Here is a 143,193-nt window from a genome sequence, read left to right on the forward strand (position 1 = left end):
TGCACCACCCAGGCGCCCCTCTTCCTTATGATTTTAATAACATTCTCTTTTCCCCAGCTCACTTCATTGTAAGATACATATTAATCTACTGTTTATATCATCGGTAAGGTTCCAATCAACAGTGGGCTACTACTAACAGTCAGGTTTTGGCAGAATCAAAAATCATACATGGATTTTCAGCTGTGCTGGGGGATGCTGTCGGGACCCCTAATCCCCACGTTGTGGGGAGGTCAGCTATATTCTAATGAATTTGTAGCTCTTTACGGTACTACACTTTCCAAATTTGTCGCTTAACAAAAACCTGAAGCAGAGAACACAATGTTCATTGAAACCACTGTTTCAGTAACTAAATTTGAGCTACTGTTGATGAAATGGAGTACTGTATATTTCCCGTTATGAGAGTACCTCGTGCGCACGCATGACACACACACCATCCCTACAGAGCCCTCTGTGGGCTCTTTGTTTTCCACTCGATGCCAGAGAAACTTCCGTTTTATCCACAAAGTTCCCATTTCCAAAGCCAACCAACATCACTGCAAACATGGACTAGTGGTAACAGGAGCGAGGGATGTCTCGGTCCAGTTAGACCAGAGGAGTGGCAAACATTGTTGCCGCCAAAACCAACAGAAAACCCGTTTACAAATATGATGGTCACAAACGACACTTCCCTACAAAACAAAAGTGGCACATCCTGTTGTCTTGTCCAAACTCTCTGTGGCCGCGACCAATCGAGAGCTTCCAGCTTTCCTGCACTTACTTGCTTCCCTTACGTTTGTCACCTCAGATACATGACTTTTCTTTTCTGCAGCTCAGGTTTTGATTTTTTGGTAACTTCTTCTAAAACTTTCTAAGGTTTTGTTGTATTGATTTCTTCAAAGAATATCAACACTTTCTAGCTAAGGATCTCCTACAAATGACTGTGTTGTCTTTACTTCAAATAATTACTAAACTTCCTTTGTACTTAAGAGTCATCAGGCGCGTGCGCGCACACACACACACACACACACACACACACACACAAAGAGTCATTAGGCACCATGACAACCCACTGGTTAGTTCTCAGCATTTTGCAATTCAGATCACTAGTCAGCTTTCTTCCTGGTCTTCAGACCTGCTTCAATACAACAGGTAAGTATAAAAACAACTTTCATCAGTGAAAAATCCCATAGGAGTTCAGGATTGTTGCACTCTAATGGATACATGGAAGCAAATGTGTATTTCTAGAAACCAATGAATTTATGACTATAAAAAATACAGCACCTGTAAACTGAAGAGCTTATTCCTCAAAAATATAGCTGATAAAAAAAGTCAGTGCATACATCCAAAAAAGCCTTAAATAATAAGGGAGGAAAATAAGTAGAACGTGTTAAAAAGATGGCCAAATGAGAGAGGCATCCTGCCTCTCAGGATGGTTTCCTCATCTTTTACTGCATTTTATAAATGTCATAAAATAATGATGATTTTTTTATTGGAGTTCAGTTTGCCAACATATAGCATAACACCCAGCGCTCATCCCATCAACTGCCCCCCTCAATGCTCGTCACCCAGTCACCGCACACCCCCACCCCACCTCCTTTTCTTCCACCCCTTGTTCGTTTTCCAGAGTGAGGAGTCTCTCACGTTCTGTCTCCCTTTCTGATATTTCCCACTCATTTGTTCTCCTTTCCCCTTTCTTCCTTTTCACTATTTGTATATGCCCCAAATGAATGAGACATTACAATGTTTGTCCTTCTCCGATTGACTTACTTCACTCAGCGTAATACCCTCCAGTTCCAAATGATGACTATTTTAAAGGAGAAAAAAACCACTTTTTTTTAAATTATGAGGTATCATACTGGGAGAATCCTTTCAATGACTGGGAAAAAAATACAGTCACACAATACAGTCTGCGGACAGCAGACATATACAATGCACGTTGTCCACTTTCTCCATCATTAACCACATGATAAAGCTCTTTTAAAAGTACAAGGGGAGGCTACGGAAGGAGTTGCTTCCACCTGTATTCCTGTTTGCAGTTTCTTCCTCATGTCTGTCAAGACAGAAAGAAGCATTTTTTTTTATTTCCTTTCTTTTAAGTCTTTAGTTTAAATAAAAAAAGGGGGGGCAAACCGATAGGATTTTCAACTTTTGGTGACAGTCATGGAAATCTGGAGACTCATGAGTTCTAAGACTAGGGTTTGTGAACTGAAATTAAGAATTCAAGGATTACAGTTAAAGTCTCAGAGCGAAAGACATGAGGCCGAGTATTTTTCAACGAAAGCCCAAAGAGAAAAACAGAGGCTGACGACAGAGAAGAGCTGTGACATAAACCACAGATGATGTCGGAATTGTGATTTCTGTTAAATCTTGCCATGTATGCATGGATGTACGGACAGATACACACACATAGATCTCCGACAGTTCTTGTTCCTCAACGGTTATGTTCAAGGTTTGGTGGGGGGGACCATCATTCTTTGTCTTGGCATATTTTGCTTACTTTTTGCTATGAAAGGACATAGAAAATTAAGTATAAAGATAATTTACAGATTTCAACTGTAAAAGAAAATATCAGGTTTTTAGTCCATAAAATCCAGACACCTACTGATAAAGCATCCTAGGAGGATCATCACTAGAAAAGTCCAATGGGACACACGGAAAAACTTCACGTTAACTACTTCCAAAGTCAAAATTATTTTCACACTTTCTAGAGGTATTCAATATTTAATGTTGACGCCTGATGGAAAGGTCTGAAGTACTACAAACGCTCAGACATTGTAGAAAAGGATGTAGTACTGCCACGTCTACCATCAATTCTATCCAAATAAGTGCTATTTTATGGTGTTAGTTATTACTGTATATAAAACTATTGAAGACCAAGATTCTTTGGACATATTCTTACAGTTTCCCCAAATGTGTAAGATGGAAATAGGACTTTTTTGAGCATTCATTTTTTTCCCTCCTGATTCACTAGCACCTCTCAAAAATAAGCTCTAGGGAATCATGAAGTCTATTCGATAATTTCCTACTAAACACCCTAAATTACACAGAAGACCGCCATGTTGATATAGATCTACTCGGACTGTCAAGGAATTATTTAACTTAGATTATGAGCAGCTACATTTACCAGTGCTTCCAGTCTGGGACCTTATTTCTAAGTGTGTGAGTTGGTTCTCCTGTTTCCATAATAACCAATTTAACAATCAGCTTGGCAGTCAACTACTTTAGAGTTAGTTTCATTAATGTTAGCTCTCATCTCATTAATACATGAATCGACTGATACTGTGGGACTACTTATTTTTCTAATATACTCGTAAAAGGGCTCTGAATTCAAGGTAACAAACCTTCTGGAAGAATTAGCTCAGGCTCTTTTGTTTAAACTCAATCTTTTCCCTGTAGAACCTCAATGTATATTTTAGAATTTTCTTCCAATACTTTAGGACTCACTTAAACTTCTAGTCCTAATACGACGATTTCCTTTTGTTGCTGCAGGGACCTAGAAATGCAACAAAGTTATGAGCTAGAAGTTTTTCAGTTTTTGAATGTCAGTCAAAACCAAAACCAAAAAAAAAAAAAAAAAAAAAGGAAATTCCAGGAATTAAATTGGAATACAAAGTAGTCTTCATTTCACAGGACTCCCTCTATCGTTAATCCTCACGAGAATGAACACAGAAAGGAAGCTACTCCCTTACTGTATAATGAAAATCGTGATTTTTGGAATGCTTTTTCCAAATCAAAAAGCTCTCGAAACTAGTTCTTTCTCTCTCCTCTTTCCTGGTTTCGAGTAAAAGACCCTTCTTAGTAGATGATCTGGTACCTAACGAGCACTGCTGGTTGGCTGCACACACACGTACAACAACACGAACCCAACAAGTAGAACCAAACGTCACTCTCCTTTCACGGCGTTTGTCGTTTCTAATGGCTGAGTAATATTCCATCGTATCATAGACCACAGCTTCTTTTGTTGTTGTTGTTGTTGTTGTTGTTGTTGTTGTTGTTTTCTCAACTTTATAGAGGTGGTGGGGGGAGTCAGGGAAGGAAGAGGTGTGGACTTGAAGGTTTTTGATTTTTTAATGCAAAATAATTTATTTTGTGTTTGATACCAGATGAGACGATAAGGGTGATGGTGCACATGCCCATACGCCGGCTCCAGGTGAAGTGCTCTAGGCTTCGGGCTCACTCTGCTACCTAAGAAGGTCTTTCTCAGCTTCAGCTCTACACAATGCTTGTGACTCAGCGCCTTGCGGGGTTGGGCATTATGTAAACTTTCACAGACTTGCTGAAGGGGATGGTGCCCTCCATGCTGGTTTCCACCTGGGGTGACACTTTGCCACCTTCAATCCGGGGGGGGGGGTTGGAATGCGGGAATTAGAGTTGTAGGCCAGTAGCAGTCTCACTTCCACCTGGCATGGTTCTGTCCAGGCAGTATGGGAGAGGTACACCTGAGTGATAAGCTGGTGGCGCCCTGGGCCAGGATTCTGCAAGTCTGCCGGCTTAGGATGAATCCTCTGAGCCTGGCCATCTGGATAGAAGACATGGACCTTCACAGCTCTCTCAGGGTCCTGCACATGTTCCAGGGTCGCATCGACATCCAGGGCCACAACCAATCCAGATGTAAACCGCAAAGGGTTGTCTGACTCGCCTGCTGGCTCAATGATGGTGGCTGAAGTGTGTTCCATCTGCTCTGGAAGGGGGAGGTGCAAGAAGGTACTCTGCCTCAGCATGGTCTGTAGAATTTTGACCACTTCCACAGGTTTGGATGTCATGAGTCGGGGCATAAGGTCAAGACGTTTGTCCACAAAGCTGTCCTGTAGGTGGGGGCAAATCAGCAATAAAACACCTCTGAAAAAAGTCCACTTCCTGTAAAAAGTTTTCACACATCCCAAATAAGGGGTCAACTCTTCGAGTAGTCTGTGCTGTTACTATAAGTTGCAAGGCTTTGGCCTGCAGCCTCATGTGATGTATAATCACTCCCTGTTTCTTCTCCACACCACTGTACATGAAGTCCATTTTGCAGGTCTCTTCCATGATGTTTTGCTGCCGCGGAGGCCAAGTCACTCTGCTTCAAATACAAAGGGGCAGCCACATTCCACAGCTTTCCTTGCAAGGCCTTGATGAGAAGAAGCTGACACCGAAGATAGGTAGCCAAGAAGTCAGCAACTCCTGCTAGTTCAGACTGAAGTTCTCCAAGTCTTTGCAGATCCCGGATGGTGAACTCCAGCAGCTTCTGGGTTCCCTGAGGGTCCTGGTGCTCTGAAGACTGTACACCCTTTCAGGGCTCTGCTGCAGGAACTGATGGGACAGGTCCTCATGGGGCGCAATACCAGGAGAAATGGACGATGACACTAGTTTTCTACCTGGTAACCTTAAGGCAGGAACAAGATGAGAAAGACTGTCTCGGAGGTAGGCATAATGCCTGAAGGTATGATCTGAGAACAGTGCCTGCATTGTTGGACAGGTTGTAGCAGCATTAAAAATAAGAACCAAAACTGCAATGTAAGCTGGGTCATCCATGTCTGGTTCAGCCGTGTCAAAAAATGGATGTGTGCTCAGGAGCTCTGGCACCAAGGGAAGCACCAGGGTTGGATGCCGACTTCCCAGAAACTTCAAGCACTTCCATACAGAGTCCCTATCAGTAGGGTACTTGGTTAAATTTTTCAGCAGCTCCACCAGTGCAAGATGAATCCCTTCTTTAGTCGAAACATTAGTACAGCATAAAAGTTCGTGAAGAGCCAGCCTCTCGAATATCTCTGGACAAATCCTCTAACACAGCCAGGATCTCGGAGAGTGATATTATTAGAAATTTTTCTCATGCTGTGTATGGACTGCAGGCGTACTTCCTCAATTTCATCATTAAACATGTCAACCGGGAAATCAGGGCGGTATTTCTCCACAAAAGAAGGTGAAGATTGGGCCAGCATGCAGAGAGCCTCCACAGCAGCAATGTGGACCTCATACATCTCATCTTCCAATCCATGAACAAAGGCTCCACAAGCTCCTGACTCAATCAAGTTCACAGCTCCTGTATCTATTTCTTCCTTGGGAGCATCACCTCCCCACCTTCTGCCACTGGAAAACTCTCCTGACCTGTGAAGTTCCTTGGCACGTTCATGTGTAGTGCGTTTTCTCCTGAGATCTGACATGAGCTTCTTGTCGAGCGTCTGCTCCAAGAAATCAGAACTGACTTGTTCCATTGAGCCCAATAGCTTTGCAGCCTGAACTCCAACCACCCAGGAGCCATCACTGACCACGGGACAAATTTTTCCACATGCATCATCAACTAAGCGAGTTTCTTCATTAGAAGAAGGAATGGGGACAGTGCTTTCAGGATAGAGCTGACTGACAGCCCAGATAAGTTGGACTGCAGCACTGCGCACTTGTTCATAGTCATCAGACAACAATTTACAGGCCTGATTATAAATTGCTTGGTGTAATTTCAGTCCTCTTTCATGAAGCTGCAACATGGCTTTTATACCTGCTGCTCTGACATGTGGGTCTTGGTCACTGAAGTAATCCCCTATAATCTTCTGGACATCTCTGACAGCTAGGCCTTCTCCATCTTTTGTGACACTTGTCTCCATAGAGCCAAGATTGCCATGTAATTGCAGGCACTTATTTGTTACACCATGAGACGTGTCTGTGAGGTGCTTGCAGGCTACATCAACTAATCCCATCTGGATAGCTTGATTCTCTGGGAGTTTGGTGCCAGTTGTCTGGGAGCAAGGTGTCCAACAGTTGAGCAAGGACTTGATGAGACTTTTCATTCTGCAGGATGTTAATGGCATCATCCATAACGCAGTCTGGTGAAAATCCTGCAGTCTTTGATAATAAACCCAACAATGATGCAATTTTCAGTCTCACAGATGGATCATTCTCCTTATAATAATGTTCCAAGAGAATCCTGACTACTCCTTCCACACTTACTGCTTCAACAGGCTTTCTGGCAAACTGGAGTAGATACTGCAAAGCATCCGCTGGGGAGGGAGCTTTACACCGATCTACGTGGAGTGCTGCAGATTTACTTGGTTTTGTCAATCGCAGTTTCTTGGTTGCAATTTCCTCCTGTTGTTGCTGGACCACCTTAGTGAATTCCTTGTACACTCGTTTCTTTAGGTGAGCCGCCATGACTGCCCGCCACACCACAGCTTCTTGATCCATCATCTTTCGATGGACACAGAAGCTCCTTCCGCAGTTTGCCTATTGTGGACATTGCTGCAATAAACATTGGGGTGCAGCTGTCCCGGTTATTATGCTGAGTGAAAACAGTCAATCGGAAAAGGACAGACATTATATGGTCTCACTCATTTGGGAAATATAAAAATTAGTGAAAGGGAATAAAGGCAAAGGAGAGAAAATGAGTGAAAGTATCAGTGAGGGTGACAAAACAGGAGACACCTAACTCTGGGAAACAAACAAGGGGTAGTGGAAGGGGAAGTGGGTGGTGGGGTGGGGTGACTGGGTGATGGGCCATGAGGGGGGCTCTTGGCGGGATGAGCACTGGGTGTTGCGCTATATGTGGACAAATTGAACTCCAATAAAAATTAAAAATTCAAAAAAAAGAAAATGGGCCCTTTATGTAAATAAGCAAACATTTAACTGATGTATTCATTAGGTCCAATAAATGGAAATGTATGGCACTAAAAAAAAAAAAAAAACAAAAAAAAAGACACCAGGGAAATCTTCAGGGTTCTAAAGAATGTCATTGTTTTTCAAAAGATATCCGAATGATATAAACAGGAACATCACAAGTACAGAAGGAAAAGCTGCCGGAGGCACCGATATGAACAATTTCCCTACTACATTAAATGCCGTAGATCATTATGAGAAAGATTGGAATGCATCAGTAAATAAGAATCTTTAAGTCTTGGACACAGTTATTTTTTTAACATAAGCAAATATGCAATAATGTATTTCAAATGTGAAAAAGTACCTGTACCCACGGCCACCCTGGAGGAAGAGCACGCCAAGGGGCATGCTATCAGGATCCCCCACATGACGGAGCAGCCACTTGCCTCAGTGGAGCAACCGACCTCGGGCACTGAGCAACATCCTAAACGAAATCAAGAACCCAGCAGAGCTACTACAATGGGGCGAGCTGAAGCTTATGGGCCTGAGCAGTTCGAGCCGGGCATGGCAGTCAGTGCTGAGTTCTTGGCCCGAGCCGAGATGCCAGCTGCTGAGGCCAAGACAATTTACATGGCAGTCACACCTCTGATTCACTGTCCCGACCTGGAGGAACCACCTGCACACTTGGCCACCCTGCAAGAAGAGCTCCCCCAGGGCGCCCACGATCAATGTCCCCGGCATGCCATGCCAAAGGAGTCACCTGCCTAAGTGCAGCAACCAGCTTCGGCCCCTGAGCAACATCATGAACCACGTCAGCAGCCCACCCCAGCTCCGAAGGTGGGGGCTGATGAAGCTTCTGGGCCTGAGGTGATCGAGCTGGGCGGGACTGTCGGTGCTGAGTGCTTGGCCAGAGCGCAGATGCCAGCTGCTGAGTCGAAGCCAATGCACGAGGTGGTCACACCTCTATTCACTCTCCCGACAAGGAGGACCCACCTGCAATCTTGGCCACCCTCGCGGTAGATCATGTCCCGGCGCATGATAACAGGGTCCGCCACATGCCGGAGTGGCCACCCGGCTCAGTGGAGCAACTAGCGTCCGCCCCTGTGCAATATCCTGAACCACCTCAACAACCGGCCCCAGCTCCTACCTCGGGGCCTGCTAAAGCTTCAGGGCCAGAGGTGATCGAGCTGGTCACAGCTCGAACCGAGATGCCAGCTGCTGAGACCAAACCAATGCACGTGGTGGTAATACCTCTGACTCACTGTTCCGATATGCAAGAGCTACTTGTACCCGTGGCCACCCTGGAGGAAGAGCACGCCCAGGTGCATGCTATCGGGTTCCCGCACATGCCGGAGCAGCCACCTGCCTCACTGGAGCGAACGACTTTGGCCACTGAGCTCCATCCTGAACCAAATCAAGAGCCCGCCACAGAGACTACAGTGAGGCCAGCTGAAGCTTCTGGAGATGGAATACTTCCAAACTCGTTCTATGAGGCCACCATCACCTTAAGTCCAAAAGCAGACAAAGACCCCACCCCACCAAAAAGGAGAGTGATAGAACGATGTCCCCGATGAACACGGATGCAAACATTCTCAACAAGATACAAGCCAATACAATCCAACGGTACATTGAGAAGTTACTCACGGTGACCAGGTGGCATTTATCCCCGGGACGCAAGGCTGGTTCAACACTCGTCAAACACTCCGTGTGACTGATCAGATCTGCAAGAGAAAAAACAAGAACCAGGTGATCCTCTCAATAGATGCAGAGAAAGCATTTGACAAAATACGACATCCATTCCTGATCCAAAAGCTTCAGAGTATAGGGATAGAGGGAACGTTCCTCAGCATCTTCAAAGCCGTCTACGAAAAGCCCACAGCAAATTATCATTCCCAAGGGGGAAACGCTGGGAGCCTTTCCCCGAAGAAGATCAGGAATGAGACACGGATGTCCACTCTCACCACTGCAATTCAACATAACACTAGACATCGTAGCCTCAGCAATCAGGCAACAAAAAGAAATAAAAGGCATTCAGATCGGCCTAGAAGAAGTCAAACTCTCCCTCTTCGCAGATGACATGATACCGTACACCTAGAAAACCCAAAAGACTCCACCCCAAGACTGCTAGGACTCATACAGCAAATTCGGCAGTGTGGCAGGGTACAAAATCAATGCCCAGAAATCAGTGGCCTTTCTAGACGCTAACGATGAGACTGAGGAAAGAGAAATTAAGGAGTCAACCCCATTTACGATGGCACCCAAAAGCATGTGCTACCTAGGAATCAACCTAACGAAAGAGGTAAAGGATCTCAACCCGAAAAACGACAGAACACGTCTGAAAGAGACTGAGGAAGACAAAGAGATGGAAAACTATTCCATGCTCATGGATCCGAAGAATGAATATTGGGAAAATGTCAACATGGGCAATTTACACAATTAACGCAATCCCTATCAAAAATACCACGGACTCTCTTCACAGAGCTGGAACAGATCATCTGAAGATTTGTGTGGAATCAGAAAGGACCCCGGATGGCCACGGGAATAGTAGCCAAGAAAACCACAGTGGGGGGCAGCACAATGCCGGATTTCAGGTTGCACCGCAAAGCTGTGCTCACCAAGACAGTGTGGTACAGGCACAAAACCAGACACATCCATCAATGGAACAGAAGAGGAATGCAGAAGTGGACCCTCAACTCTACGGTCAAGACCATATATTCTACCAAGCAGGAGAGACCATCCACTGGAAAAAAGACAAGTCTCTTCCATAAATGCCACTGGGAATGCTGGACAGCCACATGCAGAGGAGGGAAACTGGACCACTGCCTCACACCAGACACAAAGATAAACTCAAAATGGATGAAAGATGTAAATGTGAGACGAGATTCCATCAAAACCCTGGGGGAGAACACAGGCAACGCCCTTCCCGAACTTGGCCACAGCAACTTCTTGCAAGATACACCCATGAAGGCCAGAGAAACAAAAGCAGAGATGAACTATTGGGACTTCATCAGGATGAGAAGCTTCCGCACAGCCAAAGAGACACTCAACAAAACCCACAGACAATCTCCAGAATGGGAGAAGCTACTTGCAAATGACCCGTCGGATAAAGGGCCAGCATCCAAGATCTCTAAAGAACCTATTCAACTCAACAGCAGAGAAACCAAGAGTGCCACCCTGAAATGGGCAAAAGACACCAACAGAAACGTCACACAGGAAGACACAGACGTGGCCAACAAGCACACGAGACGATGCTCCGCATCGCCGGCCATCAGGGAAATACAGAGCGAAAGCACAATGAGATACCACCTCACACCGGTGAGAATGGGGAACACGAACCAGACAGGAAACAACAAATGTTGGAGAGGATGTGGAGAAAGGGGAACGCTTTCAAAATTCACAAGTTTCAGAAATCGCCATACTCACCTGACAGGGACCAAGGGGAGGTGGGCGTGCACCCGGCGAGCCTGGGGAGCTTGGGAATGGGGGAAGGGGGGAAGGGGGGCAGGGGCTGAAGGGGGAAGGGGGAAAGAGGACGGGGGGGAGGGGGGAGGGGAGGAGGGGGGAGGAGGAAGAGCCAAGGGCCTTGGGGGCGCTCCTGGGGCCCAGCCACCCAGGCCCTCAAGCCACCGCCCCAAGGCCGTACCCTGACGGTGGACGGTGCCTGCACCCTAATCCCTCTGAGGGGCTCCCTGAGCCCCGGGGGAGGGGCCCCGCACCCTCCCTGAGCCGCCCGGAGGAGACCTGGCCTGACCCGGAGGAGGCCCCACCGCACCCCCCTCTGCCAACAGGTCCCGCCCCTCCTCCCCGGCGAAACCTCCTGCCACAGCCGGTCCCAGGTCGCCGCATCTGCACCCAGCTCCTCCCGCGGCCACGCCCTGGTCCCCTTCGGGCCACGCTCGGGGTCAGGTGCCTGGGCAAGCTCTGGCGGCCCCCCGGACCCCGCCCCCGGCCGCTCCCCCCACAGAGGTGCCACAGACAGGCCCACCCCCAGCAATAAACCTAACCAAAGAGGCAGAAGATCTATACTCTTAAAGCTATAGAACACTCATGAAAGAAATTGAAGCGAACACAAAGGAATGGAAAAAATTCCATGCTCGTGGATTTGAAGAACACATATGGTTAAAATATCTGTACTACCCAAAGCAATCCACACATGTAATGTAATTCGTATCAAAATACCACCAGCACTTTTCACAGAGCTAGAACAAACAATCCCCAAATTTGTATGGAACCACAAAAAAACCCAAATAGCTAAAGCAATCTTGAAAAAGAAAGCAAAGTGGGAGGCATCACAATTCTGGACTTCTAGCTGTATTACAAAGCTGCGATCAAGACACTATGGTACTGGCACAAAAATAGACACATAGATCAGCGGAACAGAATAGAGAGCCCAGAAATGGATCCTCAACTCTATGGTCAACTAATCCTTAACAAAGCAAGAGAGAACATCCAAAAAGACTGTCTCTTCAACAAATGGTGTAGGGAAAACTGGACAGCCACATGCAGAAGAATGAAACTGGACCACTTTCTTACATACCACAGACCAGTTAATTTATTCAAAATAAATTTGAAACCATAAAAATCCCAGAAGACAAACAGAGTAACCTCCCTGATATTGGCCATAGTAATTTCTTCCTAGACATGTCTCCAGAGGAAAGGGAAACAAAGCTAAAAGTGAACTACTGGGACTTCATCAAGATAAAAATCTTCTGCACAATGAAGGAAACAATCAATGAAACTAAAAGGCAGCCTACAGAATGGGACAAAATGTTTACAAATGACATACCTGATAAAGGGTTAGGATCCAAAATCTATAGAGAACTTATCAAACTCAACACCCAAAAAACAAATAATCCAGCTGGAAATAGGCAGAAGAGATGAACAGACATTTTTCCAAACAAGCCACACAGATGGCCAACAGACACATGAAAAGATATTCAACATCACTCATCATCAGGGAAATACAAATCAAACCATGATGAGACATCATCTCACCCCTGTCAGAATGGCCAAAATTAACAACACAAGAAGCAGCAAGTGTCGGTGAGTATGTAGAGAAAGGGGAACCCTCTTTCATTGCTGGTGGGAATGAAAACTGGTACAGCCACTCTGGAAAACAGTATGGAGTTTCCTCAAAGAGTTAAAATAGAACTACCCTAAGATCCAGCAATTGCACTACTAGGTATTTACCCAAAATATACAAAAATACTGATTCGAAGGGGTATATGCCCCCTGATGTTTATAGCAGCATTATCAACAATAGCCATACTATCAAGAGAGCCTAAATGTTTATCGACGTGCATGGATGAAGATGTGGTCTCACCCCAGTGAGAATGGTGAAAATTAACAAGACAGGAAACAACACATCGTTGGAGAGGATGCGGAGAAAGGGGGACCCTCCTGCACTATTGGTGGGAACGTGAACTGGTGCAGCCACTCTGGAAAACTGTGTGGAGGCTCCCCAAGAAGTTAAAAATAGAGCTGCCCTACGGCCCAGCAAGTGCACTGCTGGGGATTTACCCCAAAGATTCAGATGCAGTGAACCGCTGGGACACCTGCACCCCGATGTTTCTAGCAGCAATGTCCACAATAGCCAAACTGGGAAGGAGCCTCGGATGTCCACCGAAAGATGAATGGATAAAGATGTGGTCTATGTATACAATGGAATATTACTCCGCCATCAGAAAGGACAAATACCCACCATTTGCTTCAATGTGGATGGAACTGGAAGGTATTATGATGACTGAAAATGTCAATTGGAGAAGGACAATCATCATATGGTTTCACTTATATGTGGAATATAAGAAACTGAAAGAGATTATAAGGGAAAGGAGGGGAACTGAGTGGGAAAAATTAGAGAGGGAGACAAACCATGAGAGACTCCTAACTCTGGGAAAGAAACAAAGGGTTGCAGAAGGGGAGGTGGGTGGGGGGGATGGGGTAACTGGGTGACTGAGGAGGGCACTTGGTTGGACGACCACTGGATGTTATACTATATGGTGGAAAATCGAACTTTAATAAAAACAAGTGTAAAAACAAAAACAAAAAAGATGTGGTCTATATATACAAAGGAATACTACTTGGCCATCAAAAAGAATGAAATCTTGCCATTTGCAACATCCTGGTTGGAGCTAGAGCGTATTATGCTAAGTGAAATAAGTCAGTCAGAGAAAGACAAACACCATATAATTTCACTCATGTACAGAATTTAAGAAATGAAACAGATGAACACAGGGAGAGAAAAGAGAGGACGCAAACCAGGAAACAGATTCTTAGCTACAGAGAACACGCTGAGGGTTGCTGAGGGGAAGGGAGAGAGGGAGTGGTGGTATTAAGGAGGGCACCTGTGATGAGCACTGAGCATTATGTGTAAGTGATGGATCACTAAATACTACCCTTGAAACTAATAATAGCTATATTTAACCATCGAATTTATATAAAAACTTGAAACCTAAAAGAAATAATACAACAAAGAATGCAGCTAATAAAAAGAGGAAGGGAAAAAGAAGAGGGAGAGCAAGAGAGACAAATGAATTATTACTATTAATAAAGTAATAAATACTAATTATAAATGGAATAATAAATACTCTTTTATATTTTAATAGAATAACAAAAACATTTAATCCAAAGCAGGCAGAAAAAGAGGGAAAAAACCACAAAGAACAGATGGGCAGACATGACAAATAGGAGACAGCAAGGTAAAAGATTAAAATCCAATGCATCAATAATCATATTAATTATAAATGCTCTGAACAGCTCAATTTAAAAAGCAGAGATTTATAAGTTGGATAAGAAGGCAAGGTCCAATTGTATGTTGGTCCAATTGTGTTCTGCTTATGAGAAACCCACCTTAAGTAAAAATATATAAATAAGTTAAAAGTAAAATGATGGAAAAAATATATAAAGGGAGCAGGATTACCTATATAATATCATGTAAAGTATACTGCAGAGCCAAGCACATTACCTGGGAAAAGCAGCTCTTTCCATAGTGATAAAGGGGACAAAGGTTCCAACTTACCAAGAGGACAGACTCATCCTAAACATTTATTATGCACCTAATAATGAATTGCCAAAATACACGAAGGAAAAATTGGTAGAACCGCACAAAATTCTGTCTACGGGTACAACGGGAGATTTCAACATCATTCTCTCAAAAATTGGTAGAATATCTGGGCATAAAGTCCATTAGGGCATAGAAGACCTATGAGCATCCTCGGCCAGGGTGGCCTCATTGGCATTCATGAAACACGCCATCGAAAAAAATAAAAAATTAAAAAATTAAAATAAATTTAAAAAACCCACACCATCCAACAGCCACAAAATGGAACAGGGATGATAGAATTCTCAAGAATCAGTTCAGCAGCTTAACCGAGCCACCCACGTGCCCCTCTTTCTCAAGAAATCTAAAAGAATTCAAGGCATAATCCCTGACCACAGTATAACTAAGGAGAAGTCAGTAACAGAAAGATCCCTGGGAAATCTTCAACAAAAGAATGTATGTCTTCATAATTCTTGGGAAGAAGAAAGAAGAAAGAAGAAGAAGAACAACAACAACAACAGCAACAAAGATCTTTGAGCCAAAGGAAAATGAAATGACATTTAATGTCAAAATTCGTGAATTAAGCAGCACTTGGAGGAAAATGTATAATAAAACCGCTGAGTTAGAGAAAGTACAAATCATCTTGAGAAACTAGAGAACATGAGTAAATTAACCCCAAAGTTTTCAGAAGAAAATAAAGATCAGAGTAGAATTCAATGACATTGGAAACTCAAAATAACAGAGAAAGATCAATAAGACCAAAAGCTATTTCTTGAGATCAATAAAATGTATCAACTTCTAGTCACACTGATAAAAAAAAAAAAGAGTCTACACAATCCTACATCAGGAGAGAGGGGATGTCACCACAAATCCTACAAATGGTAAAGTGGGTAAGAAGGGAATAGTAAAAACAAGTTTGTGATAATCGAATGAACAACGTTCAGGCAATGACATAAATTCCCAAAACTACCTCAAAAAAGAAAAAAAAAAGGAAAGCCTTATGGCCCTTTATCTTTAGAGAAGCTCATTTTAGTTAAAACCTTCCTACTCTAAAGACAGACGTACAAATCCAAGCCGAAGGGCTTCACTTCCCAGAACGTCTGAGGAAGAAATGGTACCAATTCTACGAACTCTTCCAGGAACCCACAAAGGAAGGAACAGATCCCCCCTGGCGAGGCCTGCTTGGCTCTGACCTCAAAGCCTTGTCTGGCCTAGAAAATGAGAGAACAACCTATATGCTGGCAAACTGAACACCAATAGAAAATAAATTCACAAAAATAAATAAATAAATAAATAAATAAATAAATAAATAAGAAAAAAGAAAACGAGAGAACAACCTATACGTTGGCAAACTGAACACCAATAGAAAATAAATTCACAAAAATAAATAAATAAATAAATAAATAAATAAATAGAAAAGAAAATGAGAGAACAACCTATACGTTGGCAAACTGAACACCAATAGAAAATAAATCTACAAAAATAAATAAATAAATAAATGAACAAATAAATAAATAAATGAATGAATAAATAAGTAAGTGACTGACAATGAGAGAACTACATTATTCACGAGCGCCGACGCAAATCCCCTTACCACGTTTTGGCAAAGCGAATCCAACAACGCGCAGAACCGTTGCCGCACGACAGGCAAGCCCACGCCGGGCCACCTTCCCTCCGAGTGCCGCCAATACGGCGCCACCACCGACGGGAATCACCCTCCCGAGACAGGCATTCCCTGTGCAGGAACAAGTTGCCCTACTATCACCCAAACTAAGGTCGGCACCCGATTGTCTGGGGAATCCAAAGGAAACACGGCTCTGGCACACAGGCATTGCGGTGGCCACCGACGAGGAGGAGGCTCAAGCACGCAGGCTCCTGTGACCACCCGCCCGGGTCCGTAGATAATTAACCCCCAGGCCTGGCCCGACCGTTCCACAACGGCGTGAGACACTGTGATGTTTACGGACCCACAGGGCAAGCGGGCAAAGTCGAGAAATGTCCTTGTTTTGCTGGGTTTACAGGAAGGTGAGTGGCCTTTCCCGTTACACGTCCTTGGGAAAATATGTCAGTGCGTCGCATGTAGGCGCCCCTGCCCAGGGACACGTGGAGGGTCTCCCTGCCACTGAGCTTCCCGGAAAACTCACCGAGAGGTGGGGGCCCGGGGTGTTGTCAGTGGGGAACCCCAGGGCAGGCCCAACCACTGGGCTTACACCATCTAAAGGGACACCGAGAAGAGCGCCTGCCAACCCAGACGGGGCACCGCAGCCTCTGTCTGTGAACAAGCCGGAAGCCAGATGCGCGCACGCCAGGCCGACCCGGCTCTCCAGCGCACCCTGACTGCTCTCCTCGAGCTGAGTAGCTAATCGCAACTAAAGACCTGAAACCAGACGGGCCAGCTGACCGCGGGGTGCGCACCTCTAGGGACCAGCCAGCCTGGTGCCCCTGGACAGCCAGCCGCAGCCACACAAGGGTCCCCTGAGTCCCCTGGCACAGCCCACGAGAGACGCTGTGCTCCGTCACCTGGTGAGGCCGTGGCAAACAGCAGCGGTCGGTCTCCCTTCTGGGAGCCCACGTATGCGGCCGTCTGTCTGACATCGGCTCCGACCTGACACCTCCGGGCTTGGCCAGGCCGGAGCATCAGCAGGTCCGGGGAGAACGCGGCTGGGCCCCTCCCGGCACGGTCACAGAGGGCCGGCCGGGTCCCTTGGCTGAAGGCCGTGAGTCTCGTCTGGTGGCCTGCCTTGGGGCGCCTGCAGTGGCCCTAGACCCGGCCATCTCACGTGAGCCGACGGTCCTACCCCTGACCCACCCAATCCGGGCTGTGGTCGGGCCCTCACGTGGGATGACGGTGGCAGCTCAAGTCCCTTGAGGGACAGAGCCAGCATCGGGTGCGTTCCCCGGTCTGCAGGGAGACTCAGGCCAGCACTGTACACCCGCCCCCCCCAGGGCGTCCCAGCCGCATGGACAGGGGTCCAGAGGGCTCAGCATTCCAGGGCCTCTGCCCACCCAGAACCCAGAATCCAAGTGTACGGTGAAGACGGCACGGGCAGCGAGCCCCTCAGATCAGGGGTCTCCCCAGCACTCGGGGGCGTGGGCTCCCCAGAGCAGACGCGGGATGGGCAATGAGCAGAAGCACGCATCCACGGGGATGGGGCGGCAGACGTAGGGAGTGACCACTGCTGGGGACAGGGCTCTCTGGGAACGTGAAGATGCTCTAACCCTGACCGCGGCGACGGCGGCCCAAGTCTGTAAATACCCTGGAAACCACCGAACCGCATACTTTACAGGAACGAAGCGTGAAGAGAGTGGTTTTAACCTCAGTGCGGTGTTACGCAGAAAAGAATGATCAGGCTACGCTGTCCCCCAGCATACGGACGTGTGTGCAGACCCCCTATGCACTCGGGTACGCACAGGCCCACGCACACGGGTCTTCCCCCCTCTGTCTACCCGGAGGAACGGGATCACCCTTCATGGTCCCGAACACGCATCCTGCCCGGACATCCTCAGCCGGGACCTGTCATTCCCAGGTTAACAAAACCAGAGAAGTATCAGACTGGCCTCCTGCAGGTGGAGCGTCCCTAGAGATGAGCAAGGCGGCGTCCGGAGGCCGCCCAGCCGCACCGAGCACTTACTGCGCTCCAGGCCCGCCGCCAAGCCCGTCCTGGTGGGGAACTAGTCACTGTATCCTCACCCAAGCTGGAAGGTTTTATGTGTCACCCGGACCAGGCCACTGGGGATGGGGAGCTCACTGCTCAGGATGCCACCACACTCCTGTGCCTGTCAGGCGGGGCTCATGCGGCTGTGCTCAGCTTCCCCTGGTCCCCGTCCTGCCCCAGCACTAGCCCCTCCACCCGCACGGCCCCTCCCCAGGGGCTCCTTTGCCGCACCCCACCCTCCGTGGAGCACACGGAGCGCCTCTTGCCTGTGCCGTCCAGAGGTAGTCCAGCCGCAGCTTGACGTCCACCTGCCGGGCGTGCAGGGCCAGCGTGCACGAGAACAGCAGGATGGCCATGATGGGCTCGAAGCTGCGCCCGGACACCGCGCCGCCCCTGGGGGGGGTGGGGGGGTAAGGAGGGAAACCTTGTCAGTACAGAGGGCCCAAGACCCGTGCACGCGCCCCCGGGGCAGGCCAGTCGGCAGCACCTGCCACCGGCCTGGCTGCATCACCTCCCGCCCAAACCGAGGCCTCGCTGGCCCTGGGCCCAAATGGACACACGGAGAAGCCGCGGCAGCAGCGCACCTACCCCGAGGCCCGGGTGTAGCCGCTGAGCTCCAGGACCAGGATGTAGGACGCGGTGAGCACGAGGAGCAGGATCATTTTGGGCAGGGAGGACACTCGCAGGAAGATGGCCAGTGGGAGCGTGCCCACCAGGCCGCAGAGCAGGGCGTGGGGCGCAGACTCGCAGGGCGCAGCGGGCAGCAGTGTGTTCTGGCCGCCGGGCGTCAGGACCACCAGGGTCCTGTTGGGGCTGGAGCTCCAGGCCCAGGGCAGACAGCCCACCTGGAGGGGGCGGAGGGGTGGAGGGGGCAGGGGCGGAGGGGGAGGGGGCGGAGGGGGCGGGGGTGAAGGGGCGGGGGTGAAGGGGAGGAGGAGCAGAGAAAGCAGGGCCAGAGGAGGCAGGGGCAGAGGGGGCAGGAGGGCGGGGGGGGGAGGGGGCAGAGGAGGCAGGGGTGGAGGAGACAGGGGTGGAGGAACAGAGGAAGAGGGGGCGGTGGGGGCAGAGGAGCAGAGGGAGCAGGGGCGGATGGGGCGGTGGGGTGGTGGGGTAGAGGAGGCGGGGGTGGAAGAGGCAGGGGTGGAGGAGGCAGGGGCAGAGGGGACATAGGGTCAAGAAGAGGCAGGTGTGGAGGGGATGGTGGGGAGTGGAGGCAGCAGGGGCAGGAGTGGAGGGGGCAGGGGCAGAGGGGTCAGGGGCAGAAGAGCAGGGGTGGAGAGGCAGGGGTGTTGAGACAGGGGCAGGGGTGGCACGGAGTCGGGGCTCAGGACCAGCCGCCCTCAGCCCCACCTGCACCGCCCACCTGCTGCTACAGCTTCCTGTGGGAAGGAGGGGATGCCCCCAGGTGCCGCCCGCCCCCCCCTTGCTGTGCCCTCCAGGCTCCTCCCAGTGTAGGCTGGGAGAAGCCCGAGACCCCCTGGCCCCCCCAGACCGCCCGTGCCCTCTCCGGCCCCCCTACGGTCCCTGCGGCCCTGCCTCCCTCCTGGTACTCAGCGCCCCACCCCCTGCCCTGCCTCCTGCCCCAGCTTCTACTGCGCACTGGGGAGGGGCTGGGTGTCCCTTCACCCGGAGACAGCCCCCCTCAGCCCCGCACACCTGGGGGCTCCCCCCGCTACCCCCTGCCGCCTGCGGACATGCTCACCACACATCCTTGGGCCACGGAGTAGATCAAGACCACTATGAAAATACACAAGACGGTGCGGATCTGGATGGTCAGGCATCCGGGAAAACACTGGACGATAAAACACATCACTGTGAACACAGGCGTTCCTTAGAGTTGGTTCCGGTCGCAGGAACGGTCACAGCACAGAACGGGCCGCGCCCTGGTGCCGCTGGCTCCCCACCCAGGCCCCCCCCCACGCATCTCAGCTGTGCCCAGGCTTCCTCTCCCAGGTCGACGCTGCCAAAATTAAAAGAAACAAAAACTACTGTCCTTCAGTGAAAAACAACCACTCCTGCCACCGTGTGCCCCACGCTGTGCCTCTGGCACTGGAATGAACGGATTAACTTGACATTTTCATTGCATTAAATCCTTACTATGTTATGCATTTTTTAAGTTTATATGTTGTTATTCATTATATTAAATAACAAGGATTTACACGTACTTGTGTCTTTTTTAGGTACTTTAGGCTTTACGTTATTCACGTAGGCTTTACGCTGTTTTTGTTACTAGAAATTTTGTTTTAAATCTGTTTGGGGGAACCTGGTCAGCTCAGGCCATGATCTCAGGGTCCTGGGACCGAGTCCCACGTCGGGCTCCCCGCTCGGCAAGGAGTCGGCTTCTCCCCCGCCCTCTGCCCGTCCCCGAAATTGTGCTTTCTTGCTCTCTCTCAAATAAATAAAATATTTTTAAAAGAAGGAAGGCAGCTCAAATACCTTTTGCAATAGTCATCACGTGACTTCGTGGATAAAAGCACAAAGTTCGTTTTAGATTCACGCTCGTGCAATTCGAAACAAAAACTAAAATAAAGCCCGCAGGGACCCTGCACAAGACGCTGACGAGCCCCGCAGCCAGCCAGGGCCGGCCCCTCCGCGGCCCTCCCCTGGGGAAGTCCCGACCCTCCTGTCCCCACCAGCTGGCCTTCCGCGTCCTACAGGGCTCCCACGGCGCAGCCTCGATTCCAGATTCCGTTCGGGATTCCTGAGCCTGACGCTGCCGCACCGCGCAGACACGCTGGGCCCCCAGATCTCGGGGAGAGGAGCCCCCTGCAGCGGCGCCAGCCCCGACTGCTCACACCTGGCGCTGGCCACCTCCCTCCCTGTCCAATCTCGTGTCCCCCCCCCCCCGGGGACAGAGATGTGCCCACGGACTCTCGCCTGGCCGACAAGGCACACGCAGCTCACGCATTCGCTCAGCAAACACGGGGGGGAGGGGGGCTCCTGCCGCTGTGGACATCAGGAGCCCCTGGGGGCACTGCCCAGGCCTGGCCTCTGGGGCCTCTGGTGACTGGAGGGCCACCAGCCAACGCTCAGCAAGCTGTGCCCGGAGTGCAGGGAGGCTGAAGCGGGAGGCGGCCTGGAGTGTGCAGGCGGGGCTCAGAGGCGGGGGCGGCCTGGGGGGTGGATGCGCCCATTCCATGTGGCTGCCAACCGGCCAGACGATGCTGAACGGGGGACACAATCTGCCCCCGTGGCTCCCCCGGTCTGGCCCTCCCTCCGCGCTCTACTCACTGAAGGGGACACGCGGCGGGCGCTAGCCGCTCCCGGATGTCCTACGGACGGGCAGGGACTTACGAGTCCTGGATGCACTCACACAGGACAGCTCTGCTCCCGCCGCCCACGTGCCAGCGCCACACGACGCTCCGCGGAAACGAGAGAGCCAGCGAGCCGCCGGGGGCTGGCCTCGGTCACCTCCGACCCGGGGCGCCCGCTGAGCGCCTGTCACACCGTCCACACTGTGGGCAGCCCGGTTCCACATCCTCGGCTGCCCGGGGACGGCTCCCCCACACTCAGTCCACAGCGCACAGTGACATCCAGGGACCCGGTGTCTTGGGACCCAGGCCTCGGGGCCACCGAGCACAGCGGAGCGCACAGGGCCGGGCACACCGCCTCGCCGGGTGCAGAGAGCACGCCAGGGCTAGGACGCGGGCCCGCAGGAACCATGGGGCGCTGTGGCCTCGCACGACCTGCTCAGGGTCACAGACCCCTGGCTGGCTGGGTGCTCCGTGCCAGGACCCCCACAGCACAAGAACGGAGACGTGGGCAGTCATCCACTCACACTCGCAGGGCCCCAGGGCTCCTGCCACTCCGCCCCCCCCCCCCCGCTAGCCAGGCGTCTCCCCTGCCCCCTGCCCGCCCTGGGGACCTCGAGGCCCACCAGCGACAAGCCCACAGCAGACACATCCAGCTCGGGGGCCTTCTCCATGCACGAGCTCGCAGGCGGGCGGGAGCCCCCAGAGCAGCTGGCTGCCCCGATAGGTGACTCCCAACCCCAGAGGGACGGACGGGGACTCAGAAGGAGCACGACCAGAACAGTGCGCCAAGGAAGCCACCGCCGCGACACACGTACCCCCCCCCCCCGCTTTCTACTCGTGTCCTCTGCTCTCCTGGGCCGCAGCTTCCAGACTCCCCCGGGGACGGGCCCCAGCCCAGCCGAGGAGGAAGGCCAGGTCCTGGGGAGGGACCCTCCTGGGCGGGGCGCTCGGACACACTGTTCCCTGGGGCTGCCTGGAGACGCCAGGGCGCAGGGAGGGCAGCTCGCGGGCTCTCTGCGGGAGATGCCACCACGGGAGCTGGCTCTTCTGTTACCTGCGAAGCCACGGTCCCGCCGGCCAGCACGCCCACAGCCCTGCAGGAGCGGGGACTGCCAGCGCGGGTGCTGAGACCCACCCCCCGTCTCGCCCCCAACTCCTGAGCCTGTGCACGCGTTCGCTCACATGCAAAGGGGTGACACGCTCTTCTGAAAAATGAACGCTGCTGGTCGCGGAGACCGACGCGGGGCGCCACCTGCGTGCCGTTGGCCACGCGTGGACTCCACGGGGCCTGTCCTAGCTTTGAGGCCGGTCGCTGCTCATCTTCACGGTCAGTTTGCTTATACGCTCATGGAGCAAACACATGCGTGGAAAATTGTTGTAATACAGAAAAAAAAAAAAACCAGCACATCTGCCCCAAACCCGGGAGAAACCCCCCCGGAACGAGAAGCACAGCCATCAAACGTGGCCCGGCGGGTTGTCCGTGGTTGCACGTCCTCGGGCCACGCCATCCACTCGAAAGGCAGCCGTGCCAACTCCAGCAATGACCCCGTGAGCACCTGTACGCACACCACGTGCGGAACGTCGCCAAGGCCACCAGGAGCGATGCCACGGAGCACAACAGGACACCTGCCTCTCCGTGGAGGCTGCCGTGGCCAGGACCCCACGCACCGACCTAGGCACGCGGTGCTGGTGACCCGGGTCTGAGCCTGTGGCCGAGGGTGTGTGAGACAGGCAGCCGTGGCCGCCGTGGCCGCCTCCCTGGGCTCGCCGCAGCCTGCTTTACACGGGCGCCTGGAGCTTACGGCCCAGGACGAGCTGTCGCCGGGGCAGGGCCTGTGCAAGCCTCTGTGCTGGACAAGGCAGCGTCCACCCCTTCTGCTCACAACACGGCGCTGCCCAGCCCCCAACAAGCGCCCTCACAGCAAAGCGTACCCGAACCTGCAGAGGCTCACGGACAGTCCCTTCCTGCCCAGCAAGCGGCCAACCCTGGCCCCACCGCCCCCCACCCAGGGCCGGCTGTCCCGCTCCCACTGGCACTCGTGGCCACCTGGTCCAGCGCAGGCCCCTCCTAGCTCTCACCCTGCACCCTCACGCCCGCTCTCTGCTGGCCCACGGCACTGCAGGTCCCCCCTCCCCATCCCCACCTCCTGGCCTCCTCCTGGCCTCCTCCTGGCCTCCTCCTGGCCCCACTGACCCTGTCCCTTTGTCCTGCAGCTTCTCCCCTTGTGTGCCAGGCTCCCGCTACTGGTGCGTATCAACTCAATTCCGACCTGCATCACAGACAGGGACGTGGAGGCACGGAGGCCCCAGTGCCAGCAGCCCCCAGCAATGCGGGAGCCTGGGATGGAGGTCCCAGGGGGCCACAGAGCTGGCCCAGCAGCCCGATGCCCTGCCTGTGGCCGCCTGCCCTGTCCCAGAGGAAAGCCCGTGCCCAGCTGACTCAGGCTTTCCCACGGAGGCCCTGCTACCATGGACCCCGGCTCACCCACATGCACAGCTTCGCCCACCCGTACCTCCCTCCACTGAGGCCAGGCCCCACCTGCTGGCCGCCACCCCTCCCCACCATCTCATCTCTGGGCCACACCCCGGGGGGGACACTCAGAGCTAGCGCAGAAGCACCAACGGACACAAGACTCCGAATTCCACACACTTCAGCTGAGCCACCTCTGCCAGGAGGGATGTGTCTGTCACAGCACCCGGCTCCCGGCTCCCCGGGAGGGGGTGGCAGGCCATCGAGTCAGCTCCACCTGTCACATTCTCCCCGAAAACTACGTGAAAACACCATCTTATTTAAAGCTGAAAATGGCAGTTTCCAAACCACGTGTCACCCTATGAAGACCAAACAACTGGAAATTGGTTTAAATAAATAACATCTTTTCAATCAAAAAAAAATAAGAAGTTACCTACGAATAACAAAGAAGTTAAGTGGATAAAAGCGAATTTAGTTTTTCAAAAAGTTGCTGTTTCCAACAATTACACAAAGAGAATCCTGAGTCGGCAGGACATGGCCATGGGGTGAAGCGGGGTAATGGGGTGCATGAAGTCACGGACAGGGGGCCACGGCGGGGCTGGGACCGAGGGCTCTCCCAGGAGCACAGCCACCCATGGAGCCAGCCCAGCCCCCACCCCAAAGCTCACAGCAGCAAAGCCAACAGAGAACCCTCCACGGTGCAGGTGTCCCGTCCACCACGCAGGCGTATGATGGATCGCTGGTCCCCTGCCCTGAGGGACTCTCCACTCAGAACACCCCACGGCCCTCATCCCATCACTACAGACCACCTGCCCGGTGTCCCAGGGGCGCTCCTGGAACTCCGAGCAGGATCCAGCACATGACAGGGCTTAGGGAGCTCCTGCTACTCTCCACCGCCCCACCCGTCCTGTCAAGAGGACAAGCAGAGGCCACACATGTACCTGCCCAGGTGATGCGCAGGTAAAGGACACAGGCAAATACACATACCTGCCCAGGTGATATACAGATGCAAGACACACGTGTACCTGTACCAAGCAGGGTGTAAGGCACACACACGCACATACACCTGGATCTAGGTCATGCACAGGTACGGGACATATGCACACACTCCTGGACCTGAGTGATGTCCAGGTATAGGACACACGCATACATGAGTATCTGGACCCAGGCGATGTGCGGGTACAGGACACATGCACACATAAGTAGCTGGACCCAGGTGATGTACAGGACACACATGCACACACATCTGGACCACATGGATCATAGGTCAGGGAGAAGTACAACAGGCACCTGGACCCAGGTAATGTGCAGGTACAGGACACAGGCACACAGACACCTGGGCCACGTGGATTGCAGGTCAGGGAGACACACAACAAGCACCTGGACCCAGGTGATGTGCAGGCGCAGGACACATGCACACACACTCCTGGACCTCAGTGATGTGCAGGTACAGGACACATGCACACATAACTACCTGGATCCAGGTGATATGCAGGTACAGGATACACGCACCCACACTCCTGGACCCAGGTGATGTACAGGTACAGTACACACACACACGCGCGCGCGCACACACACACACACACACACACACATCTGGACCTGAGTGATGTGTAGGTACAGGACACATGCACACATGCACCTGGACCCAGGCGATGGCAGGTCTGGACATACGCACATACACGCACCTGGACCCGAGTGATGTGCAGGTACAGGACGCAGGCCACCAGGAAGCAGATGCAGAACACCAGGAGCAAGAGGACAACCACGTTCCTAGAACAGAAGATGCAGGGTCACTGCGGGCTGGGGCCAAGCAAGCTGTGCCTGACAAGTGCCCGCGATTCCAACCCCCGACCTCTCCACCAAGTCCCTTTCTGTCTTCCCCCCAACTCCTAACCAGCGGGGCCCACGGAGAGGTCCTCCTTCATGGAGGACCTGCCGCTGGGCACTGCCCTCCTGGGCTAAGTCATCTGGGAGCAGATTTTCTAGAAAAAGCTTGATCCCCACACGGGGCCATCAGGTGGTCGCCGTGTTTACAGCATCTGGGGACGGAGCAGCTTCCTGTGCTTTCTGGAAACTCTGGAAACCAAAGGAGAGCCACTCCACCAGGGGGTCTAAGAAACTGGCCCTCTGGAAGGAAAGTGGACATTCCTCCTGAAAGCAAACACTGCCAAACTCACTTTGACTTTGGGTAACTGATTATCACCAAATTACTACGTTTCTCTTCCTTTCCAGAGGCCACTATTTCTCACTTTAACATATCTGAAGATGATGCGCACCTAGAAATCAACGTCCCTCGAAATCTGTCCTGAAGTCAAGGGTACACGTTGGGCGGATGGAAAGGCGCTGAAAATATCTTGTGTCTTAGAACTGTGTAAATGACACACGAGAACCTGAGCGTGAGCATCCCACACGTGTGCCACCAGGGCCTGCCTGACGGCTGACTGCAACCAGGGGACAACGGCTGTGGCTCGTGCGGTCCCGGTGCCAGGGACCACGGTGGCAACGAGCAGACGAGGAAGGACCTCCGGCGCCCTCCTGCCCCGACGGCCAGGCCCGTCACACTTACTGCGGGATGATGAGAAGGTAGACGAGGCCGAACAGGGCGGTGAGGATGAGCGCCAGCACAACGGCACTGGTGAAATACTCGTCCTGGAGCTGGTGGTACTGGGGGACACGGAGACCGCCCATCAGTGGCTGCAGCTGCCAGGACACACGCAAGGTCCCCGCAGGGGCACCCGAGACCCGGGGACCACGCCGCCTGGAGACGGGTGGGGGGAGTGGCTCCCGGGGGGGCCCCTGCCACCTACCTTGCGCTCGCGCTCAGCCTGCTTGTACTTCAGGGTGAAGAAGTCCAGGTCTGCCATCTCCAGCTCCATCTGGCGCGCTTCCAGGAGGCGGCCGATGTACCTGTTGACGCGCGTGCCCGGCGTGGTGTAGACGACGTTCGCAGAGAACGATGAGCGGTTTCTGAGTTTCTCCGATGCGGTTCTCAATGCCCTCCGCTGCCGCCATGGAGGGAAAAAAATAAATGTCAAATCCTCCGCTCATTGAAGAAAAAGCTCTTCCACTCCCCTCAGCCTGCTGTCTTGGGGGGCAGGTGCGGGGCCGAGATGCGGTCGTGCCTCCACCACCTGAGATCCCAGGTGACTTAGTGCATCATTGGCCCTGAGACGCCTGCGTCTGCAAATACGGGCATGCGATGTTCATGTGGCACTCCGTGTGGATGCGGGCGGAACCCAGCACAGAGCAAGAAAACAGAAGTTGGTTCTTAAAAAATATCAATAAAATTGACAAATCTCCAGCAGGCATGACAAAGAAAAAAAGAGAGAGAGACTAACAAACCTGGGGATGAAACAATTCTACCATACTATGCTGACGTCAAAAAGGTAATAAGGAAATACTGTGAACAGTTACACACCTTAATTTGACGACTCAGATCAATGAACGACTCGGAACACACACGCTACCAGAACTCACCTAACATGAAAGGTTATGAGATTAGCCCTGTAATTTACTAAAGAAATTCAACTCATAACTGTAAAGTTCCCGAAAAATGAATCTCCAGCTCCAGGTGGCTTCACTGGAGAATTTTACTCAACATTTAAATAAGGATAAACACCAATTCTGCATCATCTCTTCCAGAAAACAGAAAAGGTAACACCTTCCAACTCACTTTATAAACTCGGAATCATCCTGATGCCAAAGTCAGACCGAGACAAGACAGAAACAGGAACACTACAGGCCAGCTCTTTCAATACCGATGCTACAATCCTTAACAAAACAGCAAAGAGAATTCGGCAGCCTAAGAACAGAAGCATGCACCATGACCATGAACAGAGATGCAGATCCTTTTACACATCTGCACATCGATGCAACACACCACAGAAAAAAATCCCATGGTTGTGTCAATTGACACAGAAAAATTTGACAGCTGAATCTGACAAAATTCAACACTCATTCTTGATAAGCAAGATCAGAAAACTAGGGAGGGAGGGGAAGTTCTCCAACTTGATGAAGATCCACAGAACACTGACAGCTACCGTCGTACTTGCTGGTAAAAGATGGAGTGCTTTCAGCAACCCCGGCCATTGCAATAGGGCAAGAAAAAGAAAAAAAAAAAAGAACATCAGAAAACTGGCCCTTTGCAGATGCCACAATGGTGTACACAGAAAATTCTATGTAGGGGAGGAAACAACTCTAGAACAAATGAATTCCATAAGGTCACTGGATACAAGATGAACATAAAAAAGGTATTTCTTGGGGCACCTGGGTGGCTCAGTCAGTTGGGCGTCTGAGTCTTGGTTTCGGCTCTGGGCATGATCTCGGGGTCCTGGGATGAAGCCTCACATTGGGCCCCCTGCTCAGCAGGTAATCTGCTCGAGCTTCTCCTTCTCCCTCTGCTCCTCCCCCTGCTTGTGCACTCTCATTCTCTCTCTCTAAAAAAACGTGTATTTCTTAAACTAATAATCAGCACGTGAAGACCAAAGTTAAAATTCAGTGCCATATGTACTCATGGAGAAAAACGAAGTACTAGCTACAAATCTAACACGTACACAACTTGTATGCTGGGGATCCCTGGGTGGCGCAGCGGTTTGGCGCCTGCCTTTGGCCCAGGGCGCGATCCTGGAGACCCGGGATCGAATCCCACGTCGGGCTCCCGGTGCATGGAGCCTGCTTCTCCCTCTGCCTGTGTCTCTGCCTCTCTCTCTCTCTCTCTCTCTCTCTCTCTCTGTGACTATCATAAATAAATAAATAAAAATTTAAAAAAAAAACAACTTGTATGCTGAAGACTATATGATACTGATGAAAGAAATCAAAGATTTCAGTGAACAGAGGGACACACGTGCTCATCGATGAGAAGACATGACACAGTAAAGCTGTCGATTCTCCTCATATTGATGTGCACAGGTTCTTTAAAAAAAAAAATTATTTGCTTATTCATGAGAGACAGAGAAAGAGGCAGAGACCCAGGCAGAGGGACAAGCAGGCTTCATGCAGGGAGCCCAATGTGGGACTCGATCCCAGAACCCCGGGTCAGGGCCTAAGCCGAAGAGAGATGCTCAACCAATGAGCCACCCAGGTGCCCCGCGGTGCATGGGTTTAAGGTAATTCTTATCAAAATCCTAACAGGAATTTTTTCATAGATAGACAGGCTTATCTTAACTATAAATGGAAAGGGAAGGGGATGAGAATAGCTCGTTTTTCTCAAAATCACTCAACCCAAGGTTAAGACTGATTGTGTAGCTACCCCGGTCGGAGCAGTACAGCGCTGGTGACAGGAGAGGCACAGAGATCTACAGAATAGAGAGTCCAGAAACAGCCTCACACCAGTATGGTCAATGATTTTTGACTAAATGCAAAAGTAATTCAATGGAAGAGGATAGTCTTGTCAATAAAGGGGGCTGGACCAACTGGTCATCCCTGTGCAAAAAAAGGAAATCTCGACCTAAACCTCACGTTATAAAAAGAACTTATCAAACCCAACACCCAAGAAACAAACAATCCAATCCTGAAATGGGCAAAAGACATGAAGAGAAATCTCACAGAGGAAGACATAGACATGGCCAACATGCACATGAGAAAATGCTCCGCATCACTTGCCATCAGGGAAATACAAATCAAAACCACAATGAGATCCCACCTCACACCAGTGAGAATGGGGAACATTAACAAGGCAGGAAACCACAAATGTTGGAGAGGATGCGGAGAAAGGGGAACCCTCTTGCACTGTTGGTGGGAATGTGACCTGGTGCAGCCACTCTGGAAAACTGTGTGGAGGTTCCTCAAAGAGTTAAAAATAGACCTGCCCTACGACCCAGCAATTGCACTGTTGGGGATTTACCCCAAAGATTCAGATGCAATGAAACGCCGGGACACCTGCACCCCGATGTTTCTAGCAGCAATGTCCACAGTAGCCAAACTGTGGAAGGAGCCTCGGTGTCCGTCGACAGATGAATGGATAAAGAAGATGTGGTTTATGTGTACAGTGGAATATTCCTCAGCCATTAGAAACGACAAATACCCACCATTTGCTTCAACGTGGAGGGACCTGGAGGGTATGATGCTGAGTGAAGTAAGTCAATCGGAGAAGCACAAACATTATATGGTCTCATTCATTTGGGGAATATGAATAATAGTGAAAGGGAATAAAGGGGAAAGGAGAGAAGATGTGTGGGAAATATCAGAGAGGGAGACAAACCACAAGCGACCTCTAACTCTGGGAAACGAACAAGGAGTGGAAGGAAGGGAGGTGGGCGGGGGGTGGGGGTGATTGGGTGACGGGCACCGAGGGGGGCACTTGACGGGATGAGCACTGGGTGTTATGCTATATGTTGGCAAATCTAACTTAAATTTTAAAATGTGATAAAATCTATGTATATATAAAAGATTAACTCAAAATGCACCATAAAAAATTCTGAGAACACCAGAAACACAGTCCAGAAAGGAAAAAAATATCAGTAAATCGGACATCTTTGAAATCTGAAACTTCTGTCCTGGGAAAGACACTGTGAACGTGACGGAAAGACAAGCCACACGTGTGACAGTAGAATCAGATCCAGGATTCATCGAGAACTCTGAAGAGTCAACAGTACCAAAAAAATAAAAAATTAAAAAAATTAAAAAAACACTCGAATTACAAAGCAGACAGGCATTTTGCCAACAAAGAAGAGAAAATATATGGACAGAAAACAAGCACTTGAAAAGGTGGCTGGCATGACGGGCCACCTGGGAGATGCCAATAAACGCAAGTCACTAAACAGGTGTTAGAACAGCCAAAATTTTCTAAAAGCAGAGACCGCACAAAGCTGGCTGGACGCAGAGAAGCTGCGTCTTGCACACGTGGCTGCCGGGAACGTGGTATGGGACGGTCTTTCCGGAAACAGTTTGGCGGTTTCTTAAAAAAAACCAAAAACAAGACCCATCCGCAGCACAGCTGGGCATCTGTCCCCGGTAATAAGCATTTACGTCCCCACGAAAGAGAACGCGAGCGAATGTTGCGGTTTTATTTTTAACAGTCACGGTCGGGAACAAGCTAAACGTCCTTCAACGGGTCCCGCAAACGGTGGCCCGCCCGCCCCACGGAATGCCAGCCGGCCACGGGGGCACGGGGGACCCGGGGCTCCGTCCCGAGTGAGGAGGAGCCAGGGTCACGGGGCGCATCCCGGGGTCCACGTCCACGATGTCCTCAGTGCAGAGGTCAGCACAGAGAGCCGTCCGTGGGGGGGCCCGGGGGCTGGGAGGGGCGGCGTGTGGCACAGCAGAAGGGGGATCGTGGCGTGAGGGAATGTTCCGGGCCCCGAGTGTGGCCGCCAGGACGCCCCGGGGCACAGCCACACGCACCACCCAGCGGCGCCCGTCACTAGCTCGGGTGCACGCGTCCTGGGGAGCTGCGACCTCGGGGAGCCCGCCGGGGGCCCCAGTGTGCACACTGCGTGGCGCCGCCGCGGACGTGCATGCGGCCAGGGTGGTGCATCACCGCCCCCCTCCGGAACGCGGCGAGAACGTGGGACGGGATGGGACAGAGCCGTCACCCACGACCCCTGCTGGGCAGGTTGCTCCCACACGACCAGCAGCGAGCGCGTCCGCGCTCCTCCCGGGCCGGCTCCTTCGAGGGCAGGACCTCCGCTGCGCCCCCGCTCCCCTGCCCCGCGGCGAGGCCACGCTTTCCCTCTTTGTCGTACTTCCCTGGACTTTCCACAACAATCGTGTTTCCTCGGAAAACAAGTCAGAGCCAAGGTCACAAGGAAACGTGCCCGTTTTGGTGCAGACTCTGGCCGCCTGGGCCTGTTTCTTGACCTGCCAGAGGCCAGGCTCGAGGCCTGGGTGCAGAGCCCTGGGTGCGGGCCAGCCGTGCAGCCCCGAGGGCGCCCCTGACCTCTCTGCTCCAGCTTCCCAGTCTGCGACCCACAACGAGGGGGGGCACAGCGTGCTGCCAGCGGGAAGCACCTGAGTCCACGCAGAGACCCAAGTGAGGCAGAGCCGCCGGGAGCAAGAGGCCCTTGCGGGAAGTCGGGAGGCCGGGCTGGGCCGGCTGACCCCGGGCAGGAGAGGTGACCCGGACCCGCTCTGCTCGCCACCAGGCCTTGCGGGGACGTGGGGGGAACAGGGCTGTGCGGGCAGGAGAGCCAGCTTGGGGGCCGACATGGACTTGCCTGCTCTGCGTCCTTCCCGCCGGCTGAAACGAGGACGCAATGACCGGAGCCCCAGCATCCCTGCGGGGCCACGTGGCGATGACAGCAGGCAGGCCGGCCGGAACAGGTCACGGGTCTGGCTCAAGATGATCGCGAAGCTGCCACGTGGGCCCCCACCTGCCTGCTCTCTGGGTTCACTTTAAGCGTAAGAAAGCTAACCTCTCTCCTGGTCAAGCCCCCACGACCGCGGGTTTGTCCAACAGCACGACGCCCACGCTGACTCACAGCGGCCCTGAGCACACACACGTGTGACATGCATTTGGGGGGCTCAGCGGTTGAGCGTCTGCCTTCAGCTCAGGGCATGACCCCAGGGTCCTGGGATTGAGTCCTGCATCGGGCTCCTGCATGGAGCCTGCTTCTCCCCCTGCCTGTGTCTCTGTCTCTCTCTCTCATTGTGTTTCTCATGAATAAATAAATAAACCTAATAATAAAAATAGTAGTAGTAGTAGTAGTAATAATAATAATAATAATAACACAGTGTGGAAAAGAGGCGCCAAAGTCAGAGCTACAACCATTCGTCCAGAAAACTGAGAGAGCCAGCCCTGGCCACACACGAGGGCGCCTGCGCAGGACTCAGGCCTGGACATGGACGACCGGGACACAGGGCCAGTGAGAGACCCCATCTCAACGGGGACACAGGCCCTGGGGGGCAGTGGGGACAGTGCCCGTGGGCAGAAGGGCCTGCCTGGCAGGGTCACCCGACAGCCACCTCCCCAGCTGCCCAGCTGGCATGCTGGCCCGGCCTCGGTGCCTGTCCCCCGCCCTTCGGAACCACCGGCCTTGTCACTGCCCCGTCTCCACCCCGGGGGCGACCCCCAAGGTGGGAGGCCAGGACCCGCTGTCCCCGGCAAACAGACAAAGGACCAGGGTCGGCAGGTGCGCACGGCCCCACCTGGGAGGCATCCCACACTGCAGAGGTTCAGGGGTCAGGGGCTGGGCCAGGATTCAGGGACGCAGCACTGTGCTCCCAGGAGGCGCAGGAATCCAGCAGCGACATCAGACGACAGGGAGGGAGGGAAGGGCCGGCGCGCACGTGCACAGGCATGCGTTCTCGTGCACACACGGCCATGCACACGCATGGACACTCACGCAGGCACACTTACAGAGGCACAAGGACGTGGTAAGAAAGGGAAGCCGCCAGGGGCCCTCAGGACGTGGGAACCCAGGCCGGGCAGGTGGCAGATGCACCCAGGGAGCTCGCGGAGCCTGTCACTAACTGCAGCCACGCAGGGCCTGAGCGAGACGGGCAGGAAGCTTCCCCCCAAAACCCCACCAGTAAACACCGACATGGGGAGACCCTGCCCCCCGTGGGAGGGGACGTGAGGACCACGCTCTCAGACCTGGCTTTGCACCGACGGGACCCGCTCTCAGGAACACTCGTGCACATGCCTGCCCACCTGGGATGTCCAAACCCACCGGCCACACACATGAAGCCCCCGGGTATGGGGGGGTGCAGGGGGTCAGTGTCGATGGAATTCACGTCCCAGCAAAATTCTCACAAACGTGAGCTCAGAGACAAATCCACAAAAACCCTTAGAGGCCATAAACCCCTGGGAGTGCCAGTCAGCAGAATCTGGCTTCTTCCTGAAAAGCCCCTAAAACTACAGGGATGGAATTCCTCGTAACTGCACAAAACCCAGGACGGCGGGGGACAGGCGGCACGGTGTCGGGAAACGGGAATCAGTCGTGGACGGAGCCACGCTGGGCTGGGGTGGCCCAGGACGCAAGGACAAAGGAGGGGAAGGGGCAGCGCGCCAGGCTTTTCCTGCCCCCACGGAGGACCGGGGTCGCCCCTGGAGGGGCTGGGGTCTCCGCCCACACCCCCAGACAGGAGGCCCATGTGGTTGAAGCAGATGCTGGGACCCGCACGGGGCGGCACCGTCCCCCAACCCAGCAGAAGAGGAGAAAACCCAAGGATGCCTCTGACCAACCCAAGGGGAAAACCAGAAACTCCCGGGAGCCAGGTCATGAGGCGGGGACCCCAGGGGAGGCCGCTTTCCGCGGACTCGACGATCTAGCCACGGAGGAGAGGCAAGCAGGTGCGTGGCAGGAGGCCACGGACAGGAGGGGGCCGAGGGCGGGTCTGTGGGACGGCGGCCGGGGCTCCAGACCTCACGACAGAGCATCTGAGGACCGTGAACCTCCAGACGGCAGCGGGGGTCTGAGCACGAATTTACCGAGAAGCACGGGGAATGCCAAATGGAAAAAAAAAAAATGCAAGAGGACAGGAAGATTTTCACAGGGAAACGAAAGCCACCCAGCCCCAGACAGCACCCACACGGTCAGGAAGCACAAAGGACGGCGCGGGCGGCCCTCCTACCTTGTCGTCATCCTCACACGTCATGACGTTGGAGAACGGGATCTCCGCCTTGAACATCTTCCGGCAGTGCATGAGCTGAACCAGCAGGTAGCACACGGTCTTGAATTTCATCCTCTTGGCTGGCTTGATGTCGGACAGGATGAGCCCGGGGAATATCTGTGCAGAGAGGCGGCCCGGGGACAGCCCGTGAGCGGCCCGTGAGCGGCCCCGAGCTGCCCCCGGGCCGGGCACGACCTCACGGGGACACAGACGCCAAACAGGCGAGCGGGACCGGCGGGCCGGCTCCACGCACACGGCTCTCGGCTCCTCCCGCGGCCTCTGGACCCAGAGCGAGGCCCCAGAGCTGGGCCTGCAGCAGTGGGGGGCTTGGGGCCCGGCCAGGGAGGTCCCCGGAGGCCTAGACGTCGCTGGCGGGCGGGGCGGCAGCCGGCCGAGGACCAGCGCCCAGAGACCCCCGGGGCCCTGCCCCGCAGGCCCCAACTGCCTGGGTGACTGCTGCTGTGCTGGGGTCCTGGGCGACCCCTCGCCTGGCCCTCCTCCAGGCCCGCGAGGGCTGCCCCTGCTGCAGGAGTGAGCTCAGGGAGCCCCTCGGCCATGGGCCCCAGGTCACAGGGCCTGCACAGCCCCAAACCACGGACACGCAGGACGGAGAAGCTTCAAGCTCTGTCTCACAGCCGACCTGCTTATGTCCTGAAGGAGCACCGGGGCTGCGGGTGACCCCGACCCCGCCTGTGCCCCCAGACCCTGCCTGTGCCCCATGCCCCCCGCCTGAGCCCTGCGTCCCCCGCCTGTGCCCCGCAACCCCCACCTGTGCTCCCTGACCTCGCCTGTGACCCACGGCCCCCCCTTCTGTGCCCCCTGCCCCTCACCTGTGCCCCCCACCCCTCGTTTGTGCCCCCCATCCCTCGCCTGCGCCCCCACCCCTTGCCTGTGCCCCACGACCCCTGCCTGTGCCCTGAGACACCGTCCTGTGCCCCCAGACCCCACCTGTGCCCCGTGGCCTCCCCTTCTGTGCCCCTGCTCCCCGCTTCTGTGCCCCTCGCCCCCCGCCTGTGCCCCGCATCACCTGCCTGTGCCCCCCGACCCCAACCTGTGTCCCGCACCCCCTGCCTGTGCCCCCAGCCCCTCGCCTGTGCCCTGAGACCCTCCTCTGTGCCCTGAAACCCTCGCCTGAGCCTGGGAAGAACTAGGCCCCCTTAATCACACCCAAATCCGTTTCCTTGGGCACACAGCCCTTGAGGGCCCCCTATGCAGGTCACGGGCCCTCCCGCGTGCACGGCTCCCTCAGCCCTCAGCAGCCCCACCACTGGCCTGGCATGCTGGAGAGGAGTAGAGGCCCAGGAAGGTCAGTGGGGGGGGGGGGCGGTTGCAGGGTGGCCCCGCCCCCGAGAGGACCCCGGGCTCCGCCTGGGGGTCCAGGAGCTCGTCCACCCCGAAGGCCTGGCCCAGGCCCAGGACCAGGCGAGTGGGGGCCCCGTTCCCCTCCCGGAGCCCACCTTCCGCCGGTGAGACGGCACGATGAAGAACGTTTCGATGTTGTGAGCTTTCAGGAAGCTGTTCCTCTCGTGCCCGTGACCCGGCTCCACCTCGTAGTCACCGTTCAAACACGCCAGCGTCGTCTTCGTGATGTGGACCTTCCTGCAACACAGCAGCCCCGCCATGCCCAGGGCCTGCAGGCGGCGGCAAGCGGCCCTCCCCGCGGACGCGTCCAGGACTCAGGCTCCCCGTGTCAGGGGCAGCCCAGGCACGTGGACACACAGTGCCAGGAGGAAGCTGGCGTGCCCTCCGGACAGTGAGGCCACGGGGCCTCCCTTCCTCGGGTGAGCGCAGGGGACGAGCAGAGAGAAGCGACAGCACCAGGCGGTCCGAGCCTCGGACCTCCTCTCCATCCACTGCGGCTCCTGCAGAGGCCGGGGGTCCTGGGGGCCCCCCGCGGGCCCCTCCCAGGTGGCTCCGAGAAGCACCTGCCCCAGTCCTTCGGCCCGGAGCGCATCGCCTCCCCTCGACTCACCCGGGCAGGCCGGCGGCCTCCATGACGTTGGCCAGGGTCACGTCGTTGGACCACACGTCGTACTGCCACTTGCGCAGGCCGAGGACCCCGCAGAGGACCCTGCCGGTGTGCAGCCCCACACGCATGTTCAGGTCCACCTCAGTGGCCTCGGCCACTGACCTGCAAGAAACAGGTCACGGGCATGAGCTGGGCCCTCGTGTACACCCGTGAGGGGAGCCCGGACAGGCGGGAGCATGGGGTCCGCGCCCGGCTCTGGGATGCACGGCCACAGTCAGGTGCCAGAGGGAGCGCTGAGCCAGGTGACCAGCCCCTCTGCCGCCCTGGTCTGTCCACAGGTGCCCCCACAGCAGGTGTGTCCAACGGGCCTTCCGCATGAGCGGCAAAGCCCAACCACACCAGGAGGCCGAGCCACGGCGCAGGCCACGGTGGCCCCGTGGTTAGCAAGTCGGCCACAAGGGAAACCACAGACATGCAGGGCCACCAGGCCGCCACCCTGGAGCCAACCCCACCAGCGCCCAGCCCGGGGCAGACCCCCACCCGCCCAGCAGAGCAGGTGGCCCGTGAGCTCAGAGACCAACCTCCCTCCTGCTTCAAGACTGCGGTTGATTCACGTGCGCCCACCTTCTTCCTAGTGCGACTTGGCCCAGCTGAGACGCAGCCTCCAGGGCGCCCTCCCAGGCCCTCACCCCCATCCCCCAGGGCCCATCGCCAGGGCCTCTGGGTGCCGGTTGCCCTTGCAGGAACCCCCTCCCCCAGCCCGTGAGGACCGCGTCCCCCTTGGCCCAGCCTGCCGTGGCCGGGCGCCCGTCACCGCCCCTTGTGCCCACCAAGGGCCCAGCCCCCAGAACCACAGTGTTTCGCGTCGGGTCCGGGGTCCCCGGTGCACGCCCAGAAGTCCGCGCGCCACCACGGGTTACTTGGGAGTCTGAACGGATGTGTCCTCGATACCTATTGACTTTTATACGTGATGAACGTATTTTCTCTCAATTTTAACTTTATCACCCGTTTCCCAACCTCTAGTGAGAGGCGCCAAGATAAACAAAACGAGGTTAAAATTTGGGTTGGGTTTTTTTTTTTTATTGTTTTGTTTTTTTGTTTTGGATTTGCAAACAGAAAGGAAGACAGAGAAACCTGAATGAGAAAAGCAGGACGCGGTCTACTGGAGCGTTTTTAACATTTCCGCCTCTGCAGCCAGGAAGGGGCCCAGGGACGGGGAGGCGGGGACCCACGTGTGGCCGGCAGCACCCCAGCCGGCCGCCAACCAAATCCCACAACCCACACACCCTCACCTGCTCTGGAAAGCTCTGCCTCAAACATCTGCCAACAGATGCAGTTACTGGGACACTCACTTCTCAGTAAAACGCGCATCAGGGAAGGTCTCACGGAGACGTAACCCCCAACACCCCAAACACCAGAGCCAAGCAAAGCGCGTCCGGCTAACGTCTCTTTGGCACAACAGCGGCTCCTGCTTGCTGGTGGCTGTGCGACCCGACGCTCTGCGGCCTCAGGGGCCGGGGCAGAGGAGCCGCGGATGGGGGCACTGAGGCTCCGGCTGATGGGGACCCAGCAGAGCACCAGGGCCGGCCCGGCCGGAGAGCCCCCAACCCCAGGAGCGGCGCCCACCCCGCAAGGAGGGAGCCCTGGGCCTCCGCTTCCACATCAGCGCCCTGGGCGGTCTTGAACACAGAGCGTGCCAGCGATCCTGCCTGTTACTCCCACGGGAACGTGCCTGCCATGGAGTGGAGCACAAGACCGCCCCCACCCGCTGCACCAGGAACACACACGTCCTCCCGAACCCCCACCCCGCCCCCCAGCCTCAGGAGAGCTCAGAACCCTGGCGGCCAGGGCCTGCACGCACCTGCCCTTGAGAGAGGCCGTCCATCACCGTGACCGTGTTCATGCAGGGGCAGCAAACACCCAGCCCCTCACACGCCTGTCCTGAGCTCACAAGTCCAGGGACCCTCGCGTTTGCACCCTGACTGGGTGTACTGCCAGAGAGGCAACACCCTCGGGGTGGAAGGAGCAGCATCCCCCGACCCTGAGCACCCTGGAACCGCACACAGGGTCTGCAGCAGATGCTCTAAGAATCCCACAACCGGCCCAAACCAGCCCCCGGCTCTGGGTCTCCCCCGTGCGCCAAGGACCCCCAGCTGGAGCCGACCGCTCCGGCCTGGCAAGGGGCGTCTGCAAGCACCACCTGCCTGCCGGTCGCCCACAGCTCCTCTAGCCCTCCAGGCCGCGGCGGGGCCTCGGGGATGCTGCGCCTTCGGGGCTCCCAGGGAGAAGACTGACAGGCCCTGCCCAGAAGGAAGCCGCTGTCCTCCCCGGGTGCCACGGGCCCAACGCACAGCAGCCCGCAGCCCGGCCAGAGGCCAGACACCCGCCCTGGCCACTGCTCCTCGCTTCTTCTTGGGCAAGTTTCGCGTTTGCAGAGTTCCAGGCTAAACACAAAGACACACGTTTGCGCACGTTTCTGTGTCAGACGGGGGTGGTGCGGCAGGTGAGGGAGGCCACCAGCAGGCCAGGAGTGGCCCCCCAGGAGCCCGGCCCTGCGTGAGGCCCACCATGCGGCGGACGCACACAGGCGGCGCCCTGCGCTGGGGCCCCCGGAGAAGGGAAGAGGGGCTCATCGTGGGCAGGAGGCCGGCTCCGAGCTGTGGCTCTGGTGGCCCTCGCCCCCGTCCACAGCCGGGACGGCGCCCAGCACACGCTCCCAGTTTGTGGAGACAGAGACCGGGCCCCGGAATCCCAGGAGGCCGTGGAAGCCTCTGGGAATCCGGAGCCGACGCAGACGGCAGCCCCTGGAGGCCAAGGAAGATGCCCACTGGCCCCGGGGTGGGCGGCCTCCGAGGCCAAGGCCGGGTCTCAGGGCCGACAGGGTTGGGGAGCCTGGAGCTCAGCCTCAGCGGACAGGAGACAGAGCCAAGGGGCCCCCACCGCCCCGAGTGAACGGAGCAGGGGGCAGACAGGTGGCCGATCCACCTCTCCACACGGCACAGCAGCAGCCACGCCCGAGGGGCGGCGCAGACCTCCGGGTTGGGGCAGCCAGGAGACGGTCACAGAAATCCCTCCGAGGCCGCCCAAGTGCGGTGAAGGTGGGGCGCACCAGGGCAGGCCCAGAGCCCGCGTGAGCAGCCAGGTGTCCCAAGCACGCCTCTGGGCGCCTCTCCACCCAAGGAGACCGAGGGGTGGCAGGGGCACCAGGTCCCCCCAGGAGGCAGGGGAGGCCGGCGTCACCCCCCTCAGGGACATCAACAGCACGAGCCGTCAGCGACAGCCTGGCCAGGCCCTGCCGGGGACGCACCTCTGACCGGCTGACGGCAGGGTGGACACCTGCCTCCCCGCACCTCCCCCTGCACAACCTCACTTTGGCCCAGGAGGTCCCAAAACGAGACAGGACGTGACCCAGGCCGTGCTCCACACTGATGTGGCCGCGACGTGAGAGCTGCTGGACGTGAGCCCCACGCGACGTCACACAAGACAGCACGGGCTGTGACACGAGGGGTGACACGCGACGGGGCGTACGTCACATGCTGACAAAGGACGCGATGTGAACCGCAGGCTATTCGTGGCACGTGGCGCCCGGCGCTCTGATGGCTGGGACGTGGCCGGGGACACGAGAGGACGCCGTCGCCGTCGGAGGGGGAGCCTCTGAACCCTCTGGGAGACGCACCTGCGCTTCCTGCCTGGCCCTGCCCGCCTGCCCCAGGGCAGCTCCCCCTCGAGGGCAGAGGCTCCAGTGTCTGGATGCACACTGGCCTCACCGGGGCCTCTCCCGCCCCCAACCCTGGCGCGGGCGCAGACCCGCCACCACTGGCACAGGGACCCACTGCCCGCAGGGCCCCCACCCCGTCCCCGAGGGCGCTGCCCGGCTCCTGGACACCCCACCTCCACACCCATCCACACTTCGGGGCCTCCTCGTTTGCATCTCTCTCTCTCTCCCCTTTCTTGTTCCTCAGACAACGCTGCTGCTGCCACTTCTCAGCTCCGAGTGTGGATGCTGACAGCGGTCCCTGTGAATTAAGCCCGTCCTGCGGGGCTGCACCCACCCCTCTGAGCTGCTGAGACGTGGGCACGGGGGTGCTCCAGCCACCAGCGCAGCCTCCCGACCCCCGTCGTCCCTACCCCGACCGAGGGTCCCTAACTCTTCATCCCGCCGCCTGACGGGACGAGACAGGCTGGCTGAGAAGTGGACACGGGCGGCCCGCGGTGTCCAGGCGACGCGCACCTGTTCCCTCGAAGGCCCCTCGGCATGGGGCACCTGGACGCCGAGGCGCGCAAGGCCGAGCACGTGCAGTTCCTTCAAGCGGAACCGGCTGACTCCCTGGATGCCCGGCCTGGCTACGCGACAAAGCGTATTTCTTCCCACCCCCCTAACGCCATCCCGACAACGCCCGGGACGGCCACGGAGGAAGAAATGCCGTCCCAGGGAAATGCAGAGGAGGGGGTCCCAGAGGCACACGCGCCTCGCATGCGGCCTGGCTCTCGGCACAGTGGACGGGACAGCGCGGGGGCGGTCGCCGCGGGGACGGTCGCCGCGGGGCACTCACGTGATGGTATCGATCATGTCCAGGCCCATCTCCACGCAGCAGTGGGCATGGTCGGTCTTGGGCTGGGTGAGGCCGGACACGCAGTAGTAACAGTCGCCGAGGATCTTGATGCGGCGACAGTGGTTCTCCTGGGGGGCGGGGGGCGACAGGACAAATCCCAGGTTAGTGATCCGCCCGGGGCCTGGGCATCTGCACTTTCACCACCAGGTGCCAAAGACCACAGAGTGTGCAGCACGACAGGCAGGGGACCCCTCGGAGGCCAGGGCAGCCTCAGGAAGGTGAGCAGCCCCAGGGCTGTGGTTAGGGTCACCCTGGGGCACCCACCCGGCCCTATACCTGCACTCAGGCCGGTTCCCACGCAGGGGCCCACCCTGCCCGCCCTGCGGCCCAGCTGGCACACCCACACAGCCCCAGCCTGGAGCCAGCTCTCTCTTCCAGGGGGACCAGCACTGCTTCCCTCCTGACCACCACCTCAGACCGTCACCTGCTGGCCCCTGTGCATCGTGCCAGACACCCCCGACACCGGCCCCCGAAGGGCAGGTGCGCACACCTGCGTCCTCGTGGCTGGCCTCCACGGGATGTGTGGGCGGCTGCTGTGAAGAGTCACCCACTGGGGCCCGAGCCGCAAGGGGCGCACCAGGGCCTGCACCCTGACCTCGCCACCCAGGGTCATCTCAGAACTGCCACTCTGGCACTTCGCAACAGTAAGAGGGTCAGCGCCCACCTCGCCGTCGCCCGGGGGCAGACCTACTAGCACCTGTCACACGCTGACCCGCCGCTCTCGGCTGTGACCATCCTCGGACACTTCCGTAAAGCTCCCCTCTACGTCCCTAATAGCAGACGGCCTCACAAAACTCCTTCCCGCCAGTGGCTCAGGTCCACGGGTGTGACCACGAGATACGAGGGAGACGCTCTCCAAAACCCATTCACGCGTTCGTTCAGAGGGGACGGCAAGCCCCCTACACGTTAACGGAAGTCGCAAACTTCACGAAAAATGACCTTTTCCAGAATGAACACAAGCAGCGAGAAGCGTGGCTGTGTTCACACGGGGAGTGTCGCGGGCGCCCCGGGCCCACGGGCGTCTGCAGCCCCCTCTGAGAGCACATCCCCCGGCTTCTGCTCATGCTGCCCTCCGTCTGCCCAGAAGGACAGACCCCTCTGGGTGTTCCCCGGTGCTACACGTTGACCTGAGAATTCACCGTGAGAGCCCGCAGCTCCCGCCTCCTGCAGCCCCACCCACCCCCACGTCAGAGGACAGGGCACCCGCCCGGCCCCCTTGGGCTCCCCCGTGGACTGCAAGCTGGCCGCAGGGACGTCCGGTTCTGACCACTCAGCCTCCGGGGGACCGTGGCAGCCACCTGTTAGGACCCCGCCGGCCTCCCTGCCTGCGGAAAGGAGCTCCCGGGTGTCCCACGGGAAGGTCGGGCCGGAGGCGGCCTGTCCTCTGCTGGTGTTGGGGAGCCAGATGGCCGGAGGCAGACACCCCCCCGGGGGAGCCGAGGGCCGGGCCCCAGGGAGTCAGCCGGCCCGCGCTCCTCAGCCACGCTCGCCAGGCCTCCAGCCAGCAGGCAGCCCTGGGATCTCTCCGGGCTCTTCCGGAGCACTCGCCCCACCGTCCCCATCGTCCCCAGTGGGCAGGCAGGCCAGGACGCCCATGCAGGCCAAGGACAGGGAGCCCTCTCCCAACGTCCCGTCCCCAGGCCTGGGGCCCAGGATTGGCACCAGGGGCCACTGCCAAGCCTCGCCCGTGTCCTGGGCGTCAGGACGTCCTCCCAGCGATCGGCCTGGGGCTGCAGACCCCAACCTCCGAGGAGCCCAGGGGTGACGGCACTATTCCTGCAGCCGGCCCGGGTCCCGGTACCTCAAGGGTGATGTGTGCCCATCGGCACCTCCGCAGGGCGTCCCTGTGCCCCCGGCTGTCTCTGGACCCCAGGTGTGCGCAAGCCGCAGGAAGGCAGGGAGGTGCCCACGGGGAGCCCCGGGAGTGAGCACGCCGCCCGCACGCCGCCCTCCAAGGAAGGGCAAAGCCACTGAGCAGGCAGCATCCGGAGGCCACAGCCTCCTAATTACAGGCTGTCAGCGGCAGATGTGTCCTTGGTGAAGGTCCCGCCGCGCGGCCTCCGCCCCTCCCGGCTGCCCGGCCGCGGGGCAGGGCAGGGCACAGCGCACGGCAGACCGGGCTCAAAGCAGCGAACGCCTCGCCTCGTCTTCTAACCTCCAACGTCCCGGCTGCCGTTCGCCAGCTCGCGAGACAGAGGAGGTGCCGCACCGACTGGGCCGTGCTCCAACCTCAAGCCCCCTGAGGGGCAGCCCGGGAGCTGGAGCCAGGCCCCTGCGATGACGACGGGACAGCGGTTTCTGAGACCTCCGCCCACATGTCCACGCTGGGGACACAGCGGCCAGCGAGGCCCGAGGGGCTGCAGGAGGATCCGGGCAGGAAGGCCGCACGCGGGGCCTCACGGACAAGCTCTGACCCGCCGCCCAGCCGAACGGGCAGCCGCAGGGGCCTGGACCCACGACATCAGCCACAGCGTGCGCGGGGAGGAGGCGCCGACCACCATCCACCGCGGCTTCCGCTCCTCCTGAACCGTCCGCACAGAATTCCCTTCACCCGGCCCTTGCGAGCCGGCCCCAGGGTAGGATGAGGGTCCTGTGGTCCCAGAGCCTCTGCCCGCCGGGGGGGGACCGCACAGGAGCCACGTCTGTCCGGCCGCAGAGAGGCCGTCAGCCCAGCGCCGACTCCGCAGGCCCAGGCAGGCCCGAGACGGCCCCGCGCCCGGTGTGGCTCTGGGCAGCAGGCGGTCATCGTGCACGTCGGCTCCTGGTACCGGGACCGAGGGGACCGCCCACGGCAGCACGATGCCCGACCCCGTGGGCCCTCCCTCCACGCACAGGCCTCAGGGTCTCCACCGAGGAACCAAGCCATGCAAATACTTTACACAGTTCAAAAAACTCAATTGGGGACACCTGGGAGGCTCAGCTGAAGCGTCTGCCTTCAGCTTAGGTCATGATCTCGGGGTCCTGGGATCAAGCCCCATATGGGGCTCCCTGGTCAGCACGGAGTCTGCTTCTCCCTCTGCCCGTCACCTTGCCCGTATTCACGTTCTCTCCCTCTAATCAATCTTTAAAAATCTGAATGAATAAATAAACAAACGGCAAGCAGCGATGCTCAAAACGCAAAACCAAAATGAAATAAGCCCTAAGGGTGACAGCGTCGGGAGGGTGACGGCATCGGAACGGCGACCGCGTCCGGGTGCTGCGACTGCATGTCCAGTGGGACGTCAGCCGCGGACAAAACAAAGAAAGGCCTCGAGGAACCCGAAACCGCACGTGGTGTCCTGTCGCACGTGTCGAGCGGGCAACGTCCCTCTGAGCCTTCGATGCGCAGAGACATGAAAGAGGGAAAGGACGTCGCCGGCGTGGGGACTTCCAGCCTCGGGGAGAAGGGACGTGCAGGGGAGAATCAAAGGAGCGGAGGGACTCAGTGGTCGGAAAGAGCAACACAAACACAGGATGCGCCGTTATTCTTCTAAAACACAGCCTCACCCCTGCGTCCTGAGACGCCGGAGGACGAGCTGGAAAACCAGTTCCCGTGGACGGAAGCAATTGCCGCATCTGTGTGCGGAGGTGGGGGGGGGGGCGTCTCGCCATCCGGGGACACGGGCTGGGGGCGGCCTCGTCCCTGGAGGCGGGAGGCGCCCGCGGGGAGGCCCCAGAGCAGGGGGGATGCATCCAGGCACAGCGGGCGCCCACAATCCCAGGACCGCCCGGGACGGAGGGGCCAGACGGCGGCTCCGGGCGCCCATTCCTCAGTCGGAAAGCACATCGGTGACAAAAGCCAAGCGGGCACCGTTTTTGAGGATCACCAATCAGCTGACGTGTGAACCTTCTTCGATGTAAAGAATCACGAGCCAATAAGTGCAGGAACAATGATGGGAAAAGTTCGCCGCAGTGAATTACCAAGCGCCCCGCTTTCGGGGCAGCTGCCATGGCCCCCCACGGGACGGACGTCATGGGAAGCAGCCGGCAGGTGGGTCGCACGCACGCAGGGACCACGGAAACCGCGAGCCTTGAACGAGCTGGGAGCCGGCCAAGGGCACGCCAGGGGAGGAACGGGGAGACCGGCGGCACCCAGGAAGGCTCCCCAGCACGAAGGAACCAGGCCGGGCCCCAGCCCCAGGGGCCCGGGGGCTCAGGGCAGGTGGCGGGCAGGAGCCGCCCCGAGGCCTGTGTCCTGACAGACATCCGGGGGCCGCGACGACCAGTCCCGCTGTGTCCACAGCAGCCCAAGGGTCTGGAGCCCCCACCCCACCCCACGTGCTCTACACGCCCTGCCGCCCAGGCCGGCCGCCAGATCACAGAGGAGGGGACACCGGAGCCAGGGTCCGTGTTACCAACTGTCAGGCCCCTCGCCCCCCTTGCCCTTCCTCTGTGGAAACCACGAGAAAGCCCCACCACGCTGCCCAGCCCCCTCTGCGCCCCGCACGCCGTGCCCTGCCCTCTTCAGGGTCTGCGGGGCCGTGACCAGTGGCACGAGCTCCGTGCCATCCGCCAGCGCCCAACGTATATTAAACCCAGACACGTATCCCGCCTGGAACACGGCTGCCAAGGACAGAACGCCTGACATGACGTGCAGGTGCCGCGGCCCAGAGAGACCCAGAGCTTCCACGCTGGCGGTCCACTGGGCAGGTGACAAAGGCATCGCGGCGGCCTCGTCATTCTCGAGGGAAGGGCTGGGGCTCAGGCTGTGAGCACAAGGTGCGGTGACGTCTAGAACCCGGGAGGGGAGCCGCCAGCCGGAGGGGCTACAGGGGTCAGGTGGGGCAGCTGTGTCCTCCCTGCCATCATGCATAGGTGAGTCCACACGACACATTCCCCAGCCCCCGAGGGCAGGGCTGAACCTCTCCCTGCAGCTTCTCTGAGCGCATCCCCAGAAGCATGCAGGCACCCCCAGGTGAGCCGGGTGCCCCCCACCTTCCCGGGGGCCCACACCCCACAGCCCTGAGCTGCCCTGGACGAGCAGTGATCGTCCCCTCCTGAAACGAAGCTACATCTCTGCAACCAGAGGCAGGCGGGGCGGGGACGACCAGGCGAGTGACCCTGGGGGTGGGGACAGGGGCCAGGCTGGCCCCAGTGCATAGTCCCCCCAGGGGCCTGGGGTCCTCACTGGGACCCCAGTGAGGGTGCGGTGCACTGGGGACCGTGCACCAGAGCAGCCCCCCGAGTACCACGCAGCAAGGACGGGGGATCGTGAACCGGGGCAGCCCCGGGGGACCACGCACCGGAGCCCCCACGGCCGCCCGCGAGGGAGTGCGGCCGGGCTTCCACCCACGGGAAACCCCAGAGCCCGCGTTCCACACACCGCCTGCTGTTTCAGGGAAGGGTTTATTTCCTGCTCATTAAGGAAGAATTAAATCGGGCTCATCATAATGCAGGAAGCTCCGAAAATTAAAACTCAGCAAGAACCCCACGGCCCTGGGGCCCTCGTCCCCACAGCCCACCCCCGACGGCTCGTGGCTGCATGTGCACATGCTCTGCAGCCGGTTCGCGCCCCTGGCCGTCGTGCACACGCCTCCACCACGTCAAGGCTCGCCCGGGGAGACGGTCCCCCACGTCGAGGGTGGACACCGCCTGCACTGCCTCCTCCTCCCTCGGGACAGCCGGGCCCAGTCCTGACCACACCGCCCCATGCAGGCCCCTCCTGCGCGGGACACTCCAGGCGAACCCCGCGTGCCCATAGCCCACCCGCGTGCAAGCCTGACGGCGCGGGCACAGCACGTCTGCGGAAAGGGCACCGCTCAGCCAGGGACACAGCTGGCCGTCGCGCACACTCCCGGCCCGCAGCACGCTCGGGGAGGAGGCCACCTCCGGGCATGAGGCCACCGGGGCTCCTCACGTCCACCGGCCAGGAAGCCAAGGCGCCAGGAGACCCGAGGGCGCCACTGAGTCCTCGCGCTGCCTGCTGAGCCCAGGGGAAGCCCGGGGAGGAGGAGGGACGTGGGCACACACCGCAGCGAGCTCTGGCTCCCGGACTGGCTTCCGCAGCCACACGCAGAGGAACCCCGGGTGCTGGAGACGGACACCCTCACCCTCACCGGTCCTCACGGTCACCTTCCAGCGGCTCCAAGGGGAGCACAGCCCTGCGGCTTGGGCCAGACTCTCCGCGTCCTCACCGCCCCGTCTTCCCTCACAATCCCAACCAACACGCTCCCCGCGTCCCTATCCAGCGGGTCGGGGGGCCAGGAAGGCTCCCCCTGAGTGTGCGGCGGGGACTGCGCGGACTGGCCAAGCCCGGGGCGGGGTCCCGAGGAGAGCCCCCGCGTGGACACCGTGCGCCCCGACAGGCAATGCCTCCCAGGCTCGTCCAAGCTGGCCGACTGCGCTGGACCCCACGCCGGCCGAGTCCGAGTGTGTACACCCGCCGTGTGCCAGGCACAGGCCACCTGGGGGCTGTGAACCGACCAGAGTGCACCAAGCTCCGGCTGGGAACTCCTGGGGCGCAGCCCCAACGGAGGGTGGTCTCCAGCTGTCAGCCCCGAGGGGCGCGTGGGACCCAGGCTGCCTCCGCGGCCGGCACAGCCAGAGTCTGGGCCTCCCCACGGAGCCTGGACGCGCGTGGAGCGACGTCTGCTTCTCCCAGCGGGGCTGCTCTCCCCACATCCAGAGAAGAGCCCTGTGGTCAGAGCAGATGTAAACCTAAAGTGGCTCAAGCAATAAACACTGTGTCCATCTGCGGTCCGCCGGGCACAAGGGTCAATAAACCTCCGGAGACCGTGGAGACCAGGCCAACACGCTCACCCTTGGTCTCACTGCCCGCAGGGACCCTGCTCAGGCGGGGTGTGTCTGGGTGACCACGTGCAGGCGCACTCACGGGGCTCCCGCGTCCTGCACACAGACACGTCTCCCCGGAGCCGGGCTCAAGCAGATGGGACGTAGGTTTTAAACACACCCAGCACCATCGGAGCACTCAAGAACAGAGGGTCGTCATCCTCAGCTGCCCGGCAGCGACCTCGACAGGGCGGATGGCAGTGGGTGGGGGGGAGTGGTTCATGCTGAAGTTCCAGAGATGGAAACATAATCTCTGAGACGACGCGGTGCTGGACAGATGGGCGGACAGACGGACAGCAGGTCACACCTCGCCAGTCGCCTGGACAGCTCAGCAGCACAAACCATCCGGAACGAAAGAAAAGGAAGAAGAGGCCAAAATGAAAAAGGATCATCAGTGAGCTGTGGGACGTCAAGATCCACACACGGGTAAACCGGGGTCCCTGAAAGAAGGGGGGATGTGTGAGGAGCGTTCGAGGGCTTTCTCCCCCAGATGATCAAACCGTAAACCCACTGATGCAGGAAGCCCCAAATCCGTGAGGAAAACCTCATGGAGGCACATCAGAGTCAAACTGCTTAAAGCCAGCGATGAAGAGAAAACCTTAAAAGCAGTCAGAGGAAACAGACGTCTTCCCCGTTGCGTACGGAGGACCAGAGCGGCGTCCTTGGACAGCACGACCCGATGACCCACAGGCCTGTAAGGAACGGGTGAAAAGAATTTCCAAAGATAAAGGCAAAATGAAGACCCTTCTCAGAAACACAGAGACGGAGCGGATTCACCGCCGGCCGGCTGCCCTCCTCCCTGCAGAGCACCCACACGCAGACCCGCTGGCGACCCGCACAGGCCGGACCCCACCTTCCGTCTCCTAAAGGGAACGGCTCGTTTGCCCAAACATAAATGGCAACGATGCAGAACAGGGTTTATGACAACAAGTGAAACACGCACAGCAGCAACCTCACACAGGCCAGGAAGGGAGGCGCGTGAGGAGGCGCATCCGCGAGATCTTGGGACGACGTCCAGGAACCTGCCGCAGACCCCGGAGCAGGCAGCCCAGTGCCAGAGCCAACGGTGCACACTCATGAGCCAACAGAGGTGCAAGGGCAGAGTCTCAGAACGCACCCCCTACACCCACAGAATGGCAGGAAAAGTAAAACCACGACACAGAACAGACGGGACAAACCAAACCCGGGCCGACGGCACAGCACAGCAGACACAGACGGTCGGATTCGAGGGAGAAAAGACAAACCCAGCCCGTTAGAGAAAAAGAGATGAACCCCTTGGGGGAAAAAAGGGGGATGGAAAAGACATGCTTCCCGACAATAATCAAAGGAAAGCTGGAACGGCTATGCTCACAGGACGTTAGGTCTCCAGGGAACGAGGGTCATTTCTTCATGAAAATAGAGTTAATTAGGGGAGCGTGGGTGGCTCAGTAGGTTGAGCATCCGACTCTTGGTTTTAGCTCTCCCTCTGCTCCTCTCCTGCTCACACGCACACACACGCTCTGTCTCTAAAAACACAGAATGGGACCGCTGGGCGGCTCAGTGGTGGAGGGCCTGCCTTCGGCCCAGGGCGTGACCCCGGGGTCCCGGGATCGAGTCCCCCGTCCGGCTCCCTGCGTGGAGCCTGCTTCTCCCTCTGCCTGTGTCTCTGCCTCTCTCTCTGTGTGTCTCTCGTGAATCAATAACATCTTAAAAAAGTTAATTCATCAAGAGGACCTAAGAACCCTAAATGTTACAAATCAAGTAGCAGAGCTTGAGAACACAGGGAGCAGACAGATCTCTAAGTATGTCGCAGACTCAATACCCCTCGATCAGGAACTGAGAAACCCGGGAGCCAGGACGTAAGTAATGATGCAGAGTAAGAATGTGAGCAGCCCGTCCCCAGCCAGCCTCAGCGTGTGTACGCAACGCCCCAGAACACAAGGATGGCAGGGAAGCACAGTGCATCTTGTTGCTCAGTTCCTGAGGACACCGTGTTCTGAACCATGCACTTAGAGGACTCAAATTTTTGATAAAATGTGTTTTCTGACCAAAACAGAATTCAATGTGAACTCAAAAACAGAAAGACCTTTGAAAAAATCCCTCAAAAAACATATCTCTAAATAAGCCATGGGTGGGATCCCTGGGTGGCACAGCGGTTTAGCGCCTGCCTTTGGCCCAGGGCGCGATCCCGGAGACCCAGGATCGAGTCCCACATCGGGCTCCCGGTGCATGGAGCCTGCTTTTCCCTCTGCCTGTGTCTCTGCCTCTCTCTCTCACTGTGTGCCTATCATAAATAAATAAAAAGTATAAATAAATAAATAAATAAATAAATAAATAAATAAATAAATAAATAAACAAACAAGCAAGCCATGGGAGTAACCAAAATTAAAAGGGAAATTAGAAAGCATCTTGAACCGAGGGGAAACGAGGACACAGTGTCTCAGCAACGCGGGGATGCCACCTTAGCCAGACACCCGCCTGGTCTGCGGCACCAACTCTTCACATTTGGAGGGGAAAGATCCTGATCAGCAGTCTCAGCTTCCATCTTCCCAAACGACAAAAACAAGAGTAAAAGAAAAACAAGGAACGCACAAGAATCACAATAATAAAAAAATCAGAGAAAAACAATAAAACAGAGAAATCAATGAAACCAAAAGCAAACTCCTTACAAAAATTGATAACAAACATGCAGCCAGAATGATGGGGGAGAGCGAGGGAAGCACAAATTATCACAGTCAGAAAAGGAGGAGGTGATGTCACGGCTGCTTCTGCAAATATTAGAAAGCTAACAGGGAAATACCATAAACACCTTTATTCTAACAATCTCGGTGACTTAGCTCACATGGACAGATTCCTCGAAAGACTAAGAAACACAAAGCTCACTCCGATATATGGACATATGCATATCGTATATGGATATATCACATACATATAAAAAAACCGATTCTAGGGAACCCAGGGTGGCTCAGCTGTTTAGCACCTGCCATCGGCCCAGGGGACCCGGGATCCAGTCCCACGTCGGGCTCCCTGCATGGAGCCTGCTTCTCCCTCTGCCTGTGTCTCTGCCTCTGTGTGTGTGTATCTCTCATGAATGAATAAATAAAATCTTTTTAAAAAATCCCTGATTTTATAGATATATATATACAATAGCCCTATTTTTAAAAATTGAACTTGTACATAAAAACTTCCAGGGGCGCCTGGGCAGCTCAGTCAGTTAAGCGTCTGCCTTCCGCTCAGGTCGTCATCTCAGGGTGCTGGGAGGGAGCCCCCAGTTGGGCTCCCCGCTCAGTGGGGAGCCTGCTTCTCCCCTTCCGGCCTACTTGTGCTCTCTCGTGCTCTGTCTCTCTCTCTCAAATACATAAGTTTTCTTAAGAATTGTTTAAAAGTTTCAGAAAGAAAATCTCCAGAAAGTGGAACAGGAGGAAACATGCCCAAACTCTTCCAGGAGACCAGCCTGACCAAGATTCCACATGAAGACGACACAAGGAAAGAAAGCCATAGAACAGCATCCTTCAGAAACATAACAGGAAGACATCTAAAAAAAATTTTAGCCCACATGCACATACTCACACATGGACACCTGCACACATATACGTGAACAAGCGTGTCCATATGCACATGTCTGTGTGCACAGCCACATACGCACACGCTCTCATGCATGTATGCAATGCACTCGCGGATATCCACACACACGTGCATGCCCCCCACACACACAGCTACATGGACACGTCCCACCACGTCCCACTGCAGCCCACACAAGCACGTGTCCTAGTGAAAGAGCCAGGTAGTGAATAAAAAGGGACACATCTTATACACCAGCAAACCTGACAACCTAGAAGAGATGAATAAATCCCTACAAACACTCAACCTACCAAGACCGAATCATAAAGAAACAGAAAATCTGCAGACATTTCTAGTACGGAGACTGAAGCAGTGATCAGAAGCCCCCAACACAGAAAAGCCCAGGACCGGATGGCTTCACTAGTGACCGCTACCAAACGTTTGAAGAAGATCACCAACACTTCTTAAGCTCTAAGAAAGCTCCCAAATTCACTCTATGGGGCCAGCATTACCCTGAACCCAAAACCACTGGACCTGACCAGAAAAGACGAGGATCTTTTACTAATACCAATACCCCCAATGATCACAGATGCAGAAATCCCCCCCAAACAAACACGAGCAAGCCACTTCCAACAGTACATTAAAGGGATTGGACACCACAACCAAGTGGGATTTGTTCCCAGGATGCTAGGATGGTTCGATACCCACAAATCGATCGATGTGATGCATCGCATTAACCGAAGAAAGGGTAGAAATACATGATGGTCTCAGCAGATGCAGAACAAGCATTTGACAGGATGCAACGTCCTTTCAGGATAAAAACTCCCAACACGGCAGGTGCACGGCACGTTTCTCGACACAGTGAGGGCCAGGGATGCCAAGCCCACGGCACACATCGGCCCCGACAGTGAGAACAGGAGAGCTTCCCCTGCAGGGTCAGGAGTGGACAGGGAGGCCACTCCCATCCAACAGCATAAGTCCCAGCCTCAGCAACCGGGCACGGAAAGAAAATCACACACTCTCTCTCTCTGCAAATGGCTTAATATCTACAGAAAACCCTAAAGATGCCACCAAGAACTTGTCAGAACTAATAACCGAATTCAGCAAATTTTCAGGATGTGAAATTAACACGCAGAAATCTGTGGTGTTTCTGCACACAAACAATGAATGCTCGGAAAACCGGAGAAAATAATTGTATTTACAACTGCATCAAAGGGAATAAAATACCCAGGAATAAATTCAACGAACAAAAACAGGAAGGCAAGTCTGATGACTTGAGAGGTGTTTGGAACATGTCCTGTCCCCAGAGCAGGCCCAGCAGATGTCCACCGCGTGAGCCCCGAGTGGGGTGCCGATGCAAAGGGATGGTGACATCGCAGCTGGGGTGCAAGCCCGGGAGGCCCCGCCTGGGCCAGGGTGAGCCCGATGTATCCTGAGCTGATGAAGAAAGAAGGGGACAGGACAGCGAGCCCCCGCGTCACACATTTCATGCCGAGAACAAGACCCAGACCATGCATCCCGGGGACAGCCTGCGGTCAGGGGAGGCCCACATCTGTAGCCCCCACCCCGAGCAGAAGTGGGCCAGCCAGCCCACCCCTCCCTCACTCTGGGGATGCCACGGTCCACACGAGAGGATACTGAGAAGTGGGCTGCACGCAGAGTCACGCGCCACGTTAAGTAAACTGGCTGAAGCCAGGGAGAAGACATCTGCCAACCGTGTGCCCGCGGAAGGACAAGCTAAGACTCTACAGACTCCTGTCATCCTGGGGGCGGGGGCTGTTGTAAGCGACCCAAGCAGGGGCGGGGGTTGGCGGTAGGCTGGTGGCAGTGCTGACCACTGAGTCACTGAGGGAACACGTCCCCTCCGGTACCAGGCAAGACAGATTCGGACAGTGGGGGGAGGGCACACCCCTCACATCAGCAGCCTGTCCTCAGAGAGCCCCGGTGGCCAGTGAATCCTCATCCAGAAGCTTCCTCGTGGAGGGGCAGGGGAAAGGCGCAGGCCCCGGAAAGCTCAGAGCAGCACCCAGAAAGCCTCGGGCCACCAGGCACCCCAGCCTCGGACAAAACACACGTTCTGACCCTAATATGGGAGGCCGTGTCCGTGAGCCCCCCACGCCACACGGGCCTCGTCACCCTGACTCCTCCATCATGCTTCCCCAAAACCACAGGGGTCAGGTAGGGAGGAGGCCCCAGAGGCCCCGGAGGCCGAGCCTCAGCTGCTCCCCAGGGCACGAGGCCAGCACCCCCGTGCCCAGGCTGCCAGGGCACCTCACGGCCCGGCAGCGCCCGCAACGGACAGAGAGCCGACCCCCTCCTTTCATCCTCGGGAAAGACCCAGCAGCCTTCCCCACATGGGGCCCCGCAGAGCCCTGGCCTGGGACAGCAGCGGGTGCCCCAGGAGAAAGGCCTCCAGCGCCAGCCCAGTCCGAGCAAGCGGCGAACTCCCAACTGGGCGTCTCAAGATCTCGACCAGCCTCGAGGACACTCCAGGTGGAGGGCGGGGGGCAGCGTCCAAGGGCCGCATGCCACCGCTGCCGAGGCCCAGTGCTCTCCTCCTGACTTGGTCCCGAAACTACAGCCAGGCACAGCCCGTGTGACAGCCACCCACTCCACCTGCGGGTCAAGGGTGAATGCTGGCGCCCGGCGCTCTGCAGCCCGCGGGGTACCCTCCCCCAGCCCTGCACGCACGTGGGACATCCTCAGGACTCCACTGTACGAGGCACGCTGGCCCGGGGACCGCTCCTCCCCCTCCCTCATCAAGGGGACATCCGTCCACTCTTTCTACCAAGTTCTTTCCCTGGGTGAAGAGTTCTCAGTCTGCGAACTCCCTCCCCCCAACCACCTGCCCAGGACCCCTCTGTGTCCAGAGGCAGGCTGGCCGGGCCGGTGGATGGGGCTGTACGTCCCCGCGTCCCCCCACGTCCTTGTGGGGCAGGGGAGGCCGGCATCCAGGTCCAAGGACACCAGGCACTTCGTTGCCTCCACACCAAGACACCAGGCAGGGAGCCAGGCCTGGGCTTGACCTCTGCGGGCCTTCACGTGACCTGCCCCAGGAAGCTCTTAAAACGCCAGCACTCTCCTGCCACAGCAAGGGGCTCGGCATCGTCAAACGCCACCAACCGGCTGAGGTGACCTTCAGGGCAGGGCCTCCCCACCCAGCCACCACCCTCGGTCTGGGGCCAGCTCGGGGCGCCCTGGCTGCGCTCGGGCAAGCGCCCTCTTTTGCACAAAGGAGTCGCGGGCGGTGATGCAGAAGCTGTGGGTGAGGACAGCCGGGCGGGACCGACGCACTCGGCATCCACGAGGTCGCACCTGCAACCCCGGAGCCCCCGAGGCTGCTCCAATGACACGCGAACATCGGGGGCTGCGCTTACCGTAGCCAGTTCATCAAACTTGCCGAAGAGCTCGTTGAGGAGCTTGACCAACTCCTGCGCGGTGCACTGTGACGCCAAGCCCGTGAAGCCCACGATGTCCGCGAAGAGGATGCTGCAAGAAAAACGCACCAGGCTGCCTCCTCCACGAGTATGCGGTCCCCAGAGCGGCCTTACGAGCACCCCAAAATAACCCTCCCTGGTTATTCCTCGGGCCGGCCTGGGAGGGAAGGGTCTGTCCTGTTTGACAAGTGGCAGCAGCAGCAGCTGGGGAAGCAGGGGAGGCCCTCGCCACCACGGGGGGCTCAGAGCTCCTGCTGACCCCCCAGGACACGGGCAGGGCACAGCTCCACAGCCACCAGACCTGCCCCCAGCCCCGGATGGCCCTCCTCAGCCCTTGCGGCCCCTGCAGGCTGACAGGTGACAGAAGGACAGCCCTGGAGCCCCGCTGCGAACCCCTGCGCCTCATGGACGGGCCACCTGGGTCCTGCAGTGGGACAGGGCCTCACCTCACGGGACGGAAGCCTGCCACGTGAGCATCCGCTTACTACGGAACGGGGCGGGTCTAAACAACGGCGCCCGCCACCCGCACAGCCTCCTCCCCGGGCGCCACAGCGTGAGGCACACGGCCACACCGAGCTGCCGTCACCGTCGTTTTTGCTGGATACCGAATTCCTGCCTGTTTCGTTCCACCCTGAACACGTCACCCCAGCCCCCACCTCCACCATCCCTGGTGAAAAATCCCACGCTGGTCTTGCTGGCCGTCACTTCTGTCCCACTCCTTTCCTAACCTCTGGCCCTCATGGTTCAACGACCACGTGGGGGGCTCCATGCGGGTCCTGACAGGGCTTCTGCAATGCGTACGTTACTGTTTTCCATGAAATTTCAGACCTTTTGAGTCCTATTTTTTCAAAGACTCTCTCTCCTCCTTTCCTCTCCTCTGAGACTCATCCTGGGGGTGCTGTCGCACCGGCCGGCGTCCCTCGAGACCCCCAGCCTCTGTTCTCTCTCCATCCATCAGGCTCCATGACCTCAGGTGGCTGTCTTCAAGTTCCCCGAGGCTTTCCACAACCTGCTCAGATCTGCTCAGTGTGGAACCCCCACCCCGACCCTCTAGTGAACTTTTTATTTTGGTCACTGTATTTTTCAAAGCTGGAATTTCTGTTTGGTTGGTTTTTTATAAGCTCTACCTTTTTATTGGTATAGTCTACTTGATGAGAAGTCTTTCTCATGCTCTCCTTTATTTAGACAGTTTGTTCTTTGAGAGTATTTCAAACAGGTGATTTAGGGGCGCCTGGGTGACTCAGGGGGTCAAGCATCTGCCTTCGACTCAGGTCATGATCCCGGGATCGTGGGATGGAGCCCTGTGCCCTGGGTCGGGCTCCCTGCTCAGCGGGGAATCTGCCTCTCTCTCTCCTTCTGCCCCTCCCGCTGCTCATGTTCTCTCTCTTTCACTCTCTCAAATAAATAAATAAAATCTTTAAAAATATATATATGTGACTTAAAGTTTTGTCTAGAAGTCTAATGTGTGGGCTCCCTCTGGGACTGCATTTTCATTCCCATGTGAGCTATACATTCATGCTTTCTTGCACACTTGCATATATTTTCACGGAAAATCAGATAATACACTGTGGCAACTCTGAAAATCAGAACCAACCCCCCCCCCCACCTCAGGACTGAAGTTGTTCTTGTTGCTATTTGTGTTGTTATTTGTTCAGTGACTTTTCTGACAAACTCTGAAAAGTCTGTTTCCTATCTCATGTGGGGCCATTAAAGTCTGTGGTTGGTTAAGCTAGTGGTCAGCTAATGACCACACAGAAATTTCCTCCCATTCCTGAAGCCAGTAAGTCTCTCAGTCTTTGATGATGGGCACTCAGCCAGGCAGATTCCAACTGTCTCAGTCTGCTCTTCCTGCTTGCACACATGCTCAAGGTCAGCCTCAAGACCTAACGACAGCCCAGGGTCATCATGGTCTTTTCTGAACATGCACGTCGCCCGACTTGTGAGTGGGATCTTCTGATTCCCAGAAACATTCCCAGAGCCTTTCAAAGCACCTGACAGACATCTCATTCCCTAGTTTTAAGATTTTAGTGCCCTGCTGCTTGCCTCAGCTGTTATCACTGCCTCTGACAGCTATGATGTTAAACACTTGCCACTGATTGTTCTTAACAAATGTCCCAGGGCAAAAGCTGTTCCAACTGAGTGTTGAGTCAGGTCAAATAAAGACAAGCCTGTGAGCAAGGTTTCCCAGGGAATTCCCAGGCAGTCAAATGATGACAGTTCTCTGAGAATTTTTCAAAGCCCTGACCCCATTCTGTCCCCTCAGGTGGCTGTCAGTGGACAGGTTTCCCCTGTAATAGCAGCTGCTGGTTTTCAACGCTATCATGGAGCTAAAGACAGTGAAACAGGGTAAGTTAGAACTCTATAAAGCTTGCTGTTTTTTACCAGGATCCAGCTGTTTTTCATAAATAAACATTCCTGGATTCTTGCAAGGCTTTGCTTAATTTCCAGTGTTCTGACAATGTTGACTCAGTTTTTGTCAGTATTGTCATTGCTTCTATGGAGTTGAGGATTTTCAGATGTCCTTACTCCACCGTTCCTGATGACATCAGCCTGTTAGTTCTGAATGGTGTACTGACTCGGGATTCTAATCCTGGATGATGGGGAACCAGAGAGGGACTCTAACGAGGATGGTGAGGAAGACAGTGAGCTGATCACATCTGGGCTCTACAAAGCCACCTTTGACCCTGTTGAAGGGTGGCCAGGGGAGCCATGGTGGAGCTGGTGCCATCAGGGACAGGGAGCCGGCCTCAGCTCCCTCTCCTATCTCAGCATCGTCACACCTGCACCTGCTGGGAATGAGGCATCCGCCGGGGGATGTGGGCGGAGATTTTTCACATCAGAGGGAAATGGTGACTTTCCACACCTGTGTCTGTTGTCCCAAGTCAGAAAAGAGGGGGGAGGCACATGGGCACCACACACCATGCTCACCTCCACCTGCTGCCCCAGGAAGTCCTTGACATCTGATGCCTTCCCTGCTGTGTGCAGACACTCCACACCCCTCCCCCTGGGCACTCCCTGGATTGTTCTGGTGATCTGGTCTCATCAGGGGGCTGGGTCACTGTGCCACCTCCTTACCCACTGAGGAGAGGCAGTGGGTGAATGGGAAGTCTATGTGGGTATCAGCATCAGCCAATCCCAGGCTGCCCCAGCCCCACCACTCACTGGCTCCACCTCCAAGTGGAGGTGACAGAGCCTGGGCTGCCTGGCCTGGAATGCTGGCCCCACACACTGGGGCCTTAACCCCATTGGGCTCAGTATCCTCCACAGGAGGACAGCACTAGTCCTCAGCAAGAGGCACAGCAGTGGGAGTGAGCATGCTCACCAGACAGCGACTAGCCACACCGGCTCGCACACAGGGATGGCTGGGGCCCTGATGAAGAGGGGCTGGCGGCAGCAGCAGTCCTTTGCTCAGCCTAGACGGACAAGCAACAGCTTGTAGAGACTCAGTCCACAGCACTCAATACAAACAGAGGGAGTTTTTATCCTGCTGTGTCTGCAAAGGCCCAGTGGCAGGTAGGCCTGACACCAACCAGGACCAGCAAAGAATATCAGGGGTGGAGGGTGCTTCCGGGCCTCAACCACCATCACCAGCCTGATTGACGCTTACATAAAGGGAAATACTCAGCTAGTCTAAGAACTTTATTTTTTTAAGATTTTATTTATTTACTCATTCATGAAAGACACAGAGAGAAAGAGAGAGAGGGGCAGAGACACAGGCAGAGGGAGAAGCAGGCTCCATGTGGAGACCCCAATGTAGGACTCGATCCCGGGACTCTGGGATCACGCCCTGAGCCATAGGCAGACGCTCAGCCTCTGAGCCACCCAGGCGTCCCTAGTCTAAGTACTTTAAAAGGGAAAATACGATGTAGTAGAATAAAATTCTTTGTGATAGGATTTGTAAAAACAAGCAAACCTCAGAGCGTGTCTGGGGCAAGCTGCTTCATCACCTGTAAAACGGGAACAATCCCTACCTCCTGGGCTGCCATGAGAGGAACGGGGGAGGAAGAGGACGCCTACCCCAGGCCCTGGCACCAAGTGGAATATTGCTCAGCTGTTATCCTGACATGGGCCAAGATCCAGCTGAAATGCCACCACCCAAACCAGTTCAGAGACAGAGTGCCAACCCTCCCCAGCCCACGCAGGACATGGGAGGTGAGGAACAGCGGGAAAGAGCAGCTGTGACACCTATCACCCAAGAGGTCAACACCCCTCCTCCATGGGACCTGCTTCCCGGCCAGCAGGTGCTCACCTGGGCCTCCTGACGCACACCCGCTCCCTCCTCCCCTCACATCGAGGCCTTCCACCCCCATCTGCCCAAGGCCTCCCACCTCTGCCACTACCTGCGCCTCACACTTAATCCTCACCTCCTGCATCACCTCCACCTCCACCACCGCCTCCCATTTCCATCACCGTCACTTCCATTATCTCTCACCCTTACGCTCACCACCTCCTCCGCAACCTCCCACATCACACCCCCCCCCCCCCGTCTCAATCACCTCCTTGCCAACCCCCACAGCCCCCATATCCATCACCTTCACTTCCATCACTTCCCACAATCGCCCTCACTATCTCCATTATGCCCAACCCGGAAATCACCTCCACCACATCAACATCCACCTCCTCCTCCTCCCTCCTCCTTCTCTTCCACCTCTTCCCCCTCCTCCTCCCCCTCCTTCTCCACCTCCACTCCTCCCCCTCCTCCTCCATCTGTACTGCCTCCCCTCCACTCCTCCACCTCTTCCACCTCCTTCTCTACCTCCTCCTCCTTCTCTTCCACCTCTTCCCCTCCTCCTCCATCATTTCCACCACTTCCCCCTCCTCCCCCTCCTCCACCGCCTCCACCGCCTCCATCTCCACCTCCATCATCTTCATCTGAGCGCCCCAAGGCCCAGCACCTGGGCCGCATCAGCCCTACCTCACATTGTCATGCCGCTGGATGTAAATCTTGTGGAAAATCCTTTCGGGGGGCTTCAGGAAGTCCTCCTTCATCTCCATGGCAACATTCCGGGGCAGAAGGCTCATAAGTAGCCGTTCCTGGACAGGAGAGACAGGTCTGTGTGACGCAGCAGGATTCCCCTGCGAGTCCTCGATCACCCCCACCGAGGTGGTGCTGAGGAGCTGCCCTGCACAAGGGGCTGCAGACCCTCCTCACAGGCAGCAGGCGGCCTGGTGCTATAGACCCTGCCTGGCCCCTGGGCCCCTGCAGCCTGTGCCCAGGCCTGGAGTGACATTACACAGGAAACTCGCTCCCGGAGCACTGGCAAGGAGCCTGCATCACCTCCACGGCAACCTTCACCCACCGTCCACCCACCCGCGTGCCCCCGCTTCACCGAGCAGAGGTCACAGGGAGGAAACGCCACCGGCCCCAACCAGGATGGCCAGGCCTCACTCCACATCCCACTGCCCAACACGGCCCCGAGAGGGACCTCCAGATGAGCCGTAAAACCCGCCCCCCTGGACAGACGGGAGTCCCGTGACCTCACAGAGATTGGTACACAGCGTCGCATTTCCCCCCGGTCCTATCTTCCGATTTCTTCCTTCTCTCTGGGGGTCAGATGTTTTCTTCCCTCTCAGAGAATGGAATAAACATCTAGGCTTTTCCAGAGGTGCCCTGCCGCACAGGAGACTCCATCCCTCTCCCGGGGACTCAGTTTCCCCACCTGCTTCATTCTGCCTCTCCGCCTCCCAGGGATCCTCACCCGCCCCCAAGCCCCCTGGCCCGTCACCACAGCTGGCCACACCTGCATCTGAGGCCCCCCCCTCAGGGCCTCTCGCTCCCCTTCCCAGCCTGCTTCGGGAAGCAAAGAGATCACATTGAAATCCCAGTAGACTGAGGAAGGAAGCCTGCTCGGAAGAGCAAACCCGGCAGAGACTGGGCAAGAGAAGCCGCTCCCTCACTCCATCCCTCCAGCCCCAGGCTCTGCTCCGGGACCCCTGCCCTGAGCTGCAGCCTGTCCCATCAACGCAGCAGCTCTAGTGAAGCCCCCGACCCCCGGCATCCCCCAGCCCACAGCAGGCATCGGGTGACCTCCTGGACCACAGCCCCATTCCGTGAGGCCACGTCCCACGTGATGACCTCAGGAGGACGATGAGAGCGGCACAGTGACAAGAGTCCCCCAGAGCCCAGGGGGCCTCTGGGCGATGGCCTCGGAGGCCTGGGGCAGGGGTGTGAGGGCTTCACCCGTCTGCTCTGGATTCCACAGAGCACGTCACAGGCCTAACACATGGAGCCCACACCCCTCAGGAGCCTCCCCAGGTCATGCGTCTCCACGTAAACCGCAGAGGGGAAGGCCAGCCAAGCGCCGCTAGATGCTGCGTGGAGCCAAGCAGACAGACGAGGCCAACCTGAGTAACGGACCATGTGTCCCGAGCAAGGCCTGGCTCTGCCCTGAGACCCACGCCCACGGCGGCCAAATGGACAGACTGCAATGCCGCGGCAGGACTTCACGCTACTGCCATGGCCTGTGACCACTCTCAGCACTGGGACCCCTGGGAGAGAGGCTCTGAGTGCTGGCGAGCACACGGCCACCATGCATGGACACGTCCAGGCTGACATGTGAGGGGCAGCCCCAGCGCACGGGGTGTGGGAGCGGCTGTGTGACTGGTGCCTGGCCAGCAGACGCCGACCCCTTCCGTGGCCGGGGGGCCTCTGGGGCGAGACTGAGACACAGGCAGAGGGTGCCAGACTGTGTGGGCGGTGGTGGAGGGAGCTTGGGCAGGGCCTCACCCAGGCCACCTCACGGACAGGCCAAGGGCAGCATCAGCAACACGAACACACCTGGAAGCTGCTGGAAATGGCCCCTGGGCCTCGAGGCACGAGGCCAGGACACTACCGAATGGTGCCCCAGAACACACCTGGGGCTTCACGCTCTCCTGGGAAGACCCAGCGTCACGGGGCCCCACGATCCTGGGCCGCCTGGGCTGCCGAGCTGCGGTTAGGGGCTCGGGGGTGGCTCCTGCACCAGCGTGCCCCGTAGGGAGGGTCCCTGGAGAAGTGCACGGTGGCCTGGCCTTGCATCGCACCTCTGCCCTGTCTGAATTCCATCACACCAGACAGGGAGACAGGTGCACAGCCTCCTCAGCAGGTGCTCTGTGAGGGGGTCATTGCCCCCCAGACCCTGCTCCCCCTTTGCCTGCCACACCTCCAATTCCCACTGCTCAGGGCTCAGGTCTTAAATCCCTCACCTGCACCTACAAATACGCTACATCAGATCAAACAAGGGAGGCTGCCCCCCACACCCGCCGGGCCCAGCACACCCTCCTCCCCGTTCAGTATTCTCCTAATGCCCTGGAACCCCTCCCTCTCCAAGGACCCCAGCTGAGGGCACACCGCCAGGACCTGGTCTCTCCATCCCATCAGCTGCCCTGCACCGTGGAGTTAGGACAGGGAAACTGAGTCAGCCACAGACCACAGGAGAGCACCACGCTGGGAATGCTGGGCAGTGGCATCTGGTGCTGGAAGTGAGGCCAGGGCAGAGCTGGCCGCTGTTCCCACATCCCTTCATCACCACTAGCACAACCGTCTAGCCCCTTACTTTCATCTGGGGCTCAGAGACCTAAGATAAACACCCCGTTATCCAGCCTGCTCTTGCAGCTAGATGTGGCCCAGGAGACAGGGGGTGAAAGGTCATGTGAGAGCGTCCGGAATGGCTCTTAAAGACGGCCTGTTCTTCCTTTTGACCCTCTGTTGCTGGGGACATGGTCTTGATGTCCAGTCCTCTACCTACCATCTCGATTCACGAGGACGAGGGCCACACACCAGCAGTGGCAGACCAGTGAAGAGATGGGGACTGGCCTGGAAGGGCTGCATGGATCAGCCCTGCCACCTCAGCCATAAGGAGGCCCCCTGGAACCCGCACACGAGGGGGAAAGAGTGCTCACATTTGCATAAGCCACTGTCACATGAAATTCCTAAGGACAGGCTGTGGCTGTCCTTCTGACCAGGGGCTCAGCATCAGCTGCACCCACGAGATTAGGGATGGTACGGAAAGCCGACACACATAACCAAGAGTAAAAGCACACAACTTCCCCATAGGGTGCAAAGCGCCATCTGGCAAGATCAAGCACCCATCCCCGATTAAAAACAGCAAAACCTGGAACAAAGTAGTTTTCTGACATCATAAAGATATTACCTGCAATCCACGTCCAATCTCAGACCCAGCCCGAAAGCCCCAGGCAGCAGTAAACACTGCATCAGGAGCCGACAAGCCTGATGTGTTCTGACCAGCAAAATGAAACACAAAGCCAGAAATCCAAAGGACGAACTCATGAACGTGGATCCTACAAAGTCTCCCAGCGTCCCACAAACACCAAAACATGACTTAAGATAAATGTATTAGGGACGCCAGGGTGGCTCAGTGGTTGAGCATCTGCCTTCCACCCGGGGTGTGACCCTGGGGTCCTGGGATCGAGTCCTGCATCGGGCAGGCTCCCTGCAGGGAGTCTGCTTCTCCCTGTGTCTCTGTCTCTGCCTCCCTCTGTGTCTCTCATGAATAAATACATAAATAAAATCTCCAAAAGAAAAAAAAGAAAATCACGCAGCACACGAGAAGCAGAACAATCTCAACAAATGAATAAAGACAATCAATAGACAGCAACAGCACGATTAACAGAATAATCACCACACCTAACGAGATTTTAAAGCAGCTATTGTAAGAATCATTCGATAAACAGCCACAAACACACCTGAAAAAAATGAAAGAAGAAAAAGGAACGCCAGCAAAGAGATAAAAGGTACAAAAGAGACTCAAATACAAATGTTGGAGCTGAAAAAAAAATAATAATGAAATAAAAAGCTCGACAGGTGGCAGAGAACAGAGGAGAGCCTAGTGACCTTGCAGGCGGAATGACAGAGATTGCCCACACGGTTCGAATTATCGCAGATTTCTCATCGGGGATCGTGGAGGCCATGAGACGGTGGCCGGCTTCTCGAGTGCAAGAGAAAAGAACTGTCTACCCAGAGCCCTTCGGGAACGAAAGAAATCAAGAGGGAAAAGTAGGAGGCCTTGTCACCAACGGACCGGCCCCAAGAGAAAGACCTGTAACCAGAAAGAAAAGGAGAAAAAAAAGGAAGCATCTGGGCATAGGGGAGGAAGAAATGACATAACATAAGCAAAAACATCCATGAATAAAACTGACTTCCCTTCTCCGCTACGTGCTGGTGGACGCAAGCCGGACAGCACTGCCTGGTGTGGCTCAAATGTATGCAGAAGAAATATTCAAGACCGTGTTGTCGCGGGTGAGGCTGAAGGCCGCGGAGGTGGGGTTTCTGCACTTCGCCCTATCCGGTAACATGTCGACAACAGCAGAATGTGACATTACGTGTCTTTAGTATAAAACCTCAAGCAGCACTGAGAAAGATACGCACTCAGGGGCACAGCGATACATCAAAGCTGAATTCTAAAAATGCGTTCGGGGATCCCTGGGTGGCGCAGCGGTTTGGCGCCTGCCTTTGGCCCAGGGCGTGATCCTGGAGACCCGGGATCGAATCCCACATCGGGTTCCCTGCATGGAGCCTGCTTCTCCCTCTGCCTGTGTCTCTGCCTCTCTCTCTCTCTCACTGTGTGCCTATCATAAATAAATAAAATAAAATAAAATTTAAAAACGCATTTGACTAACACAGAGGAAAGCCGGAAAAAGAAACAAAACATAAAATGACAGGTTGATGCTCTGACATAATAATTACATGAAAGACAAGTGTTCTAAACATACAAAAGAGAGACATCGGCAGAGTGATTTTTAACAAGTATGACCCAGGGACGCCCGGGTGGCTCAGCGGTTGAGCATCTGCCTTTGGCTCAGGGCGTGATCCCAGGGTCCTGGGATCGAGTCTCACATCAGGCTCCCCATGGGGAGCCTGCTTCTCCCTCTGCCTGTGTCTCTGCATCTGTGTGTGTGTGTGTGTCTCTCATGAAAAAGTAAACTCTTTTTAAAAAAAAATTTTAAGAAGAAAAATAAATGATAGAAAATCTGGACAAAGATTAGCAATGATACAGAGCACTCGAGAAGACCATCAGCCAACAGTATGTCAACAACAGGTATAAAACACCTCGCCCAAGAAGTGCAGAAAACACGTTGTCTTCAAGCACCCATAGAACTCACACCAAGACAGGCCATATCCTGGCCATGACACAAACTTCAGCGTATTTACAAGAATTCAAATTCTAGAGCATGGTCTTTGAAAATCACAGACTCAAACTAAAAATCGGTAGCAGAAAACAGCAGAAAAATCTGCAAGTATTGAGAAACTAAGCAAAACGATTCTAAGCAATCCAGGAGTTGAAAGGAGATGTCAAAGGAAAGTTTTAAAAATACACAGAACCGAATGAAAGTGAGAATACCACACACCAATATCGGTGGCGCGCAGCTCTGAAAGGGAAATTTATGAGCTATTTGCTCATACTAAAAAAGAGAAAGTTGTCAAATAATTTAAGCTTCCATTTAAATAATCTGGAAAAAGAAGAACAAAGTAAAGCAAATTTAGAGGAGGGAATAGCATAATAAATACAAGAAAAAAATCAAAGAAACTGAAAACAGGAAAAAAAAAACCCAAAATCAATGAAACAAAAATGTGATCCTTTAAATATAGCAAATAAAATACGCAAACCTCTAGCAAAATGAGTGAGAGAGAGACTGATATGACATAATTAACAAAATCAGAAAGGAAACATTATCATTACAGACCCTGCAGAAACCGAAAAGATAAAGGGAACAGTAGTAACACTTCACACATGAATTTGACCATTTCAAAGATACAGACAAGCTTCTCAGAAAAGCACAAGCCACTACAACTCACGCAGTAAGATATAAATACTGTGAATAAAACATCTGAATAACTCTGTAACCTACTAAGTAAACTGAATTCTTAATTGTAAAATTCATATACCAATAAAAAATAAAGAAATAAAAAAATAAAATTCATATAGAAGAAATCTCCAGATCCTGATGGTTTTACTAGATATGCCTGCCAAGCACTGAAGAAAATTTAACACCAATTCTACCTAAAATTTTCCAGAAAATATCAGCCTTAGCAAGACTTTTCTAGATATGTCTCCTCATGTGAGTGAAGCAAAAGCAAAAATAAATTATTGGGGCTGTACCAAATAAAAAGCTTTTACACGGCAAAGGAAATAATTAACAAAATGAAAAAGAAATGAAACCTACTGAATGGGAGAAGGTATCTGCAAATGGTAGATTCAATAAGCGGTTAGTATCCAAGATATATAAACAACCTAGACAACTCCATGTCGGAAACCCAAATTATGCAATTAAAAAACGGGCAGAAAATCTGAATATGCATTTCTCAAAAAAAGACATCCAGATGGCCAACAGGTGCATGAAAAGATGCTCAACATCATTAATCATCTGGGGAATGCAAATCAAAACCACAATGAGATACCACCTTACCCCAAGGGAACACACCCCAACTCCTTATATAAAGTCAATATTATCTGATACCAAAACTGGATCAAGACAAAAAGTAAACTTTGTCAGGGAGATCCCCGGGTGGCCCAGCGGTTTAGCGCCTGCCTTCGGCCCAGGGCGTGACCCTGGAGACCCGGGATCGAGTACCCCGTAGGGCTCCCTGCATGGAGCCTGCTTCTCCCTCTGCCTGGGTCTCTGCCTCTTTCTCCCTCTCATGACTAAATAAATAAGATTAAAAAAAAAAGAAGAAGAAGAAGAAAACTTTGTCAGCTCTGTTTCCACGGTGTCCAGGCAATCATGGGGATGACAACACACGTGTGCCACGGCAACGTGGCACATGGATGCACCAAGGCGTCCAGACAAAACCTGCTCCCCGCTCAGCGCCAGGAAGGGCCTGGGGGTGACCGCCCAGGAGCACAGGGCCGGGAGCAGGGGCCCCTCCCCACCTGTGTGTGCGACCTGCACATCGGCGACTCTGGAGAGTCACCCTGCGCCCACATCCCCGGGACAAACGGGAGCGGGAATGGCGCCTTCCCCGGACGCCCACATGGCTCATGGGTGACCACCGGGCCCGGAGACGACGGTCACTGCTAAGTCAACATTTGGGTGGCCACGGGCTTTCCGAGCCCTCTATTTGCTTCACGAATCAGTTTTGATCCTGGAAACTGTGCGGGAACTGGTGCATCTCGGAGTTTTCAAATCTCCTGCTAGTGACGAATCCTGAGTGTTTCCCTTTTGTCTGCTTTTAGCACGGCTCTATCTGCCGCCGAGCCTTCCGTCCCTAACACCCGCCTTATGCCCATTCTTTCTTCTTGATCAGCTGCTCTAAGGCTTTCCCATTTCGAAGACCTAAGGTTGGACGTCTTTGTTCTGGAAGCGAAAGACCCTCCAAGTCCCTTTGGAGTATCTGACCCCTGGGGCCCGCAAGCCCTCGCCGTATGCCAAGCCTACTCCCGTGTGACAGACCCGACCCCCAGGCCCCAACAGAGAAGACATGGCAGGTCAAAGTCCGGACTCGCCCGTTCTTGGGCCAGCCAGAGATGCATGGACATGACCCTCACCCTCCTGTTCCAAAAGCACCCTGTGAACCACCAAGAGAAATGACTGAAATGTCTGAAATATGGAACTATTGAATTTTTACACCAAGAGAAAGAAGGAGAGAGAAACACATGTGGGGACACGGGGACCACCCCGGAGGAGACACCGGCCTCTCCACGGTGAGCGGCCCGTTCGCACCCACAGGGACAGAGCGTGGGCCAGGAGGGGTCAAACACATACGCCACAAAGAAATACGAAGGGCAACCGTGTGGAGAGAGGCCCTCCCACGTCAGTGAGGGCCAGGAGGCACAGCAAGGCCGGTGAGGAAGTGGAGGATGGACAAAGAAGACCAGACTCCTCTCCTGGACGCACGCCAGGCCCCCGACCACCAGGCCCGCCTCAGCCGGCCCCCCATGGACTGGCGGGCCCCGGGCCCACGCTGAGGCCACCGCTACCGGAGCCACGCGCGATCGTGGATAACTTCGAAGGAGAACATGGAACACGGCGTAACCGGGAGACCCCCCGGAGCCGGGGCGAGGCACGAAGTCTCGCCTGCTCTCCCGACAACACAGCTGAGGCCTGCTCCCAGGCGATGAACAAGGATGCTCGGGAGGAGTCATGTTTTCAAAACACAGAGTCTAAACGTCGGGGCCGAGAACACAAAGTCCCGCGCGCACGCCGGGGAGGAAGGCACAGCGGCCTCAAGTTACATTCAAAGCACCAGTGGATCCGTCCGTGGGAAAATGCAGAAAATCTAAATATCCAGACCCAGAGTGACAACACAGTAACAGCAGTCACCGGGCTGACGGGTCGGGGTGACATCTGCCATCTTGCAGAGTTGCTGCACCCACACGCCGGCCCTGAGCCTCCCGGTGTCTGGGCTCCCCTCTCTGTCGGATGAGCCCTTGCTGGCGGAGCTGCCACGAGCACGCAGAGTGGCCCCGTGACGGTAGGAGTGCGTGTGACCGCTGGCCCCTGGGGCCGGGGCCGGGGGTGCGGTTAGAGCGCAGGCCTGGGAGTCTGCATGCACGTGCGGTCCACGCCGCGGCCACCACTGCAGCATCGCATGCGGCCGACCCCAAGCTCGGGGGCCCAACAGGCCCAGAGCCTCACGTGGTCGTCAGGAAAGGCAGCCACGGGAAGAGAAGAGATGAAGACAGACACACGCTGAGCACCGAAAGAAAGACATCCAAAAGGAAATGCAGAGGAGATGGAAGACAGGAGGAAGAGCAAAGGAAAATTCAGAAGAGAAAGACACAGCGGCGGCCCCCAAACGTCGCTTCTTCAAGGATGTCGGGGAGGCATCCAAGGGGGGTCCACGCACTGCACGTGCAAGCATCTCAAAAATGGCCAAGAGACCCTCAGTTGGCGGGGCTGATGTCAGAAGAGGCGCTCAGGGACCAGCCCCGGGGACTCCGGATCGTACGCACGTGCGTGCATGCATGCACACGCACACTCAGCCACACACTCGTCTGCACACATGCCACATACTTACACTCACATCTGCACACGCATCCACACACATCCACACATATATGCGCACACCCGACGTTTGCATGCATATGTTCACGTATCCCCACACACATGTACACACATGCACACATTCATGTACAGACACTGGCATGCACAGAGTCCACACGAATGCAAATCCACATGCGTAGACATACACAGACATGGACACTTGCACACATGCTCCACTATACACATACACATGTGTACAGACACAAATGCACACGTTTCCGCACATGTGGCCCACACACATGCATACCACACATGTGCACGTACGTATACACGCAGACGTGGATCTCCCACAGACAAATCCATCCAGATACACACACACAATCTAAGCATACGTACGTCATCTGCTTCTAAACCACAGCCTACCTTCACTGTAAACACCAGGTATAGTTATAGTATCTATAGTATCCATAAACAAACACACGCGTGTGCGTGTTTTAGAAGGACAGCCGGTACCCCACGCCCTGCGTCTGCCATAGAGTGGGCTCTCACGTACGGAGCAATCCCACCCACCACCCCACAGAAACAAGGCTCAGCACCGACGCTGTGGGGAAGCCTCGCCTGAGGCTCCCAGCCCACCCGGCACCCCTGACGGGGATGAGCCCAGGGACTCCGGGCAGTGTGCACCGGTCCGGCTCGCCGTCTAGGTGGGGGTGGGTGGTCCCGCGGCCCCAGCAGGCTATGGCAGGGGCCGGGCAGGGGGCCTCCCCAGGTTCACAGCCGAGCTGCTGGCCAGGGTCATGGGGACACCCTCGGGTCCGTGGAGCTTTAGCCTCTGGCCGGCGGGTCAGGGCCCACCACACCTGTGCCAGGGCCGGTCAGGACCTGCCTCACCACCCCCCCCCACCACCCCGGCTCCAAGGGAATGGATTCCAGCTGGATCCCACCCAACCTCCCCGCCACAGGTGAAACCCCCGCCCTCCGTGCCGGCCTTAGAGCAGCTCAGCCCCTGCAGGGCAACAAACCCACGGGGCGAGCTCTGCAGCTCTCCCTGCCCCCTCCCAGCCCTACAGTGTCACCTGGACACACCGTCTGACCAATGGGGAGACTGACACTGGGGCCACAGAAGGTGGCAGGTCCTCCCCCTCCACGTCTATGGAGTCCCCACTGCCACTGCCCTGTCTCCTCTTGCCTGAGGCCCCTGAGCATCTCCACCCCGAGCTCCGTGCTCCCTGCTGGGTGCTCCCGGCCCTGCACCCCGGGCCCACACTCTGCTGTCCGCGCCCCCCACCTGGGCCCATGCCCCCAGCTGTGCTCCCCACCCCGTGTCCCCCGCTGGCCCCGTGCCCCTGCAGGTGAGAGCCCTCCGTGCCCACCTGCTTCTCGTTCTCGTCCTCCAGCCTCAACCGGTCTTCACTGTAGCTGCGGGCCTGCAGGAAGGCTTCCCTTTGGGAGCGCTCGGCCAGGACCCTCACGAAGACCCCGTACATGTTCACGCTGAGGAAAAGCAGGGCGTTGGCTCCGAGCTGGAAGGGAGAGAGCACAGGGCACCTTACGCGGGGGGCGCGAGCTCGGCGGGGCTCCTCAGCCTCCACACCCAGCCCGTGTCCCCAACGCACTGCCCAGGTGGCCACGGGTGCCGGCGAGGCTGCTTCCCGGACCAGGAGCCGGGGCGGCAGGTGCACCCCTCGTCCCGAGTGGGCCGCCTCATGCGGTGGCAGCACAGCACACAGGGAGCTCCCTATCCCCGGAGCCAGGCTCACCTGCTGCGCTCTCCTCCCGGCACCGGGACGGCGCCTCCTACACACCACGCAGCCAGAAAACCGCTGTCCCGCGAGGGTCCCCGGGAGCCGCCCGAGTCCCCGTGTGACCCGCTCCCCGCCCTGTGACCAGCCGGCCGTGCTGCTGCGACCCTGGTCATCTCCAGTCCCAGGAGCCCACCACTGCGCCCTTGCTGGAGGGCTCCTAGCCTAAAGCAGGCTCACGGCACCGGGGAGGTGCTTCTGTGGTGCCTGCAGCAGCCTCCCACCGGGCCCGGGGGCAGCAGGGGCGGCGCGGCCGTCGGGGGCCCGTGCCCTGTCCTGGGGCATCTGCTCAGGCCACCTGCTCAGCCGGGGCTCAGCTCATGCCAGTTGTTCCTGAAGCCATGAGTCGGGGGCGGCGGGCAGCGTGGGTGCGAGAGGCCGCGGACAGGGTTCTGCAGGGTCAAGGTGCTCCTTCACGTGCCCCGGCGCTGTTGTGGGCGCCTTTCCACCCCCCCACATGCTGACAGGTCCCCGCGCGGAGCACACGTCTTTTCCGGGCTGACACACGACCCGTCTGGTCTCCCCATGCCCCCGCCCAGCCACGACCATGCGTTTGGCAGCAAGGGGACCGGCGAGCCACGCGCCCCCCCAGCCCGGCGCCCCACAGCCCCCACGCGGGCACCCCGCTCAGGGGCACAGAGTGGGAGGTCGGGACCCCACGGGTTGCCCTGCCCTGGGCCAGAGGCGGGACACGGGCCAGCAGGAGGCCGTCGGGCCAGGGGAGAAGCGAACAGCAGAGCAGCGGGGCCCAGGTTACCGCCCTACACGCACCTCATCACTCCTTCCCTTCCCTCCCACCACGATGATCCACCAGGGAAACTGAGGCCCCTGGCCGGTCAGCCTCATGAGCGCTGGTGAAGCAGCCCGTGTGCAGGAGGAGTCCGTGTCCAGCGGGCCGGCAGGGGTGCTCCTCTGCCTGGCGCTCTGCATGCACCCGGGCCCGGGGCCTCCCTGCACCCCCACCTGCCGGCCGGCGCTCCCCTCCCTCCTGGCGTCGCCCACAGCCCTCCCCAGCGGGCCACAGGGCACCCTCAGCGTCGGCCACCTAACCAGCCACCAGTGATGGGGGTGATGCCCGGAGGTCACCTGCCGACAGGTGTGACTGGGGGCGGGGGAGTTCGCATGGGGAACTGTGGGGGGTGGGAGACACCCCACCTGGGGCTGGGCAGGGCGTATCGGGGTCCAGATGAGCACTCCAAGACCCACAGGTTGGCAGGGCCACAGGGCAGGGGGGGCAGAAGCCACAGGGCCGGCCAGGGAGGGCCCGGCATAATCTGCTGCCTCTCTCGTCCGGCCTCTGGGTCCCCGCCAGGAGGCCGGCCTGTGGAGGAGGGCGCCCCGAAACCCTGCTTGCCCGTGCCAGCGCCCTCCCCCCGTGAGGAAACCCAGCCCTCGCGGCCGCCCCATCCCGCTGCCCACTCGGGCCCCCGGCGCTGCCCTCCTCGTTGCTCCACAGCCTCGTCAGAGCAGCCATGCCCACTGCTGCCCCACGTGGCACCTGGCGCAGGCTGGGCCAAGCCACAGGAGCGGGGCGTCCGCACCCCTCACGCACCATGCTCCAGCCTCCCTTGCTGCAGCGCTCCCCCAGGGGGGCTCCAGGCAGGGGTCCCAGGGAGCGAGGCCCCTGCCCTGGCCGCTTTCGGGCCACTGCCCCAGTCACCACCTGCAGAGCGGTGGCACCTGGCTGCACAATCACAGGGGTTCCCGGCAGGTGACTGGTCCTCGCTGCCCCCACCGTCATTGCCACCAACGGACACAGCAGCGCTCAGGACGTGCGGCCCCGAGCTGAAGGGACTGCTGCACACTCAGCAGCCCTGAGCTTCTGGCCTCCGAACACCTGCCCCACGCCCCCGGCCTCCTGTACCTGCCCCATGCCCGCGGCCTCAGCACACAGGCTCCTCAGGACTGCCCTGCTCTCCGCTTTCCAAAGCCCACACTGCTCTGGACACAGGGCCCTGTCAGGGCCCCGAGGCTACAGGTGTCCCGCCCTGGAAGCCCCACTCCGTGTTCTCTCCTCCTCCCGCCTACCCGCTTCCCGCCGCTCTCCTACTCTGGGAGAAACACGCAGTCCATGTGACGGGCCCTGCTCGGTCCACACCAGGGCTTGGGGTGCTCCTCGTGCGGCAGGAGAGTCCTGCACTCGCCCCTCCTCCCTCGGGGCCCGCACCTGCCACCCAGGCCACAGGACTCCCTCTGCCCTCCAGCTGGGACCCGCAGGTTCCGCTGCATCCCCCTCGGCAGCTGACACACCGACCTGCGGTTCTTCCTCTCGTCTGAGGACAACACGCTTCTCCGGGCCCCTGATGTCCCAGCCCGTTCTGCGCCGTCCGCAGGCAACACCCCGGGAAAGGCCCCCGCCTCCTCGGCCCCCCCAGCCCACCCGCCCTCGCGGCGGCCCAGGCTCTGCCCAAGTCAGGTCCCAGCACCCAGCACCCCTCCCCGCCCCTTGGGCCCGTGCACATGTCTGGGGCCTCTCCACTGACAGCACCCGTCCTCCCCCCCCCCCCCCCCGTGCCTCTGCACTCCACGTGGGACCCCACGCCCAGGCCAAGGAGCCACACCTCCAGCCTGGCCCCGCCCCAGCCCGCTGCGCCCCTCCCGCCCCGCTCGGGACAGACCCCTGAAGGGCCCCCCGACCCCTCCCGCTGCTCCCCCCAGCAGACCCCTGAGCCTGGGATGAGCCACTCCCAAAACGGGCACCCTGGTGTTTGCTGAATGAATAAGGAAGGGCATGTGGGTGGCAAGGGGTAGATGTGCGCCACCGCCTGCTCCTTGCTGTCCCGGATGAGACCCCACGAGACGTTTCCCAGTCCTCACATCTGTGGTCAGGTGGGTACATCTGCGGTCAGGTGGGTGGGTGGGCAGGGACCCCAGCTGTCCCATGACCCACAGGACATACAGAGGCAAGGCCTGGAGGCAGCCTGACGTCTGAAGTGACATGCTTCTGGAGTATGCTGAGCCTGGGGGGAGGCCGGGGGGCGCCACGGGGGTACGGGGACATGGCCTGCACACACGTGCATATGCGGACAAGGTCTCTGAGCCCTGGGAACAGCACTGGGGGAGGGGACAGGCCAGCGTCCCTCCCAGGCACTCCCTGTCTCCCGCAGGCCTGCAAGGCCAAGGAGCCTCTGAGTCCACTCGCACCCCAACCCTGCCTACATGGGCCGCAAGGACAATCCCAGAAGAGCTCTAGGCCTGTGCCCGCTCGTCAGGGTCCGCCGGCGGCCCGAGGCCTCTCCTGGCTCCTGAAAGCACCAGCACCCCATGGCCCTTCCTCACTGGGGGGGGGGGGGGCAGGGTCGGCGTGGAACTATCCCCAGTGCTCTTCCTGACTCCTGATCCCCCGGGGTCACAGGTGGGAGAAGATATGGTCCCTGTGCTCAGCCCACACCCCACCCAGGCTCCCCGCAATCCCACCTGGCCTCCCTTACAAACGTGAGACGGAGGTCGGGCTGTGGAGCATGGGCCGGCTCTCACAGCTGGTGAGTGAGCAGACTTGGGCCTGTGTGGTCTGGGCCCAGACCCCTCACTGCGCTCTCCCGCTGGGGCCTGCTTCCAATGAATCCTCTGGACGATCACTGGCCACAAAGTCAAAGGCCCAGGTTCAAATCCAGCTCTGCCCACTGCCAAGGGACCCCATGCAAATGGGACCACCACTCTCACTTGCAGGGTGCTGACGTGGGTAACACCCCGCTGTCCCCCTCTCCCTGCCACTTCTCAGTGAGTGAAGAAACCAACAAGGAACTGCTCCACCACAAACACCATCTCCTTCCATAATCACGGTGTCACCAGCCGGAATCAAATCTGTAGACATACACCCCCCATTCAAAACATCCATGCATCCATCCACCCACTCACCCAGCCATGGACTCATCCAGCCAGGTCTTACCCACCCGCCTACTCACCCAGCCACCCATTCACCCACCCATCCACCCATCTACCCACTCACCCATCCACCCACTCACCCATTCACCCACTCACCCATCTATCCAACCACCCACCCATCCACCCACCCATCCACTCACTTACCCATCCACCCACTCACCCGTCCATCCACTTCCCCATCCAATCCATCCATCCACGCATACATACATACATCATCTACCCACTCACCTATCCATATCATCCATCTATGCCCTCCCACCCATCCATCCCCATGCACCCAACCATCAACCCACCGACCCATCCATCTGCACCCACCGATCCACCCATGCACCTATCTATCCGCCATCCATCCTTGCATCCGTCCATCCACTCAAGCACAACAGGAGCAAGGCTTTGGATCTGTGTCCACTCCAAGATGGGCTGGCAGGGCCTCCTCGCCTTAGACAGGCCAGGTGGCTCCAGGAGTCCCGGGAACCTCAAAGGACAACAAGGGTGACAACTAAACATTGACGTCAAAGCACTTCTGGAGAGGACGACGCATGCAAGAGCTCTGGCTCGGAGGCACACGTGGCCCACCCCAGTCCACACGGCACAGCCACGCACATCCGCTACAGAGAAGACCCCTCCGTCAGATAGAAGCTGAGGCCACAGTCAGGGGATGATCTGTCCAAGGCGAAGCTGAATTACGCAGAGTGGGAGCGGCGCAGAGCTCACCGCCCGCCCCACGTGGGCACCACACCAACACCTGTGTGAAGCGTCCGGGGCCTGTGTGAAGTGGTAACGGACGTGGCTCAGGGGGAAGCCGCCCCTGGCCCGGGAGGCAGCGCCACTGTGAAGGACCAGACTGAAAGCCGTGAGCCAGGTCACCTGCTTGCTGCAGGAAAAGCAGCCACAGTGCTGCCGCGTCTCCTGCCCTCGCACCTGACTGCAGAGGACCAGAAGTGTGCTCTTGTGCTGCCTCTGCTTCCAGGAAGCCCCATTCCTGCTCCCGGCACCTCCACTGAGCGCTTGGCTCATCAGCGGGGCACGCAGCCTGGAGGTGCAAGGGCCACACGCAAGGCCAGAGCGGCGGGGAAAGCCGCCCAGGGTGCCTCCTGCATGGCCGCGAGGCGCAGGAATGGGTCGAAGCAGACCCCTGCCCCATGGACCTGGGCAGATGCCAGTGGGACAGGCACGGGGCGGGGGTGGGTGGGGGGTCACCTGGAGATGAGTATGTGTGGCTGGGCAGGCGCACGGCCCTCTGCCCCCGGGTGAACAGCCAATCCCCGCCCCACAGTGGGCCCCCAGGTCCTCACGCTGCCCTGCGGCTCCCGGAGCTGGGGCCGGGCGCCTTCCCCTTGCTGCTGCAGCACGAGCCCCCTGCCCCCGGGGTCACGACCCGTCTGATGCACACCTACTCCAGAAGCCACGGGCTGCACGACGCACAGAGTGACGCCGGCCGTGCCGACCACAGGCATCACCTTGAACCTCACAACCACTGACAAGTTTTGAGACCGAGAACTCAACCACAGAACACGCTTTCAAAGCCAGGAGCCAGGGTTCAAGGCGCGGCAGGAGGGCGGGCCGCCCCCAGGGGCAGCAGAGCCAGCACCCTGCCAGCCCGGAGCAGCGGGAGTGTCTGCAGACCCACTGGGGACACAGCGACCCGGGAATGCAGGGGGCCAGGCGCCACCGCGTCCAGATCATGCGGAGCCCTGAGGCAGAGCCTGCCACCCCACCACCCACACCTAGCAGCAGGATGCGGCTGTACAGAGGCTGGCACACAGCCCGAGCGCCGGCCCCAGGCCCCGCACAGCCACCTCCGGATCCAGGCACCGGGCGGGCCTTGGGGTCCCACGGCTCCAGGGTGGCCAGGCTCATTGCCAATGAGGGGCTGGCCTTGGCCTCATCCTCCCCTCGTCCTCTGTTCAGGACAAGAGTAGAGGCTGGGAGGAGGGGGACCAGGCCCGAAGGTGAGGGGTACCTGGCGGCAGAGGGGGGACCACCCAGAAGCGGGAGCAGGTGCTCTCGGGACAAGGGGACTGGGGATAAGGACCCAGCGGCAGGTTCTGGGGCGTCAGGAAGTGCACACGGCATGGGACTCCACAAAGGTAAGCCGGGTGTCGAGGCTCCTGGGCTTTAGTGAGGGGTCTACACGGCAGCAGAGGCCCTGGCCGTGGGCTGGGCATGAGGTCTGGAGAGGCTCAGCGTGGGTGGAGGGAGCTGGGGCCAGCACCCACCAGGAGGCGGGGGGGGGGGCTGCAGCTGCTGTGAGCTTCCCAGAGATGAAGGTGACCACAGGCTGCAGAGTGAGGGGTGGGAGGGGGGAGGCGTCACTGGCCGAGGTCCCGCGCTGGGCCCCTTCCCAAGAGGCCCGGCCCCTGTGCCCACAGGGACAGGGACGGGCTGTTCACACACGGGGAGAGGCGGCAAGGGCCGAGGTCACCAGGTGGGCTCTCAGGACAGGTGAGTGAGACGCTGTCCGGACAGAAGAGCCGTGGCCGAGGGGAAGAGCCCAGCTCGGGGAGCCCCAGGCTGCTTCAGAAGGGACCCCGGGGGCCGCCACGGACAACAGGGGCCACGCACATGACCAGCCCAGCCTCCCCGGAGGCCGCACTCGGGCTTTACGGTGGGGCAGGGACCCGGGAAGAAAGCTCCCAGATGGCCGCGTGCATTCTTAGAGGGGCCCCTTGGAAGGGGAAATGGAACACAGAAAATAACCCCAACTGAGAAGGAGCACTCAAAGCTTTGCCGATCGCTGCCCCCCACCCCGTGGTCACTTCCCCCTACACCCTCTGGTCACTGCGCCCCACGTCCGTGGACTCCAGGAGGGCATCCCCGTCCCTCGGAAGCCGGGGCCCGGCGCATGTCTCCAGGCTGACCTCTCCCCTGTCCCATCTCCCCATCGGGGACCCCTGTGCACACACACGTGCTTGTGCCCCGCCCCCCAGGCCTGCAGCGTGCCGCTCTCCCTCGGGACGGCGCCTCCCACAGCGGCCTCAGCCTCAAGGGTATCCCTCTGACCACTGGGCAGCCTCCTGACCCCAAGCCCGAAGCACCCCAAGATCCCCCCTGTTCAGCACTCAAACCTCTGCGCGGAACACCCGGGTTCCATCCAGCCACCACCCGCACCGCCCAGCACAGGGCACCGGCCTCCACTTCGGCAACTCGGCCACCCCCGAAGAGGGGGAGCCCTGCCCACACACGAGGACCCCCACTTCACCGGGCGTACCCCCTGCGCCAAATCAACGCCCCGCCCGGGCCTCGCCAAGTCCCGTGTTTCTGGTCGGGGCCCCCCTGACAGTGCCCGCACTGGGCCCACCCAGTCCTGCCTGCGGGTGCGGGGTGCTCCCCGCGGGGTGCTGCCTTTCCCACATTGCTCACGGACGTGTTTCCTAACGCGACCACTTGCCACCTTCTCTGTGGTGGAATTAAGAAAAGCGTTCTGGGACGAGCATCCCCTGAAGGAGGAAAAGCAGAGAGGACAGGGACAGGTGTCGGGGCTGCCTCTGGCCCCAAGAAAGCGCCCTGCTGGCCACACTCCGGTGAGTTTCCGTAGCAAAAACAAAACCAAAAAGGGTTTCTTAACTACAGATTCAGGGCGGGGGGGGGGGGGGGGGAGCCTGTAAGCTCCTGCTATCGGGTTTCCCACACGTGACGCTGAGGACCCCGGCCGTGGCCACCACCGCGAGCAGCCCATGCCCAGGGGCCCGGTGAGCCACCGCGCCGTTTCTGTGCACCCTGGTGGCTCTGCCAGGGCGGCTCCTGGAGTGAGGGCCTGCCCACCCCGCTGCAGCTCCCGGGCCTCCATGCGTGTCCCCACTAGGCCGTGGAATCGCAGCCACCGACCGCAGCCCTGGGACGCCTCGAGGCCTCCGCGTACCTTAGGGCTGGTGCCAGCGACCGACGGCAGCCACAGAGGCGCTCTCCAGCCCCTGCCCGCAGCGCCCCCAGGCAGCGAGCCCCCCCCCGCAGCCCCCCGGGGCGCCGTCAGCCAGGGGGATGCCCCTGAGGTCAGCAACACCTGCTTCCAAGTAAGGATCGGGACCTTCTGACGTGCGCGGCCTGGACGAACGGTTCCCGGAGCCCCCTCGAGCAGGGGTGCGGTGCAGATGTGCAAGGCAGCCTCTTAGAGCCCATGGTCACGCGGGCACAGGGCCCTAGGGAGACTGCTGGGGGGCGGCCCCCCGAGGCCATGGGCGCCAGAGGGCCGGGGCAGGGCGCAGGCCTGGCTGCCGGCCATGCTCTCCTCTCCCGGGCATCGGGCCTCACGTCTGCACACTGGGGCACACGGTGCCAACCAAGAGGCTGGTCCGTGCCTCAGAGGTGGCCTCGCTCCTGGAGGCCAGGGTCCGCGTCACCCAAGGAGACGCCAGCTCGGCCACGCAGAAGCACCACTGGTGCTGCTGCACGCCCAGGAGCGCACGCCCACGCACACCTGCTCTGCCGTCCGACGCCAGGAGGAGGAGTGCTCCCGACCCTTCCTGTGACCCCGCCACGCCACGGGCCACGGCCCCTGTCCTCAGGTCCCCCGCGTGGATGGGCACTCTGTGCCTGTGTGCAGGGGATCCTCTCACAGACGTCCTGTCCTCCCACCCCACAGGTCCTTCCATGGGCGCCCCGTCCCCCCCCGGGTCCTTCCATGGGTGCCCCATCCCTGCTCCACCCCCACGTCCCTCCACCCCTGGGTCCCTCCATGGGTGCCCCATCACCCCTCCACCCCTGGGTCCCTCCATGGGCACCCCATTCCCCCTCCACCCCCACGTCCCTCCATGGGTGCCCCATCCCCCCTCCACTACTGGGTCCCTCCATGGGCACCCCATCCCCCCTCCACCCCCAAATCCCTCCATGGGCACCCTGTCCCCCCCGCCCCCGGTTCCCTCCATGGGTGCCCCGTCTCCCCCGCCCCCAGTTCCCTCCATGGGCGCCCCATCCCCCCTCCACCTCCAGGTCCCTCCATGGGCACCCTATCCCCCCCGCCCCTGGGTCCCTCCATGGGCACTCTGTCCCCTTGTCTCCTTCCCTGGGGATCCCTCAGCAGCTTGATCAGGACGCTGGGCCTGAGCAGCCACATTGCCCACACAGTCACCGTCACCGTGGGCCGCTCCTACCTGGTCAGGCTCCCCGTCCAGCCCTGCTCCCCACCAAGGGAAGCGCCCCTAACTGCAGACCTAGACCCAGGACAGCCATACTGAGGTCCCTCCACCCAAGCTCTCGGCCCACAGACGCTGCTACAAGCCCAGAGCAAAGTGGGTCCTGGGTGCTGAGAGGAGAGTGAGCAGCCTCAGACCCAAACATCCAGACCTGCAGGTCCTGGTGGGCCTCAGGGCTCCGAATGCTACCAACACACGCACGTGTGCACGCAGCGGCCTCACAGGGACAGCACCGGGGAGCAACGAGCCCTTCTCTGATCAGCAGGGAGCCTTCCTCCCGGCCTGAGGGCAGGAGGCAGCCCGGACACCAGCAGCTCAGAGATCGCAGGTCCCGCCACCCGCAGTCCGAGAGCACAGGCTCCAGGGGCCAGGAACACAGGAGGATCCAGGGAGGGTCCTGAGGCGGCAGCGAGGGACAGCCTGCCGCCCCCTCGGCCCAAACATCGGGGAGCAGAGGGTGGGAGCTTCAGGGGCACGGTCCCAGGCTGGGCAGGGGTCCTGGCCCTTGTCGCTGACCCACGTTCTGCAACCCCGACCCCCCCAGACGAAGCCCAGGCTGGTTCACTTTCTGGGCCGTCTCTGAGGCCGATCAGCGTCACGAAGCTGGAGGGCCCCGGGTCCCATATCCTTCAGGTAAGAACGCGGCAACGTGAACACGGGAATGATGTGTGGGGTGCGCAACATGTGCCTGTGTGTGTACGTGGGGGGGTGTGAAGTTGGACAAGTGTGAGGACCTGCGCGTGAAGCGTGAGGGCATGGATGTGTCTGCAGGACCTTGGAGAGGGGACAGGAGACGGGCATCGCCCAAGAACAATTGCCTCTGGGCAGGCGACTGGGCAGCTCCCACAGCAGGTGGGGGCAGTGGCAAGCAGACGTGTCCCCAAGGATGTCGCTCTGGTCTGAGCCAGGCACAGCACCCACATCCACTCGTGTGATCCCTGCTCCCCGCTGCGTCCCAGGAATCCCCAAACAGAAACCCGATCAGACCACTCTGCTAAAAAGGCTGGCAGAATGGTGGAAAGGGAGGTGGGCGGGGGGTGGGGTGACTGGGTGATGGGCACTGAGGGGGGCACTTGATGGGATGGGCACTGGGTGTTATGCTATATGTTGGCAATTTGAACTCCAATAAAATATAACAAAAATAAATAAAAATAAATTTAAAAATAAAAATAAATAAAAAGGCTGGCAGGGCCTCGACACGGCTTTCCAAAGAATCAGAAGATGCTTCACGTGCCCTGCAGCCCTCACCTGCCCTTTCTGGCTCGCCCACCCCCTGGGCTGAGCCTGACCCCAGGCCCCGAAGGCTGCCCTGGGCCTCATCCGTCCAGCCTGGAGCACATGGGCCTCAGGAAGCCACCCTGAGCCCTCTGCCCGCCCCGTCCCCTTCACGCACCTCTGAAGGTCACAGGCTCCCAGGCACAGACCAGCGTCCCGCCACAGACAGTAAGTTCCAAGAGGGCAGGGGGTCTCGTTCCCACTGGGCCCCCAGCCCCTAGCCCGAGGCCTGGCACCCAAGGTGGGTCACAGAGCTTCCCAGAGAAGGCGGCACAACCAGGACAAGTACTGAGTCGTCACAGCTGTCTGCCCAGCCTGTCCCCTGCGCCCCCACCAGGTCCCCAGGTGGGGCCAGACTCCAGCCCTCACAGTCCCTGGGGCTTGTGGCGGCAGGACCCATACCTGGCACCTGCTGGGGCAGCAAGAAACAGTCCCTAGGCCTGCCCCTAGCAGGTGCAAGCCCTGGCCTGAGACCAGGATGTGTCCCCTCAGTGTGCGGGCCGCCTGCCCAATTCCTACTGCCCTGGCCCGGGGCCATTCCCGGGCTGCTTCAGGTCAGGGCCAGCTGCCCTGGAGGGAGGACAGCAGACCAGATCCTGGGGAGGGGACCCGAGGACCAACAGGGCAGATGTGGGAGTGTCGCCTGTGAGGAATCAGGTGTCCCGGTGGGATGCCCGCTGGACACGGCCCTGGAAGCCCAGAGGACACCCCGACACCTCCCGGGCCTCGGGGAGCGTCAGGGCTGCGAGTATGCAGTGATGGGAGGCTGAGCCCTGCCCAGCGACCGGAGGCCTAGGGAAAGGGGGTAGAGACCAAGGAGGCTGCCTGTGGGCTCCTTCCTCAGCTCCTCAGAGGCAGAGAACCGCACTCCCCGCCCCAAACTGCCCCAGAGCCAGGAGGACCCCCCCCCCCCGCCTCCCTCCCCCTTCCAGCCCCCACCCAGAAGCACCTGTCCCCCGAGGCAGGTGGAGGCACCAGCAGGTGGGCCAACAAGGTGAGGAGGCCCAGGGAGATGGGGCAGGAGGACTGACGTCCCTGCGGCGGGAGGGGCCTGGCTGGTAAAGCGCTCGGCTGCGCAGGGCAACAGGGGCGGGCATGTGGGGGGAGGGGAGGGGAGGCAGTGCAGGGGCGGGGGGACCTAGAGGAGGCAGGGGGAGGGGTCCCGAGGCAAGGAGAGGGGCCCGGGAAGGGGGCGGGGGGCGGGGTACCTAGAGGAGGCAGGGGTAGGGCCCGGGGTGGGGCGGGGACCTAGAGGAGGCAGGGGAGGGGCCAGGGCCTCCTACAGCCTCCTGAGGGCCTCCAGCTGACGCCTGCGAGGACTCTGCTTACCCCAAACCAGATCTTGAGGAATTTGGGGCTGTGGGCATGTGACTGCACCACGGGGTAGCAGGGAGGCTGCGGAGCAGCAGAGGAGGACCCGCTTGGCACATGTGGCTCCCACCTTCCCCCCTGGCGTCCAGGCCAATCTGCAGGCTGCACCCCAGGCCCCCCACCACATGTGTGTCTGCGCCCATCCCGTCCGTCTGCCCACATCGCCACCACCAGTAGTGACGCCTGGACTTGGACGGGAACGTTCTAAGGAAGCCAAGAGAACTGGGAAGTGGCAGGAGACTCTGCATATGTGCTTTCCCAGCAGGTTTCCACCTGCCCAGCAGCTCTGCAGGTAGGGAAACCGAGGCTCTGTGCGGGAAAGTGTGCCTTGCCCAGTGAGCCACCGCCTCGGGGGACAGGCTCCCTGCCTGGAGGATACAGGGGCTCGTCTTCTCCTGGGGGCAGAGCTCCTTGTGCCCGAGGCACCTTCACAGACTCCAGCCTCTCCCTTAATTGTCTAGAAGGAATGACCAGAAACTGTATAAAAACTGCCCCCCCCGAAAAACCCAACAGTGCGGCCTTTCATTGAACCAGCTGAACCTCTGGTACACCAGAACCCAGAGCAGCCCCGGCCCTGGGCCTGCCTGGCCAGGTCGGCTCAGGCTCCCCCCACCTGGAGCCCACCTGGAGCCCACCTGGCTGCGGGCTACCACGTCCCAGTCCGGGAGGGGAGGCTGTCCTGCTGGGGGCTCCCCTTGTCAGCCGAGACGGAGGGGTACAGTGGCACCCCCGAAGGACAGCCAGTGAGGCTACAGGCCACCGACAAGAGGCAAGCAAGCAGGGGGCCTGCTGTAGAACCCTCCAGAACAGAACCCCCCTCCCCTCCCTCAGGCCCTCTTCCCCATTTTCTCCACCTCACCTCTGACTTGGCCTACACCCCTACTATCTCCCTCCATCCTCCCACCTCCACAGCTCCCTTCCCCCGACCGTCCCCCCCAGCCTCCAGCACATGTTGGCCTCTGTGGGCCCCAAATTGCTCCTCCAGCGGGAGTCTACCCTGTGCATCCACGGCCCCTCTGACCATGTGCGCCCGTGGCATCACCATCCTGGTCCCCTCACCTCTCCCTTCTTCTTCCCAGCTCTTGCCTTGTGCAGCCTCCCCTCCTTCCCTCATCTCCCCCATCCCCTCTATCTGCCCCCCCCATCCTCCTGCCACAAAGCTGCTGCTGCTGGGGGCAGAAACCAGGCCCTTCCTAAGGTCCCTCCAAGCTCCAGTGGGCCGGGTGGAGCTCCACCGCCCAGACAGGCTCCGGGAGCCCCACAGCGCAAAGACCTCTGTCTCGGTCCGGAGTCCCCGGCTTGGGAGGAGCCCCTGGGGAGCGGCCCTGCTGGCCCACCTGGAAGGCAGCCCCGGTCAGGTCCCAGCAGGGTGGGGGCAGCAGGGACCGGAGCCCTGCTCGACCTTGGCAAACCCGTTTTCCTACCCGGGAGAGAGGTCCACCACGAGCACGAGAGAGAGTGGAGGGGACCCGAGTCCTCGTGGCCGCCCCGCATCCCCGGGGTGCCGCAGGCTGGGAGGGGGGCTGTGCTCGCCCCCCCCCGAGGTCCGGCACACTGGAGTGCACCCCGAGCCCGCGCCCACTTTCGTCCGCCTCCTCCCCCCGCGGGAGGGATGCGCGGCGCCAGGAGCGCCGACCTGGGCTCCCCAGCTGCCTGACCTCGGGTCAGTTCCCGGTCGCGCGGTCCCGGGTCCCCAGCCCGCAGGTCCCCAGGGCCGCGCTGAGCCCCGCAGGTCGGGCAAGCGCGGGCCCCGCAGCCCCGCCGCGTCCTCGGCGCCCAGCGACCTTGAGCGGCCCCTCCCCCTCCGGGCCCACCCGAACCCCGCGCGCCGCGTCCCGGGTGGGTGCCTCCGCGCAGCTGAGCCGGGCGGCGAGGGCGCGCCCCGGGCACTCACCGTCCTCCAGAGGCGCGGGCGTTTGGCGGGCGCCAGGGTGGCGGTGATGAGCAGGTGCGGTGCGAGGCGGCCACCGCGAGCCCGAAGCCGACGGCCAGCAGGCTGCGCACGGGCAGCAGGGCGTAGGACGCGAAGGTGACCAGCAGCAGCTGCCACACGCCCTGGTCGGCGGCCGCCGCGCCCGCAGCCGCGCGGGCCGGGGTCCCCGCGGGTTGGCCGAGCGCCAAGGGGCAGCAGGGCAGCGCCAAGGTGAGGCTGAAGAGCAGCGCCAGCTGGCGGACCTGCCGCACCTGCGGGCCCCGCGGCGAGCGCACGTGGGTGACCACGAGCAGCGCCAGGAAGAGCGCGCAGTGCGCGGGGGGCGAGCCCCGGCGCGCCCAGCAGCTCGGCCACACCGCCAGCGCCTTCAGCGTGGCCGCCTGCTCCCGCCGCAGCGTGTAGCCGCGGAACAGCGCCTCCAGCTCGGGGCACGCGAACGCCTCGCCGCACCCCCGCAGCCCGCGCCGCCGCAGCCGCAGCCGCCGCCTCCGCCGCCTCCGCCTCCTCCGCCGCCTCGGCCGAGCGGCGCCCCCGCCATCTCAGCGCCAGGCGGCTGGACCGGGGCCGGGGGCGGGAGGCGCAGGGCGCGGCGAGCACACTCGGGGCGCAGGCTGCCCCGCGCGCGCCCCGAGCGCTTCCCCTCCCGCCGCCGCGCCTGCGCACTGCGCCGCCCGCCCGCCCGCGGTCCCCCCCCCCCCGTCCCCCCGCGGCCGCCGCCGCAGCCTCAGTTTCCCCGCCGGCGCGCTCCGCCTCCCGCAGCGCGGAGCACCCTGCGGGCGCGAGGAGGCGGGCCGCACCCCTCCGACCGCGGGACCTGGCGCCCCGGCCCTGCGCACCCCGGCAGCGAGCGCGGGAGGCCTCCGGGCTGCAGGACCCACCGGCCGGCCCAGGACGGACCAGAGTCCCGGGAGGAGGGGCCCTGCGGCCTGCCCTCCGCACCTGGAACCCGGGGACGCCGCGCTGTCTGGGTGTCCACGGGGGCCGCCTGTGGGCTCACACCGGGGAGGGGCCGAGCGGCTGCCCCGCGCCCCGAGGAGGAGGATGGCCCCGGCAAAGCCGCAGACCCGCTGTCCCCCCTCTGCTCGCTGTCCCCCTCCCCACGCACAGGCGGGACTGAGGGTCCCCAGAGTCCCGGGAGGCAGCAGCAAGGCCCTCCCGGGTGCCTTCGGGCCCCAGGACGCACCTGAGCCACCCAGGCCTGGGTCTGTCTCGCAGGCACCAGGGAATTGCCGCCGCCGCCGTTCCCCTCCCTGGAGCCCCAGCCGCTCTTCTGTGGGCTCCAGGTCTAGAGTGTGGGAAACCGCATCATTTGGGCCACGTCAAGGGGCCGCTTTCCACGCGGCACAACACGGGCAACACTCGTCAGCCCCGGGGGCTGTAGACGCGGCACCTCACCGTCTTCCTGGCCAGGAGCACCCGCTGTGCCATCCCCAGCAGCTCACGTCACCTCACCTCGCCTGGTGGCCACCGGCCCCTCCTCCTGCACAGACCTCCCCACGCGCAGCCCTCCTGGCTCCACGGTTCCCTGTCCCCCAGTGCCCAGGGCTCTTTCTGGCAGCCCCTGGGGCAGGGGGACTGGAATTTGCCGGCCCTCCCTGTTTTCAGAAGACAGGACGACGTGTTCCTCACCTATGCCCACCTGTGCCCACCAGTAGCAAAGTCCACACGGTCTCTCAAGCATGGAGGACCAAGAGTGGGCTCTCTGGCTAAACGTGTATTTTTACGTCCTAATAATATTATGGAAGGAAAGCTGAGTAATGTCCAAAAATCTGGCAAGCCATCCAAGAACGAAGGAATGACCAATGCCCTGGGACCCAGGTCACAGCACCCTCCCCTGTCAGCAGCACAGTCATGAGCAGGATCTGCGTCCATCTCCTTCACCGAGACACAGAGACGGAGGCACCAGGCCCCCGTGGGAGCCCCCGACGGTACCCAGGTGGGGGGACAGGGTGGGTGCCGTGGGCCAGGGGCTGCGGGTGCACTCATCCTCTCTGGTCCTGTCCGCTGGGCAGTCTGCAGCCAGGGAGGAGGACGGGCACACTGTCTGAGACACACCGCGGGGCCCACACCCCGTGCTCCTGCATATGTCATCAGTTAAATCGTGTCTCCCCCCCCCCTCCAAAAATCCACATGCTGAGCTCCTAACCCCGAGTAGCTCAGAACATGACCCTCTCTGGGACTAAGGTCACGCAGATGTCCTTGAGATGAAGCCACCCTGGGATAGAGTGGGTCCTAATCCAACAGGACTGCTGTCTTTGCACAAAGGGGACATCAGGAGACAGACACGCACACACTCGGAGAAACAAGGCGGTGACCCTGCGGCAAACAGGAGCCACGGGAAGGTGGGAGGTTCCTCCCCCAGGGAACTTGGCCCTGAGACTCCCATCCCAGCCTTCCAGCCCCCACGGCTACGGGAACAGGTGTCCACACCCCTGCTCTCAGAGCTGCGTGAGGGCGACCCTGGCCACGAGCACCCCAGCACGCGGTGGGCCCTGGATACCGTTGTCCACGACGGATCGTCAATATTGACCAACAGCAGAGTGGCTGCTGCACAGACCGGGACGAGACATTCTGCTCTTCCAGGAGGCACCTCGTCCCTTTCCCCACGGGACGTGAGCAGAGGGACGGGAGCCATCGTGGTCATCCTGTGTCCCCCAGTCCCGGAGCATGCCACCGGGCATTGCCAGCACCTCGTTAGAGACGGAAACGCAGACCTCCTGGAGCAGGAGCACAGCCGGGCGTTCCTCGGACCTGTCATCGATCCCAAATCTCAGGCTTTGCCTTTGAGGCTCAGCTGAGGGCTTGTCCGACCGAGAAACCCCGGAACTCTATGGGACAGCGGTGGGCGTCGTACGGCAGGGCTGCGGCCTCGCCAGCAGCGTGTGGTGTCCAGGCCAAGAGCGCAGACGTGTGCCTCCTCCCCCAGCTGCGTGACTCTGCACAGGTTAGTCTCCCTCTCCGTGCCCCATCTCCTCGGCGAATTGGGGATGTAAAAGCTCCCAGCCCGCGGGGTTACCCCCAGTGCACGCAGAGGCTGCACAGAGCATGCAGGAGCGCCAGCTGGTCAGTGTTCTGGGCGCACAGGACCCTGTGACCACCAGGCCCTGCACACGGTGGCCATAGCAGCCAGGGAGATCGCCGTAAGCCGGCTTCTGTCTGGGGCACTCGCCAAGTTCCTGGGGCCTCTGCCAGAGACTCGGCCTCCCGGCAAGTGTTCCTCCTGGGGTGGATCTGGGAATGAAGTTTCCCCGTGGGTCTTTTGGAAACCCTGTGGAAATGCAGGCCTCTAGGGGACCAGGCGGGTGGTCCTCACCAGGGAAGTGGCTCAGGAATGCTCATTTTGCCAAGACTGTGTCCAGGGATCAAAGGGCCCCGCCACGGGCTCCGTTAGCCGTAGAAACCCGGACACGGGGCTCAGCTTCCTCCTGTCCCTGGTGCCTGAACAGGCACCTTCCCGGATATGTCCCGGTGGCTGGTTGCCGGAGGCGAGGGAGCCCAGGAACGCAGTGTGGACGGAGACTGGAAACGGCCACAGGGATCCAACCAGGGTTCCTCCAGCAGGAATGGGCAAGGACTCCATCCGGAAGCTGGAGGCGGCCAGGACGGACCGAGGACCATGCCAGGCGGCCACTGGCCACACACCCCCCACCCAAGGCAGGACGCTGACCCGTCTGGCTGAGGCCCCCCAGGGCGCAGGCGGCCGACAAGGAGAGCGAGCGGGTCCTCCAGCCAAACCAGGGGCCACAGCTGGACGGGCAGGTGGGTGGTCGCTGAGCCACACAGCAGAGCGGCAGGACAGGACCCACTAATGTCCCCCTTCACCCATCGCTGTCCCCATACCTCAATGGCCAGGAGGACCACCTGGGGCCTCACAGCTGGCTCTGCCCCTTCCCTGCACGGGGCCCTGGGCTCGCGGGGTCCCAGGGACTTGGCGTCCTTGCCGCCGTGCCAGGGGGTCGGGCCAGCCCAGAGTGCCAGGCTCCAGACGACGTCAGACTGCATGCCCGGTCTGTAGGGACACCCAACCGGCGGGAGGAGTTGGTGTCATGGGCACGGGGGCCTTTTGCTTGTCACTAGGCTTCGGCCCTAAGCAGAACAGGACTGCTGGCCAGTGGGAGCAGCCGGGGCCAGCCCAGTGACCCCACAAATAAATACGTATGTGCTCAAAACTGTGGCCAGGGCTCCCACAGAAAGCAGCCACAGCGCATGACCTCTGGCCAGCCCTGGGGGGGGACAGAGTGCGGCCCGGCTGTACCATCGTGACCGTGCCCGGGCCCCCAGCAGGGTGAGCAACCGGAGGCGGTGGATGGAACTGGTACCCTGAGCTCTGGAGGACCAGAACTCTGGTGCCCAGACAACAACCCCAGACCTGGGGCTGCTGGAACTGACCTCTTCTCTCCAGAGCCAGGGGTCCTGCGAGGTCTGTGTCCTCCTGGGGGGGCAAGTGGCCTCAAATGAGTGGACGCTGGCCCCGGGCCGGGCAGAAGGGTCTCTCTGAGCCCAGGACTGAGGCCGCGGTGGAGGTCAGTAAGGCAGGGTGGGAGGTTCCTGAGGACCCTAGGACGCTGGACGACAGCCGCAAGTGAGGGGACAGTCTAATGGCCCCTGGCAGAGGTGGGGTGGACGCTCTAGGTGACAGGCGGCCCCTTCGAGCCCATCTACGTCCACTCAGGAGTTCGAAGGGAGAGCCCTCCTCCGAGATGTGACCTCCCCTCCTTCAAGAGGCCAAAGTGTGTCCCCTCTGGCTCCTCTAGACTGCAGCTGCATTCTACTAAACCCGAAAGATGCCACATCCCGGGCAGGCACTTTCCCAAGGAGGACGGGACCCCCGACCTGGCAGTGGACATGAGGGGACGCGTGTCCCCCGCATGCAGTGGCTCCGCCCGTGCCAGGCTCCCAGGGCCCGGGTGGGTTTTCACTTATTCCTAGTGATCCCGGGGAAGACAAAGGACGTGACAGCTGGCGCTACTATTTGCCACGTGTGCCTTGGACCCGGGTGTGGCTTCAAGGGGCAGCGGTCCTCGGGGGCTGTGCCCCGGATGCCGGGAGGTACAGGGCAGGGGCGGTCAGGGGAGTCGGTCTTGCCCTGAGCATCGTCCCAGAGCACAGGTAGGACATGGAGGCAGCTCAGACGCAGCTCCAGCATCCGTTGGTTGACGTAGAACCAGTGGCCACGGTCCTCTCAGGAAGGACAGTGCGTGGTCCTCCTGGGAATCGGCTGGGCCGGGGGCCGCCCCTGAAAGCCTGCTCTGTCCCCAGGCCAGGCCGGGGCAGCAGACTGGAAACTGTCAGAGGTCAGGAACGAGGCCGAAGCTGATAGAGACGGTGAGCGGGGACCGACGGTCCTCTCCAGGGCTCCTGGGGACAGCGGGAGGCAGAGCCTTCTGGAAGACGCCTGAGGGAGGCCTCAGTGACAGATCGCTAAGGAGGAGAGTCTGGGGAAACGGGGCCTTTGCTCCCTCTCCCTGACCCCTACCGTTCGGGACACATGGCTCTGGCCTTCCTGGTTGGGTCCCGTGATGACCCGATGAGCCCAGAGGCACGTGTGTCCACACCAACGCTGGCCGGCCCCAGCCCTCAGCGACCCCTGGGCTGCCCGCGTGACGGGCGGGGACCCATATGCTTCAATCAGGGGCTCCAGTCCGAGGCCCCGAAGCCAGGGCCACCAAGGGCAACCTAGGAGACCCACAGTGCTGCGTCCTGAAGACACAGCGGTGACCAAGTCCCACCCTGCCCACCAGGAGCGCACAGCCCAGCGGGGGAAAGACAGTGACACAGGCGCGAAGCATGCCACTGGAGGGGACACGCAGTCAGTGAGCGCGAGAGCCTCGCACGCCGGAGGCAGTGCTGGTGTGGCCCCTGAACAGAGCGGGGTCCCCTGGCTGAATGGGGACGAGGATGAGATTGTGTACGGGTTCCACTCCGTGTGGCTTAGCTTGGCCACTGGGGATGCTCAGGGTCCTTGCAGGTCACCAAACCCGCCGTAGTACTCGCTCTCCTGGGGAGCAGCCCCACGGGGACCAGAGGCCACCGGAGAGGCGGGCCTTGCCTCTGGCCCTGCCCAAGCCATGAGACTCGCTATTTATAGTGACACGGGACCCGGGGACCAGCGGCGGGCAGTAAGTGGATTCATGTCACCGGGGCTGGGGGTCAGGGTGAAGGTGGGGAGGCCGGCAGGTGCCCCTGCCCCGCGCCAGCCGACACCAACTGAGGCCCACTCCAGGGAGCCCAATGCAGTCGGCTCTGACAGCTGCGCAGGAGGGGGAGGCTTCAGGAGGATTTGCGCTAAAAATAGCATCGCTGGCTCGTGGGTAGAGAATTTGACCCAGTTAGATATTACCAGTTTCAGGAATTACTGGAAAAGAAATCTCATTAAATAGGTTAAACATAGGAGCCAGAAGCTGAGAAGGCCATCTGGGATTCATGGGAAAACCCAAACCCACGCGGGGTGCCTTGCACTCTGCCCCCCGGGGGGTGCTCGACTCGGACACGGCGGGGCGGCGTGCAAGGCCTGGGCTCGGAGCTGGCACGGGCAGGGCCGCCACCTCTGCCTCCTGGATCGGGGGCAGCTGCTCCCAAATCCACCACCGCGGGCCGCAGCCCCCTCCCCCCACCAGTCCCCCTCGTCTCCCTCCAGGTGTGCGGGCCCCCCAGGGAGCCTGTCGCTGTCCCCCCACCCCGCACTTCGTGGGCAGCCGCAGGCGCCCTCCAGACAGGCCAGCGGTTTCCTGCCAGGCCCAGGGCCTGCCCGCCTGCCCTCCTCCCACCACCCGGGCGGCTCCATTTCCATAAAATGCAGAAGGGAGCTTCTTCCCATTCCCTGCTCTGAAAGAAAGAGGCTTCCTTCTGCCTCACAGCTTCCCCAGGCGCCTTTCACTGGGCAGGTTCTGGTGGGGGGAGGGAACCCTGAGGGGAGCTTTGCCCTGCCCGCCCCCCCCACCCCCCACCCCACCCCCACTCCGGAGATGCCTCGGGCAGGACCCCGCTGACCTGGGTTTCACCCAGCCTGGCAGTGACTTGACCAGCACACCTGGTGGCACCAGGTAACATGATGGCGCTCGGGGAGAGGCTGAGCAGGCCAGCCCCCCTGCCCTGCGCCCCTGCCCTGCGCCCCTGCCCAGCCCCCAGCCCTGAACCTTGCCCAGTCCCCCTGCCCTGCACCCCTGACATGCACCCCAGCCCTGAACCTTGCCCAGCCCCCCTGCCCTGCAACCCTGCCCTGAACCTTGCCCAGCCCCCCTGCCCATCCCCCCAGCCCTGAACCTTACCCAGCACCCCTGCCCTGCACCCCAGCCCTGAACCGAGCCCAGCTCCCCCAGCCCTGAACCTTGCCCAGCCCCCCAGCCCTGAACCTTGCCCAGCACCCCTGCCCTACACCCCTGCTCTGCACACTTAACCAGCTGCCCTGCACCCCAGACATGAACTTTGCCCAGCACCCCTGCCCTGCACCCCTGCCGTGTGTCCTTTCCCAGCACCCTCCCTGCACACTTGCCTGGCACCTCTGCCCTGCACCTGCACTCCACACCCCTGCCCTACACCCCTGGCTCTGCACACTTACCAAGTACCCCTGCCCTGCACACCTGCCCTGCACCCCTGCCGTGTGTTGTCCTTTCCCAGCACCCTCCCTGCACACTTGCCTAGCACCCCTGCCCTGCACCCACACCCCGCACTCCTCCCCTAACCCCTGCTCTGCACACTTACCCAGTCCCCCTTCCCTGCACACTTGCCGAGCATCCCTGCCTGCTGCCCCCAGCCCTCCTGGTGATTCTTGAACTGTTCCCAGACATCCCTGCGTGGCCAGGGACCAAACATTCCCTGCCTTAGAGTTCTGCCCAAGTGCAGTGGCCAGAGAGGTGGAAGCCAGGCTGCCAGGGTGCTTCAGGCACACCTTTGACAGGTGCAGGCCCAAACTGTGTTTGGTGTTGCAGCAGGAGTGGCACACACGGGGAAGTGCCCCTGTGCCCTGGGTCATTCCCAGGTTGGCGCCGTCCATGTGCCGGAGAAGAGAGCCCAGCGGCGCCTGCCTCATACTGGGGGTCGATCACTGAAGGGGAAGGTGCCCTCCGCACATGCACTTGGGGTCTCGGCAGAACCTCCTGGGCTCCATCAGGGCCACGAGCTCACTCCCAAGGCCGTCACTGTGCCTGGAGCCCGAGGTCTCTGGCAGCGGGCCAGCCCAGGGTCCTGTGTCCACCTTGCAGTAAGGGTGTGTTGCAGGAACCCCTCCTCCCCCTGCCCCACGCCCCTCGATGTCTGTCTCTGTGGTGGGTGGAACGGGGCCCCCCCAGAACTCACGTCTACCTGCAAGTGGTTAAGGCCTTCGAGATGCCATCGTCTTGCATCAGGGTGGGCCCCGAGTCCAGGGACAGGTAGGGGGCCTGTCCTTGTAGGAGGAGGAGACGACCCAGAGGGAAGCCGCAGGACCGCAGACCTGCAGGCCACCAGCCACGCTGCGAGGGGTGGGGAGGGATCCCCGCAGGATCCCGGGGCAGCGGCCCTGACACGTCTGGACCGGAACCTGGGGCACCGGGCGGTGGGAGAAGGAAGCTGTGATGCAGAATGACCACCCCGCCCGGCCTGGAGCCGTCTTCCCCAGCAGCGCAGGGAACTCTCACAATCTCCAGTGACAATTATTTACCTCGTCCTTATCTCTCCCTTGTGACCTCCAGAGGCCACTTCTAGCTCACTTTTATGTCCCACTCCTGCGGCCCCAGGGCTGGGCTCCAGGTGCTGGACCCGGCGAGTGTTCATGGATTGGGGTGCATTGAGTCTCACAACATCGAGGGTCTGGGGCCACTGAGTCAGGGCCAGCTACCCCATCCCCCGTGGTCCTCGGCATCCAGGGAGGGGGCCCCCCGCCCTCAGCGACGTGCTGCAGCCCGGGAGCAGTGCGGCAGAGCGCCCAAACGCCAACAGTGCACGAAGCCACATGTCCGCGTGTGTCTGGTGGATGAGGACACGGGTGTCTTTCCCTCTTTCTATACGTGTTTCTGTGGTTTACAAAAGCATTATGACAGATTTTTATAATCAGAAAAATGTAATACTATGAGGTTCGATTGAAATCTAGCACACTGCAGGTTTGCTGGGAGCAGCAGTGAATCCGCCGGTGTATGAGAAAGGACTCTGGCCACGCCGGGCAGAGGCAAACATACGTTATGAAGGTTGTAATATTTCTTTTGAGGTCAGGACACGGTGCACGTGGAGAGAGGAAGGCAGGCTAATTCTTGCATTTAGCAGGCTAGCCAGTGCAATTATTGAGCTCCTGCCGGCGTGCCAGGGGAATGGGGAGTCCGGTGGGTGTGCCTCTCCTCCCATCAGGATGCTGGCTGGGGTGCACGTCACCTGTCCCGCACATGGCTGTGGGGCAGCGACGGGAAGCGGTGTGCGGCCCCCAGCCCCCTGCACACCTGCGTGCACACTTTGATTTTCGCCATGGTTACCAGCGCGGGGGGGGCACAGTTCTCTTGGCAAAACCCATGGAGCTCAGGGTCTGGCCTTGCACACCCACCTCGCAGGTTTGGTTCTGCCGTGAGCCTCTCTCCGGAGCAAGCCCTACCCCTCTCCAGGTGAGAGCTCCCCGCGCTTGGCCTTGACATTGTCATCCGACAGAGGGAGGTGTCCCTGCTGGTCCCTCCCCACTGGGGACCTGCCGGGAAGCCTCCCCCACAGAGGCCCGGGAGGCCAGCGGGGCTGGGGGCTGGGACGCTCAGTGTGGGTGTGGCGTCAGTCCCGGACCACCCCCCTTCAGGAGGTTGTGTGTCACGGGAAATAAAACTTTTCTTTTAGGGATCCCTGGGTGGCGCAGTGGTTTGGCGCTTGCCTTTGGCCCAGGGTGCGATTCTGGAGACCCGGGATCGAATCCCACATCGGGCTCCCGGTGCATGGAGCCTGCTTCTCCCTCTGCCTGTGTCTCTGCCTCTCTCTCTCTCTCTCTCTCTCTCTCTCTCTGTGTGTGTGTGTGTGTGACTATCATAAAATAAATAAAAATTTTTTAAAAAATTTTTCTTTATGTGAAAAGGCATGGGGACTGTTCTAGAATAACAGGCAGCAGGATCGATTGGAGAACAGAAGCTCTGATGGATCTTAACAGTTCCTGAAGGAGCCCGAGGGGACCGTGAGGGGTGTGGGGACCGCCGGTCTCAGATGACACCAGGTGGTCACTAGGTGACCGCTGGCCGGGTGACACAGGCTGCGGGCGCCCAGGGGCTTGGGCATGGGTCACCTACAGCTTGCCCTGAGTGGCTTCCATCAGAGAAGGACCCCCCCTTCCTGCATGTGTGACAATGGGAGCGAGGAAGGGACGTGGAGGGAGCCGGACGCTGGCTCCTGGGGGGCAACGGCTTCTCAGGGGGCCTTCCTCGTCCTCGGACTGGCATAAGTCGCCTGCATTCGCACAAACGTCAGCAGGAGAAGCACACGCGCTGTAGAGCCTCAGGGACCCGAGATGTGGCGACGATCCCACGTGGAGCACAAGCCGGTGGTGAACGAGTGTTCTGAGGCAGTGACGGTGTCGTGACCGGGGTGAGTGAGCAGCACAGCTGTTGCACGCACGGCTGTTCAGGGCAGCCGGACGAAGGACAGGCCGCTTCCCACGGAGCCATAGGGAGGCCGAGAACAGGCCTTTGAAAGGACAGAGACAAGAAGCCCCCACCAAGGTGACCGGTAGCGTGACAAGTGCTGCTGAGGCCGGAGACGCTCATACCCAGTGGCAGTCGCTTCAAGGATCTGGCTCGGCTCTGCTTAGACACAGACCAGGAAGGCAGAGCCTGCTGCCCACAGTCCCGCAGGACGTGGGCCCCCACCAGGGAGCCGCAGACTTGGGGTCTGCTGAGGCTCCCTTCCAGGCTGCAGGCCCCTCACAGGGTGCCTGCCACCCCCTCCCATGGCCGGAGTGGGTCACCCTGGCTCTCAGGGCTCCTGCTAGCACACTGACCCCACAGAGGGGCCCCACACGTGGAACCAGTCTAACCTCACCAACAGAAAGGGGATCCAGATAGGAAAAACAGGAATTAACAGGACCGGGTGCCTGGGTGGCTCAGCGGTTGAGTGTCCGCCTTCAGCCCAGGTCATGACCCTGTAGTCCTGGGGTCGAGTCCAGCATTGGGCTCCCTGCATGGAGCCTGCTTCTCCCTCTGCCTGTGTCTCTGCCTCTCTCTCTCTCTCTCTCTCTCTCTCTCTCTGCATCTCTCATGAACAAATAAATAAAATCGTTAAAAAAAAATAGAGACCACTGACCACTGAAGATCCTCTGCAGAGATGAATGGTCTTTAAGGGGACATCAGGAAGGTATAAAAGTCCCTAATCACAGAGGCTGCAGCTTAGAGAAAATTAAGATGATAGCAGGACTGAATCGTGCCAACAGATTAGAAAGCACACCTCAACCAGGCCTGGAAGGATGTAAGCTACGGGCGTCTCCAGAGGAAACAGAAGCTTCGGTGGTTTTAGAAGCACTGGAAGGGCTGGGTTAATAGCTACGCGGCCAGTGGTCAGGGACGTGGGTGGCCAGCATCCCCAGACTCACACTGTCCCCAGACTCACAACTGCGAGGACATGCCAGGAGGTCACAGCTGCTCTGCTCTGCCATTAGAAAAACTGTAAATATCATTGTCCATATAAACGGATTAATAAGTGGGAGGGGGGCCCGGAGTATGTATGTCCTTAACTGATACAGTGAGAGCTTTGGACAAAATCCATCACACGTTCACAATCAGTCTAATGAAACCCAAATGGAAGGAAACGCCCTAACCTGGTCACGTGTGCCTATCAAAAATGTTCAGAAACCATGATTCTTTATGATAAAATCTTAGAAATGCTTTCTTTGAAACTCAGGAATAAAACGAGGAATCCCATCTCATACCTCATGTTCAGAATCTACTGGAGGTCCTTGCAAAGTGTAATGAATAGAAAACAAGTCTGAAAACCAAAAATCTGAAGCCCTGGAAAATTGTTAAGGAACCAAACTGTTATTCTTTGAATATTAAATGATATTCCATGAAGAAAATGCGGTAGTTTCTAGACCTAGATTATTGGAAGTGATCAGACTATAACAATATGACTGGATTTAGGATCAACCTAAAACTGTATGAGCCTTATTTACTCTGTGTCTGAAGCAGAGAGACCATATTCCAAGTGATCCCATCTTACAATAAAAGAAAAAATCATAAAGGAATAAACCTAACAAAAGAGACATGAGTCCCGTGAGGAAAAATTATGAAACCTCATGGAAATTGATGAGAACCCAAATGAATGGAAAGAGATAGGCTACGTTCATGGGTAAGAGAATCCAACACCCAATGTCCGTTCTCTCCAGACTGCCCTATAAGCAGATCGCAACGCCAACAAGAGTCCCAAAGAGTCTTTAAAAATAAATGGGCAAGCTGATTCGAAACTTCTCGCGAGGGTAGAGCCCTCCAGGGAGCCGAGACGCGCAGGCACGGGGAGGAGGGATGAGCTGTGGGAAGGAACAGCGGCCCTCGAAGCAGACCCACATGCTACGGATGCTCGTCGTGGGACGAGGCGGTGTGACCGATCACTAGGAAAGCGGTAGAGATTCAATAGCTGGGGAATTAAAGGGCAGTTCTTTATCTACGCCACCCCCAAAACTCCGTCTCCATGGAATAAAGACAAATGTGAGAGGCAGGGTTTTAGCCCCTCTTAAAGAGTATGGAGGAGAGGCGTTGGGACTTTGGAGCAGGAAAGGGTTGTTTCAACAAGAGCCCAACAGCAAGATGGTCACTGAGCGAATCTGACGACATTGCATAGAACATCTCTGCTCATCAAGAAGGCCCTGAAACCTGCAAGCCCAGCTGGCGTCTGGGGGGCTCAGTCGGTGATGCGGCTGCCTTGGGCTCAGGTCATGATCCAGGGGTCCTGGGGTGGAGCCGCACGTCGAGCTCCCTGCGCGGGGGAGAGTCTGCTTCTCCCTCTCCCTCTGCTTGTTCTCTCTCTCTCTCCCATGGTCTCAAATAAATAAAGAAAATTTTTCTTAAAAAAGAAAAAGAACGACTCAGCCACAAGCTGGAGATGACATCGCTACCACCTACGTAGCTCAGAGTGGGTTCTTGCCAACGTGCACACAGAACTCATTGCTCAAAAAGACCAACGACCCACACCCTGAAAAGGGGGAGCTGACAAACTGGCAAAGAAGCATAAAGGGCAAGGTGCTCCAACCCCTTGGTCACCAGGAAAACCAGGAAGACCCGTGGAGGTCACGGCGAACACCATCCCCGCCCTGGAGGTGCACAGATGCGCGGGCGCTGCAGCGCAGGAGCCGCCAAGCAGGAGGGTCATCAGTCCCGCCGCCCTTCCTGGGAAGCGATATGGTGTCGTCCTGTAAATGCGTTCACTCTTATGGGGCCTTGCACACGTGCACCGAAAGGTGCACAAACGGTCCATGAAACCGGGACCCCGGAAGCGAGCCCCACCCCCAGCCCAGCGAAGACAGCTTCGGACAGGGCCGCGGACTACGAGGCTGCGACGAGAAGATCTCTACAGCCTGGTGCCGCAGATTCGGTGATCAGAGGATGGGGGACGCCACTTCCACAAAACTGGAAAACGAGCACGTGGAAACTATAAAAGAGTCACACATTCCAAACAACAGCCGCAGACTTGGGGTCTGCTGAGGCCCCCTTCCAGGCTGCAGGCCCCTCACAGGGCTATTTAGGGCTGCACGCGCGCTTGAGAAACAAACAAAACAAACCTATTGCCCCGGATGGGGGAGGGGAGCACATCCCGCAGCAACGCCCAGGTGGCCAGTCCTGTGCAGAGGCCTGCTTGGGGCTCCCCTCGGGGGCCGTGCACGGAGCCTGCACCTGCAGATGTGTCGCTGACTCACGTAATCGGGAGATTAATCCCCAACTTCACGTCGTGAACCAGTGGCCAGGAAAATCATGTGCACACCGCAGGCCCTGCAGGGTCGCCCTCCGCCACCCACCCCCGGTTTAGTAGGTCTGCGCCGGGCTGAGACTGCGTTTTACCCCGTTGCCCGGGGGCAGGTGCAGGCACCAGCCGCCTGTGCTGCCCAGAGCTCCCGGCACACAGGTCTTTCTGCCCGGGGACCTGCGCTTCCCTGCCTCCCCCCTGCGGTCCATAAAATAAAAGGACTGAACTCTGAGCAGTTGGGAAAATATTGGTGATTCTGAAGCTGTGCGAACAGTAGAAATGGAGTGAGCGTGCCGCCCGGCCGACCCACCGTGTTCCATCTATGACTGCATAATGATCGAGGCACGGCTCCTGCCCTGGGACGTCAGGGTGGCTGTGTCCTGCTGTCGCTCTGACTCGGGGCGCAGCGTGGCCACCAGGCTCAGAGACCTGGCTGACCCCACTGCACCCAGCACCGCGGGGCAGGAGCCGCGGCAAGCCTTTCCACGCTAGGCAAATGCACCTCCTCACCTTGAAGACTTGCAGAAGGAACACGGGGAGGAGAGGCACAGGCCTCCCTGGATTTCTAGGTCATCGCTTCGTACAAGCGGAAGCAGAAAGCGCTCCGTGCACTACAGTCATTAAAGTATTAACGGCATGAAGGGCTCTTGTGAGCTCACGCTAAGTGAGAGAAGGAAAAGCTGAAATCGTGCATGCAGTGTGCCCCCAAGCGTGGTGACGCCGTCCACGGACGGAAGGTACGGCTTCCTACGGACGCTGTCATACTTCCTGCGGGGAGTCCAGAGCGGAGGCTGGATTCGGAGCCCCGTCCGCATGCCAGGCCCAGCCGTGAGCATGCTGTCCATCCCCCCTGGTCCGTGCCCCCCGAGATCTGAGAGCAAGGACGGGCTCAGGACCCTGAGCACAGAGGGCTTGCCCACCGTCCTACAGCAGCCAGCAGAGTCGCAGCCTGCATCGGGGCCTTCCTAACTGAGGCAACGGGGAAGAAGCAAGCACGGAGGGAGAATGTGCCCCAGCCCAGAGGGCAGTGCCCGAGGCTCCCGCCGTGTGCAGGTGTCTGGGCTCTGGGGGCCACCGAGGGGCCTTTCTCCAGGCAGATCACAGAGACCCAGGGTGGGGGTCCTGGGCCCCTTGGCCTAGGAGAGGGCCCCTTCACACAACAACGGCATTCTGCAGGTGGCTCCTGCCCGGAGGCCCACACCCATTTCGGGATGGGGGACAGTTAGTTCTCCTTTGGGGTCGGGGAGGTGAGCCTCAGGAAGCAGCCTGGCCCCAGCTAGGCAGGCGGCAAGCACACACGGTGCTCTTGCACACACTGTGACTGGTACACGTGTGCGTATCTGGAGGACACGCAGGACACACCGGTGCACACGCACCCAATGCAGACTGTCCCCTCAGCCTGGGTGGTGCTTCTCTAACAGGCACACTCAGTGACGTGTGAATGCACGCATTCTCACACATGCAACTCTACAGAGGCACACACATCTGTACAGCACACACGCACACAGTCACCCGTGCACACGCACACATGTTCACACAGGCACCCACAGGTGTGCACGTGCACGCATTCACATCCAAGCACAGATGCACATGGGTGCTCACACACCCATGCACACATGCACATGAGCCCAGCCAGCGTGAGGAGCAGGATGCTGCAGACCAAGCCCCTGCCATGCACCCCCACTCCCAGAGGCCCACCCTGCTGCACCCTAGCAGTTCAGTCCTTGCCGCGTCCCTGCCAGGTCGCAGATCCTGCTGTAGATCTGTCTGTGCACCCACCTGGCTTTGGGAGCTCTGGCTGTCTCCTCTCTGTTGCTCAGCCTCCCCAGGTTCTGAGGGGAGCTCATCCCCGGTGCCCTCCTGGACCCCTGGACCCATGGCGACTGCCTCCCTGTGATGCGGTGCACATCCTGCCCTTGCCTTCGCTCCAGTGAGGGGTCGTGCGGTCCCCACCACAGTGGAATCCAGATTCCTGATACCTGACAGAGCCCTCCACCTGCCTGGGGACCAGTCCCTCCCCTCGGCCCGGGGGGCCCCTGTGGCAGCTGATCCCAGGCTGGCCGGCGACAGGATAACAGGGACCAATGCAGTATGAGAAAGGGGCCCCTGGTGATCACTCCCCCCCACACATTGGCTGCATGGCCAGAATGAGCTGCACCCGTGTGCGTGGGGCCCCAGCGTCTCCCCTGCACTGGTGTGCGACTCTGCGCAGCCATCCGTGGGCAGCCGCTGGCAGGCAGGTGAGGCCCGGAGATGGGCAGATGCAGGCCCCCCCCTCCCTCCATCCAGGGCTCCAGTTCCCTGAACTGCCTCAAGGCCTGACACAGCTTAAAAGATTAATTCTCCTGATTCTAAAATAAAAAACCTGCACAAACTGCAGAAAATATTTTTTAAAAAAACACAGAAAACTACACGTACAAATCAAGGACATGTATCTCCTTTTAATTCACTAGCGAAACAGAAGTCTCTCCATCTATGTCCTACCTGTCTACATTTCTCTTTCATTTTATGTGAGGCTGTCTTTTTGTGTCCTTTGCTGATGTTTCTAATGATGGTTAAAAAAAACAGATTTAGGTATATTCAGGACATGGAGTTTTATGGTAGATGTGGAAAATAATTCCCGGCTATTTCACTTTTAATGCTGCCTTTGTTTACTTTTTTGAGATACGATTCACATACCACTAAACTCACCATTTTAAACGGTACAATTCAGTGGTTTTAATGTGTTTGGAGGGTTGTGCAATAGCCACTACCTCCTTCCATGGTGCTTTCACATCCCAGGAAGAAACACAGTCCCTATTAGCCATTAGCCCTAGTCCATTCTCACCGTCACGCCAGCATCCTTCTACAGATTGGCCTATTCTGCAGCAGCAAATATTGATGCCAAGCGCTCCAGGGGAAGGGGGACCATGTTGCCAGGTGCTACAGGCCTGGCTCCTGGGCCACGAGCACCCCGACCGCAGCCCTTGCTCTGAGGGTCACCAGCTCTGGGGACGGGTACCCGGATACCCTGTTTCCCTTACATCACCCCTTTAGGGACTCTTTCCAGATACCTGCAGACAGGTAGAAGGCACACATTGCACACTAAATCCCAGGAGGCACCTATACAGGCATGGGGGGCTGGATCGTGTCTCCTCTCTACCTCCCAGGACCTTAGAACGGGTCTCTACGTGGAGAGGGGTCTTTAAGGAGGTGATGAGGTAAACAAGGTCACTAGGGTGGGCCCTGCTCCAGTGTGACTGCGTCCTCATCAGAAGAGGACGTCAGGACGCAGACCTGCACTGAGGGATGACCCCGGGAGGACCTGGGGAGGACATGACCGTCCGCTCGCCCAGGGGAGGCCTCGGGAGGGACCCCCCCCCACCTGGATCTTGGATGTCCAGCACCAGGGGAGGACGATTGCTGTTCCAGCTGCTGGCCCCCAGTGCCCGGTGACGGGGCCGGGGCCTCCTCGTTGGATCCGCCTGGTAACTGGGAGGGAGGTGGTGCAAACCCACTTGACACACAGGATGACAACGCTCGCAGGTGGGCTCTTAGGGCAGAAAGCTGACCATTGTGCTGTGGTGACATCGGGAGTACTTTAGGCAGCTGGGCTTTCTGGGCATAGTTCTGTTTGCTTGTAGAGAACAACTGAAGGAGTCGGAGCAGCTTTCAAAGCTCTGCTGGGCAGACACATAGCTGGTTCATGTAGCCGGCCCACATGCAGTCACATGGAAGGCCGTCAAGTGGCTTTCCCGAGAAGCAGGTTGGCTCCACCTGATTCTTTCAGATACAAAAACATCAAGTTTCAAGTCACGGTAATTCCAGGGAGCACAGGCCATTGTCCCCCAGGAATCTGGACGCCGCCAGGACCGACCTGGCTTCCGTCCTACTCTGCGGAGGTGGGAGGAGGCCAGGTGGGGCTTCCAAAATGGTGTGCGGGAGATGTTCGGGTTAAGTTCAAGGGGATCCGTGAACGGCTTTGGGGTCCTGGCTGAGGCACAAATAAGGCAGGGACTGGTCAGGACGCAGTTGTCACCACGGGTTTACTCTCCTTCATATTCCTAAGTCACACTGTGAACAGCGTTGGCGGCAAATAAGGGGAGAGAGGTGAACGGCTTTTTACATGTAAAGAGCTCGTACGAGTCAAGAAAATCATGAAGCCAGGGTGCAAAGCGTCCTATCCCAAGGGGATACAGGTGACCGGCACAGAAGTGAGCCGAGACATGTAAACTGGAGCCCCGAGGAGATGCTCTTTTGTCATCCGTACTCGAGGCAGCAAAGGCTGACATGCCTACGCCTTCATTCCTCTGGGGACGGTACCACCTTGCCCCCTGGATGCACAGCAAAGAGAACACACCCAGCAAAGAGGGAAGGAAAGGTGCGCCCAGGCGAGTGGGTGACCTGAGGCAAGCTGACGGGTGTGTGTGTGTGCAGGGACAGAGCGAGGCGAGTCACAGCAGGAGCAGCTGGAGGTCTTCCCGGGCCACGGAGGTCAAGGTGGGCATGCGGAGGTCAAGTTGGGCACGCGGAGGTCAGGTGGGAACTCTGAGGTCAAGGTGGGCACGCGGAGGTCAAGGTGGGCTCGCGGAGGTCAAGGTCAGTGCAAATACTGAAGCCAGGCATGGGTGGCACAAACACCCAACAGCGGCACCAGCAACCACGCCGTCAGGCCCCTCAGTGTCTCCCCATGCTTTCACCCTGTCACCTGTCACCCTGGTGCCCTGACAGGTTGGGCCTACCCGACCCCCTCACCAAAAGGCAGAACCAGAAGCCCCCCTGCCAAAGAATGGAGCTTGTGGGGAACCCCAGGGCTTCTGGAAGCTGGGCCTGTGCTCTCATGGCCCGAAAGAGGCCATTCAGGGCTCAGGAGGGACCCGGGGGAGAGCCCACAGCAGAGGGTGAGGCCAGGAGGGACCCCCCTCCACTGCTCGGCGACAGAAGAGCTCTTCCCAAAGTATCTTGAGTTTGTGCTTTCAGAGCTATTTGGGAAGAGGAACAGACATAAAAACCAGATACCACACAAAGGGACACTCAGAGAAAGAGAGCGACTTTTTGGAAAAGAAACCAAGTGTTCAGGTAAAAACGGGTCTGAGAGCTGGCCGAGAAAGTACGAGAGGAGAGGCTAAAACCAGACAGAGCGTCAGGGCAGGACGGCCTCAGCTGGACAGGGGGGTTCTGGTCAGTCCCTGGGGTAACATGGAGAAGCTGAAGTCCCGGAGGCCACCAGGAGGTGACGGCACTGATGGGAATAGACCCAAAGAGTCCACCTCTTCTGTAACTGCCTGGGAGATGCCAAGGATAAAGGCAGGATTCTAGGAGCTTCCACGAAAACACGCAGGTCCCCGGCAGAGGGACTAGACCCGAGCAGACAGCCGAAGGGTCCCTGGAAATTCTAGACTCCCAGGGAGGCCCAGGCAGAGCTCTGCACCCGGGCAGGAGCCACACTGAGGGCCCACCGTGGGACCGCCAGACACACAGAAGCTTCCAGAAGCATCTGGGTTTGCACCTTTCTTGGAAGTTACTTGAAAATGTGCCGCAGCAACAGAAGAAAAAGCTAAAGAGAGAAAACAAGAACCCGAGGCCCTCGGCTGCCCTTGGCTGGGTCCCCAGGCGTCCCGCTGGCTCCAGGCTGGTCTCTCGGGCCTCTCATGGGCCCGTCTCTTCCCTGTGTCCCCACGTGGCTGTCCTCTCTGCTGGTCTGTGTCCTGATGTCCCCTTCCCACGAGGACGCCAGTCCTATGGGATTAGAGCCCACCCCAGTGGCCTCATTGTACCTCCATCACTGACCCCATCTGCATAATGTCATACCTGAGGTCCGGGGGTTCGGGCTTCCCCAGGTGGGTCCTGGGGGGACACGGTTCAGCCCCTCGCATGTACTAACATGTTACCCCTGGAAAGAACAGAATGTACAATGCAAATTGCAACACGGCCCGATTTTGCACAACCGATGGAGTGTGAGGAAAGAGAGCCCATCTGGCCGCTGCACCCCCCCCCCCAGGCCTGTTTTACAGCACCTGCTGCCGCATTTGTGAGGGTTGGTCCCTTCACACGGCCTGGAGCTTGGGTTTTCGGGCCCAGTTGGTGAGGGCGGGTATTTTTCTCTCTCTCCTCCTGTGAACACGTGCCCTCAGTCGCCTCCACCAGCCCATGTGGGGATCTCAGGGTTCTGGCCGTCAGCCGGTCCCCTCGGTCCACGCAACCTGGTGACGACGTGGCTCCTCCACAGGCCGGCGGTGCTGAGCCCCCGCCCCAGGCCCTGGGAGCGCGGTGCAGCCCCTCTTGCCCGGAGCACAAGCAGGGGGAGGCCGAGGCCCAGCCAGCACAGGGCCTGCCCCCACTGGCGCCCAGCGACCCCTGGGCCCAGCAGTCACTAGAAATGCCCCCCAGCGGGCTCTCTTCTTGTCCACAGAGACACACGCCTGTCGTGTGGAGGCTTGTTCCGTCTCGCTCTCCCTCTTACACGTCCTAGTTCTTCTGTCACGAGAACAGAGAGGATTTTAAAGCACAAATTCGCTTTGCCATGTTGACATGTTGACCTACAGGTACTCGCTTACTGGTTTTTAAATGTCATGACCTATTAGAAATGAGGCAGCCTGCAACTCAGTTACAGAAATGACTGTGACATGATCGACCGAGATCCTGTACAGGTGACGCCAGAGCGGCGTTAAGTCCAGAGACACAGGGGGAGGCAGGCACAGGAGGCACCGGGCAGGTTAGCAGCCAGGATCAGATCTGCACTGTTCTCCCAAACTTCAGGAGCAGCCGGGGTGTAGGGTGTGCAATGTGAGTGACCCAAGCCCCAGTACGTCAGCGTCACTGGAGTCATGTCACTGTCTACACATGATGACCTCGCGGACAGAGGGGAGGCGGGTTTTTGGCATTGGGACAGGACCACAGAACAGCTCAGTCCCCAGCGGTCTCTGCAGAGCGGGGTCATGTGCATCCTGTTCTGCGATTCATTTTGGCTCACTCATACACTCCTGCACGCACTCGCATGTACATGCTCACATGCACCCACTCACCACTCATGCATATGCTCACATGCGTGCACATAACTGTGCACACACACAATGCTCTCACACATGTGTACACACTCACCCACATCCACGTGCACATGCTTGCATGCACTCACATGCTTGAACACACATGCTTGCCTGCATGCGCTCACACGCATGTGCTCACACACCCAAATGCACACATGTGCATGCACACTCGTGCACATGCTCATATGTATGCACTTGTGCACATGCTCACACATGCACACACAGATGCACACATGCACAAGCTCTCACACGTGCATGTGCGCACACATTCATGAACACAAACTCGCACTCAGGAGCTCACACTCACACACACATGCTTTCACACACGCAGGTGCCGATGTTCAACGCTGGTGATTCAAACCAGAAGAGACCTCCACACCTGTTTGGAGGAGACACCTGGTATTTCCTACATGGGAAGCAAGCGCCAAATGGAAAAGAGTTTTGCCCTCAGCTTTGACAGGTAATCCCACTTCTGGGAGTTTATTCGAGGAAAAAGTGAAAGTGAGAGGAAACGTTTCTGTAGGAGGAAGTTCTCACAAGTGTGAATTGTCAGAATAGAATTCAACGATGTAAATGCCCATCAACAGATGGGTGTGCAAAGGCACTGTGGCACACTGGCCATGCATGCTGTGCAGTCAGTGACGTTATCCTTTAGAGCAGGCTTTAATATGTGAAAATTCTACATGCTACATAAAATTTTTGAAAAGCAGGAAAAACACAAAACTGGTAACTATGGTTATCTCTGGGTGGAAGTATTATTGGCAAGTTAAATGTTCCTTAGATTTTTTTTGCTTTATTTTCTCTTCTTATAATCAGAAGGATAGGTGCATTTTCCAGACGTGCATCCTGCCCTGTGGCTCGTCCAGCCCCAGCCCCAAGACATTCTGGGAGCCCCGAGAACTGCACGGGGCCCGTTGGTGCAGAAACAGCACACCTCATCTCCCCACGCCGTCCCTCCTGCATGTGGACAGGCTCCCGTCACCCTGGCTCCAGGTACCACCTGTCGCCGTTGCCCTTGGCATAGGACTGACACTCACTAGTCACCGAGTAACAAGCTGGCAGCGTGGCTGCCACTCTCCTGAGACCAGTAACCACGTCTCATTTATCTTTGCAGTTCCCATCAGGCCTGGCAAGTCACCTGGACGCTAATGACGCTCCACACACATTCACACAGTTTGATTTGATTTAAATTAGTTCAGTATTTATCATCCACCAAGAAAAAGCTGATCAAACTGTCTGAGCTCTGCAGACATGAGTCTGAGCTGTGTCTCACTTGCCGGTAGAGGCCCGGCTGCAGAGAGCAAATAACTTTGCACATCTTGCCGGGCGGCCACCATCGACCACACACCCTGGGGTCTGCCCAGGTGTCCACCGGCACAGCGAGGACCCGGATGGAGCTGGGAGCCTAGGCAGGGCCTGCCTGGGTGGGGATGGCGGGTGCTTGGTGGTTGGCTGTGCTTGGCCTGGTTCATCACACTGGGATTTGACAGGGAAGGACGTGGGCAGGGAGCAAGGACACGGGCCAGCATGGGGGACGGGGTAGGGCCGTGGAGTGACGGGCCATGGGACACCCTCAGGGACCCTGCAAGGAGACCCGAACTGTGTCCCGGGTGGGGAGGGTGACGCTGGAGCCCCGCTGCAGCTGGGTGGGCGGGTGAGGGATTTAATGAGCACCAGCGTAGGCCCTCGGTGCCTCAAGCAGCCAGGTTTTCCTGCCACAGTGTGGAGGAAGATTCTAGAACACAAACGCTGTGAGGGCAGAGATGTTTGTGTGCTTCACCAATCTGTGCCCCTAGGGTGGGCAATGGGAGGCACTCAATAAAGGTCTGTTGAACGCGTAACAGAGCAAGCACTGGAATGAGACGGCTGGTGGCGCCTTCTCATGCCAGGGACAGGGGACAGGTGTCATCTGCTCCCGAGGCCCAGTCACTGGCTGCCACAGCTGTGAGCATCACTGCAGGAGGAGGGGCCCTGCCTGCCGCCCAGGGGCCTGGGGCCTCCTGGGGAGCATGCCCAGAAGCACCCGATGGGGCAGGGGTCCTGCCCGGAGGACCCTACTGGCTGGCTGGGGAGTGTCGCCCTTCTGTCCTGCGTCACCGCTTTCTAAGATCCTGATGAGAACGTGGAAGCCTGTGTCATCGAGGACTGCTGGCTGGGGGGATAGCCGGGCCTCTGAAGAGAGGTCAGGAGCCGGGTCATGCCGAGCCCCACGGGAGACGAGTTGGCCCCGGTGTCACTGAGCCCCCCAGGTCCCCTGCTCTGCTCCGCAGGCTGCACGGCTGTGGCAGGCGCAGCCCAGTGGGGTGTGAGCAGGCTCCTGGGGATGCAGCTGGGCCCCCCTCTGACCTCCCACGAGGTGGGCCGGGGCAGGGGTCAGCTCAGGACAGGTTCGGCCGAGCCCACCACCGCCTTGCCGCGCAGCCCGGGAATGAAGAGCGTCTCTACAGCTTTAGAAGGTTGAAGAAAATCCACAGAGAAGACTGCTTCCTGGAGCGTGAGCACCGCATGGGATGCGGATCCCGTGAACCTGAACCAAGTTTTATTGGCGCAGAGACGCGGGGGCCTTTGCGCTCGCTGCTGACTTCCGGCTGTGGCGCAGTGGGAAGTGGTGACAGGAGCGTGTGGCTCTCGGCGCAGGAGCCACTTGCCCCCAGCCCTTCGGGGTCTGCAGGCGCTGCCCACGGGGGGGAGCGAAGGCTGCACACCAGCACCCCCGCTCAGGGTTCGAGGCTGGCTGTCCGCACGCTGGGGACGTCCTCTGATGCCCCAGAGGTCCTGGCGCTGTGGGAGAGCAGCAGGTCGCGGGCCACACGCTCATTAGCCCCGCTGCCCAGGGAGCCTCATGCCCCGGGACCCCCGTACCGTGTACCCCGCACGCAGTAAACGCACGTGTTCCCGGACAAGTGGACGGTCCCCACAGGCCCCGTGCTGGGGGAGGGGGTCAGAGCGAGCCAAGCCGGGGTGACCGGAGCGGGGGAGCAGGCTGTGGAAGCCAGAAGGAGCTCCCCGAGGTGCCCCAGGGCCCAGGACGGGGTGGGGGCGGGCAGGCTGGCAGGCGGCCCTGGGCAGGTGGGGACAGGGACAGTTCTGAGCTGGGAAGGAACTAGCACATCTGGCCTGGGTTGGCTGCGTGAGGACAAGGGGCACGGCCCGGCGTCCACGGGCCAGCAATGGACCGGAGGCCTAGTAGGCAGCATCTTCCAGTGGCCAGATGGGAGGAAGCACGTCTAAGCTGGGGCCTGGGTGGCGGCAGGGAGCCCGCGGGGCATCTTGAGTCCGAAGCAGAGCTGGGGGGGGGGCAGCCCCAGCCTGGGGCCCGAGGCCCTGGAGAGATGAGGAGGGACTGCTGGGCCCTGCAGCCGCCACCCCCGCCACCCCGCCCGCCTCCGGGTTGCCCGTCTGCCCAGGGAAGTGCCTGAGGTCGGGGTGAGCACCTGCCCCACCGCCCACTCAGTCCTGGAGCCTCTGGTGTCCCCGAGACAGGAGAACCTGGCCGTGAGCCCTCCGTCTGCAAGGGGGCCCCAGCCGCCCCACCTTCACCCCATGAGTCACTCGGGTTGCGTCTGACTTTGGGGAACCCCAGGTCCCACCTGCCGGGCCTGTGGCCAGTCTGTGGGCGGATCTGGGGGGGGAGCGGGGCGTGAAAGCTAGGTGTCTCGAGCCCTGAGGATGTGATCTCTGCAGCCCTGGGTCCCCACCCCAGCCGCTCTTGCGGCAGCGGAGATGGAACTAATGAGCCTGAGGGGTCACCACCCGATCTTCATACTATCACCTGTCTTTCCTGTGTCTTCAAGGACTCGGGACAGAACGTTTGTGCAGGGCCGTATTATAGTAAAACCTCAGCCGTCGATTCTGCTGTTTATCGTGATGCTTATCATCACTTGTATTTTATTGGCCAGATGCCTGGGGCAATTTTCTTTTCATTTGCATGAGACTCTATTATTCCGAATCACAGCACAGAAAGGGGGATGTTTATTTGAAGGAGATGCAGTTTCTCTTTACAGAATTTATGTAGAATGTCTCCTAATGCATTTTTAAACTGAAATCCGAGAAGCAATTTTCATGCCAGCTACTATCCTGCAGAGACACCAGAATTTGGCGGTTGGCATAAAAAGAAAAAACACATGTAACTTTATCAGTTAGGAAAAAAAAATGTGAATGATAAAATTGTCCTTCTTTTCCAGAAAGCAGCACATGTAAATTTTTTTTAATAAAATCTTTAAAAAGTAAAAAGTCTGACTTAGGTGGTGAATCCTGAAATACATGGGAAAGAGAAAGGAAGGTAAGTCACCTGGAACCCGACCAGCTGGAGAGAAGTGGTCCTGACAGTGCAAACTTGCTCCCCGGCTTTATTCTGTGCAGCAAACACACTTATTAGCTGGGCAACGTTGCTCTCGTGGCTTCCCCCAGCAGGGGGACCAACCCAGGGAGATATATGAAGAATAATTTCCCTTTTGTCATTGACCCAGAGGCCATTATTTAATTTATTTATTCCTGAGAGACACGGAGAGAGGCAGAGACACAGGCAGAGGGAGAAGCAGGCTCCATGCAGGGAGCCCGATGTGGGACTCGATCCCGGGACCCTGGGGTCATGACCTGAGCCCAAGGCAGACGCTCCACCGCTGAGCCTCCCGGTACCCAGTTGAGTATTGTTATCCTGGGCATCCGTGTGTCCACACCCCTGCCCCGGTTCGCTCCATGTTCAGTGCTGTGGGCCTGTTACTCCAAACCTCCCACTTTGCTTTCTTGAAAGCGTCTTGGTCCTTAGCAACCCTTTGAATTTCTGTGGGAAGTTCAGAACCAGCTTGTTTTCCATAAAAACTAACCATAGGTGGTCTCCCTGGGACTGCACTGAACCAACAGGTTCACCTGGTGGGCGCCCACACTCCCGAGACACCCCAGCCCATCGGGGCCTTCCCCTCGATCACCGCCCGGTCCGTCTGTCCTGTGTCACCACAAGGCGCATCATCTGCCCCAACCAGGTCCTTGCATGACATTTATGTGACCCGTCCCTCCCTGTCTCTAGCGCTGGTCTCTGCTCTGGGGTCTGGTCTCCATAGTGATCACGGCCAAGTCCCGTGGCCGCCGTCGAGAGGCGCTGGGGCCCGGAGTGCTGCGGGCTCGGCCTCACCGGCCTGCGCCAGCGCGTCCGCGGGGAGTCCCGCTGGGCCGTGGGTGCAGCCGACCAGCCGACCGCTCCGCCCGAGACCCTGGTAGGGCTCCGGGCCGCCGTGGATCCCTAACCCTGTGCTTCCCGCTTCCTGCCCCCCAACGTGTCCACCTGCCTTCCTCCAGGCACGCGCACATTTCACAGGGTGCATCCTGAGTTCCTGAGCACCGTGGCGGCGTCGCTCCCATGATGGTTTCTCTGCGCAGCCCACACACACCCAGGACTCAGCACCACAGCCACCGGGGACCTCTCGCCAATGTCACGGCCCCGTTACCATCCTCGTGTGAAAAACGCCACCGTGCCCAGCATCTCGCCGCCTACACGGAGAACCACCACGACTCCTCTGGGGTTTGCCCCAGGCGAGCTCACCAGGCTCTGCCGCTCTTCCCACCCAGACACTCTTCCTTCTCTGAACTCTAAGCCTTCTTTTTATAAAATTATGTTAAAAACACACCCCATAGGGACACCTGGGGGGCTCAGTTGGTCACGTGTCTGCCTGCAGCTCAGGTCATGATCGCAGGGTCCTGGGATCGAGTTCTGCATCAGGCTCCCTGCTCGGTGGGGTGTCTGCTTCTCCCTCTGCCTCTCCTCCCCACTCATGCGCTCTCTCTCCCTCTCTCTCTCAAATAAATAAATACAATCTTTTTAAAATACACATCCCGCAGGGGCAGCCCGGGTGGCTCAGCAGTTTAGCACCTGACTTCAGCCCAGAGCATGATCCCAGAGACCCAGGATGGAGTCCCGTGTCGGGCTCCCCGCAGGGCGCCTGCTTCTCCCTCTGCCTGGGTCTCTGCCTCTCTCTGTGTGTGTCTCTCATGAATAAATACATAAAATCTTTAAAAAGAAATATACATCCCATAAAATTTGCCACATAATCCACGTTTAAGGGTACAAGACAGTCGAGCTAACTGAAGTCATGCCTCACGTCAGACTCCTACAACTTCCTCCCCGTGCAAAACAGAAACTCTGCTCCCACTGAAAACCCCTTCCCTCCCCCTGGGGCCTGATGGCTTTTTATATATTTAGGCTTTTTCCATCACTGTCATCACTCTCCATCTGGTGGCCAAATCGCCACAACGTTCGCTTCACAACCCATGTAGGTTGGCTCTTGTGTCTCTTAATCCTTCATTATTTTTAAATCTTTAATCTCTCATTTCTCCTTGCTTTATGACACAAAGATATAGCCCAGGCACACGTCTCCCCTCCACCGTGCATCGGAGGGAGGCTCCGGGGATCACTTCCCATGGCATTGCCGCAAGACCATTCCAGCTGGCGGAGTAGGACAGGGCCGCTTTTGTTGAAAGCACAGATTTAGACCAATATTTCCAATTCAGGTCTAACGTGGCGGTGTCTCTCCTGAACATGATTTAACTCTGGTTGTTACACTTTCTTTGTTATTATACATATATATATCAATTATTTTTTTAAAGGAGTCAATTTGTATGAACTGTAAGGAGAGGACAGTGGCAATGACCCCAATATTCTTTCCAACAGACCGAGTGCAGAGCACGATCTTTGGAGGGAGACCTGCCAGGGGCCAGAGGGGCAGGTCAGCCACGGTCCTCAGGCTGCACGGCCGTCCGAGGGCTCCTCCGGGGGTGCTGGGAGCAGGACAGCGCTCAGCACATATTTGTTGAGTGACTGGGTGGGGGAATTAGTCCATCAACAGGCCAAGGGTTGCTTCTCCCCCGGGAAGCAGTGAACCTGCGGTTTGGGACCCCTTGACGCTCGAGCCAGTGGACCAGTCTGAGATACGAAAGCTGGGGTGCACACAGAGAAGCAGTGGTGACCCCGGGGAGGCAGAGGCCTCTGACCGGGCCCTGTCTGGGATCCAGCAAGCACGCGTGCCACTGAGGGGACTGTGGAGGAGACGCGGGACGCCCCTGCCCCGGCCACAGGGCCTCTTCCTGACGCTCACAGCTCCTTCTCAGGTCTGCTCACATACTGCTTTTCATGCAAGACCCGGTCACATGCTAGGATCATCCTGCAGGAAGGAGGGCGGAAGTCCCGTGGAAGTCCCCGCATGGAGTAAAGTGACAGATCCGATAAAGGGTTAAATATCCAAAATATGTAAAGAACTTCATAAAGCTCAACAACAACAAAACTAAATAATCCAATGTAAAGATGGGCAGGATGTGAAGAGGCATTTCCCCAAAGAAGAGATCTAGGCAGCCGCCAGGAAAGATGCTCAAGGGGCGCCTGGGGGCCTGGGAGGCTGAGCGTTGCCTTCGGCTCAGATCATGACCCCAGGATCCCGGGATCGCGTCTGCGCCGGGCTCCCCACAGGGAGCCTGCCCCTCTGCCTGTGTCTCTGCCTCTCTCTGTGCGTCTCTCATGAATAAATAAAATATTTTAAAAAAGAAAAGATGCTCGACATCACTCATCATTAGGGAAACACAAACCAAAACTACAATGAGGGTGCCTGGGGTGCTCAGTGGGTTACACATCTGCCTTCGGCTCAGGTCATGATCTCGGGGTCCTCGGAAGGAGCCCCATGTCAGGTCCCTGCTGGCGGAGAGCCTGTCTCTCCCTCTGGCCCTGCCTCCAGCTCGTACATGTTTGTTCTCTCTCTCTCTCTCTCTCTCTCTCTCTCTCTCTCCTCTCTCTCAAAAATAAATAAATAAATAAATAAATAAATAAATAAATAAATAAATAAATAAATATTTTAAAACACAAGCTGAGTTACTACCTCACACCTGTCGCAATGGCTAAAATTAACAACACAAGAAACACCAGGTGTTGGTGAGGGTGTGCAGAAAGGGGAGCCCTCGTGCATTGTTGGTGGGAGTGTGAACTGGTGCAGCCACGCTGGGAAACAGTGTGGAGGTTCGTCAGAAAAATTAAACACAGAGCTGCCCTACGACCCAGAAACACCCTGCAAGGTGTTTACCTAAAGAATACAAAAATAGGGACGCCTGGGTGGCTCGGGGGTTTAGCGCCACCTTCAGCCCAGGGCATGATCCTGGAGACCTGGGATTGAGTCCCACTTCGGGCTTCCTGCATGGAGCCTGCTTCTCCCACAGCCTGTGTCACTGCCTCTCTCTGTGTCTCTCGTGAATAAATGAATGGAATCTTAAAAAAAAATACAAAAATATAGATCCAAAGAGGCAACTGCTCCCTGGGGTTCACAGCAGCCAGGTCCACAATAGCCAAAGTAGGGAAAGAGCCCAGATGTCCGTGGACGGATCAACGGGTGAAGAAGACAGGATATGTACACAGTGAACGATCACTCAGCCCTCAGAAGAAAGTCCTGCCATTCGCCACAGCGTGGATGGACTTAAAGGGCATTACGCTCAGTGAGACAAGTCAGTCAGAGAAGGACAGACACCATATGATTCCACTCACGTGGAATTTTTTTTAAAGATTTTATTTATTTATTCATGATAGACAGAGAGAGAGAGACAGACAGAGAGAGAGAGAGAGGCAGAGACACAGGCAGAGGGAGAAGCAGGCTCCATGCAGGGAGCCCGATGTGGGACTCGATCCCGGGACTCCAGGGTCACACCCTGGGTCGCAGGCAGGCGCTAAACCACTGAGCCACCTAGGGATCCCCTGTACCAGAATTTAAATAAAAACTTTAAAAGGAAGGAAGGAAGGAAGGAAGGAAGGAAGGAAGGAAGGAAGAAGAAGAAGAAGAAGAAGAAGAAGAAGAAGAAGAAGAAGAAGGAAAGGAAGGAAGGAAGGAAGGAAGGAAGGAAGGAAGGAGATGGCGAGCCTAGTTAAGGTACAAGAACCCCACAGAGAGCTGCAGGTGTTGCCCCAACTCTCCTGCCACCAGGAGGACGTGGAACCTGCAGTCGGAAGTCGGCAAAGTTGAGAAAAGCCTGGGAAGGAGCCGCCAGGAGACGTATTTGAAAGAAGTAGACGGTTTCTCCATGAAGATAGAACATGGAGCGTCTATCATTCTGCTGGGACCTAAATTTTCTTTACCATCATCCCTTACTGGGAGGCTGATTTCACCACCGTGGCATCTCTTGTGCGCCCGAACATCACACACCCAGGTGTGACACGGAGGCCTGCAGTGCTGTCCCCGCAGAAACCAGAAACAGGAGGACAGGACCAGACCACGACTTGGGGACGCCCCGACGGCACAGCCGGGCCCTGCCACTGGGCAGGAGGTGGCTGTGCACACGCGGCTGTCCCAGGAGCAGGCGGGCCGGGCATGGGCGTTGGTGGCCCTATGGCTGGTGCCCTGGACATGCGGGCACACGGCCTGCCTCCCCCAGTGGCCTGCATCGGCGGACAAGCCCTGACCCTCAGTCTACCCCTTGTGCTTGGTTAAATCACAGATTTGCTTAGGAACTTCCCATTTGAAACTTGATCATATTTTTAAAACTGTTCATTTAGCATTTGGCCAAAAATGAATAAATAAAGGAAAATTCGTACACGTCCACATTCTTCAGTGTGGTGCTTCCCTGGGACCCAACCCGGGGAATGTGTCAGAAAGGTAAGTGAAGCCGCACGCGAAAAGGCTGCTGTTCCTCGCCCCGTGCAGCATGGAGCGCTGTCGCTGAAATGCCGCTCCGAGGAACCCTTAAGGGCAAAGGAAAGGTGCGGAGCTCATTGGATTACATAATTTCTTGAGATATGTTCTTTTTGACTGACAGGTCGGCTTCAACATGATGGGCTTGTAAAAGAGTCCCGGCCACAGAGTCCCGTAAAACAACAAGATCGTTAGCCCTCCAGCCACACGTGTCCGTGTTACGTGTTAGGGACCACCCTGCAGCGTGCAATGCACAGCCGTCCCTACTTCCCGCAGCACGCCTTGACTTAACAGCATCCGCCCCAGAAAACCCTCGGTCCTCCTGGCTTCTGTGGGTGCATATTCCACTTTAAAATACCATCATCCCCAAACACGGTGTTGACAGTTTTGCCTTTAATATTACATTGACTTTATCTATTTTTAAAGAGTTTTATTTATTTATTCATGAGACACAGAGAGAGAGGCAGAGACACAGGCGGAGGGAGAAGCAGGCTCCATGCAGGGAGCCCGACGTGGGACTCGATCCCAGCACCCCGGGGTCATGCACCCACACCCTCTGCAAGTCTATGCTCAGAGACTCGGTTTCCTGGACTGTGGGTCACGGGCTCCCGCATCTTCACATTTCCAGTAAGAACATTCCAGGCTGTGGTCTCTTCAGTCCATAGAAGCACTACTCCTCCATGGCCTGCGCTTGGCGAGAGCGTGCTTATATTAGCACCACAGACAACTCATTTAATCTTCAACATCCACTTTGAGACTAAACTTACGGTAGCATCCAGAATCATGTCAGATATGTCACTGTCCGTGAGACAAACCTCTGAAAGCTTTCTGCTGACCCCAAACATTGAATGAAGACCTTGACACAATTTTACTTGACTTATTTTCTACTTTAAAGGATCTAATGACTCCCACAAAAACTGATGTTATTCAACTGATCTTGAAGTTCTATTTTTGGGCGTGGAGGCCACATATTAACAGATACGGCTTTCCTTTTTGATACATGCAGAAAATCCAGAAATAAACTAATGAACAATGACAGCCATTTGATCCAAAAAGTCATGCCTCTCAAAGCAATTGCTAAATGCAGCCTCTGACATTGTACATCCTAATTCCTCACCTTTGCCAATTAAGTTCTTAAAATAACTGCTAACTGTTGAAGCACAAGCTGACGGCTTCTCAGCAAAATTTGCCCCTGAAGATTGGCGGTCTGTGCTGTGTGTGAGGCCAAGCGCCCATCCATGGACTTTATCCTGTGTCCACGGACATGGACTATATCCTGTGTCCTGCAGAGCACGCAGCAAGTCTGGCAGGCGCCCCAGCAGTCCCCCAGTCCCCAGCAGGGTGCCCCAGGCCTTTTGCAGGCCACGCGGTTCTGGGACAGGCTGCCCGCATTCACCAGTACTGGCCTGGCAACTCTGTTGCCTCTTGACGATCTTACAAAATGAAGATGCCACCAGAGGACACAAGAACAAGGAGACACGGCCCCATTATAAACCCAAGCCAGGGATCCCAAGTCAAAAGTAAATTGAGAAAACATATTTGTATTTGGAATTTTTTAAAAGATTTTTTATTTCGAGGTATTCTCTCCACCCAACATGGGGTTCAAGCTTACAGCCCTGAGATCAAGAGTCACTGGCTCCACAGGCTGAGCTCACCAGGCTCCGGGCTTTGCGTTTAGGGGTGCTCAAAGTGTTTGCAAGCAGTTAGCAGGCAGTCTTCAGGGCTGAAACCCCAGGCGGGCCCAGCCCTGTCCATGGCTACCTTGGCGGAAAGCTCTGGTCCTCGCACAGGTGGCTTCACCCAGGCCCTGCCACTGCCTGTGGCGCCCTAGTGAGGCAGGGTCCCATCCCTGCAGGTGCGGCCCGTGATACCAGTGGATGCTCCTTCTAGAACAGCTCACCCAACACGTGCCTTTGTCTTTTCCATGTTTTTTCAATGTATCTCTGCCTCTTCCCTGCAAGATTTCTTTTGTTCTAGAGATGGGATTGTACACCGAGCGGAAAGGGGTGGATCTGGTGGGACCGGAGGGCACCCCACCCCCCGTGTGCCTCACCCTGCCTTCTGCACACCCTCTGTGAGCAGGACCAGAGCTGCGGGCGCTGGGGTTCCCAAGTCTGTGCGTCCATCCCGAGACGTATTCTGCAAAAGGGGGATTGTGATCACTTCAGGCTGCTGTCCCCTGGCCAGCTAGTGAGGGTGGAGAGCTGAGCGGTCATTCTGAACCAGGGCGGTGGCAGCAGGCAGGTCCCGCATGTGTGACATGCGGGCCAGGGCCTCGTCACCTTCCAGTCAAGTCCCCGGCAGCCACGGCCTCCAGACGGCTCAGAGGCAGCCGGCCCTGCAGGACGGCCCACCGTCTTCCGGGCTCCCTGAGCCCTCGGTCCCTGTGGGGTCCTCCCCACCCACCCTCCCTGCAAGCCATCCCCCCCACTGCTCTGCAGGGCCCCGGCGCTGAGCCAGCCTCACACAACCCCACCGGCCGGGTACAGACCCCTGCCCCAGCCCCATGGGTGGGTGAGGGTGACCCTGGAGCGTGGAGGGGCTAAGTCCTCCTCCACTAGCATTTCCTCAGGACACAGAGCCACCTGGTGACACGTGTGCCTCAGTGCGTTTTCCCGACGAGGCCACGTAGCAGACAGACCCGCGCGGTGACAGTGTTTGAAGCATAAATGATCATCATTCAAATAGTCCTGTTTCTGGACCCGTGAGTCATCACACTGGGAACACGCGGTGGCTGGCCGTGACCACGGGTGGGGACCTGGTTTAAAACCGGGTGACCTCGTTTACATTTCCCAGTCTCTGTTAGTGAAAACAGGTCAGCTGAACCCACTTGTGCACGGAGTCGAGGTGGAGCTGGCCACCAGGTACTGGGTCCTCCCGGGGGGGGCGGGGAGCCTGAGCCCCCTGGACTTCGTTGCCTGAGGGACTCTGAGCCAGGCTACAGCCACGGACCCCTTCCACAGTGGGCCCGGGAGGGGCCGGGTGGAGGAGGCCGTCCCTCCGTCTACACTGTTCTGTGGGGGCCACATGACTCACTGCCCCCAGGGCAGGCTGAGGACTGGGGGTCAGGCAGACATGTAGGGATCTCAGGGAGCCCCCCGAGGCAGCAATCCTGGGGTGTGAGCGGGGCTGGGTGGCCCCCACACTTGTCTTCCCAGAGCCCATAATCGTTAGATCACCTGCCATCGGCGCGCTTGTGAGCAGAAGGCAATGGATGTCCACTGGCACCATGTGTCCCCAGTGAGGGCCAAGCTGGCCACACCCAGACTGGCTCCAGGGCTCTGTCCTTCCTCCTGTTACCTTTAACACAAACCCCCCGAGTCCTCGGAGCCCTGGTGTGGCCTGTCCATCCTCTGCACACACGGCCATCCGCTCCTGCCCCCGACCCCGAGGCAGAGGTGGCGTGAGTGGGCAGCCGAGGCCTGCCCAGCCCTGGAGCCCAGGCGGCTGTCTTGCTTCTGGAACATAGGTTACAGGACATTCTCCAGCTACACAGCAGACGTGTGGGATCTTCCCTATTTCTAGGTTCTCAAATGAAGGTGGAAACTGATTTCTGGGATCCGGGAGGGTCCGAGGGACCACTCGGGGCGTGCTTGCTGCCCGTAAGTAATTGAAACACTTGTGAATTAGGCCAGAATGTCCGAAATAGTTCGCACTTTTAGTAACACCTTCACCGCAGACCCCATGCTGGGACCAGCCTCTCTGCAGACCCGCTCTCGGCTGCGCCCCGCCCCCAGCTCTGGGCTGGACCCCTCTGCACCGCCCGAGGGGGGATCCCTCAGAGCATCTTTCAAAACAAGGACAGTAATGGGCAATAACAGAGCCGCTGGTCGCAAGCATCACGTGGCCACATGAGGCCTGCGGGCTCCTTGCCTTCCCTGAGCAGGGCACCAGGGAGGCCGCCTGCCACCCCCGCCCCACCTGCTTCCTCCCTCCACCTCCCCCAGGCCCCCAGGAGGGAGAGGAAGCCCAGATGCAGCCTGTGTTGGCCCATCTGCAAAGTGGAAACCATGCTCCTGCCCTGCCCCCAAGAGGCAGCCTGAGCGTCGTCGGGGCGGGACAGGGGTCCCAGGGGTCCTACAGCGCAGGGGGAGGCAGGACAGCCCAGGGCAGAGCACTGCTGGGCTGGGCCCCCCCACAGGTGGGAGGTGCTGGGGGTCCTGACTTGGGCTGCTCTCAGCTGGTCCAGAGGGTCCTTCTGGTGTCAGGAGGGGACTTGTAACGAGCCCCCTCCCTCGGGCCCGGAAGAGTGACACATGGGTACTGTCCATCACCCTCGCTAGTGCGGCCTCTGCTCCCTGCCCCCGGGGTCTCAGGGACAAGGAGCAACAGGAGGAGGAAGGTGGCCTCACTGTGTGTGTGCTGACCCCCGGGGGCCGCCAGTGACCGCCCGCCCTGACAGCTTCACCCCACTTGGCTCCCCTGAGGGTGTCCGAGGACCCCCCTCCTGAAGCCAGTCGGGCCAGCAGCCAAGGACCCGCCAGGCTGCATCTCCCCACACAGAGACGAGGACACTCCCCTCTCCCCCATCGTGACCCTGGACACAGGGGTGGGCTTCCCAGGGATCCGCTGTGGTGGCCCTGGCTGACTGCCAGACTCGGCCGTCTCAGCGGGGCGACCAGCCGCAGGAGCCTGGGGTGGAGGGAGCCCTTCCGGGCTCAGGTCAGCTGGAGCGCACTTGTTCTCACTGACATTAAAATGCTCCGAGGAATAACCTATAAAAAGTTACGGCACCGACTGGCTGGAGCCGCCTGCTGCCACTGCGGGGAGGCAACGGAGCTTCCCGGGGCCTCCGGTCCCACCCCGGGTGCGTGGCCCCCGCCTCCTCCCAGCCCAGCCGCCATCGGGCGCCAGCTCGGAGCTGCTGGTCCTGAGTCCTGCGCACCGAGCGCCTGAGACACGCAGGGGCGCCGCGGCCTCCTCCTCCCTCCTGGTGGCAGGTGCACATCGCACTGGCCAGGCCTGGGAGACCTCGGCCCTGTCCCCTCCCAGGGCACGCCCAGGCCGCAGCTCAGTTCCTGCCTCTGAGAGCCGCTCTCTCCCTGTCTTCATCAAACACAAATTCCAGGAAGAGCATTTCCCAGGCCTGGAGCGCTGAGCCGAGGGCAGGTCGCCCGCAACCACGGTGGAGGAAGGCGGGTCCCTTCCCTTAGCCGCCCTTCCCTGAGTGGGACTCCAGGGTGTCTGGAGCCAAGCGGGGCCGTGGAGCCAGCCACCCCGGAGGCAGCAGACACTGACCCTCGGCTCCCACCCCCGCGGGCCGAGTCCTCCCTGAGTCCTCAGGGAAAGTCGCAGGAGGCGAGAGGAAAGACACGTGTGCGCAGGGACGGGGCGGCTTGCAGAGTCCGCGTGTCCAGGGCCCCCTGTCTCCTCGCGACTCACAAGATACCTGAGTCGCCTGCCCGCAAGCGGCCCTCCTGTCATCCCCGGGGCGAGTCGCTGAGGACCGCTCAGAGTCCCATGTGGATCCGGCCGTTCTCTCTGAGGCTGGAGTAGCAAGGACCGGGTGATGTGCAGACATCACTGCGCCACCCCATGGCGCCAGCGAAGCCAGGGCCATTGCACCCTTTGGACACGGGGGAGCCGGGGTCAGTGTCCTCCCCCGCCGTCATGGCGTCAGCTCCCCTGGACAAGATGTGCCTTGGCAAGAACCGTCCACTCATTCTTCACTCATCTGCGCATTCAGCGCACAGACGGAGCTCCAAGCCTCGTGCTGGAAGCAGGGAGCTGGCCCCCACGTGGCCCCCACCGTCCAGCCCTTCAGTACCCCAAGGACGGTAGGTCTGGGGAGGGCTGAGGCGTGACCCTGCAGGCCCAGGCTCTGCAGAAGGGACGGGGGTACGAGGAGCTACGAGAGCCAGGGAGGCTGGGCCCGGAAGGCTCAGGGGACAGAGGCCAAGCGGCTGAGTGGTCCGTGGATGGGGCTCAGTACGCCCCACGGGGCGCAGGGGCGGCCGCTCACCCAGCGCCCGGAACAAACCGGGGCACCAGACCTGGAACTAGCACATGCCTCCCCGGGGCTGGCACGGATGCTCGTGGAAACACCTCCCCCTGGACCACAGCCACGCAGGAGGCGGTCGCTGCTCGGCTCAACAGCGCACTGTCCGTGTGGCGCTGCCCTCCAGAGCGGCCGGTCCCCAGACGGACGACAAGGCCGCCACTGCCGGGCGCAGACCACGCTGCGCCACGTATGTCTTTCCAGCTGTGGCTCCTCGTCACCCTGAGCAGCTGTGAGCGACCCACATCCGCCTCCACACGTCATTACAGAAGGAGCAGCGCAGGTGGTGGACAGCATGTCCACCCTCCCCGTGGGTGCCAGCGGACTCGGCTCCGCCAGCGGCTGGGAGCAAGCCTGGCAGCTAATTGTGTGAACCATGAGGCTCACCCACGTGTGTGCAATCCAGGAGCACGACCTGTGCGTGGTCAGCACCCCCCCCCCCGCGTGCCCCCTACAGGCCCGGAACGCCGGGAGTCCTTTCCCGCCTCCGTCCTACTCCGGGAACAGCGGGCGTTCAGCGCGTTGACCAGGGACGAGGCTCCACCTCTCGGTTAGGTGAGCCGCCCCCTGCACCCCATTCCTCTGACTCCCTGAAGTCAGCGCCCAGCCGTCCCCAGATCCTGACTCTCCCAGCTTCAGCCGCAGCAACCTGTGTGCCAGTTACACTGCAAGTGTGAAACACACCACGGATGTGGATGCTCATCCGTGTGGATCTCAGCCTTCCACGCCCACCCCCTGCAGACATGCTCACCCCCTAAGGGCAGCTCAGCAGGGGCCTCGGGGTCAGGGCTGCAGAGACGAACATGGCACCCCGTTTATTCACACCCGACGTGTGATGTGCCAGCAAGCCACGTGTGCCTGCAGTGCACCCGCCGCAGCACTCAAGTGCTCCTGCAGCCCAGCCGCCCACTTGCCAGCTCCCCGGGACCCCGTCGTTCCTGTGCCCCAAACCCTGCAGCGGCTCCAGCTCAGTCTGCAGATCAGCCCCGCCCAACCTGAGCTCCCCACGCCTGCCCTGCGGCCCCCCATCCTCCCTGCAGGCCGAGCGGCGGGGATGTGGCCTTCTGGGGGTCTGCTGGCCCCGGACCGCCCTCTTTCTCCATCCCTTCTCCCTCTCCGGCTCCTGCCTGCCGTCACCTTACCCTGCTCTGCCTACTGCCATGTCGGGCACCTGATACCACTTGCCTCTGACATCTCCCTCTGCCATTTAGAATGTGCAATCCATGGAGCAGGGGTCGGCCTGCCCCCATCCAGCGCCGTGCCTGCCACACGGCTCTGTGCAATGCAGGCTCACTGAGTGGACGAAGGAATGATGGACGGTGATGCCCCCTGTGTCCTGGTGCCGGGGACTGTCTGCCACCAGGGTGTGTTTGGAAGTGTGCACTTGAAGATTTCCGTCAGATAATGAAATATCCCAAGTGAAGAATTTCTCATCAATTCTAAGCAATACGGTATTGATGAAATGAACTATATGCAATGTCCATTCGATGGGATGATGGTGCAGAAATTGGAAATAACGCGTTTGGAGCCACTCAGAGTACTGTCCCCGCGTTGGGCTGTCCTCTGGCCTGAGACCGATGTGTCCTGGTGGCCTGTCACCCTGGGGAGCCCTCATCTTCTGGGGAGCTCCTTTCAGAGGGAGCCTTGGACCCTGTGCCTTAAAATAAGAGGTAGACCAGATGTTGGAGGAGCTGTCTGTGAAAATAAAAACTGATAAATCTTTTACAGAGTTTGACAAAAATGGTTGAATTTATGAAGGAAGCTTTTAACACAAGCAGGCAGAGGAATAAATCTCTCAGAGAGTGTCCAAGCTAAAAGATTTGCTCTCAATATGTGAAGAAGGAAATCAAAGACTGAAAAATCTGCTGTGTCGGCTGGTGTCACAGAAGGACTCAGTTTAATTTTTTTTTTAACTTTTATTTATGATAGTCACAGAGAGAGAGAGAGAGAGTGAGAGAGGCAGAGACACAGGCAGAGGGAGAAGCAGGCTACATGTACCGGGAGCCCAATTCGATCCCGGGATTCGATCCCGGGTCTCCAGGATCGCGCCCTGGGCCAAAGGTGGGTGCCCAGCCGCTGCGCCACCCAGGGATCCCCAAGGACTCAGTTTAAAGAAGACCTTTCTGGAAAGCCAAGCCTCCCCCAATGCCACACGAGACGGAGGGGGCGATACGCTAGGCAGAGGTGCTCCCACCTGGATGGGCAGGGGAGGCTTTTTGAGAACAGGCCAAGCAGTGTGGTCAGAGGCAGGCCCAGATCCGCAAGCTAGGGAGCTTCTCCGGCACCAAGCTTCCTGGAAGCTTCTGCCTTCCAGGCAATGTCTTCAAAGGGGTGACGTCCCCATAAACACCCACCCAGGAGGGCATGGAAGGGAGCTGAGGTGGAGTGGGGGTCACCCCACGGAATGAGTTTTGGGATTTACATGAGTTTTAAATAAGTAATTTAAAATTAAAAAAAAAATCTGGCATGGGGTCACCATAGACCCTGCCCCAAGGGCCAGCCCAGGAGATGACAGGACCCAGGGGACAAACCTCTGGGTGCAAGGCATTGGGCAGAGACAGTATCCTCTAGACCCCATGCAAGTGCAGGAACTTTGGGCATGGCTTCCCACCCTACCCCCCGTTATGTCCACCGCTGACCACAGAGGTGCTGGGGACAGAGGCAGAAGCTTGGGGTGGGGGGGGGGGCAGAAGCTCCAGTTGGGGAGGGCAGGAAACTCAACCAGGGGCTGCACCTGCATTAGGACCAGGCAGTTTCATCACCAACTTGAGACCCAGTGCGTGTCTGGCACAGACCCCCGGGGAGGGCCAGTCCTGCCGAGTGGTGCAGGAAAGGGACACCTGAGTGTGGCTGCTGGAACCAGGCAGGCCCCGTGAGGCCCCCAGCATGAGGACACACTGAGTCTGGGCATTCATAGCCCAGGGGGTGTGAGCCACTGAACCAAGGCACAGAAGCAGATAGAATGCTTTTCGCCTGGGCCTTCCTTTTCTCTTGAGGAAAATTAAAATAGGGCTTGTTGACTGAAGCTATTCCACAAAAAGCTTGAATTTAAATGAGTTTGTACAAGAGAAGAGCAGAGAAGAGCCCAGTGGGGGAGGGAGCTTAAGGCAGAGGCTGCAGAGCCCCGGACTGGGGCCTGTGGCGCCTGGCCATGCGTTTCCAGCCCCAGGGGTGGCATTCGTCCCCTGCTGACAAGGACACTCCCGTGAGGCTCTGGCTTCCTTGGTCCTTAGCTTTGCTGTCTGTGGAAGAAAGAGGAGCGCACAGCCCAGTGCTCCCAGCAGCATCCCGGGGGCGGCTGTGATGGCCCCCATGGGTCATGGTTCATCCCTCCGCCAGTCGCTGTGGCCAAGGAGCCTGGTACTCTCACTGGCCAGCCCCAAGGCATGTGCCCAACTCCAGGCTGACATCGGCAAATGGAGCACATGTTGGGGTGGGGAAGGACAGTGACCCCAAAGAAATGATGGCCAGGCAATAAAAGAAGTAACTAATGAAGTCGCTTAGGCCCCCCGGGCCGCAGGCCTGCTGTCTCCCTCCGGAGTCCGGGGTGAAGGAGGGCACGATGCAGAGCGTTGGGGACAGAGTCCATAAACGCACACCAGTTTCCGTGATTTGACAAGAATCAACCATGGCCTAATCAGGAGCCCAGTTCCGGCCGGTCGGATGGGGTGGGCACCGGGATGGCCCAGCCTGCAGCTCGAGAGGGCCCCTCCCGACCAGGTCCACCTTCCCGGCTTCTGAGCGCCCAGGGATGTGGGTGAGACGTTGGGCGCAGTACACTTGGGGGAGCCCCGCAAAGCCGCCTCCGCGTGGGCCACACCCCCACAGCCGGGAAAGGCCCGGAGTGGGAACAGCCCCGAGCGTCTTGAAGCATGAAGGTTGTGACTCCTCGATGGACATGCAGAGAGGGGCCGCCAACTCCAGCAGGTAGCAGGCAGTGGGGGCGGAGACCCCGACAGGCCCACTGAGGGGGCAGCGCCCGGGTAGGACCCAGCCAGGTGGGGCTAGACAGGAGGATAAATTCACACCCAAAGTGGAAGGGAGGGTGGAGGGCCAGGGAGGGATGAGGAGCCGGTGGGGGCCCCAGACCCGGGGGAAGCCCCTGGGCACAGCCCCCATCTAGTTCTCTGTTCCGAGCCCCTCCTCTTGGGAAATCTTGAAAATCTTCCAAGACTTTGTCCTCTCCTCTTGGAACCGAGCAAGCCCAGGGAGTGCGGGTCCTGCCTCCCCATCTGCCTGAACGCCCAGTGAAGACCCCCTCAGCCTCCGGCTGCATTCTCAGTCCTTGTGAAAGGTCTGTATTCCCTGAGCCATTAGGACTCTGCGGGCGAGAGCACCCCATCTGCGAGCCCCCCAGGAGCAGCCCCCGCCGTGGCCGGTGAGTCCCCACCGGATACAGGATGGAACATGGGGAAGGGGGGGCTGGAAGCCCTGGGGCACCGGCACCGTCGTGGGGGGGGGTGCTGGCTGTAAGCGGGTGTTCTGTGGCGCAGCTTCTGCACCTGGGGACCACACGGCACACGTTGTTCATTTACTTGGAGACTTGGACGTGGTGGCTTGTCCTGCCCACTCCCGGTGCCACCGCCCAGATGCTTTTCCTCCTTAAGCGCCATTCATGTCCCGATGCGAACCAGAGGCCTTCTTGTTTCCTTGCCCGGCCCGATGCCACCTCCGACCCCACAGGCCCTCTCTCCTTGCCCGTCAAGCTCTGCCTTCCACCAGCACAGGCCTGTGGTGACTGTGTTCCCAGAAGCCCTTCTGCCCCCACCGAACCTGTTCATTTTACAAAAGCAACCTGTGTTCCCTGGAGAACCTCAGAAGGCTGCCGCCCCCGCCCACCGGGGATCAGTCATGTCTCTGGGGCAGCCCCCCTAGTAGACTCAAACACACGCAGGAAACACAGATTCCCGACCCATCAGAGGGCTGCCGCCTTGTGTTCTCACTGTGATTGTGCCGGTAAACACGGCCTCCTGTCCTCACCCCTAAGGATCACATGACTTTGGCTTGTTTGGCATTTTCATGATTTAATCAGCCTTCTCTTGAGAGCTCATGCTTTCCGAACTGCAGACAATGCTGCAGTGGTCTCGCAGGGAATCCCCAGGATAATTTCCTAGTGGTGAGATTGCTGCATCCAGGAGAATGCAGTCCTAAGGACTCTGTAGGAACAGCCAAGTAGAGGAGCAGGGGAGGGGGGGAAGAGAAGGAGAGTGGGGAGGGGGACAGGTGGAGAGAGGGAGAGGGAGAGAAGGGGAGAGACAAGAGGAGGGGAGGAGGAGAGGGGAGGAGGGAAGGGGAGGGAGAGGAGCAAGGAGGAGGAGGATGAGGAGAAGGGGAGGGAGGAAGGAGGAGAGGAAGAAGGAGTGGGGAGGAGATGGCAGAAAACAAGAGAAGGGATGGGGAGGAAAGTCTGGGCAGGTGGTTCATCCAGGCCTGGGGAGGGCTGTGGAGCCTGCCCAGTGGGAGGGTGAAACTGGGTCACTCACAAAAATTAACTTGAAACGGATTAAAGACTTAAACATAACACTTAAACCTGTAAAATTCCGAAAAGAAAAATACAGGGGGAAAGTTCCTTGGCATTGGTCTTGGCAATGATTGTTTGCATATGACACTAAAAACACAAGCAATGAGAGCAAAATTCACTAAGTGGGAGGACATCGAATTAAAGGGCTCTGCCCAGCAGAGAAACCATGAACACAGTGAAAAGGCAAATACAGCAAAGGAAAAACATTTGCGAACCACAAACATGGTAAGGGGTTGGTATTCAAAATATATAAGGAACTCACACCGCTCAAGAGCAAAAAATTAATAATAATCCAATTAAAAAGTGGATTTTTTTTTAAAATGACATTTTCCCAAAGAAGACCTACAAATAATTAACAGGTACATGAAAAGATGCTCCACATCACTAGTCATCAGGGAAATGCAAATCAAAGTCACGATGAGATGTCACCTCACCTATGTTAGAAAGGCTGTTATCAGAAGGACAGCAGAGAACAAATGTCAATGAGGACTGGGAGAGAAGGGAGCCCTCGTGCACAGTTGGTGGGACTGTAAGTTGGTGCAACCACTATATGAAACACTACAGAGGGTTCTCAAAAAATCAGAAGTAGAAATACCATTTGAGCAGCAATCCCACTTCTGGGTGTATATCCAATTTAAGCAGGCTCCCTGCCCAGCATGCAGCCTAATGCAGGGCTTGAACTCATGACCCTGAGATCAAGACCTGAGCTGAGATCAAGAGTCAGGCGCTCAACCAGCTGAGCCATCCGAACACCCCTGAAATCACTATCTTGAAGAGATATTGACACCTCCATGTTTATTGCAGCATTATTTACAGTAGCCAAGATATGGAAACAAGCCAAGTGTCTTTCGGTGGATGAATGGATTTAAAGTGTAATACATACACACTCGGACTAAAATATTGTTCAGCCATTAAAAAGAAGAGAATCCTACCTTTCTGACAGCATGGATGGACCTTAGGGACATGATGCTCAGTGAGAGAAGTTTACTTCTTCCTTTCCAATTTGGATGCTGTTTATTTCCTTTTCTTGCCTGATTGCTGTGGCCACGACTTCCAGTACTCTGCTGAACAGAAGCAGCAAGAGTGGGCATCCTTGTCCTGTTCCTGATCTTAGAGGAAAAGCTTTCAGCTTCTCACCATTGAGTATAATATTGACTGTGAGCTTGTCATTATGTCTTTACTAGGTTGAGGAATGTTCCCTCTAAACCCCGTTCACTGGGTTTTTATCATGACTGGAATTGCATTTTGTCAAACGCCTTTTCTACATCTACTGAGATCACATTGACTGATTTGCAGAAGTTGAACCATCCCCGCATCCCTGGAATAGATCTCATTTGATCATGGTGTATGATTCCTTTAATGTGCCATAAAAATATGTTTGTTTTGATACGTGACAGCTGGAAGCATGTTTAACCCGCTGGCATCTTATGTGTGGAGGAAGCAGATACACTATGATTAGTGCTTCTACAGTGCTGGCATATGTAAGTGTCCAGACCCCACGGGGGCACACCTGGGTGCCCTTTCCATGTCTGCAAGAGCCATGCCGAGTCTAGGGCTGTGTGAGGATCCAGTGAGCTTGCTTAGGCCAAGCCCCTAGAACAGCAAGCACGTATCGGGGGCGCGGTTCACATTACCTTGGAGCTCTCAAATATGTGGGACAGTCCAAGTCAACCATTTACAATTTTGAAAACTGGGTAACCTGCCCCTGAGGACAGATGGACTTCCGAACACAACAGGACAAAGCAAGGAGAACCTTGATCACACAAGTGATCTTCCAGGAGTCACCAGACAAGCAGAGAGCCTGTCTTTCACAATCAATTTGGTGAAAACCCTCCCACTGAGGGTGAAAGAGAAGAAAGTGTGAGGAAACCGAGGTAGGACAGAGGCAGAGGGTTAAAGATCACAGAGTGCAGCCACCTTGCTGTCCATGAGTTGGAGAGTCCCTGGGTACTCCCAGGAAACCAAGCAGAGTGAGAAGTGGCTGGCAGAGGGAGACAGCCGTGCGCAGAGACACAGGCGCAGAGTTGTCGCAGCTCCGTGCCGCACACACTCGTTTTCAGAGCGCTGAGCTTTCGGGTTTTAATTTTCTAATTAAGAAGGAAAAAAATTGCCAGAATGCTTGGTATTCAAATGGGAAATAAAATGTGTGTAAAATCAATATTTTAAAGGATCAATTTGCTTTTTAGCTCCGGCTCTTCCTTCTTTTCTATTTACGTTTATTGTAAAAAACCACTCATAAGACAAACCCAAGTCACTTGCACTGATTTATCAGATAGGATGGGGTGAATCTGGAATTACTCAGTAACCTAACAGAAATAGAAGGAATTAAAAACATCTAGGCGATCAACCACTTTGTGTGTTTTACTAAATTTGAGCACAAAATACTTTAGAAAGAGGGGACCCAGAGGTATTAAGCAATGCGATATTAACATTCCCCAAGAGATCATAATAAATATACTTTTATCCAGATGTGAAATTGTGCCAAAATGCCCTGAGTGTTTAGTGGAGACAATGTTTCCTCACATACCCAATATAAATAAGAGGTTGTAACTATTCACAAATAGAAAGCCCCTATTGATCTGGGTCCCCTTTAAAACTTTTTAAACTGCTGAACCCTTAATTCCCACCAATCAAAATAATCCTTAGGGATTCATCTGTTCATTTATAAAACAAGAACCTAAAATCTCCTCCTCATCAGGTAATCACTGAGTCCTTTGGAGGTTACAAAAAGCGATTTGATTTCAATTTATTAACTAAAATAGGAAGTTAAAGGAGCAATCTATAACTGTATTGTGGTTTTGTAAACAAACATTCATTTCTCTCCATTCAGTGAAACATGGATTATATAATAATATTGAATAATAAGCAAGAATAATTTGATTAATTTAATAATCTGAGTGGTTTCTATTTTTGGAGACATTTATTACAAAAGGAGATCATTTTTAAACAAACTTTTTATTCTAGAATAGTGTTAGATTTACAGAAAAGTGTGAACACGGCACAATTCTCATATACCCTACACCACATGCAATAACGATTATATTATTTATTGACCTATATGTGGTGTGTATTATTAAATTAGAGCCCACATCTTTTTTTATTTTATTTTTTTTAAATAAATTTACTTTTTATTGCTGTTCAATTTACCAACATACAGAATAACACCCAGTACTCATCCCGTCAAGTGCCCCCCTCAGTGCCCGTCACCCGCTCACCCCCACCCCCCGCCCACCTCCCCTTCCACCACCCCTAGTTTGTTTCCCAGATTTAGGAGTCTTCCTGTTCTGTCTCCCTTTCTGATATTTCCCACACATTTCTTCTCCCTTCCCTTCTATTCCCTTTCACTATTATTTATATTCCCCAAATGAATGAGAACATATAATGTTTGTCCTTCTCCGATTGACTTACTTCACTCAGCATCATACCCTCCAGGTCCATCCACGTTGAAGCAAATGGTGGGTATTTGTCGTTCCTAATGGCTGAGGAATATTCCATTGTATACAGAGACCACATCTTCTTTATCCATTTATCTTTCTATGGACACCGAGGCTCCTTCCACAGTTTGGCTATTGTGGACATTGCTGCCGGAAACATCGGGGTGCAGGTGTCCTGGCGTTTCATTGCATCTGAATCTTTGGGGTAAATCCCCAACAGTGCAATTGCTGGGTCGTAGGGCGGATCTATTGTTAACTCTTTGGAGACCTCCACACAGTTTTCCAGAGTTAGAGCCCACAACATATCTTAGTATGGTTCTGCTGATCAATCAATATTGACAGATCATTATCAACTAACGTTGATAAAGTTTTGTATTCCTGTCCTTTCTGCTCCAGGTCCCCTCTTCCCCCCTACCCCGACACTATATGACATCCAGTTGCCACGTGTCCCTAGACTCTTCTTGGCTGTAACCATTTCTCAAACTTTTTCTTGTTTTGGATGATTTTTACAGTTCTGAGAAATCTTGGTCAGGTGTTTTGCATAATTTCTGCAAATTTGGGAGTGTTTAATGTTCTCCAGCGATTACACTGGGGTTATGGGCTCTCTGGAGGAAGACCACAGAGGAAGAGCGCCCCTGGCCATCAGAGCCAGGGCACGTGCCACCAGCAGGACTCCTTTCCTGGCCACCGGGATCACGGGGCTGAGGTCGTGTCTTCGAGGTTTCTCCCCTTTGCATGCTGGCAGCTTCGGAGAGAAGGCGCTGTGCACAGCCCACATTTGAGGGATGGGGAGCCGTGTTCCACCTCCTTGAATTCTTCTGTGTGAGAGATTTGTCTAGTCTTCCATTTATTTATAGCACATTCATGCATATTTATTTTATTCTGTGGGTTGTCAACCAATTACTACCTTATCTCATGTGTTGCCATACCTGCCCCAGCTTTGGCCATGGGCCCGTCTTCCATGCGGCTCCTCTGTCTCCGCGGCATTGTCCTGTTTCTTCAGACACCTCCTGTCCTGGTGCCACCAGGTGCTCCAAGCTCACCTCCTGTGTTCTCTGATGGGCCCAGAACCAGCCGGTCCTCCCAGCAGCCGTGGGGCCCTTTCCCAGAGGAGGGGAGTATCAAGTGCTGAGCACAGGTCGTGATGAGGCCTCACGGCCTCCAGGCCCCTGGCTCCCAGGGAAACAGAACATGTGGGTGCTAACCCACATGAACACACACATCGGTAGCCACTGCTATGTGCGCCATCTGAGTCTACACTAGCTGAACACGAGTTCACACTGATGTCTGAGACTTTCACCCAATACTCTCAGTCCACTGCTCCCTCCTCCCTTGCTTGTCTGTGAGCTCCCTCTGTCACAGTGGGTAGTCTGCTCCCACCGCCCACATCCACTTGCCTGGTTGCGCAGTGCCCCGTCCACGCGGCAGTACCAGAGCTGTCCCCTCTTCCACCTCGAGAAGCAGCTCCTTGGCTGGAGGACAGTGCTGTGAACTGGTCCTCCCACCGTTAGCCTATGGCCTCTGCTCATCTCTGAAGTTATGAGGGCCAGCGCCTCACCCCCACCCTTTTCATGAAGCTCCTTTACACACTTGTGATGGCTCTTTCTCAGTCTGTTTTCCACCTGGGATCCCCAAACTCCCGTGTGAGTTTTTAAGTTGTGTGCATGAAGGTTCACTCTGTGCTGTGAGGTCCTGTGTTTCCCAAACACCCAGGGTCATGTATCCACCATCCAAGAGTCGCTGCCTAAAGCTCCCTGGTGCTTTGAGCATTCCAACCTCCCAGCTCATGAACATCCTCGAGCCACTGAGAGCACCCTGTCTACCAACACTATTATATTTCTACACTTTGGCCTCTTCCAGAATGTCCTATCAATTGAATCAACACCACGTAGCCTCTCATTTCTCAATATCCAGCTCAGACCCATGCCGGTAGGGTCACTCATTCCTTTTCATCACCGAGTGGCATCCCACCATACTAATGACCAGTTGGTGTACCCATTCACCTACTGAAGCCCAGCATCATTGCTTCCCACTGGGGTGACTGTGAATAAGGGTGCTTCATATGCAGCTTTTTGTATGGATATCATTTTTTAAATCTGTTGAAAACTACCCAGAAGCACAATTACTGGATCATTCAGTAAGGCTGTTTAGTGTTATCCAAGACTTTGAATGGTCTTCCAAGGCGGCTGTGCCATTTCGCATTCCCACCCACAGTGAATGAGAGCTCCTGCTGCTCCACATCCTCGCCAGAAATTGGTATTTCTGGTATTGAGAATTGGTATTTCTCTCCTCTCGGAGGAGCACGCTGGCACACTGGGACATGGTGACAGGTGACGTCGCAGGCAGGAGCAGTTTGGGCCTGGGTGGGGGGCGGGCTGGTCTGCAGGGTAGCATGTGAGCCAAGCCCTGAAGGCAGACAAAAAACCAGATGTAGGGAGCATTTTGTCCTGTCCTTCCGTGGTTATTCATCACCTCCAGGGCCCCTGGGCGTCTGGTGTCAGGTTGTTGAGACTCTCGTCCACCCTCAGACTCAAACCCACTTGTTTTCAGTGAGACCAGTGAGCACATCAGGAATATCTGAGGAAAGAGAGAACCAAGGTCAAAGAGAATGAAGGGTTTTCAAAAACCATAAAGTGACATAAGTTCTTGTGATTCCCAGTGAGAAGGACAGACTTGGTCTCGGCGCATTCCCAGCACGGAGCCCTGGAGGCCCTCCGGATTCCCTAAGGCGGGAGCTCAGGTGTCTCCTGTTATGCTAAGGAGGTGAGGTCAGGAAAACACCTGATGGGGGGCTGGTTGCCAGAGGGCCGACCACGTACTTACAGGTGGGATCCCCCAGCCCCAGCCCCACCCCAGCCTCTGCCCTCGGGAGGGGCAGGGCCACAGGGTGAACCCACACCCATGACTGGTGATTTCATCAATCCCGTCCTTGGGATGAAGCCCCAGAAAACCCCACAAGGACTGGGTCTGGGGAGCTCCCGGGCTGGTGAGCAGGTGATGTGGGGACCATGGGCCCTAGGGGGCCTGGGAAGACAATGCCCCCCCCACCCCCGGCAGCTTTCCCTTCTGGCTGTGCACCTGTATACATGATAACGTTATCACATCCTTCAACAAGCTGGTAAACGCCCATGTCTCTCTTGTTTCTGTGCTGCTGCAGCAAATTACCTGGCCCCAAGGAGGGGGTCCCCAGAGCCTCCAATCTGTAGCTGGTTGGTCAGAAGCACCGGTGAGAGCCTGGGGTTGGGACGCAGGGTGGGTGTTGGGGTGTTGGGGTGGGTAGTCGGGGGCCAGATGGGGGATGAGACACAGGATGATCTTCCAGGTCTGGGCACTTACCCGTGAGATCAATGCTGTTTCCAAATACTGTCAAAATCCAGGTGAATTGTAGGACATCCAGCTGGTGTTGTGGAAAGTTCTTGGGTGGAGGGCAACCCCCCCAACACACACACACACACACACACACACACCTGCTGGAATTGGCCCAGAACCTTTCCCACTCGGTGAGCAGAAGTGTGCCGGGTCCCAGGACCACCATTGATGCATTCCCCAGGCCCCGGAGCTCTGCGCTGGTCCCAGATGAGGCTGTGGGCACAGGCCAAGCTGGGGTCTGGACGCCAGTTCCAAGAATCCAGTGTGCTTGGTGTGGCCAAGGACTTGGCAGGACCGCCGACCCACGTCCCTTGGGTCACCCAGTGGAGAACCCGGCAGAGGACAGTGGGGTGGGAGCTGCAGAGACAGGCGCCCTCTGGGAGTGGGGGAGTAGGACCCCATAAAGGACGCCACCGACGGCAGCCGAAGCCAGTGCGCAGAGGGCGGAAGGGGGCGACCGGGCAGGCGAAGGCCTCGGGCAGCGGGGGACGCTGGCGGCAGGTGCAGCAATGGCCGAGCCTCTCCCGTGGGCCGCAGCCTGGCCCCTCCTCGCTCGTTCTGGCCCCGGGCCGCTGTTTGCAGGCCTCAGGGGCCCAGGCTCCCCTCTGCTCCACCCCCCCACCCCGCCTCTGGGCGCCCAAAAGCTTCCAGGGAAGAAGCGGGCCTCGTCCTCTGGGAAACGGGACCGATTTCCATGCTGACCTGAGAGCTCCCTGGGGCAGCACCTGTGTCCCCCGCTAACCTCCCGTGGGAACCACACTTGACACCTCACCCCGGCCCCAGAAGGCTGGGTAAACCGAGGCCTCGGTGTCTGTCACAGAGGAAGCCAGGAGTGGCCAGGATGGCGTGAGTGGGGTGCATGGGGTGCAGAGGAGCGCGGCTTGGCCCCCAGCTTGGTCCCCGCCGGCCGGAGGCTCACCTTCCTCTAGACTCTTCACGGAAAGAGAGAAGCCCCGCGGGGCTCATCACCTGTTCCCCAGCCGAGGTCGTCGTGGGGAGAATCTGGAGCTTCGGCCGCAGCTGCAGGAGCCCACAGGGCCCAGGCCCCCACCCAGTGGCAGGTGCCCGGAGCCCGCACGAGCCGCCACCAGGAAGGGCCCGGACACCAGGGGCCCCAGGTTTGCCGCTTCTGCTGCATGGGGGGTTAGTTCTGGGCGATCCTGTTCTGGGCGATTCCGTGGGTTCCTGTGGTGCCCCCCACGGGCAGGACCAGACCGTCCATCCCAGCAGGTCCCACCCCTTCCTGGCCCCCCGCCCCTGACTGGGGCACCAAAATTCTACTCCCCATTTCCAAGCTTTTGTCACTTCAAGAATGTGCTACAGATGGAACCCCACAGTGACCCGGTGACAGCGTGAGCCTCGGGAACATCGCCACGTCGTGTGTAGCAATAAATCGTTCACTTTAGGGGCTGAGAGCTGCTCCCGGGGGATGGGCCCAGCCCGCGGGATCACTGCCCACTGCAGGGCACCTGGGCTGCTCCCAGGTCAGGGGCTCTTACCAATAAAACTGCTTTGACTATTCATGGACAGGTTTCCAGGGAAAATAATTCCATTTCCCTGGGATGCATGCCCAGAGGTGCAGTTTCTAGGTCACACGGTAGCTGCACGTTTAGTTTTTTTTTTAAAAAAAGATTTCATTTATTCATGAGAGACACAGAGAGAGAGAGAGAGAGAGAGAGAGGCAGAGACCCAGGCACAGGGAGAAGCAGGCTCCCTGCAGGGAGCCCGATGCGGGACTCAGTCCTGGGACCCCGGGGTCACGCCGTGGGCCGCAGGCAGGTGCTTAACCATGGAGCCACCCAGGGGTCCCTTGTACATTTAGTTTTGAAGAAGCCAGCAGACTAGTCTCCCAGCGCCTGTGCCATCTAACCACGGCCAGCCGTGGAGGAGAGATCCAAGTTCCCCCGATGTTTGGTGGCTGCAGGAGGAGCTCAGAGAGGGGTGACGGCCGCTGGACCCACGAGGCCACCAGCTGGCAGGGGCTGCCCATCCCCTCCCACCCTCGGGTCACAGCTCTGCCCGCTGCTCCCATGGGGTGCAGCTGCCAGACGGCGCGTGCAGCTGGGCCACCTGGATGGTGCGTGTGACACAACTCGTCAGGCTCACTCCTTAACTCACAAGATTCCAGCGGGCAGGGACAGAGACGCACTGGTCACGCAGCCACCCACGACAAGCCTGGCAAGTACGTTCCTTTGCTTATTCAACCTGCCACCCACCAGCCAGGAGGGGCCTCCTGTGTCTTGGATCTCACCTGCCCTCCGCGAGTGCAGGGGCCCATGTCCAACCAACAGAGAGGTCACTTGTTACCGTTCTGAGCTGTGTGCAGTGATGTCCCACTGTGGTTTCCATAACCCGTCCCTGATGGCTGTGTTGCTGGGCATCACCTCCTGTACTTCGCTGCCATCCCTACCTCCTTGTCAAGAGACTGACTGCCGTCTCTGCCCATTTTGTGATTGGATCACCCATTACTGTTAACTTGTAAGGTTTTATCTATTCTAGATACTAGTTCTCTTTGGAACATATGGTCTGCAAATTTTTTCTCCCAGCCTGTAATCTTTTCATCCTGGTCACGTGGTCCTGCACAGAGCATGAGTTTGAGTTTTTGATTCCACTGAGGTCCAATTTATCCATCTTCCTTTTATGGATCGTGCTTTTGGTGTCAAGCCTAAGAACTCTGGCCCTAGACCCTGAAGAGCTTCCCTTTTTCCCCAAAAGTTGTGGTTTAACACTTTACACTTAAGTGCAGGACCTACTTAGAGTACATTTCAAGATGTAAAGTGCAGGTCAGGTTTCTTTTTCTGAGTGTGCCTGTGGATGTCCAACGGCTCCAGCACAACTTGTTGTTAGACCTGCCTTCCTCCACTTAAGTGCTCTTGCATGTTTGTTGAAAGTCGGTTGGGCTCCTTTGTGTGGGTCCATGGCCAGATTCTCTGTTTTGTTCATCAGTCTGTGTCTATCATCCCCCGATACCACACTGTCCTGGTTACAGTAGCTACCTAAGGCTTACCACAGCCTACAGTTTGTAGAGCAAGACACACTCCCCAGGGTCACCGAGCCAAGGAAAGGAACCTCAATCCCACCATGACAACATGTGACCCCGGGCAGGACTCTTTCTACCAGAGCCAGCCAGCTGGTCGGTGTCTAGGGTGGGCAAGGAGTCTAGGATCTAGCAGGAAAGGGACGACCTCCCCACCAGCCACTTGTCACTGAATGGGGTCCCTGGTCAGTCCCTCCCGTGGATGTTTCTTTCCACTGCTTTGATGGAAAGACTCCCTTGTCCCCTGTTGCCAGCCTCAGGGCCTGGACCACCTCCCTCTGTTGGATCGGGGAGTATAAGATCCCCACCACTGAATTGCTGTTTGTCCCTCGGGTCCCATGGTAGCCTACCCTCCTCCTTCCTCTCGCTGCCTCTTGCTTTATTTCCAGGGCAAAGAGGAATATGGAGAAGCAGGTCTACTCTACTATGTCCAGGCTGGAGGCCTCGCTGTATTATTTTTATGTAGCAGATCTTTGGTTCAAACTCACGTCTTTCACCCTATTTCTCCCTCTGCATCTTTTGTGCTATAATGACTCTCAAAGACAAGTTTTCAAGCAAATGAACAGCATGACAATTCAGATCGTTAAGGGACTCCAACACCATCAGCCCCGGGTGTTGTTTCAGGGCTTCCAGATGCGATGCGTGATACATGAATGAGCTTCAATCCTCACAACATACCAAGTGTCTATGTAGACCAGCCCACATTGTTGCAAAATTCAAAAAACATCAAAAATCTGTCTTCTTTCAAGAAATGATGGAACCCTAGAAAAGCTATGACTTGAAACCCTTGACACATATTCATTATGTAAATCTATTGTCACACCAAGTGTAGAAATAAAAGAAAAAAAGAACTCAAGTAAATCCCACATAGACCAGAATTGTAACCATGACTCCAGTGCTCCAGGCTCCCCCAGAGAGCACTATAATTAGTGTTCTAATCCTGCTACACCCCCACAACCAAATGCTCAGTTTTCATGGTGTGGTTAGAGAGGCAGCACTTTGTAGATGGGACACCAGGAGTATGGAGCTGGTGGCAGCACATCATGAAACCCCTAGTGGTGTGTGAACAGTTATTGAACACCTCAATCCCCAGGTCCCTCCTCCCAGACATTCCCCAGAAAGTCTGGCACCTCGCTTTCCTCAAAACCTCCTGGAACAGAGTTTCTAAATGGTCAGAGACTTGGGGTTAGTAGGACCTGAAGCTATAGATGAAATGATAAACTGAAGACTTGAATGGTGAGGAACAGCAGCACACAGCTCATTCACCTGGTCCTTCTCTCACTAATTCAGCAATCCTTAAGTAGTGACTTTGAGCCACACAGAATGTCAGAGGCTCTCATGGAGCCTTAGGATCCACAGAAAGACCCAAACTGAAGAAGTACTAAACATAATTAAACAATAGAAAACACTAGAGGGACAACTTCCCAGTGCAAAGGAAACCTATGTGAGGGTCCCATATTGGCCTGGGGAGTTAGAGAAACCCACACTAGGAAGGGGAATCTGGACAAGACAGAGTCTGAGAGTGATAGGCTGCCCTAAAGCACCTGTGACTTCCCTGCTCTCAGCCATGGTGCCATCTGAGACAGCCACCCAGAGCCAACCTTCTCAAAGTCCCTCCAGGACTATCCAGAGCAGCCTTCCCAAACCCAGTCCTCCCATAGCCATCCAGACCCACTTTCCTAAAACTTATATTACAAAAGTATAATTCCATATATTAAGGAGGCTCATTGAACCCCAATCACAAGAATCATGACAAAAACTACATGTTGTACCATTTTGCCCAAAACCATGAACAAAGAGAAAATCTTAAAAGCAGCAGAGAAATAAGACAACTACACAGAGAAGGATGTAGGTAAGGGCGAGGGCTAACTTCTCATGAAGTCTTCTCATTGAAGACAATGAAGAAATTTCTTTACCATTTGAAGAAAAATAACTATAAACCTAGAATTCTTTACCCAAAAAGAATGTCTTTCAAAAAATGAAAGTAAAATAAAATATTTTCCATCCATACTATAGCCAGAAGAACTTACCTCCAGCAAACAGAAGAAAAATTACACCAGATGGAAATCTGGACCAACGTAAAGGAATGCAGAGCATCAGAAATGATAAGTAGATGGGAAATTATGAAGACTTAAAAATGAATTAACCTTTATAAAAGATAGCTGAATGTTTAGAGCAATAATGACAAAACTATATTGTGGAATGTATAACATATGTAAAAGTAAAATACGTTACAATAATAGCACAAAGAACAGAAAGGAAGAAGTAGGAGCATATTGTAAGTTGCATTTACTATATGGGAAGGGGTACAATCTTGCTCAAAGGCAGGTCAATTAAAGATTTATATCATAAACTCCAAAAAACTAAATAAACCACTAAAGTATCACAATAAAAAAAATAGCCAATAATGTAGCAACACAAATGATATGGAATTATAAAAAAGAAATAGTCAATGAATCCAAGAGAAAGTAGAGAAACAAGAAAAAGAGAACAAACAAACGGGACAGTAGAAAACAAGTAGCAAGTGGATAGAATTAGACTCAACCATGTCCATAATCACACTCAGTATAAATGGTCCAAAACCCACTTAAAAGTTAGAGATTGTCAGATCCAATGAAAAACCACAGCCCAAGCACATAATACCCACCAGAAAAATGACTTTATTTCTTTTAAGGTTTTATTTATTTATTTGAGAGAGAGAGTGAGAGAACAAGCAGGCAGAGCAGCGGAGGTAGAAGGAGAAGCTGAGCAGGGAGCCTGACTCGGGACTCTATCCCAGGACTCCAAGACCATGGCCCAAGCCAAAGGCAGACACCCAATCTACTGAGCCACCCAGGCGCCCCGAGAAAGTGACTTTAAATGCAAAGACACAAATAAGTTAAATGTAAAGGATACAAAAAGATATTCCATACTAATCAAAAGCAAGTAGTCGCACGTTAATGTCTGACAAGGTTGATTTCAGACCCAGACTGTTACAGGGGAGACACAGAACTATGTCGTGAAGAAATAGATGTCCGATCATCAAGAAGACATGACAAAAGTCCTAAGTGCTTATGTACCTAACAGAGCTTCAGGATACATGAAGCAAACATGATAAAGACAAGGAGGTAGAAACAGTAGAGTCACGGATTTCAATATCCCTCTCAGTAAATTGATGGCGGATGTAGACAACCCATCAGTTACAACACCGAGGACCTGACCTGAGGGACATTCCAGAAGAACATGATACTTGGCAGCAGCAGAACATACATTCTTTCCAAGTGCAAATGGAATATTTGTCAAGATAATCCATAGTCCGGGCCATGAAACAAATCTTAACAAATTATGAAGGATTTCAGTCATAAAGATATGTTATCCAATCACGAAATGAAATTAGGTTGTAAATCAATACTAGAAACATGTCTAGAAAATCTTTGAATGTTTAGTAACTAAATAAAATGTTTCCAAATAAGACATTGAACAAAGAAGAAACTTTAAGAAGAAATTAGAAAGGGTTTTGAACTGAGTGACAATGAAATGCACTGTATCAACATGTGCAGGCTGCCGCTGGAGCAGCGTCTGGAGGGAAACACATATCACTTAGCACCTACCCTAGAAAAGTTTGTTTAAAACCAACAATTCCAGGGATCCCTGGGTGGTGCAGCGGTTTGGTGCCTGCCTTTGGCCCAGAGTGCGATCCTGGAGACCCGGGATCGAATCCCACATCGGGCTCCCAGTGCATGGAGCCTGCTTCTCCCTCTGCCTGTGTCTCTGCCTCTCTCTCTCTCTCTCTCTCTCTCTCTCTCTCTCTCTCTGTGTGTGTGTGTGTGTGTGTGTGACTATCATAAATAAATAAATAAAAATTTAAAAAGAAAAGAAAAAAAAAAGAAAACCAACAATTCCAACTTCCATCTTCCATCTTAGGAAACTGGGGGGGAAAAAAGCAAATAAAAATCAACATAGTACGGGAAGGAAAAAAAATCATACGGATGAAAATGGAAATCCATGAAAAAAAAAAAAAAGCAAAACAACAGCAAAAATCAATGAAACAGAAAGCTGGTTCCTTCAGAAAATTGATGTAATGAATAAGTCTTTGGCTAGATTGACCAGGAAAACCAAGAGAACAAAAAAGTCACGGACAGCAGGAGTGAGAAGTGGCAGCCTTTCAGGTGATATAGATATTTAAGAGCATAATAAGGGACTATTGTGGACAGGCGCATGCCAATAATTCTGACAACTGAGACAAAGTGGGCAAGGTCCTTGGATGACAAACTACCGAAGCTCACTCAAGAAAAGAAGACAAACAGCCTTACGTCTGTTAACAAAATTGAATTTGTAGTAAAAACCAAGGGACAGATAAAATTCCAGGCCCAGGGAGATCCACTGGGGGAATCCACCAAATATTTAAGAAATAAAATGAGGCACCTGGGTACCTCAGTTGGTGATGCAACTGCCGTCAGCTCAGATCATGATCCCAGGGTCCTGGATTCGACCCTCACGTTGGGCTCCCTGTTCAGCGGGGAGTCCGCTTCTCCTTCTGCCTCTGCTCCTCCCCCCACTCATGCATGCACTCGCTCTCGCTCTCTCTCACTCACTCAAATAAATAAATAAAATCAAGAAAAAAAAAGAAATCAAACCAATTCTAGACAAACTGTGCAGAGAAGTAGACGAGGGCCTGCCCACAAGTGGCCGGAAGTCTCTGCTACCAAAACCAGACAAAGACATTCCCCCAAAATAAAATAAAATAATATATAATATCTTTCACAAGCATGGGTGTAAACATTCTCAACATAATGTTAATAAATTGAAGCTAACAGTATTTAAAAAGATAAATCACAACCAACTGAGGTTCAATGCAAGGTTGGTTTAAAATTAAACTATTGGGGATGCCTGGGTAGCTCAGCGGTTGAGCGTCTGCCTTCAGCTCAGGTCATGATCCCAGGGTCCCAGGATCGAGTCCTGCATCGGGGTCCCTGCAGGAAGCCTGCTTCTCCCTTTGCCTATGTCTCTGCCTCTCTCTGTGTGTGTCTTTCATGAATAAGTAAACAAAATCTTGTTTAAATAATCAAATTAAATTAACAACTAGTATAATCCACCATATTAATAGGCAGAAAGGAAAATGCACATGTCACCTCAATGCAGAAAAAGCAGCATCCATCCCCAGCAAATTAAAAACAGAAGGGAACTTTTTCAAACTGATTAAAGTCATGTACAAAAACGCCATAGCTAACATCACATTGACAGAAGAGCAGCAGACACTTTCCCTCTGAGATCAGTGACAGGACAAGGCCTCCACTTTTCACTGTTCTGTGTAACATTCATATGCGGTTCCAGCCACTTCAGTAAGACAGGAAAAAGAAATAAAAGGGAGCAGAGAAAGAAAAGTCTTTTCAACAAATCTGTGCTGAAACAGCTAGAGATAGATAAATACCAAAAAAGGAACGAGAAGAAGAAAGAAAAGGAAAGAAAGAGAAAGAAAGAAAGAAAGAAAGAAAGAAAGAAAGAAAGAAAGAAGAAAGAAAGAAAGAAAGAAAGAAAGAAAGAAAGAAAGAAAGAAAGAAAGAAAGAAAGAAAGAAAGAAAGAAATCGATAAATTGCATCATATACAAAAATAAAGTTAACAACCACGGTCCTAAATGTACAGCCTGAAACATCACACTTCCACAAGAAAATATAATAAAATGTCTTTTTATTTTATGTTGGACTAAGATTTCTCAGATACAACATAAATATGATCCATAAACACAAAAAATGATAAATTAATCTTCATGAAAATGTACAACTTCTGCTCTTATAAAGAATAAAAAGACAAGCCACAGATGGAAAGACAATATTTTCAAAATACTTCTCAGCAAACCACCAAAACTGAGGAAGCAAACCAAGAAAGAAAGAAAAAGATAGAGAAGTTCCACCAGTCAGAGAGCAAACAGGAGAGGGGTGAAGAATTTCCCAAGACCTTGTCTTGGGAAAGGGGCTTGTCTGTCCGCGGAGCAGGAGAGATGCCTGCAAGACCGACAGTGTTCGCCACAACAGCTGCTGTGTTTTGAGTGTATTAAGAGGAGATTTTTCCACTCAAGGATGAATTTCTGATGGTGTGATGGTTAATCAGATGTGTCAGGTCGCCTGGAGTGTGGTCTCAGAGAGCTGGTCAAACACTTTTCTGGTTGTTCCTCTGAGGGTGGCTTTGGATGAGATTAACATTTAAATCAGGCAATTTTGAGTAAAGCAAGTCACCCTCCATAATGTGGGTGGGCCTCGTCCAATCAGGTGAAGGCCTGCCTAGAACAAAGGCTGACTCCCCTGAGCAAGGGAGAAGTCTGCTCTTCCTGGGCCTCCAGCTGCCGGCCTCCCCCCGGCAGATTTTGGAGTCACCAAGTCTCCACCATCGTGTGAGCCAACTCCTTAAAGTAGATCTATTTACACACTTACCTCCAGTTGGTTCTGTTTCTCCCTGACTCACACGGCTGGCTTTCCAGACCGCGAGGGGTCTGTTGGCCACCGACACCCGGACTGCTAAGCCAGAGTCAGGCGTGGACCATGTTGATTAGGCCTCATCCTGCTTCACGAACCATAATTTCCAGAAATGAAAACTTGTGCGAGCCTGGAAATGGCAAGAGAGCCTCCCAGGTTCCCGAGCTGCACCTGGTGCTTACGTGCTAGGAAACACCCTCGCTGGCCATTGGTCTGATTCTGCGGCAGAGCCGTGTCTGCACCGCGGGTGGGAGGAGGCATGAGTTTGTGCGTGGGGAGGCATGCGAAGGGGCGCCAATCTGTCCCTTCCACACAGGAACGCGGACAGCACCTGAGCCTGGAAACCAAGAAGTTGCAGCAGATACTCATTCTTCAGATACAAGGACACAGAGAACAGACAAGCATCTCAAAGGGTCCAGAGTGGCTGCATCTGGGGACTAAGAGTTTGGGGTGGGCAGGGACCAAGCAGTGATCACGGCTTCCCTTCAAAGTCCAGAGCTTTTGTCCTACAAATTATAAAGTTACAGCTTATAACCTCTTGGTGTCAGTTTATTAAAAAAAAAAAAAAAAATCAGTCGACCGGATATCTGAAACCGCCACATGGAAGACACTGTGCTGGCTCAGCGGTAGATAGGCAGAAGTAAGAAGAGAATTAATGTCCT

The 143,193-nt window shown here is 57.1% G+C and overlaps 1 protein-coding gene and 1 pseudogene across 1 annotated transcript; both read right to left on the reverse strand.

The window, feature by feature from the left end:
* Positions 1-4,209: 4,209 nt before the first annotated feature.
* LOC129516020 (integrator complex subunit 4-like) lies at positions 4,210-7,101 on the reverse strand (annotated as a pseudogene).
* Positions 7,102-18,268: 11,167 nt separating this feature from the next.
* LOC129515724 (adenylate cyclase type 1-like) lies at positions 18,269-84,701 on the reverse strand. Its single transcript, XM_055334763.1, is given in 17 exon segments — positions 18,269-18,358; positions 18,504-18,630; positions 18,826-19,082; positions 19,940-20,029; positions 25,650-25,734; positions 26,531-26,628; positions 26,772-26,966; positions 34,477-34,632; positions 35,973-36,114; positions 36,488-36,646; positions 41,038-41,165; positions 54,783-54,894; positions 59,758-59,876; positions 70,139-70,288; positions 84,125-84,181; positions 84,184-84,632; positions 84,635-84,701. Coding segments are annotated over 17 exon segments (2,481 nt in total).
* Positions 84,702-143,193: the final 58,492 nt, after the last annotated feature.

This window comes from Nyctereutes procyonoides, unplaced genomic scaffold, assembly GCF_905146905.1.
Source record: "Nyctereutes procyonoides isolate TBG_1078 unplaced genomic scaffold, NYPRO_anot_genome, whole genome shotgun sequence".
Taxonomy (NCBI): domain Eukaryota; kingdom Metazoa; phylum Chordata; class Mammalia; order Carnivora; family Canidae; genus Nyctereutes; species Nyctereutes procyonoides.